At 39.4% G+C, this 144,179-nt stretch overlaps 6 protein-coding genes and 1 pseudogene across 7 annotated transcripts; 3 read left to right on the top strand and 4 right to left on the bottom strand.

Annotated features, from left to right (window-relative positions):
- The first annotated feature begins 53,792 nt into the window (after positions 1-53,792).
- LOC138873928 (uncharacterized) lies at positions 53,793-54,386 on the top strand. The gene has a single exon (XM_070152420.1). The coding sequence runs from the start codon at positions 53,793-53,795 to the stop codon at positions 54,384-54,386; it is 594 nt and encodes a 197-aa protein (XP_070008521.1).
- Positions 54,387-56,633: 2,247 nt separating this feature from the next.
- LOC138873924 (uncharacterized mitochondrial protein AtMg00810-like) lies at positions 56,634-57,278 on the top strand. Its single transcript, XM_070152415.1, has 2 exons — positions 56,634-56,712; positions 56,902-57,278. The coding sequence occupies exons 1-2, from the start codon at positions 56,634-56,636 to the stop codon at positions 57,276-57,278; spliced, it is 456 nt and encodes a 151-aa protein (XP_070008516.1).
- A 3,596-nt stretch (positions 57,279-60,874) lies between these two features.
- LOC104229125 (carbamoyl phosphate synthase arginine-specific large chain, chloroplastic-like) lies at positions 60,875-70,189 on the top strand (annotated as a pseudogene).
- A 998-nt stretch (positions 70,190-71,187) lies between these two features.
- LOC104229124 (probable receptor-like protein kinase At1g11050) lies at positions 71,188-73,838 on the bottom strand. Its single transcript, XM_009781710.2, has one exon. It carries the CDS (start codon positions 73,721-73,723, stop codon positions 71,783-71,785), a length of 1,941 nt encoding a protein of 646 aa, XP_009780012.1. The 5' UTR covers positions 73,724-73,838; the 3' UTR covers positions 71,188-71,782.
- A 4,170-nt stretch (positions 73,839-78,008) lies between these two features.
- Positions 78,009-78,698, bottom strand: LOC138873920 (secreted RxLR effector protein 161-like). Its single transcript, XM_070152409.1, has one exon. It carries the CDS (start codon positions 78,696-78,698, stop codon positions 78,009-78,011), a length of 690 nt encoding a protein of 229 aa, XP_070008510.1.
- A 6,044-nt stretch (positions 78,699-84,742) lies between these two features.
- On the bottom strand, positions 84,743-96,343 carry LOC104229123 (putative transferase At1g60990, chloroplastic). Of its 2 annotated transcripts, XM_009781708.2 has the most exons (12): positions 96,085-96,343; positions 88,813-88,914; positions 88,537-88,570; positions 88,036-88,109; positions 87,880-87,945; positions 87,722-87,786; positions 87,501-87,588; positions 87,327-87,392; positions 86,278-86,443; positions 86,001-86,084; positions 85,799-85,926; positions 84,743-85,487 (listed from the first exon to the last, which is right to left on the bottom strand). In XM_009781708.2, exons 1-12 carry the CDS (start codon positions 96,301-96,303, stop codon positions 85,317-85,319), a joined length of 1,263 nt encoding a protein of 420 aa, XP_009780010.1. In that variant the 5' UTR covers positions 96,304-96,343; the 3' UTR covers positions 84,743-85,316. The 2 variants fall into 2 exon arrangements, with proteins under 2 accessions (XP_009780010.1, XP_009780011.1); XM_009781709.2 differs by lacking the exon at positions 96,085-96,343 and having other exon boundaries at positions 88,782-88,897.
- Positions 96,344-99,126: 2,783 nt separating this feature from the next.
- On the bottom strand, positions 99,127-109,511 carry LOC104229122 (uncharacterized). The gene is made up of 21 exons (XM_009781706.2): positions 109,020-109,511; positions 108,304-108,436; positions 107,160-107,296; positions 107,034-107,079; positions 106,577-106,789; positions 105,924-106,427; positions 105,709-105,843; positions 105,413-105,628; positions 105,242-105,331; positions 104,920-105,167; positions 104,739-104,827; positions 103,619-103,659; positions 101,966-101,996; positions 101,761-101,883; positions 101,455-101,672; positions 101,217-101,312; positions 100,989-101,101; positions 100,706-100,841; positions 100,516-100,620; positions 100,092-100,392; positions 99,127-99,505 (listed from the first exon to the last, which is right to left on the bottom strand). The coding sequence occupies exons 1-20, from the start codon at positions 109,292-109,294 to the stop codon at positions 100,192-100,194; spliced, it is 3,150 nt and encodes a 1,049-aa protein (XP_009780008.1). The 5' UTR covers positions 109,295-109,511; the 3' UTR covers positions 99,127-99,505; positions 100,092-100,191.
- Positions 109,512-144,179: the final 34,668 nt, after the last annotated feature.

Raw genomic sequence — 144,179 nt, 5'->3', positions numbered from 1 at the left:
TGAAACTAAGTTAAAATTACTCAACTAGTAAAAGATAAGAAGTCACGAGCGCAGCTCTGTCCCAAAACCTATTTGATGACCTAAAAATGGGAAAAGAAACTATTTATACTAGACTGAAAATTCTGGTCAAAAATACCCTTGCAGGGCTAGTGCGGACCGCACAAAATCGAGTGCGGCCGCACTAAGATTCTTGGCTCGACTAATCTGCTCTCTGAAGTTGGCCACCGCGGACCACACAAAATGCACCGCGGCCGCGGTGGCTTCTACTGCAATCCGCACAAAATGGACTGTGGACCGCATTGGGCATAATCTTCCAATTGTCACCTCTCTGAACTTTGGCTCTACGGACCGCACGAAATCAAGTGCGGCCGCAATGAAATCAATGTGGTTCGCACAAAATCCTTTGTGGCCACATTGCTTGGCTGACTGAGAAGCATACTCTCTGATCTTCATCTTTGCGGACCGCACAAAATGGTATGCGGCCGCACTGGCCCTGTTTGACTGAGCTTGGTCTTAGTCTTGGTACTTGTGCATGTTTCACTCCTTTTTGAGTTGGTTTTTGACAAATTGTCATCTTGTTGATCAAACCCTGCAATCAAGTACAACTTGTGAGCCTTTGGGACTATTTTGTACACATTTCTAATCAAAACTTAAGCAAGAAAGAGTGTAAAATGCATTATAATCCCTAGTTATCAATTCCCTCAAACTTAAGTTTTTGCTTGTGCTCAAGCAAACAAAATAAGACCCACCCTTTAAGAGTCAATTCAAGAAAATTTAGCCGACCTAAAGTGACCTCATCTAGGATCAATTGGGACTAACAATTGCCCTCAATTCAAATGAATCATTAACAACATTCACTCTTTTAAACACCATGGATTTAGTGCGACAAATGAGCATTAAGAGTTGACTCAACACATCAAAGAAACTCTTTCTATTACTTTGGTCGTTGTGGAACCCAAACTCACACATCCACAACTCTCCCTAAGCAAACCTCACCTTTAAGATAGTGGCACTCAGAACGAGGTTAATGGAACTATACTCATCTCTCTCAAGGAAAAGTAACAAATCCGGCTCTAATTACCATATGCTTGCCCCTTATGTGAGTCACCACTAATGTAAGTTTCATTCAACTCAAAATCATATAGGGGTTTTATGGAGACATAGTGAAGGCTTTTGGTTCAGGGCAGGAAATGTTTGGTCTAAGTAGGTTCCATCTTCCTTTTAACACTTCTTTTGCTTCATTTTTGCACGCATTCACTTGACTTTTTAAGGCATTTCACTTCTTTCTAAGGGGTCAGAGAGACACACTGTCACTCTTTCTTGTTCATTTCAAACCTTTTCTCCTTTCTCAACTTTCCACACCTTTCATTCTTTGCTTTTATTGAATCCCTTTGTTCATTTCTACATTGAACATTCTTTTTGTCTTTTTGATTTTCTCTCTTTTTCATTTCCTTTCCTTTTCCTCATTTTGTACCTTTTTACTAATTTGTTGCAATCCTCGTATCTCCCCCCAAACTTATACTTTTGCCATATGCTAAGGAAAGATCGGGTGCCAAGAGATGGTATCTTAAGAACGGGTAAAGGCTTGTATCGTAATTCTTGAAAGAAAAAGGTCTAAGGCTCAAAATGGTTGACTAAGGATTTTATCATTGGTAGGCTATGAGAGTGTTCAAGATATCATTTGGATAAAGTAGAGCCTACAGTCAAGTATCAAGTTAAATTACACTTAGGATTTCGCCTAGACAAACATTCAGGGCAAGTTCTAGACCAATGACTCGGGACTTGGACTTACAATTTCAAATTCTCACCACACAAGCTATGAGATTGCATAAAAACATAGAGTCGAGGGCCCATAATAACCTTAGATAAGATTTGATCATACAATGGTTCCGAAAAACCACTTGATGATTATTGGCCTATACAAGAGTCTCAAGGTCACAACTTTCACCATCTTATACACAACGATTTATTTTTGACCATAAGATCAAAGGTAAATGTGTTAGGACCAAGTAAAGCTTTGCTTTAGGAACCCTTACCAACTAACTACTAAAAAGCAAAAAGAAAAAACAGACTCAAACCCTTAAGAAGGTTGTCATGCCATCCATCATCGGGAAGAGCCACCCAGTTCACACAAATTCCACCTTTGGAAAGAACCGTGGTATTAAAAAAACCAAAGGCTTATTGCAAAAACTCAAAACAAGAACTACGAATATAAAATAAGAAGCTAAGAAAAAGAAAAAATGCGGAAAGTAAACTGAATATGTACAAAAGGGGATTTAATCGAATATACAATAGGGGAGATGAATATATACAATGGACCGTAACTTTTATATACAGACCCAAGGTAAAAAGTACAAAAAATGTAATGAACTACTGAAATTATATACATACCAAAGATAAAAAAAAGAAGAAAGAAATCATAAAATTTGTCATATATATACAATCATCCAAATCCAAATAGGGCCTACCCTTCAAATGAAAGTTGGCATTGTCCTCAATGCCAACTAAGCAAAATAAGCACAAAAATAGAGGAAAGAGGAAAAAGAAACTCCCTATGGGCCGTCCGTCTGCATGGGATCCTCTGTGGTCCCTGGGTCCCATGTATGCTCGGGAGCCTGTGACTGGCTCTTTGTGGTCTATGGCTCTACTGGGACCTAGGCCTGGACTGGCTCCTGGGCTGCATCCTAAGGCTGGCTGGAGGAAGTCTCCGGTGGGTCTGCCAACTGGATAACTGCATCATCAGACTGGGGATCACCCTCTTACTCTTGGGAGGCCTTTGAGACTCCTGCTCTAGCTGGGGCTGGGCTGCTAGGGCTGGGTCATGCAATAGCAAATCTAAAGGCAGGTGATCCGACTTCAGTCTCTCAACCTCGACCTGCAACTCCCTCATCGACTCTTTGGAAGCCCTAGTCTTCCTCATCTTTTTTGCCTCCCTAGCAAGCTCCTTGAGAGCCTTTCCGTGTGAATCAACAACGTCCGTGAGCAATTTCTGGTTCTCAAGGATCTTCTTCTAGTTGTCCAGAAGATCCTTGAGAGTGTCCTCAATGGACTGTGGGACCTATGGAGGAGGAGGTGCTGACTGAGCTGCCACAGTAGTAGATAATATAGACATCTTAGAAGTAGCTGTCTGCATCCAGTTGTTGATGCTGGTGAGGGCCTGGCTCAAATGGTGGGTAGTCAATGGATATGCAGTGGTGGAGGGTATCTCTGGATCTGTTGAAATGGATGAGCCTAGGGCCATGTCTGCTGAAGTGGAAGGAGGCTGCGGAGTAGTCACTACCCCTACTGGCTCTTCAGACTGGCCAGTTGAAGTCGTGGATTTTCCCTTGAAATGCTTGCCCTTAGGGTTGTCATCACCCTGTAGGCTATACCACGAGAAAGGTGCCTTTGCCTTCACTTTCACATCAAATCTGCGCTTCTCCACATTTTGGTCCTTTAGGTACATGGTCAGGAAGTTGGGGAATGGGTAATACCTGGCACCCTCATTCACTACCCGTGTAATGACCCGGGACATCACATTCCCGACATTGATTGGGTACCCCACCATGATGGATGCTACTAAGATCGTCCAGTGAATTGGGAGTGAGTTGTCATGGGTGGTAGGATCTAGCATACTGCACACAAATGTCTCTCACCCCTTCGCCTTGAAGTTCAATGTCCTCCTCAATATCTTCACCCCCGCAGTCAACCACTCGGGGGTGGTACCTGGGATTGCCAAGTACTCTTCCAACCATGAACGAGCTTCTTTATCCAACTTTATTTTATCCAAGTACATGGACTCATCCACCTCCGTGAGGCCCAAATAGTCATTGATGATCTTGCCATCAAACTTCACTTTTAGATTTCACACTTTGGTGACCGTGGTACCCTTTTTGATGTGGGCCACATTGGTGTAGAATTCTTTCACCAAGTGCTCATTGGCGTCATCCACCTGCCCTATGAAGTAGTCATATCCAGCTCTTTCTCTGAATTGCCTTAGAACATTGGGAGTGTGAGGCAAAAGATCCCGAGTGATAATTTTTCTCTCAGGTATCAACCTCTTTTCTGGCCACCACTCTCTGAATTTGTAGTAGGCAATCTCACTGACGAATCGGTCCTCCCATGCCTCCGGGTTCCTAGTCTGCTCTAACCCACAAACTTGGGGCTCACCCCTTTCTGCTTCTTCCCCTTCTTCCGCTACTACACCCTCTCCGAATAATAAAGCTGTAAGAGAGGTGGAGTACTTATCCCCACTGCCTTCAGCTGAGCGTTTAGACAACTCAGAAGATATATGAACTGAGACTTGGGCAATGGGGGATGCTGGATGTGTATATCTCAATCGGTTCCTCTCCGGCCCGTCAGGAACAAACTCTGGCACAGAATTTGAAGATGCCTCCTAGAAGGGCTCATACTCACTCCTCAACTGGTCAATGGCCCTGTCTGCAGCTTTTATAATCTTCCTTATGTTTTTTATGTTTTGTTGGGCTTGTGGGGTTAATTTTATCATTGCTTGCTTCCCCACCCCAGGAGGACTCTCCTCTTCCTGTTTGTTTACCACATTTTCCCTCTTGATCTCACCATTGTCTGCAAACAACATTCATTCATGCTTTGTTAGTATCAACAGGAACATTGAATTTCAAAGTTGCAAAAAAAGAAAGTTGTAGACAGTTTTATTGCAGAGTGCGGACCGCACAAAATGTAGTGTGGCCGCAAAGAGTTCATTGCGGACCGCACAAAATCCATTGCGGTCCACACAGAAGTGGGGTTCAAACTACCTACTCTCTGAATCTATGCACCGCGGACCGAACAAAATGGCAATGCGGTCCGCATTGAGGCACCGCGGACCGTACAAAATCCAATGCGGCCGCGGTCCTTAAATGATCAGCTTTTAGGACTTTGTCATTGCGGTCCGCACAAAATACCATTGCAAACCGCACAGGGGCACGACAGACCGATCCACAGCGGTCCGCACTGAACGCCCAACAACAATACCAACCTATGGTTCATATTTTGATCAATTTTAGTCCAATTTTACACCTATTGATGAGTCCCTAAGTGTTGGTTCATTGTATTAACTACCTAGTCCTATATTAAACAAAAGTTGACTAACCTAAGCTACAAAATTGAAAGAAATACGGATAGGGAAAGAAGAAGAACTAAGGAAAATAAAAATTCAAAGAAAATAAATAAATTAAACAACTAAGAAGAAGTTAATGTTACCAAAGATGAGATGAAATGATGAGTAATGAACTTGAGTAGTTAATTTCGTGTGGATTAAAGAGAGGAACAATAACTTTTATGTTCTAAGAGTAAAGGGTTCAAAAAGTTCGAATGTAGGGCCTCAGATCCTAGTTATAGAAAAAGGTCCTAGGGCCCAGCTTACCTACCCAAAACGGACCACACAAAATGGCACCGCGGTCCGGGTGCTCAAAACCATAGGGCACTGACCAATTGACTACTGCGGACCACACAAAATGCAATGTGGCCGTAGTGGGCCATCGCGGACCGCACAAAATGCAATGCGGCCACGGTGGTAAACTTCAGAGAACCCCAACTTTTTTCAAATCACCAGTGCGGTCCGCATTGATTTCTTGCCCCCACACAAGGGTCTTTGTGGCCGCACAAAATGAGTGCGGTCCGTATTGACAACTTCAGAGAGTGGTCATTTTCCAAATTTTTCGTGCACTGCATCAACACAATCCTACAACATCTCACAACCAGTCAGTCCAACAATAAATCCTACACTACGATGAAAATCAAAGAAAAACAAAAATAAAAGCACATGAGTTGCCTCCCAAGAAGCGCCTGATTTAATATCGCGGCACGAAGCAGGTTACCATCAAATCATTTGAGGTGAAGAAGTGCCACCACATGGCTATCATCAATTTTTCCCAAGTAGGCTTGACCCTATGCCCATTCACTCTGAAAACTTCCCCATTTTTGTCCTTCAAGTCAAGTGTACCAAACAGGGTCACAAACACCACTTCAAAAGGTCCACTCCATTTTGACTTAAGCTTTCCCGGAAACAAACGTAACCGAGAGTTGAACAAGAGAACCAAATCACCTACTTTGAACTCCTTGCTACGAGCATATTTATCATGAAGGTACTTCATCTTGTCCTTGTATAAGGACGAACTGGAGTAAGCATGGAATCATAATTCATCAAGTTCATTAAGCTGCTCCACACGAAGATTTGCTGCCACAACCCATTCAAGATTTAACTTCCTCAAAGCCCACATGGCCTTGTGCTCTAACTCAACCGGTAGATGGCAAGCTTTCCCGAACACCAACTGATACAGAGACATACCAATCGGAGTCTTATATGCAGTCCTATAAGCCCATAGAGCATCATCCAACTTCTTTGACCAATCGGTCCTATTTGCATTGATCATCTTTGACAATATACTCTTGATTTCCCTGTTTGAGACTTCAACTTGGCCACTTTCTTGAGGATGATAGGGAGTAGAAACTTTGTGGTTGACACCATACTTTGCAAGCAAAGTGTCGAAAACTCTATTACAAAAATGAGACCCCCCATCACTTATAATTGCACGAGGAGTGCCAAACCTTGTAAAAATGCTCTTCTTGAGAAATGCAACAACACTCCGGGCCTCATTGTTGGGTAAAACCACGGCCTCGACCCACTTTGAAACATAGTCAACCGCCACAAAAATGTATGTGTTCCTACACGAGCTAACAAACGGGCCCATAAAATCAATGCCCCATACATCAAAAATATCAACCTCGAGAATGGTATTGAGAGGCATCTCATCTTTCTTCGAAAGTCCACCCGCTCTTTGGCATTCATCACACCTCTTCACAAGTTTACTTGCATCTTTGTACAAAGTTGGCCAATAAAACCCACAACTAAGAACTTTGGAAGTCGTCCTCTCCCCGCCATGATGGCCACCATAGGGAAAGGAATGACAAGCCTCCAAGATACTCAATTGCTCTTCCTCCGGGACACACCTTCGGATCACACCATCCGTGCAAATCTTGAACAAGTACGACTCATCCCAATAGAAATCCAAACTATCCCGTTTGAGCTTCTTCCTTTGGTTAGAAGAGAGCTCACACGGGATTATACCAGTCACAAGGAAATTAGCAACGTCCACAAACCATGGCATACCATTCATCGACACCGAAAGGAGTTGTTCGTCGGAAAATGAATCATTGATCTCTAGGCCATCAAGATGCCTCCCCTCCTCCTCCAAGCGGGACAAGTGGTCCGTCACTTGGTTTTCACTACCCTTTCGGTCCATAATCTCCAAATCAAACTCTTGAAGTAACAAGACCCATCGCATCAGTCTAGCTTTGGAATCCTTCTTCGTCATCAAGTACCGGAGTGCAGCATGATCGATATGGACTATGACCTTGGCACCCATAAGATACAGCCAAAATTTCTCCATTGCGAACACAATAGCCAAAAGTTCTTTCTCGGTCACCGTGTAGTTCACTTAAGCATCATTCATTGTCTTGCTCGCATAGTATACCAGATAAAATATTTTGTTCACTCTTTGACCCAAAACCGCCCCAACAACAACATTGCTCGCATCACACATGAGCTCAAAGGGCAAGCTCCAATTAGGTGTGGTAATGATAGGAGTGGTGGTCAACTTATGCTTGAGAAGATCAAAGGCTTGTATATATATCTCATCGAACATAAACTTGGCATCCTTTTCCAATAACTTGCATAAGGGGTTCACTACATTCAAAAAGTCTTTGATAAATCTCCGGTAGAACCCCGCATGCCCAAGAAAACTTCTAACTCCCTTGACAGAGGTAGGGGAGGGAGCCTTGAAATCACATCAATTTTTGCTTTTTCTACATCTATATCATGCTTTGAAATTTTATGCCCAAGAACTATGCCCTCTTCCACTATGAAGTGGCATTTCTCCCAATTAAGAACAAGATTGGTTTCTTCACAACGGGCCAAAACTCTATCAAGATTTTTCAAGCACTCATCAAATGAATCACCCACAACACTGAAGTCGTCCATGAACACCTCCAAAATATCTTCCACCATATCAGTGAAAATGGCCATCATACACTGCTGAAACGTAGCTGGTGCATTACACAACCCAAAAGGCATCCGAGAAAAAGCAAAGGTGCCATATGGACAAGTGAATGTGGTCTTCTCCTGATCTTTCGGAGCAATAAAAATTTGGTTGTAACCAGAATTACCATCCAAGAAATAGTAGAAGGCACGCCCAACAAACCAATCTAACATCTAATCAAGAAAAGGCAATGGAAAGTGATCCTTGCAGGTCACTTTATTCAACTTGCGGTAGTCCATGCATACCCTCCAGCCGGTAACGGTTCTGGTAGGAATAAACTCATTTTATGAATTTGCAACCACGGTCATGCCACCCTTATTCGGTACACATTGCACCGGTAAAGTCCACGAGCTATCAGAGATGAGGTACACAACCCCGACATCCAACCACTTGATCACCCCCTTTTTCACAACTTCTTGCATTGCCTCATTCAATCTCCTTTGATGTTCCAAGGATGGCTTTGCATCATCTTCCAGAATAATCTTGTGCATACAGAATGCGGGGCTTATCCCCCGAATATTAGCTAAAGTCCATCTAATTGCTTTTTTTTTTTGCTTTTGAAGCACTGCTAATGTGGCATCAACCTGCATGTTAGTAAGACAAAAAGAAAGAATAATTGGAAAAGTAGAACTATGGCCTAAGAACTCATACCTGAGGTGTGGAGACAACGACTTTAACTCCAACACCAAAGGCTCCTCAATTGAAGGTTTTGTTGGTGAGGTCTTTCTATTCTCAAGGTCCAAAGATAGTTTTCTAGGCTCATAAGAGTAAGAGCCCATTCCATGTAAAGCATTCACACACTCCACTCGGCCCTCATCATCATTGACATCAAGATTCAACAATACGGCCTCCAGAGGGTCCTCCACATTGATCATTGCACTTGTATCATCAACTATCACTACCGTGACAAGGTCCATAAAAGAGCACACCTCGGAACTGTTGGATTACTTCATTGACTTGCACGCATGAAAGACCACTTTTTCATCACCCACCCGGAAGGTGAGTTCCCCTGCTTCCACATCAACTAAAGCCTTCCCAGTAGCAAGGAAAGGTCTTCCCAATATGATTGAAACTTCATAATCCACCTCACAATTGAAGATCACAAAATTAGCTGGCAAGATAAATTTGTCCACACGGACAAGCACATCATCAATAATACCCAATGATCTCTTCATCGTTCTGTCCGCTATTTGCAATCTCATGGAAGTCGGCCTCGGTTGCCCAATACCCAAAGTTTTGAAAATTGAGTAGGGCATCAAGTTGATACTTACCCCCAAATCACATAGAGCCTTAGCAAAGTTCGCACTCCAAATGGTGCAAGGAATGGTGAAAGCGTCGGAATCTTCAAGCTTCGGGGCCATTAAATGCACTATTGCGCTAACTTGGTGGGTCATCTTTATAGTTTCACAATCCACAGATCGTTTCTTTGTCACCAAGTCCTTCATGAATTTAGCATAGCCCGACATTTGTTCAAGAGCCTCCACCAAAGGCACATTAATAGATAAGCTCTTCATCATATCAATGAACTTTTAAAACTGATTCTCATTTTTCTACTTCGCAAGCCTTTGAGGATAAGGTGGAAGTGGCCTTGGCAAATGAGCCTTGGCTTTAGGTGCAATCGGCATGTCTATTACGTGTTTCCTAGACTTGTTCACGTCATTTTGAGTTTCCACCTCGGCATCTTGAATATCAATCCTCACTTCTTCATGCACATTCTCATCAATCACATTTTCAATCACCAAAGGAACTTCATCTTCTTGCAACTCTACTTCATCATTCAAAATTTGCTTTTGTTTGGAGGCATTCACATCACCGCCTCGTCCACTCCTTGTAGTTACTGCCATAACATGATTGTTCCTACCCTTCGGGTTTACTACCGTATCACTTGGTAGATCCCCCTTAGGGCGAGTATTCAAGGACTGCGAGATTTGGCCTAATTGCACCTCCAAATTTCTAATTGAAGTATTGTGGGAAGACAACTGAGCATCAGAATCTGCATTCTTCTTTATCATCTATTCGAACATCATTTCAATTCTCCCCATATCAGGTTTAGAAAAACTAGGACCTTGGGATAGAAATGGGGGCGGATTGTTCGGTTGTTGGTACATTGGGGGCCTTTGAAAGCCTTGCCCCCAGTTTTCTTGATTGCCATTGTTCCACCCACCTTGATTGTTGTTACCACCCCAGTTGTTGTTATTCCTATTCCAATTACCCTGATTGTTCTGATTATTGTTCTTATTTCCCCAGTTGGAGTTTTGGTTGTTGTTCCCCCAATTACTATTGCCTTGTTGTTGTTGATTGCCCCAATTGCCTTGAGGTCTCCATTGTTGTTGGTTGGAAGAATTGCCCCTGTGGCCTTGATAATTGTTTACGTATTGCACCTCTTCATTCTGCCCATCACAACTATCATCTTGGAATCCACCACAATCATTGTCAAATTGCTCTGAATTCCCTTGGTTCTGTTGACCTCTTTGTCTTTTTTTGTTGACTAGCATGTTGACACCCTCCATGACATTCACTTGGTGATAATTTTGAACTTGTTGCAACTGTGTCTTTGCTAGTTGGTTCATATAGTTGTCAACTCAGCTATAACTTGCCCATGATCATGTAACTCCTTGTGCAAATGAGTGACCATGGGGTCACCTTGGGGTACATTGGCTCTACTTTGCCTAGCAAAAGAAGTGTCAGTCATCTCGTCAAGAATGTCACAAGCCTTATCATAAGTCAATTTCATGAAGTTGCCCCCAGCAAGTTGGTTCACTATGCATTGGTTTGTTGTGTTAATGCCCCAGTAGAAAGTCTATTGGATCATCGCCTCAGTCATATCATTGTTGGGGCATTCCTTTACCATTGTTCTACAGCGTTCCCAAATCTCATGCAGTAGTTCAGTGGGCTCCTGCTTGAAAGCCAAGATCTTATCTCTCAATGCTGCCATATGCCCCGGTGAGAAAAATTTTACAATGAACTTGTCCGCCAACTCATCCCAAGTAGTGATGGAATGGTTGGGAAGTCGCTCTAGCCAATCCAATGCCTTCATTTTAAGTGAAAATGGGAAGAGTCTCAACCTAAGTGCATCCTCGGACACATTAGTTTGCTTTCTCCCCCAACAAGTATCCACGAACCCCTCAAGATGTTTGTAATCATTTTGATTGGCAGCGCCCATGAAATACCCACGCTACTCTAGCAATGTCAGCATCACATTGGTAATTTGAAAATTGCCCACCCGAATCTGGGGTGGGGCAATTGCACTTGCATAGCCTTGGTTTGGAAGCACTCGAGGAGTCACTCTTGGAGGTGGCAGGGGAGGGTCTGGAATATTATCATTAGCCCGACGGCCTCTCCTTTGTGCTTGCGGCACAATAGGTACCTCATCATCAGCATTGTCATCTACCTCCTCCCCCGGCGGAATATCTCTAAGAGGTGCGTTGTTTAAGTTTGCTACCATTTTGTACCTGAAGTTGTGACACACATAAATTAGTAACACAGAAGGAAATAAGAACAATACACAAAACTATTTAGATAGATAGCCAAAACCATTAGCTCCCCGACAACGATGCCAAAAATTGATCGAGGCCAACCCTGTACTACTATGAAGTAGCAAGAGAGGTCGAAGAAATTTTTACCCGAGAAGGTCGGATCGATTTCCACAGGGAGCTAGATATTAGAGTTGAGTTTCTTTCTAAATGGGAGTTATGTAATTGTTCCTAATTGCACTTCTAAACATTGTTGGTTTTGATTTTACTTCTAATTTTATACTACCACGATGCTAAATTAGGCTAAGTAAAGCTAAGATTAAACTATTGCACATTGTTCAAATAGATAAAAGGCACTAGGGTAGTGACTTTCTCCTAGGTGGTTAATTGACGGACTCTTGAGTCTAAGGCTAGATTGTCACATTTGGGGAGTATGATATAACCATTGCACGATTCTACTCACTCTATACCTCTCGGTAGTTAGAGTGATTTTACCCGAATTGACTTTTTTAAGACTAATTAGGTATGCAAATTTGTACAAGCAATTGAGGTTCAAATCAGGTATTACTATCTCTAGGTTTAACCCTTCAATTGAGGCTATCAATCTCTTGAATATGCCCCAACTCCTTGTTGGACTAATTTCATGGACTTTGGCTCTCTTTCTCAAGAAGAGCCAAAGTCTACTAGGCATAAACTCGTGTTTGCAACCACTAATTCAACATTAAAACCCTAAATTAGTCCAAATATCAAACACCCATAGACAATCAAGCATCAAAACACAAGACCCATCAATTACCCATACTAGGGTTGAGCCATAACCCTAGCTAATGGGTCTAGCTACTCATAATTATAGAAGAAAACAAAGTAATAGATAAAGAAAACCCCATAATAATTTATTACTAGATAAAACTTGAAGATTCAATGTTCAAACTAAGCTAAAATTACTCAAAATGGTAAAAGAGAAGAAGTCAGGAGCGCAGCTCTGTCCCAAAATTTATTTGATGACCTAAAAATGGGAAAAGAAACTATTTATACTAAGCTAAAAATTCTGGACAAAAATACACTTGCGGGGTTAGTGCGGACCGCACAAAATCGAGTGCGGTCGCACTAAGGCTCTTGGCTCGACTAATCTGCTCTCTGAAGTTGGCCACCGCGAACCGCACAAAATGCACAGCGGTCGCAGTGGCTTCTACTGCAGTCCGCACAAAATTGACTGCGGACTGCACTGGGCATAATCCTCCAATTGTCACCTCTCTGAACTTTGGCTCTACGGACCGCACGAAATCAAGTGCGGCCGCAATGAAATCAATGTGGTCCGCACAAAATCCATTGCGTCCGCATTGCTTGGCTGACTAAGAAGCATACTCTCTGATCTTCATCTTTGTGGACCGCACAGAATGGTGTGCAGTCGCACTGACTCTGTTTAACTGAGCTTAGTCTTGGTCTTGGTACTTGTGCATGTTTCACTCCTTTTTGAGTTGGTTTTTGACAAATTGTCATCTTGTTGATCAAACCCTGAAATCAAGTACAACTTGTGAGCCTTTGGAACTACTTTGTACACATTTCTAATCAAAACTAAAGCAAGAAAGAGTGTAAAATGCATCATAATCCCTAGTTATCAGGTCCCGAGGGGCTCGGGCATGTTCTGGATCAATTTTGGACCATTTTTCTTCATGTTGTTGTTGTCAAGGAGCTGCTAGTTCGGGTGTTCCGCACCTGCGATTGATATTGTGTAGGTGCAATGGCCGCAAATGCGAGCCAAGCATCGCAAATATGAGATTTCATTAAGTAGTGAAGGTTCGCAGTTGCGGAGGTATTTGCGTAGAAACGCGATCATAGATGCGGTCATGGCCATCGCAGAAGCGGCTTGTCTCGTAAATGCGAGCCCTTTTCCGCAAAAGCAAAGGTCGCAAATGCATCGACTTATCCATAGATGCAAACGTCCTGGGCAGAGTTATAAAAAAAATTGAGGTTTTGGTTCTTTCTTTATATTTTGAGATGTGGGACTCGGATTAAGGCGATTTTTGGAGCAAATTTCATCACAAGGATTCGGGTAAGTGTTCTCTACTCAGTTTTGATTATATTTCATGAATCCGTCTTCATTTTTAGCAATTGGTTAATGAATTGAAAGTGGAAATTGGGGGTTTTGGCCTAAAGTTTTATAACATAATTTTTTGAGTTTTGAACACCGAATTGGAGCCGAATTTGAGCGAAACTAGTATGGTTGGACTAATAATTGAATGGATTGTCAGATTTTGTGAGTTTTGTCGAGTTTCGAGGTGTGGTCCCGTGTGTAATTTTGGGCAGATTTTAGATTTGATGAAGGATTCGATCTTTATCATTTGTAATTGTTTCCTTGGGCTTTATTTGATGTATTTGAGTTATTGTTGACTAGTTGTGAGCCGTTTGGAGGTCGCTACACACGTGATGGCATCCTTGGAGCATCGCTTAGCTTGCCCAGCATTAGAATTGGCTTGTTTAAGATAAGTAACTCTTCTAAACTTAGTGTTGAGGGTATGAAACCCCAAATTATGTGTTGTGTGATTGGTATTGAGGCGACGCATATGCTAAGTGACGGGTGTGTGGGTGTGCACCGTGTGAATTGTGACTCCATGGTTTCCCTGGCACTGTTTAGTGGCACTAGTTTGTTGATATCTATGTTTTTACCATATGATTAATTAATTGAGCTGTCAATCATGTTAGATATCATGTTTAGGCTTTATGCGGATATTGTTAGGACCCATAGTGGTCATTTCTTGTTGTCACCTCACTAATTTCATTGATATTTCATACTCAGTCATATTCATGTATTCATATAATATCTCAGTCTCAGTTGTTATGTATTGATACATAATATCATTGTTGTCAGGCTAGATTTATGACATTAAGATCCTGAGAGATTGGAGAGATCGATGACTGAGCGAGGCCGATAGCCTGATTGTAAGGATATTTATGGGTCCGGGTTGTATGCCGCAACACATTTTATTGATTTATGCCCGCTTGAGGCCAAAGGACTGATTGTGAGGATATTTATGGGATCGGGATACACGCCGCAACATGTTTTATTGATTTATGTCATGACTGGCTTGTCATAGCGCTTGGGCTAAAGGATCTCCTTCGGAGTCTGCACACCCCCAGTGAGCGCAAGTACCTACTGAGTGCAAGTGCTGAGTGATTGGGATGATTGAGTGACTGTGAGGATTGAGTGGGTGTGGCTGTGAGGACTGAGTGACTGGGAGGACTGAGTGACTGGGAGGACTAAGTGAATTGATACTCTGAGAGTATGCATATGATTTTATTACTAAGTCACATCGCATTTGACATTCACATGACATACATGCATAGAGATGCATTTTCCTCATGTTGTATGGTATCGCGTTATTCATGACTTTTTACTCACATTGATATGCAGTTATAGAGAGGTATTTGATCACAACCTACTCCGCACTGCTAAAAAGTAGGAAGAGAGGGTCGCAATAGCTTTTACCCGATTTGTGGGTCGGGATCGATTTCCACAGGGAGCTAGGAATGGAATCGCATATCTATTTAGATTGGGATTGTGTAATTGTTCCAAATATCAATTCCAATCATTTTTGGGGTTTTCTTTAATAATCTACTATTATCAACTACTAATTATAATTGCAACTAAATTATTCTAAGCGAGAATTGCTACAAGTTGTATCTAATGGATAAAAAGGCACTAGGGTAGTGGCATCCTCCTAGGTGGCCAATTGACGGGTAATTGAACCTAAGACACGATTGTCATGATTGGGGAATATGCTATAACCGTTGCACAATTTTACCCACTGTGAGCACATGATTTTTTCCCTATATGAATTATTCCCATAGATTCAAACAAAATAAATTTTTCCCATTGTTTTCAATCTCAGAGATTTTTGTAGCATTTTTTTTGACTAATTGCTTGCATTTGTCTGTGCACGTTTATTTTATTTAATTCATGAAAATACAAAAAAAATACATTGCATTTGCATTTAGGATTTAATTTTGCATTCTAAAATTAATTAGTAATTTAGTTGTGTTACAAAATAGAAAAATCACAAAAATAACTCACTTTTTGCATTTAACTTCGGATTTTGCATTTTTTCTTAATTTGGTAATTAAATAGTTGTGGTAAGTATTATCTTGAGTAATTAATCCGATTTGGTAGGATAATTTGGTTTAGGAATTGATTTAGGTTTTATTTTTTGAAAAGAAAAGAATTTTTGAAAATAAAATTGAAAAAAGGAAGAAAAGAAGAAAGGAAAAGAGTTGGAAGAAGTCAGATTTTGGGCCAGTTCATTTGAATTCTCCCAGGCCCAAACCAAATCCCCCTTTAAACCCGCCTGACCCAGCCCAGAATCCGTTTCCTACCCGGTCCAATCTCCATCATAATCAAAACAACATCGTTTCGTTCTTTTGATCTGGACCGTTGATCTCTGTTGCTCTAACGGTCCGGAAGTGGGGTTTGAATAATATAATATTGTCTGAATCTTTTTCCCCCGTCTCATTTTCCAAATCTCATCATCCCCAACCGAAACCCTAGAGACACCGCCCTAGTTTCCACCGCTTGTTGCCGCGACGCCACCACCAAATGACCCCAAACTAACATCAGAGAACCCTCATGGCTCCCTCTTCCCTAATATGCAATGGTTTCTCTCGAATCCTCACAGAGCTACTCGAATCTTAAATCAAATTAGAGACCCTAAAACCTCAAACTTCCTCACCCTCAATTCTGTAGCATGCACGGGTCCATGCCTTTGATTTTCACGTTTTGAAGGCTTGATTCGACGCAAAATCGATGTTGTTCACTTGTTGTTTCGTCAAATCAAGGATTCCAGTTTGGTTTCGAGTTTTTGCTTGGTGAGTTTTTCTTTCTTTTTCTGCCCGTTTTATTTGTTTCATCTATTGTTCTTCTTCTTTTCTTCTCCGTTTACCTTGAGTGATCTTGTCTTCTGTGCATAGATTCGAATTCAGTTTTCCCCCTTTTTAGATTAATGTGTGGTTTGTATTTAATTCCGTTCATTTTTTATTCTCTTTTCAATTTCTAAAGTTTGTTCAATAACTCTGTTTGTCCGTCTATTTAATCTTAGGTTTAAGTTTCTGATTTCTTTTTGTTAGTCTTTTTAGTAGTTTAATTCCCTACCTAGTTGTGTTATTGATCAGTAATTTAATTAGGGTTGTCTTTGAAATTATTTCATGTTATCCTGATTTGTAGATTTTCTTTTCTTTAAATTAGATGAGTGTTCTTTTGGGCTTTGGGTTGTCTCCATCCATCAGTAAAGAGTAGCCTGCCAAAAATAGGTTTGGGTTATTGGGTCATTTTGACCCATTTTGGTCTGGTTTTTGAGTGGTAAAAAATAGGGCCCCGGGGGATATTTTGGGTAGTCTAGGTAAAGAATCTCTGAATAACTACCTAAGGAAGCTTCTAGGAAGCTGGGGTTGGGGTTAGTTGTGAATTTCTAGTTTTTAACTATGGATATCTAAGCTATAATGAAAATTCCAAAAGGGATAAAATGCAAAAACTGATTCCTAAGGGTTGCCCTAATAGCTTGTCTATAAAGGCACTATTACTTGACATTCAAGTCAGAGGGGAAAGATTAAAAAGTACAGAAAATTAAAAACGGTTGGGTCTTTAAAAAAATAATGAAATCTATTTGGCATTTCTGATGAAAATTTGGTCCAGTTCTCTTTTAGTTATATTATCTCAAAGTTACAAAGGAATTTTTGGGGGTATTTTTGGGTTGAAAACTAGTGTTCAAGTCTATTTGATTGTTATCTATTGAATTAAGTCTACTGCTGCTGCTCCTTAAATTGCAACTCATTTTTTTCCTCATTGTGTATTATTGTAATCAGTTACCTACTCTTGAGCTCTACGACATGTGAATTCAGATTCAAAGCATGAAATGAAAGAATGGAATTTGGAGTATAGTTTCAATTGGCGTTATAATTCAGTTGTATGACATTATGTTTTGATTTATTTCGTTGCCTATCTGATTTTTGGCTTATGATAACTGAATCTCATCCTCGTACTTGATGTGAAGACTATTGCTATAGTAGAAAGGATCAGCTGAGTTATATGGTGTTAGAATTATGTTTAAGTTCTGCTGGAAATAATGAATGAGTGTTTGCCTTCATGTTATTTAGGTTTGTAATGGGTTAGTGTTCTATTTCAGTGAGTATGCCATTCTTATGTTGGTTGTGCTCAAGGGAACTGAGAAACTATGACTGAGATGTGAAATTAGTATAGTTGTTAAGTTCAGCAAAATTGAATCTGCTTGGTCCATGTGAATCTGTTGAGAATCAGTGTTTTAGTGTTTAGTTTTTGGTAATTCTGCTCTGAGTATGCTAGAGCTACTACACATAAGAATGGGATAAAATCTTCAGTGGTAGTCTGTCCTAGTGTTGTATCCTGCTACTTGGGAAGACATATCATGTTAAAGTGTAATTAGCACTTTGTTGCTAGTGTGGACTCGAACTCGAGTTTGATTCCTTGATTTTGGCCTTGGCGATATTTGTGCTCTTAAGTCTGGGCTTTAAAGTCTTTAATAAAAAAAGGTAGAGTGCCATGGCTGCTAAGGCTCGTCCCTTAAGCCTGGAAGTCTGTTGGTTACTACTGGATTTGTCTCATTGTGGGTCTAACTAAAAATGCATGTCACATAAGTGGGAAGCTTAGTTAGTAATTAAAACTCAGAATCGAATGCTAGTATAATTTCATATTTTCATATGGTTTTGGTTGATTGTTACTTAATTGATTTTGCATAAGTTTCAATTATGAGAATTGGGCCTGAAAGCTGGCCCAGTTATGGCGTTCGAAATTAGAGTTGGTTTGCGTACTATCTGCTCTGGGGCATCCTTGTCGTCGCCAGATTGGGCTCATTTTGGGCCCAAGCTTGAAGGCCTTATAGTTAGGTTGCCTACCTCTTGGCTATTTGAGCCCATAACATTTCCTCGAGTTCAACTCTTTAGCTAATTGTTATATAAGTTTGAAATGGTCAACTAAGATCCCTTTAAGTTTTCTCTTAATTAGTTAGTCTTCTTAAAATGAATTGAGGGGAGCCGTATTAGATAGCATAATTGGCCTATGGCCCTACCAAAATTTAGTTCAAATTCCCTTTTAAATTAGAATTGAGGCGCGCCATGCCAAATAAAATCTCAAAATGTATGGCCCTCATTTAATTGATTTTAATCCTTTAGAAATCGGGTTGTGCCATTTAGTTGAATTTTCCATGGCCCCAGCAAAGTTGAAAATGCGTAGTTGCTTTAGGCGCGTTATTTTAATAATTTACCTTCCTAAACTTGAGTGTGCATTTCATGTGATCCAAATCTGAATCTTAACAACGTTAAATAAAATGTGTCTCGGACTGCGAGTACATTTCATCTGGCGTGGTCCAAAGACGTGTTTTAGATGACGTTGAAATCTTCCTAAAAATGAATCAAAGTGGTTTTAAGCTAAAATGCACATAGGCTCAAAAATGTTTTAAAATCAGATAATTAGGCCAATAATAACAGTTGAGCGACCGTGCTAGAACCACGGAACTCGGGAATGCCTAACACATTCTCCCGGGTTAACAAGATTCCTTACCCGAATTTCTGGCTCGTGGACTGTAATATAGAGTCAATCTTTTCCTCGATTCGGGATTTGAACCGGTGACTTGGGACCCCAAGTGGCGACTCTGAATTTTTAATAAAACAATACTGTTTCGATTGTCACTTTAAATTGGAAAAAACTCCCATTTATACTCCCTTCCGGGGTGTAGGCAAAAAGGAGGTGTGACAGCTCTGGCGACTCTGCTGAGGATTGAACTCAGAATCTCTGGTTCAAGGTTCAGAATTCGAGCTTAGATGAATTGTTATAGTTGGCTTTATTAATTATCTGATTTTGTTACATGTTTGGGCCTAATGTGCTAAGTGTTGCTTTTACCGCTTTGATATTTTGTGAATTGTATATAAACTGCTATGAAACCCTTCTTCTCTCTGAGTCTTCTAAATCATGGAGGAGTGTGCACTTCGTGTGACTTCTCTTCTGTTAGAGTCATATCCCAAATTTTAGAACGAGGTTCGGACAAGTTACAAAGTCGGTGAAGCTTCTGTATTCCTAGTACGCTGCCCCCTCGACTCGAGTTGTCCGCTCGGGTAAGCCAGGTCTAGAACAATAAACCCAGGTTTTAAACCTAGTATAACAAAGCCTCATGTCGGATCCCTAGTAGGAACGCTTATCTGCATCATGTGCATCTGACTTTGGAGACTCAACACAGGGGTTAGGTCTGTCTAGGACAGATGTACCAAAAATGAAAAGACCATCCTGATGTATCTTACTTGCTACTTGTGCATTTATTTGATTTGGATTTGCATGCTGACCGACTTTTGAATAATGGGAGAAAGTTGGAAAAAAGAGAATAGCAATGTGAGGGTTAAGTGAGTTAAATCACCTGTTTTGGAAAAACCAATATCCAAATGGTACTAAAACTCTGCCAATTTTTTTTTAGAAAATGAAAAAAAAGAGAAAGGATTTTTTTTGAAAAATAGTTGGTTTTGTTTTATTTGCCCGAACTACGCTAGTTTGATTCTCACAGGGTATGAGATACGTAGGCAACCCTCATCGGGTCCAACTTCCTTTTTGCAAAATAGTCCAAAAAGAACAAAAATTTTAATTTTATTGCAAATAAGTAAGGTGATGTCATTCTTGTCTAAAATAGTCGAATGTCCCCAAAAGGGCGCCGGAAGGCCGTTTTTGCAAGAATAGCCACCTTTGGTCATTTTTCAAGGTTTTTGCCATTTAGCGAACACAGCCTTGAAATCTTCGTTTTCGGAATGCTGAAAGGCAGTATTGGCAAAGCCGGATATTTTTATGAAAATTTTGAAAAAATGGTCATTTTTCCTGAGTCAAAATGAGTCATAATTTTCTTTTAATTAAAATCACCTTAATAAATGTGCAAGGTGAGCACAATTCAAAATGAACCTTTCTCAGTCCGTGAAGAGATCTCGTTGGAGCTACATATGTGGTGACATGATTTGGGGGATAATAGCAAAAAAGTTGTGACAAAAGCGTTGGGTGGTCTTGTCGGGCTCTTGAAGGTTAAGCCGAGAAAGGACATAATTGAGGCCTTGATACCATTTTGGGACCCAGCACATAATGTATTCTACTTTGCTGATTTCGAGTTAACTCCTACAGTAGAAGAGATAGTAGGCTACACCGATTTCGAGGGGAATCTTAGAAATCAATACCAGTAGCACCAAGAATAGTAACCCCTCACAAATTTTTGGACTGTTAAGCATCAGTCGGGACATCCGAGACGGAAATTTGGCCAAAGGATTCTGTACCTTCTACTTTTTGTACCGACGTTACGGGAATCCCCGTGGCTTTGAGATGCCAGATACTGGTCTTACTCACGCGGTAAACCAAGACAAGTGGAAAGCTCGGAGAGGATTATCTTTTATAATGGCGTTCCTGGGTACTTTGATTTGCCCCAGAAAAGACGGAAACATAGAGTTGGGACTCGTGAGGATAGTCGACTTTATGATGAAAAAGGCAAATGGGACCATAGTGCCGATGATTTTGGAAGAAATTTACCGAGCTCTGAACCTTTGTCGAGAAGGGGGAAATTCTTTGAAGGGTGCAATATGCTGTTACAATTATGGATGGAGGAACAACTTTGCCACCGTCCTGGACACTTGAATTGTGGTATGACTGGCCTCGAGTGCATTGAAAAACATGAAAAGCGGGTAGAGGGTTATGAGTTCTCGGATGGTACGGAAGCATGGCATACACAATTGAGATCTTTGACTACAAATAAGATCGAATGGACATTTGGGTGGCTCTCAGTCAGTGAGGTAATTTATATGTCGGCTGAGGTATGCTTTCTGTTGTTAATGGGTCTTCGGAATATCCATCCTTATGCCCCGCATCGAGTTCTAAGTCAGTTAGGCTGATACCAGACTATCCCATACGATGAGGATTTGAGTCGGCATTTATTGAGTTGGAACCAAAAGTCATTTTTTTAGAAGAAAGAGTGCGTCGGATTTGGCATCAATGCAAATTATTAGAGCCTAGAACTCTCAAGTACGAGATCTATCCAGAGGTGAGGTGGAGCCTAGTTACACTGCTTGGTATGGTAAAAGATCCCAAGTTCATCATGATCCCGAAAGGCCCGCAAAAAAACCCCATGTCCAACAATTTACCGATGAAGCACAGGTGCAATGGGACTGGTTGACCAAAGAAAATGAGTACCGAGCCACCATAAGCATGCTGGAAAGGCAAGTCATGGACCTTCAGTTTGAAAATGGTTTGCAAGCCGCCGCAGATGAGGGGGAAAAGATAAAACTAATTCAGGAAAATGAAGCCATCAAAGCTCAAATCCGAAAGATGAAAATAGCTGCTAGAAACCCGGAAAGAAGTCGAGCGGATGAAAGGCTTATAAGCAGTCTGAAAAAGAAAGCCCTTGAGTGTCAAGATGACCTGGAAAAGTCTGAGGCCAGTCTGGCAAAAGTCCGGGCACAATGGGCAAAGAAGGCGGAAGAGCGGGCACAGTTTGTGCAACAAATGAAAATAAAGTATGAAGGAACAATCACCAGCCTGAAAAGAAAAGTAATTACTCTCGAGAATGAGGCAGCCAAACAGGCCAAGGACTTTAAAGCTAATAGGGAACATTGTTATGATTTGATGGCTCGGATGGAGGAAGAAATGCAACAGTTGCAAATTCAATATCTCCATGATACTCAGGTGTTAGAAGCCCGGAATCAACAGGTCAGGCGTTTGCTTCAGGAAAAGGGTAGAATCTGAGAGTGGGTCAGAGCAATTGCCAACTACATTGTTGTGAAATGCCAAGCATGTGAGGATATGACTCGCACTTTCTTCGCGGCAGTGACGACATTTGTCCGACAGATAATAAGTGATTTGGAGAGGCTTCAAAGGGATCTTGCATATAGGCCCGTGGCGAGACTGAATGATGTCCCGCGGGCCCTAGGAGCATTTAAGGCATTAATGTATTCATGATTTTCATTAGAGTCTGTTAGTCTGTATTTTCTTTTATTGGAGTCTGTTAGTTGGTTTTCGAGTCTGTTGTTTTCACCTTTCTGTCAGAGTCTGTTGGTCTTGTTTTGAGTAAGAGTCTGTTAATTTCCCTTTTCGAGTCTGTTAATTTTATAATTTGGTAGAATGAGTGGTTGTAATCAAAACTGTTTTATTTTATGGAAAGAATTTGAAAATCCCAAAATGTTTTGCTATTTATTTTATGCACTTATCTCCAAAAACTACGCTTGGTCTGATTCATGCGGGGTCATGATACGTAGGCAGTCTCCGTAGGATTCGACCATAATCAAATAAAAAGAAGAAAAAAGAGAGAAGAAAAACAAGAAAAGAAAAGATAGGGAAAAAAAAGAAACAGTGAGAAGGAAACAAATGGCAAAACAAGAGAGAGAAATGAGAGAATAAAAACAAAGAGAAATCAAGCAGAGAGGCAAGAATGAAAAAGAAAAAAGAGAGAGAAAAGAAAAGTGACAAATGGAAATAAGGAAAAGCAGGGATGACGCAAGTAGCCGATCAAATGCATAATAGAAACGGTTAACTGCTTAGGTGCATTCACTCCTCAAGTGTGCGGTTGCTTATCTGTTAAAGCCCTAATCACTAACAAGTTTGTTATTGATGAAATTATAGTTCAGGCAGGTGGTTAGTTTGATTGGCATTTTGGCAACTCACTCCTACAACACCCAGTCTAAAAACAAGCTGAACATGGCCAACCAGGAACTTGAGGCAAGTATTGTCGATCCGTCAAAAGAGGTGGAATAATCGGAGGTTAATCTGAAAGATGAGTTGTATAAGCTAAAGCAGTAGATGGCTGAAATGTACCAAGCATGGGCAAAAGGGCACCCACCGCCAGTTTACCCCTTTTATCCCGCCATTGGCTCAGCCCCAGGAACCTCCCACTGTGAACTCATCTCCGGCCTTTCCCCTCTACCAACAATGCCACGATACCACTTCCCATACATCACAAGCTCCACCACCCAAACAAGTCACGTACCCTCCTCCACTAGTCACTCTTGTTTTTGTGGCACACCCACCCACTGCATTACATCGATCCTCCAGTGAGCCTCTGTTCCAGACTCACGACAACCAGTATTAGCCCCCGGAGCCCACTTTCAAGGTTTCAGAACCCTATTCCTACACTCCTCATTTTGACCTCCCTGCGGAAACCAAAAAACCATCTAAAAATCTCGAACATGAGGAGATGTTCAGGAAAGTTAAAAGCTTGGAATAGTCATTCAGAGACATGCGGGGGTTGGGAGGTCAAGTAAGTGTGGCCTATAAAGACCTATGTCTGTTTCCAGATGTGCAATTGCCGACAGGGTTTAAGATGCCCAAGTTTGATTTGTATGATGGGCACGGTGATCCAGTGGCGCATTTGAAAGGTTTTGTAGCAAAATGAGGGGAGCTGGCAGGAAAGACGAGCTACTAATGGTATATTTCAGTCAGAGTTTGAGTGGTTCAACGCTGGAATGGTATACTCGGCAGGATCACGGAAGATGGTACACATGGGATGATCTAGCCTAGGCATTTGCTTGTCACTTCCAGTATAATCTCGAGATTATTCCGGATCGTCTGTCTTTGATGAAACTTGAGAAAAAGCACAATGAAAGTTTCAAAGAATATGGTTTTCGTTGGAGAGAGCAGGCAGCGAGGGTTGACCCTCCAATGAAAGAAAGTGAAATGGTGGATTATTTTCTACAGGCCTTAGAACCTACTTATTACGGACATCTGGTATCGGCTATAGGCAAGTCCTTCAATGAAGTAGTAAAAATGGGCGGTATAGTAGAAAAAGGGCTCAAGACAAACAAAATCATGAGCTATTCGGTGATCAGGGCAACCACCCAGGCCATTCAAAGTGGAACTGGGGGAGCAATTGGAAAGAAGAAGAAAGAGGATGTCGCAACGATCGAGTCAGGAGTTTGGTTCAGATCTAGGGGCCCATCACATTACTATAACCAGCCTCGACCCCACCACCAAACCTACCCCCATACCCCATATAATTCATCCCAACATTATTACTCACCACCAGACCCCCTTTTTTCTGTACACCATACCCAAACATATAGCCAACCTCCGGCCCATGCACAATGGCATGCGCCAGTCCCACAAAATACATACCTAGCTCCACAAAATGCCTATCCACCCCCAAGAGCCTACCGAAACCCTCTTGGATCAGGTTTTCGGCCCGACCAAGCATTTAAGAATGAGAGGTTACAAAAGAAGAAAACTTTCACTCTATTGGGAGAATCCTATACCAGTTTGTTCCACAAGTTGAGACAATTGGGTATGCTGAGTCCGGTCGAGCCAAAACTGCCAAACCCTCCCCCGAGGAATCTTGATCACTCTATGAGTTGCGAATATTGTTCTGGTGCTCTGGGGCATGACACAGAGAAGTGCTGGCAATTGAAAACAGCTATTCAAGAGCTCATTGATACTAATCGGATTGAGGTCCAAGCTCCAGAGGCACCCAATATCAACCAGAATCTGTTGCCGGCCCATCCTGAGACAAATATGATCGAGATAGTGCATAGGGGAGGGGAGCCCAAGAAGCCTTCACAGATCATCATGATGATTCGGTCCAGTGAAGTCAGGTCGGTTGAAAAGCCAACAAGTGAGAAATTAGTGATCAGGTTGAGCAGGGCAAACAGTAAACCATCTGCAGTAATCAAGAAGGGGACCCCAAATGATGTGGCAGTAAAACAAGAAAGAGAAAAAATGGTTGTGCCAGGAGTGGCAAACAAGCCTGTTGTAATTGTGGAGGGTGCCCGCACAGACTTTGTCATTATCAAGCCGGTAAATCAATTACCGATAGTCAACAGCAAGGCGGTCCCGTGAAATTATGAACGAGTGATAGTGACTTACAAGGGTAAAGAGGTTAAAGAAGAAGTTTGTGAGACCCATGGTTTGACTTGATCGGGGAGATGCTTTGCCCTCGAAGAGTTGAGAAAAGCTAAGATCTCCAAAAATAATCCGGTGCTAGTGAAGAAAGTTGTGACCGAGGAAGAAGCAGAGGAATTCTTGAGAAAGATGAAAGTGCAAGACTATTCCATTGTGGAGCAGCTGAGGAAGACACCGGCTCAGATTTCACTATTGTCATTATTGATCCATTCAGACGAGCACCATCGGGCTTTGATGAAGATCCTGAATGAAGCCCACGTTCCCGACAAAATCTCAGTAAACCATTTGGAAAAGATAGCTAACAAGATATTGAGGTAAACAGTGTCATTTTTTCTGATGATGAGTTGCCCGTGGAGGGTACTGAGCACAATAGAGCCCTCTATCTTACGGTGAAATGTGAAAATTCCGTGGTTACTCGGGTACTGGTTGACAATAGTTCTAGTGCGAACATTTTCCCACTCTCCACCTTAAACAAGTTGAAAGTGGAGGATGAGAGAATTCACAAGAACATTATCTGCGTTCGGGGATTTGATGGTGGAGGCAAAGATTCAGTCGGGGACATAGTGCTTGAGCTTACAATAGGGCCAGTTGAATTTACCATGGAGTTCCGGGTGCGCGATGTGGCTGTTTCTTACAATCTGCTATTAGGTCGACCCTGGATTCATGCTGCAAAAGCGGTCCCGTCTACTCTACATCAAATGGTCAAGTTTGAATGGGATAGACAGGAAATTGTTGTGCACGACGAAGACAATTTGTGTGTTCTCAGTGATGCCATTGTTCCGTTCATAGAGTTTGAAGATGACAAGGGGCCATGGGTTTATTAGGTTTAGACACAGTATCGGTAGAGAAAATTCCAGAAAGGAAGTGCGTTCCAACTCCGTGGGTAGCTGTTGCATCAGTCATGGTAGCTATTGAAATGTTGAAAAATAGTTTTGTACCGCTCAAGGGTTTGGGTGCATCTATGCAAGGTATCGTACAACCGGTGTCTCTCCCTAAAAACTTGGATACATTTGGTTTGGGGTTCAAGCCCACAACTGCAGACGTGAAAAGAGCTAGAAAGTTGAAACAAAGGGCCTGGGTCCTCCCAAAGCCCATCCCACGGCTCTCCAGATCATTTGTCAGGCCTGGCACCAAGAAACGCTAAGTAACAACAGTTCTCAGTTCTGTGGTTGGTCCTGATAAGGAGTTGCTTGAAAGGTTTGAGAAATTATTCGACGAGATGAACATGGTGAAAGCTGGCGAGGGTTCTAGCAAGGCGGATGTGCAATTTGTTGGGCCCAGTGCAAAGATTAACAATTGGAAAGCTACTCCTCTCCCCACCAGGAAGGAGTTTTGGTAGTTTGCTTTGATTTTCTTTCAATTTATCTGGATTATTCTAGGGTTGTAATTCAGATTCTATGTTTTGTCCGTTTGGATGTATAAACTTTGTTATCTTTCAGTTTCAATGAAATGCAATTTCCTTTTTTCATCATTTTTTATAGTTTTATTTTTGCTTTTCTTTTTCTTTCTTGTATAGTTCTTTTTATGCTGGTTTCAATGACATGACATGCATGAGGAATCTTCGGCCCAGTCTTAAAAGCCAATCTAATTCTGAAATAGTAATTCAAGAAATAGAGTGTGATGATGAATCAAAATACGATGAGGCCTTTGAAGAGATTAGTAAAGAACTAAGCCATTTTGAAGAAAAACCCAAGCCTAACCTGAGTGATACAGAAGCAATCAATTTAGGGGACCTAGATAATATCAGAAAAACTAAGATAAGTGTCCATCTTGAACCTCATCTCAGGGAGGAGATAATTAAAGCGTTACTTGAGTACAAAGATGTCGTTGCATTGTCATATGACGACATGCCAGGTTTAAGCACTGACTTGGTGGTTCACAAATTGCCCACTGACCTGGCATTCCCTTCTGTCAAGCAGAAGCTGAGGAAATTTAAAACTAATATGAGTGTGAATATCAAAGAAGAGGTCACCAAGCAGTTCGATGCAAAAGTCATTCGGGTCACTTGGTATCCCACTTGGTTAGACAATGTAGTACTTGTGCCAAAGAAGGATGGCAAGACCAGGGTGTGTGTTGATTACCGTGATATCAACAAGGCGAGCCCCAAAGACAACTTTCCACTGCCAAATATCCACATTCTGATTGATAATTGCGCCAAGCATGAGATTGTGTCTTTTGTGGATTGTTATGCGGGCTATTATCAGATCTTAATGGATGAGGAAGATGCGGAGAAGATGACATTCATCACACCATGGGGAACGTATTGCTACAGGGTCATGCCTTTCAGTTTGAAAAATGTTGGGGCAACTTACATGAAGGCAATGATGACCATACTCCACGACATGATACACAGAGAGATCGAGGTCTTTGTGGATGATGTGATCATAAAGTCTAGAAAGTAGTCTAATCATGTCAGGGATTTGAGAAAGTTTTTCCAAAGGCTTCACAGCTACAATCTTAAGCTCAATCCTGCAAAATGCGCATTCGGTGTGCCATCTGGAAAATTGTTGGGATTAATAGTCAGCCGCCGAGGTATTTAATTGGACCTGTCAAAGATTAAAGCTATCCAAGAATTGCCACCTCCAAGGAACAAGACTGAAGTGATGAGTCTATTAGGGAGGTTGAATTATATCAGCAGGTTTATTGCTCAGCTTACGACAACTTGTGAGCCTATCTTCAAACTGTTGAAGAAAGATGATGCGGCCAAGTGGACAGATGAGTGTTAAGAATCATTTGATAAGATAAAGGGGTACTTGTCAAACCCACCCGTATTGGTGCCACCAGAACTATTAAGACCTTTGATTTTGTATTTGACGGTCCTTGACAATTCATTTGGTTGTGGGTTGGGTCAGCATGACATCACCGACATGAAGGAGCAGGCCATTTATTATCTTAGCAAGAAGTTCACATCTTATGAGGTTAAGTACACTCACCTTGAGAGGACATGTTGCGCCATAACTTGGGTAGCACAGAAGTTGAAGCACTATTTGTCATCTTACACTACTTACCTCATCTCTCATTTGGATCCATTAAAGTATATCTTTCAGAAGCCTATGCCCATAGGGAGGCTCGCAAAGTGGCAGATTTTGCTCACAAAATTTGACATCATCTATGTGACCCGGTCTACGATGAAAACCCAAGCATTGGCCGACCATTTGGCTGAGAACCCAGTGGATGAGGAATATGAGCCTTTAAAGGCTTACTTCCCTGATGAAGAGGTAATGCACCTTGATGAGTTGGAACAAGTTGGAGAGCCAGGTTGGAAACTTTTCTTTGATAGAGCTGCTAACATGAAAGGCGTTGGGATAGGGGCTGTACTTATTTCTGAAACATGGCATCACTACCCTGTTACGACTCAACTTTGTTTCTATTGTACTAACAACATAGCTGAGTACGAGGCATGCATTTTGGGTTTGAGGTTGGTTGCAGACATGGGTGTCCAGGAAGTCTTGGTCTTGGGGGACTCGGACCTTCTGGTACACCAGATCCAAGGGAATGGGAAACACGGGATTTAAAACTCATACCGTACCGGCAATGTTTGCATGATCTTTATCGACGGTTTCGATCAGTAGAGTTCAGGCATATTCCAAGGATCCATAACGAGGTTGTTGATGCTTTGGCTACCTTAGCATCAATATTACATCGTCCAGATAAGGCTTATGTGGACCCTTTGCATATTCAGGTCCATGATCGGCATGCTTACTACAATGCGGTGGAAGAAGAACTTGATAGTGAGCCTTGGTTTCATGATATCAAGGAATATATCAGGATGGGGTGTATCCAGTACAAGTCACAGGTGATCAAAATAGAACAATTCGTTGTTTGGCAAGTGGATTTTTCTTCAGTGGAGGAGTGTTGTACAAAAGAACCCCAGATTTGGGATTATTAAGATGCATAGATGCTAGACAGGCCACGACTATCATGACCGAAGTACATTCTGGAGTCTGTGGACCGCATATGAGTGGGTACGTGTTGGCAAAGAAGATTCTCCGAGCAGGTTATTATTGGCTCACTATGGAGCGAGATTGTATCAGTTTCATGCGCAAGTGTCATCAGTGCCAAGTGCAGGGAGATTTGATTCATTCTCCACCATCTGAATTGCACACAATGTCTGCACCATGACTTTTTGTTGCATGGGGCATGGATGTCATTGGACCAATCGAGCCAGCAACATCTAATGGGCACAGGTTTATTCTGGTGGCCATCGACTATTTCACCAAGTGGGTTGAAGCTAAAACTTTCAAGTCCGTGACCAAGAAAGCAGTTGTCGATTTTGTGCACTCAAATATCATTTAACGGTTCGGGATCCCGAAGATAATCATCATAGAAAATGGTGCTAATCTCAACAGTCGTTTGATGAAAGAGGTGTGCTAATCGCCCCAAGGCGAATGGAGAAGTCGAGGCAGCCAACAAGAACATAAAGAAGATACTTCGGAAAATGGTGGAAGGTTCCAGGCAATGGCATGAGAAGCTGCCTTTTGCATTGTTGGGTTATCACACTACTGTTCGTACTTCAGTAGGGGCAACTCCTTATTTGTTGGTATATGGCACGGAAGCAGTGATACCCACGGAAGTTGAAATCACATCCCTTCGAATTGCTGCTGAGGCCGGAATTGATGATGATGAATGGGTCAAAACCCGCATGGAGCAACTGAGTTTGATTGATGAGAAAAGGTTAGCAGCAGTGTGTCATGGCCAGTTGTATCAACAAAGAATGGCAAGAGCATATAATAAAAAGGTGCGTCCACAGAAGTTTGAAGTGGGTCAGTTAGTATTGAAACGCATTCTTCCTCATCAGGCTGAAGCAAAAGGCAAGTTTGCCCCAAACTGGCAGGGGACGTTTATTGTAACAAGAGTGTTGTCCAATGATGCTTTGTATTTAACAGATATAGAAGGAATATGTGTAGAAATGGCCATCAATTCCGATGTGGTCAAGATATATTATGTATGATTTCTTTGTTTAAATTGTATTTGTTTGTACTTAGCATATTTTGAAGATTTGAATGACGAAGGCATTTTGTTTTGCTATCTAAACACTTTATCCTTTGTTACCCTCTTTGAGCCTTATTTATTTCATTTCATATCCCTCTTTCGGAATCAATAGCAGAGATCAGAAACACAAGCGTGAAAGATAAGTAAAGGAAAAAGGAAAAAAAGAAAAGAATGAAAAAGAGAAAAGAAAAAAAAAGCAAAAAAAAAAACGAAAAGAAAAGGAAAGGAAAAGAGAGAAAGAAAAGAAAGAGATAAGAGAAAATCACAACAACAAAGCAATTTCTATGTCATAAACTACGTTCGACCTGATTCCTTTTAAGGATACGTAGGCAGCCTCACGATTCGGTCCCATCAAAACAAAAATTCAAAAGTCCCCAAGCAAAGAAACTGGGGCAGAAATTGTGGTTGTTGCAAGAAATTTGATTCCGAAAGTTGTAATTTTGAATCCATTCGAATTGTTTTGAGCCTTTTGACACCCTTTCTTTCTAACCCTATCCAAAAGTCTATGTTACGGTCCAAAGAAAGATCTTCTAATCAGTCTTCGAAAGATGCCAAGTCGAGCAAGTAGAGTTGATTCATATCAGGGGCAACACTCTGGTCCAAGCAAGAAAATGAAAAATGAGAGAGTTTTATTGGTGAAAACCCTCATGGGCACCGTAAGGCGACGAGAGCTGAAAGAAATAAAAAATGAGAGAGTATTATTGGTGAAAACCCTCACAGGCACCGTAAGGCAAAAATGAGTTGAGAGATGAACAAATGAGAGAGGCTTGTTGGTGAAAACCCTTCAGAGCACCGCGGGCAGAACAAGGTCAAGGTTTTGGCAAATAAGTCAGGTTATGGAAACTCCGGGGCAACAAAGTATGGCAAATGAAAGTTGATTGGTTCGACAGCTTGGGCCGATTAATCCGAAATGCATGTCATGATCATTGGTGCTAGCTGCTCCACTCATATAAGTCTCTTTTTTCCCCTTCAGATAGTCTTCCAGTTTTGGATTTTTCTTATCCTTAACTCTGAGAGTCATTGCATTTCATTTCTTTTGGGTTTATTTCTCTAAGATGTTCCCAATGTCAGTTCTATTTAAGCAAATAAGAAGGAATTTCAAAGCTTACTACCAACTTCCAAGTTGCACAAGTCACAGGGCGGCTAAGGCATTGCTAGAGATAGTATGGTGTGAAATGGGGAATAAAAGGTCAGTGGAAGTTCCATTGGTGAAACGGTTTGGTAATTCCGTGGGAAATGCAGAGGTTCAAACAGATGGGTCAGAGATGTAACACAACGGTTTGGGTATAGAACACTCGGGTCATCCAAGGTCATGGGGGTTGAAAGTCAGTCGGGAAGTCAAGCGGTTCTTAACCAGTTCAGGAGAAGTCAGTCAAAACAAAGCACGACAGCGGAGAGGTCATTTTCAGCAAGAATGCCACAAACTAACCACCACATTTTTAAACTGACAAGATTTTTCTTTGATTGAAATAGGGGCAGGAAATTTCGATTGCTTTGGAGAAACCTACCGTAAGGAAAGGCAAGCATCAGACAGGTTCGAGTGTAAATTTTCTAGACCCTCCTGGAAAATGGGACCTAGTTTAAAATTCAAAACAATCGTGAGTAGTAAAATCTAGCATAAATGTACCTCAAGGAATATAAGATGGTTTTAAAGTTTGCATGTTGGAGATAGGATTCAATTAGGAGTTGTTAGGACCCTCCAGAATAATGGGACCTAGCTTTAAAATTTCCATTGGATAACAAAGTTTAGGGTAAGTTCTGGTGTAGGGTAATATAATTTAGCCATAAAATTGTCACTCTTAAGATAAAACTTGACTTTTGATTTTCAGGACCCTCCTGGATAATGGGGAGTAGTTTAAGACACTCTTAAATAACAAGATTTAGCAGAAGCCCCACCTCTAAAAGATATAACTTAGATTTAAAATTGTCGTGTAATTAAGAGTTGTCATGACCCTCCTGGATAATGGGGTGAAGTTTTAAGATCGGCTTAGATAACAAGATGTAGCGAAAGTAATACCATTAGGAGATATAATTTGGATTTAAAACTGTCGTGTAACTAGGAGCTGTCAGGACCCTCTTGGATAACGGGATCTAGCTTTCAAATTCTTAGTAATATTTGGTAATATGATTCAGTGTAACACTCACATATGTGCCCAACTACCAAACTGGGCAGAAAATTTTCTTTGTTTTGTCTATTTTTGTTGAAATCAGGCGCCCACCTGGAGAGCACGGGAATACAATTCAAGTTCGGCAGTCAGGTGCCCACCTGGAGAGCACGGGAATACATTTCAAGTTCAGAAACCAGGCGCCCACCTGGAGAGCACGGGAATACAGTTCAAGTTCAGCAGTCAGGTGCCCATCTGGAGAGCACGGGAATACATTTCAAGTTCAGCAACCAGGCGCCCACCTGGAGAGCACGGGAATATAGTTCAAGTTCAGCAATCAGGCGCCCACCTGGAGAGCACGGTAATATAGTTCAAGTTCAGCAATCAGGAGCCCACCTGGAGACCAAAGCAATTCAAGCGTCGGTAATCAAGAGCCCACCTAGAGAACAAAGCAGTTCAAGTGTCGGTAGTCAAGAGCCCACCGGAGAACAAAACAGTAATTCAAGTGTTGGTAATCAGAAGCCCACCTGAAGAACGAAGGGAAAACAACAATGTTCGAAGGAAGACGGTCGAGTTCAACAATCAGGCATCCACCTGAAGAAGAGGGAAAGCATCTCAGATTACAATTCGAGTCGGCAACAAAGGGACTTCACCGGAGAATACAAGTCAACAAGGCAATAGGAGCCACAAGACCAAGTTTGAAGATATAGACAGGATTTTTTTGTAATGCATAGACCATAGTTCAGTCTAGCTTCTTTTTATTTTGACATGGTGTAATAAGGGGTTCAGTAAGCAATAGTAGTAGCAGCAACAACAACAACAGTGAAATCACAGCTTCATGGTAGTCCCAGCTACCAAAACTTCCCGAACTACACTGACTTGATTCCTTTATATCCAAGGATATGTAGGCAACCTCGGAAGCAGGGTGCGGTCAAATCTTTCAAAAATTCTTCCACGGAGTATTCAAACGGGCAAAAATCGCTATATACGCTCACTTTATCTTTGCACGAAAACTCTTCGTGTTTCCGAGCAAAGAGGGCCAGCTGTGAGCACGTGATTTTTGCCCTATATGAATTATTCCCATAAATTCAAACAAAATAAATTTTTCCCGTTGTTTTCAATCTCGGGGATATTTGTAGCATTTTTTTTGGACTAATTGCTTGCATTTATCTATGCACGTTTATTTTATTTAATTCATGAAAATACAAAAAAAAAATACATTGCATTTGCATTTAGGATTTAATTTTGCATTTTTAAATTAATTAGTAATTTAGTTGTGTTACAAAATAGAAAAATCACAAAAATAACTCACTTTTTGCATTTAGCTTCGGATTTTGCATTTTTTCTTAATTTGGTAATTAATTAGTTGTGGTAAGTATTATCTTGAGTAATTAATCCGATTTGGTAGGATAATTTGGTTTAGGAATTGATTTAGGTTTTATTTTTTGAAAAGAAAAGAATTTTTGAAAATAAAATTGAAAAAAAAGAAGAAAAGAAGAAAGGAAAAGAGTTGGAAGAAGTCAGATTTTGGGCCAGTTCATTTGAATTCTCCTAGGCCCAAACCAAATCCCCCTTTAAACCTGCCTGACCCAACCCAGAATTCGTTTCCTACCGGGTCCAATCTCCATCATAATCAAAATGACATCGTTTTGTTCTTTTGATCTGGACCGTTGATCTCTGTTGATCTAACGGTCTGGAAGTGGGGTTTGAATAATATAATATTGTATGAATCTCCCCCCCCCCGTCTCATTTCCCAAATCTCATCGTCCCCAACCGAAACCCTAGAGACGCCGCCCTAGTTTCCACCGTTTGTCGCCGGTGGCGCCACCACCAAATGACCTCAAACTAACATCAGAGAACCCGCATGGCTCCCTCTTCCCTAATATGCAATTGGTTTCTCTAGAATACTCATAGAGCTGCTCGAATCTTAAATCAAATTCGAGACCCTAAAACCTCAAACTTCCTTACCCACAATTCTGTAGCATGCACGGGTGCATGCCTTTGATTTTCACGTTTTGAAGGCTTGATTCGACACAAAATCGATGTTGTTCACTTGTCCTTAACAAAGAACAAGCGATTAGCCTCAGTTTCGTCAAATCAAGGATTCCAGTTTGGTTTCGAGTTTTTGCTTGGTGAGTTTTTCTTTCTTTTTCTGTCCATTTTATTTATTTCATCTCTTGTTCTTCTTCTTTTCTTCTCTGTTTACCTTGAGTGATTTTGTCTTCTGTGAATAGATTCGAATTCAGTTTTTCCCCTTTTTAGATTAATGTGTGGTTGTATTTAATTCCGTTCATTTTTGGTTCTCTTTTCAATTTCTAAAGTTTGTTCAACAACTCTATTTGTCTGTCTATTTAATCTTACGTTTAAGTTTCTGATTTCCTTTTGTTAGTCTCTTTAGTAGTTTAATTCCCTACCTAGTTGTGTTAATTGATTAGTAATTTAATTAGGGTTGTCTTCGAAATCATTTCATGTTATCCTGGTTTGTAGATTTTCTTTTCTTTTAATTAGATGAGTGTTCTTTTGGGCTTTGGGTTGTCTCCATCCATTGGTAAGAGTAGCCTGCCCAAAATAGGTTTGGGTTATTGGGTCGTTTTGACCCATTTTGGTCTGGTTTTTAAGTGTTAAAAAATAGGGTCCCGGGGGATATTTTGGGTAGTCTAGGTAAAGAATCTCTGAATAACTACCTAGGGAAACTTCTAGGAAGCTGGAGTTGGGGTTAGTTGTGACTTTCTGGTTTTTAACTAGGGATATCTAAGCTATAATGAAAATTCCAAAAGGGGCAAAATGCAAAAACTGATTCCTAAGGGTTGCCCTAATAGCTTGCCTATAAAGGCCCCATTACTTGACATTCAAGTCAGAGGGGAAAGATTGAAAGTCCAGAAAATTAAAAACGGCTAGGTCTTTCAAAAAAAAACAATGAAATCTATTTGGCATTTCTAATGAAAAATTGGTCCAGTTCTCTTTTAGTTCTATTATGTGAAAGTTACAAAGGATTTCTTGGGGGTATTTTTAGGTCAAAAACTGGTGTTCAAATCTGTTTGATTACTGCATATTGAATCAAGTCTGTTGTTGCTGTTGCTCCTTAAATTGCAACTCATTTTTTTCCTCATTGTGTATTGCTGTAATCAGGTACCTACTCTTGAGCTCTACGGCATGTGAATTCAGATTCAAAGCATGGAATAAAAGAATGGAATTTGGAGCATAGTTTCAATTAGCGTTATAATTCAGTTGTATGACATTGTATTTTAACTCATTTCGTTGCCTAGCTGATTTCTGGCTTATGATAAATAAATCTCATCCTCGTACTTGATGTGAAGACTGTTGCTATAGTAGAAAGGATCAGTTGAGTTATAAGGTGTTAGAAATATGTTTAAGTTCTGCTGGAAATAATGAATGAGAATTTTCCTTCATGTTATTTAGGTTTGTAATGGGTTAGTGTTCTATTTCAGTGAGTATGTCATTCTTATGTTGGTTGTGCTCAAGGGAACTGAGAAACTATGACTGAGATGTGAAATCAGTATAGCTGTTAAGTTCAGCAAAATTGAATTTTCTTGGTCCATGTGGATATGTTGAGAATCAGTATTTTAGTGTTTAGATTTTAGTAATTCTGGTCTGAGTATGCTAGAGCTGTTACACATAAGAATGAGATAAAATCTTCAGTGGTAGTCTATGGTAGTCTGTCCTAGTGATGTATCCTGCTACTTGGGAAGACCTATCATGTTAAAGTGTAATTAGCACTTTGTTGCTAGTGTGGACTCGAACTCGAGTCTGCTTCCTTGATTTTGGCCTTGGCGATATTTGGGATCTTAAGTCTGGGCTTTAAAGTCTTTGGTAAAAGAAGGTAGAGTGCCACGTCTGCTAAGGCTCGTCCCTTAAGCCTGGAAGTCTGTTGGTTACTGTTGGATTTGTCTCATTGTGGGTCTAACTAAAAATACATGTCACATAAGTGGGAAGCTTAGTTAGTAATTAAAACTCAGAATCGAATGCTAGTATAATTTCATATTTTCATATGGTTTTGATTGATTGTTACTTAATTGATTTTGCATAAGTTTCAATTCTAAGAATTGGACCTGAAAGCTGGCCCAGTTATGGCGTTCGAAATCAGAGTTGGTTTGCGTACTATCTGCTCTGGGGCGTCCTTGTCGTCGCCAGATTGGGCTCATTTTGGGCCCAAGCTTGAAGGCCTTATAGTTAGGTTGCCTGCCTCTTGGCTATTTGAGCCCATAACATTTCGTCGAGTTCAGCTTTTTAGCTAATTGTTATATGAGTTTGAATGGTCAACTAAGATCCCTTTAAGTTTTATCTTAATTAGTTAGTCTTCTTAAAATGAATTGAGGGGAGCCGTATTAGATAGCACAATTGGCCTATGGCCCTACCAAAATTTAGTTCAAATTCCCTTTTAAATTAGAATTGAGATGCACCATGCCAAATAAAATCACAAAATGCATGGCCCTCATTTAATTGATTTTAATCCTTTAGAAATCGGGGCGTGCCATTTAGTTGAATTTTCCATGGCCCTCGCAAAGTTGAAAACGCATTGTTGCTTTAGGCACATTATTTTAATAATTTACCTTCCTAAATTTGGGTATGCATTTCATGTGACCCAAATCCAAATCTTAACAACGTTAAATAAAATGTGTCTCGAACTGCAGGTGCATTTTATGTGGCGTGGTCCAAAGGCGTGTTTTAGATGACGTTGAAATCTTCCTAAAAATGAATCAAAGCGGTTTTAAGCTAAAATGAACATAGGCTCAAAAATATTTTAAAATTAGATAATTAGGCCAATAATAACAGTTGAGCGACCGTGCTAGAACATAGAACTCGGGAGTGCCTAACATCTTCTCCCGGGCTAACAGGATTCCTTACAATTTTTGGTTCGCGGACTGTAATATAGAGTCAATCTTTTCCTCGATTCGTGATTTGAACCGGTGACTTGGGACACCATAAATTATCCCAAGTGACGACTCTGAATTTTTAATAAAACAATCTCGTTTCAATTATCACTTTAAATTTGAAAAAACTGCCATTTATACTCCCTTCCGGGGTGTAGGCAAAAAGGAGGTGTGACACCCACTCTCACACCTCTCGGTAGAGAGATTGATTTTGCCCAATTTACTTTCTCAAGACCAATAGGGTAGGCAAATTTGCTCAAACAACTGGGGTTCAAGTCGGGTATTACTCTCTCGAGGTTTAACCCTTTAATTGGGCTATCAATTCTCTTGAGTCCATCCTAATTCCTTGTTGGATCCATTTCGGAGACTTAGGCTCTCTTTCTCAAGAAGAACCCAAGTCAACTTAGCACAAACTAGTGTTTGCAACCACTAATTCATAGATTAAACCATGAAATTGACTCAAATAACAAACACTCATAGTCAATCTAACCTTAAATCACAACACTCATCAATTACCCACACTAGGGTTGAGCCACAACCCTAGCTAATGGGTCTAGCTACTCATGCTTAAAGAGAAAAATAGAGAAATAGATGAAGATAAAGACATATTAATTAATTACTAAGGTAAATACAAAGATTCAATGATAAAAACTAAGTAAAAATGCCCAAAATGGCTAAGAAAAGTCTTCTCACGAGCGCAGCCAAGGTCTGATAATATCTGATACCCTAAAAATGGAAAAAGGTTCTATTTATACTAAGCTGGAAAAACTGGACAAAAATGCCCCTGCGGGGTCAGTGCAGACCGCACAAAATGGTTTGTGGTCGCACTAGGCTCTTGACTCTAAAAAATCAACTCTCTGAACCCAGGCTCCGCAGATCGCACAGAATGGAATGCGGCCGCGGAAGAGTCTAGCGCGGTCCGCACAAACACGACCGCGGACCACATAGGCTTGAACCTTGGCACTTGACATCTCTCTGAAGTTTGCATCCGCGGACCGCATAAAATGGTAGTGCGGCCGCGGTGTCTTCAGTGCGGACCGCACAATATGTACTGCGGCCGCACTGCTTTGATGCCTTCAAATCCAGCTCTCTGAATCTCCCTAGTGTGGACCGCACAAAGTGTAGTGCGCCCGCACTAGGCCTGTTTTGCTTGAGTTGTCTTGTATTTGGTACTTGTGCAGGTTTCACTCCTTTTGAGTCGATCTTTGACGTTTGTCACTTTATTGATCAAACCTGCAATCAAGCACAACTTATGAGCCTTTTGGGACTATTTTGTAAGAATTTATAACCAAAGCGTAAGCAAGAAGGAGCATGAAACACGTCAAAATCCCTAGTTATCAACTCCCCCAAACTTAAGCTTTTGCTTGCCCTCAAGCAAACAAAATAAGACCCACCCCTTAAGGGAAAATCCAAGAATTTTCAGCTATCCTAAAGTAACCTCAACTAGCATTAATTGGGACAAACAATTACCCTCAATACAAATGAATCATTAACAACATTTAACTTTTGAAAAACCATGGATCAAGTGGGACACAAGAGCATCATGAGTTGAATCATTACATCAAAGAACTCTCTCAATTACTTTGGTCATTATGGAACCCAAACTCACACATCCTCAACTCTCCCTAAGCAAACCTCACCTTTTAGAATATTGGCATACAAACCGAGGTTAATGGGAATTCACTCATCCCTCTCAAGAAAAGGTCACAAGTCCGGCTCTAAGTACCATATACTTGCTCCTTATGTAAGTATCCACTAATGTAAGCTTCATTCAACTCAAGATCATATAGGACTTTTGTGGACTCATTGTGGAGGCTTTTGGTTTAGGATAGGAAATGTTTTGATCTAAGTGGGTTCCATCTTCCCTTAAGCACTTCTTTTGATTAATTTGACACACATTCTCTTGACCCTTTGAGTCATCTCACTTCTTTCTAAGGGGCTAAAGAGACACATTGTCACTCTTTCTTGTGCAATTCAAACCTCTTCTCCTTTTTCAACTTTTCACACCTTTCTTTCTTTTGCTTTTCTTGAATCCCTTTTTATTATTTTTCACATTGAGCATTCTTTGTCTTTTGCTTTTCTTTCTTTTTCATTGTCGTTCCTTTTCTTCATTTTTGTGCCTTTTACCACTTTGTTGCCATTCCTTGTCTCTCCCCCTAAACTTATACTTTTGCCATGTGCTCAAGGAAATATCGGGTGCCAAAAAAGGGTATCTTTTAGAACGGGTATAGGCTTGTATCATGGTTCTTGAAAGAAACAGGTCTAAAGCTCAAAAGGGTTAACTAGGGATCAAATCATTGGTAGGCTATGGAATTGTTCAAACTATCAATTGGATCAAGGAGAGCCTATAATCACTTCTCAAGTCAAATTTCACTTAAGATTTCGCCTCAACAAACATTCAGGGCAAGTTCTAGACCAATGGCTCGGGACTTGGACTCGCAATTCGATTTCTCACCACACAAGCTAAAGGATTCCTAAAGACATAGAGTCGGGGGCCCACAACGACCTTAGATATGATTTGAGCACACAATGGTCCCGAAAAACCACTTGATGATTATCGGCTAACACAAGAGTCTCAAGGTCACGACTCTCACCATCCTAAACACAATATTTTGTCTTTAACCATGGGATCAAAGGCAAATGTGCTAGGCCTAAGTGAAGCTTTGCTTGAGGTACCCTTAATTACAAACTATTAAAAACAAGAAAAAAAAACAAAAAACGAACTCAACCCCTTAAGAAGGTTGTCAAGCCATCCATCATCGGGAAGAGCCACACGGTTCACACAACACTCCACCTTTGGAAAGAATAGTGGCATTAAGAAAATCAAAGACTTATTGAAAATGTCCAAAACAAAACAAAAAAGCTACGAACATAAATAAGAAGCTAAAATTGGAAAAATTTTGCGAAAATAGAACGAATATATACAATAGGGGATTTGAATATACAATGGGGATGAATATATACAATGATGTAACTTTATATACAGACCCAAAGAAAGATGAAAATTGTGATAAAAGTAACTAAATATCAAATTATATACAGACCAAATGTGAAAATCAAGAAAGCATAAAATGAATCAATATATACAGTCATCCAAAAATGTAGGGTGCCTCAAATAAAAGCTGGCATTGTCCCCAATGCCAACTAGTCCAAATAAGCATAAAAATAATAGAAAAAGGATATGAAGACTCCCTAAGCCCTGTCGGTCTGCATAGGATCATGGATGGTCCCTGGGTCCTCTGTGTGCTCGGGAACCTCAGACTGGTTCCCGGTGTCCTACTACTCAGCTGCTGGGACCTGGGCCTGGACCTGGACAAGCTCTGGATCTGGTACACCCTGTGGCTGACTGGAGGAAGGCTCTGCTAGGTCCGCCAATTGGATGATAGCATCATCGGTTCTAGGAATCATCCTCTTCCTCTTTGGAGGTCGCTGTAACTTCTCCGGCTATGGCTCAGCTGCTGGAACTAGGTCCTCAAACAATAGGTCTAAAGGCAGCTGGTCTGCCTTCAACTTGTCAACATCCACCCGCAGCTCCTTCACGGACTTCTTGGAGGCCCGTGTCTTTCGCAGCTTCTTATGCTCCTTAGCAAGCTCCTTGAGAGCCTTGCTATGCAAATCAACTGCCTTTGCCAATGCATCCTGGGTAGTGAGGATTTTCTTCTAGTTCTCAAGAATCTCTTTCAAAGCATCCTCAATGGATTATGGGACCTGTAGACGTGTAATTTTTTACCCTCCCCGAGAATTTTCACATTTTTAGCGTAAATATTTAATTTAGGTCTAATATAGCTATTTCAACTATTTTTGACTTCTTTACTTTATTTTCGTCACAAAAATGAAAAATTACAAAAAAAAAGGATATATAAATTTTAGTTCATGTATTTCTTATAAACTCTAAAAATACAAAAATAGTACTTTATATTTTTATCTCTATATAAAAACAAAAATTACAAAAAATAATTTCATTAATATTTTGTAGTCTTTTTCATCCTTAAAAATACAAAAATAGTACTTTATATTTTTATCTCTATATAAAAACGAAAATTACAAAAAAAAATAGTTTCATTAATGTTTTGTAGTCATTTTAATCTTGAAAAATATCCAAAAATAGTTTTGTTTTAATTATCACTCTCAGTTTAATAGTTATTTTGTTTACGTGGGACTAATTAAATAGGATCGTGTTTTTATTCTCGGTTGCGGGGAAAGAATAACATTTGGATTCAAAAGATCCATTTTTAGGCCTAATTTTCGGAGCTAGCCCAAAACATTTTCAGTCGAGACACACATGAAAACACACGCTAACACATGCTAGCACATGAACACACATACTCTCTACACTTTACAACTCACACTCCACAAACACACAAAAAACATCACACAAAAGGGATGAAAAGCAAATAAAAGTCACAGCCATGTCTCCATTTTCAGCCACACCAAAAAGAGCTATAAAATCCCCTTAAATCAATCACCAAAGAAAAAAAAAAGAGTATATAAAGTTAGCCTCTAGAGCTAAAATGGGGGCAATATACACTCTGTATACACTGGATATACAGTAATTATACAGAGGATATACACAATATACATTCTGCATTCAAGGAATATACAGCGGCAGAAAGAACTAAAAATGACGTAGACCCCCTCATTCTTGAGAATTCTCTGCCACATAAACACTCATAAATATGGAAAACAATCTCACACCATAGGACTGGAGAGCTATATCCATTTTACACTTTGATTAGATTTTACTTCAAGAGGAAGAAAAATCGAAACAAAACCGGAGTTGCAATGAGATGCTCGTGTTTGGAAAAGAGGTTCCGATCCCGTTCGTAGTCCGATCCGCGATTTCGAGTATATTGCTCGTTGTTTCCGTTGTTGTTGTTTCGTTGATGTTACATTCAGTTTCTCATTTCTGTTGCTTACTTGTACCTCCAAACAAAGGCTAAATATAAAGAAAGCTTCTTTTAAGGTCGGTTTTTTCCTTATCCTTTATGTTATTGTTTTAATTATTTGTGAAGATTTGGTTTATACTTTCATGGAATATATCATGTTTACTTTGCTTTTTTCTTGTTATTTGGGTTTAATTGCTCGTGTTTGCAATGTCATCATAGATTGATATTGAATTACTTTTGAGTAATGTTGTTAGAATGATTTTGTTGTTGGGTATTTCTTGTTTGGGATTGATAACAAAGTTGATTGTGATTAAAGCTTTGATGACATAGGCCATGAGGAAATAATCTGATTTGAGGCCTGATTTAAAGATTGCAATATATGGTTTAACATGGTACAATCCGACTCATTTATCAATTAGGATATTGCTTTTATTATTAGAGACAAGGGGTAGAGTACAAATCGTAGTCACTTTGGGATCAGCCTTTAATAAAATGAGACGAGTCTCGCCAAATAAAATGCATAAATTGCGAGGCCCTCAATAGATGGTTATTTTAAATGCTTAGATTTCAGGACATGCCGTTTAGCGAATTTTGCGGCCTTCCCAAAATAATAACGCGTTAGTATCTTTAGGCGCGTATTTAATAATGTTATCTCCCTAAACTCGGGAGCACATTTATATGACCCAAATCCAAATCTTAACGGAGTCGAAATGTGTCAACAACCACGGGTGCATTGATTGCGACGTAGTTCGAGACGCGTTTTCACGATGTTGCAATTCCTTTAAAAAATAATAATAAAGCGGTAAATAATTAAAATTGCACTATAGTTTTGAACATGTATTAAAATCAGATATTTTAGCCATTACAACAATTTAAGCGACCGTGCTAGAACCACGGGATCCGGGGGTGCCTAACACCTTCCCTCGGGTCAACAAAATTCCTTACTTAGAATTTTTGGTTCGCAGACTTCATTTGGAAAGTCGAATATTTTCCTTGAATTGGGATTCAAGATAAACCGGTGACTTGGGACACCAAAAGCCAAACCTATCCCAAGTGGCGACTCTGAAATAAATAATCAAATCCCATTTCGAATATTGTCACTTAAATTGGAAAAACTCCCTTGTGCGTTTATCCCTCGGGATGGGCGCGCCAAAAGGAGGTGTGACAGGACCTGTGCTGGCTGAGGTGCCGACTGAGTTGCAATAGTGGTGGTTAAGGTGGACAACTTGGATGAAGCAATATACATCCGGTTGTTGATACTCTAAAGCATCTAACTCAGTCGATGGGCAGTGATAGAATGGGCTCGGGAAGATGGGATCTTCGGGCCTGCTGATGTGGAAGGGCCAGGAGGAATGGCTGAAGATGTGGAAGGTCCGGGAGGCATCTCAGCAGAAGTGGAGGCAGGCTCAGCGGGGGCCTCTACCGCAACTGGCTCTTCAGACTGGCCAGTTGGGGCAGAAGCAAGGGCTTTGTAGTTCTTATCCTTGGGGTTGTCATTCCCCTTCACACTATACTATGAGAACGGGGTTGTCGCCTTGACCTTGATGTCGTATGGCCGCTTGTCCACCTGCAAGTCCCAAAAGTACATAGTAAGGATGTTGGGGAAAGGATAGTTTCGGTCGCTCTTGGCACCCACTATAGAAATGATCCAGGACATCACATTCCCCACGTTGATGGGGTACCCCGCCATAATGGAAGCAACCAAAACAGCCCGGTGGAGAGGAAGTATTTGGTCATGGGTAGTAGGGTCTAACCGGTTGCACACAAATGTCTCCCAGCCCCTCGCCTCAAAGTTTAGGGTCCTTCGTAGTATTTTGACCCCAACAGTCAACCACTCCGGAATGGTACCTGGGATTGCCAGGTATTGAGCTAACCATGGACGGACCTCCTTGTCCATCTCCAACTTTGCCATATAAAGAGGCTCATCTTCCTCATTGAAACCCAAGTATTTGTTGAGCAACTTCCCGTCAAACAACACCTTGAGGTTCCGAACCTTGGTCACTTTGGAACCCTTTACGATGTGGGTTACATTACAATAGAACTATTTGACCAAGTGTTCATTGGCATCCACGCAGTCATCTAAGAAGTGCTCCCAACTCACGCTCGTTCTGAACTATCTATGCACGTTAGGGTTGTGGGGTAAAAGATCTTTGTCAATGAAACTCCGCTCCGGTATCAATTTTCTCACCGGCCACCACTCCCTAAATTTGTGGTACGCCACCTGGCTCACGAACCTATCCTCCCAAACTTCAGGTTTTCTAGTTCGAGCAATGCCCCCAACCTGAGGCTCACCACCCTCAACTACCTCCTCATCCCCTTGCACTTCCTCCTCACCTCCATCTGCATCGTCCCCAGATAATGAAGCTGTGGGGGAGGTGGAGTATTCACCACTGCCGGCTGTTGAGCCCTCAGACGACATAGTAGAAACATGCCCTGGTGCTTGGGCAGTGGGTGATGAGGGAGGGGTATCTCTATGTCTAGCCCTCTCCGGATATGGGATGTATTCTGGGATTGAGTCCAAAATGATCTCCCGAGAGGGCTCGTACTCATTCCTTGACATGTCAATGGCTCTGTCAGCCGCTTTTATGGCCTTCCTCATGTTCTTTATGTTTTGACGAGCTTGGGGAGTGAGTTTAACCATTTTCTGTTTTCCACCCCGAGAAGATTCACCTATGCCGGGTTGTTTGGAGCCTTTTCCTCTTTGTTTAACCATTGCCAGTGTGGACCGCACAAAATGGACCGCACTGGGCTATTATGATCAAGCTTGGACCAGTATCCCACTGCAGTCCGCACAAAATAGACTGCGGCCGCAGTGGTCCACCATGGACCGCACAAAGTGTAGTGCGGCTGCAGTGGCAAACTTCAGAGAGGTATCATTTTGGCCTTCACCAGTGCGAACCGCACAAAGTGTAGTGCGGCCACACTGGCAACTTCAGAGACTGAACATTTTCTTCACTAAGTCTTGCACTGCATCAACATAATCCCTACAACATCTCACAACCAGTTAGCCCAAAAATCAATCCTATACTACAAAGAAAATCAAATAAAATCAAAGAAACAAGAAGAAAAACACGTGGGTTGCCTCCCAAGAAGCGCCTGATTTAACGTCGCGGCACGATGCAGGTTACCACCACATCACTTGAGATGAAGGACCGCCACCATGTGGCTGTCATCAAAATTTCCAAGATAATGCTTGACCTGGTGCCCATTAACTCTAAAGACTTCACCATTTTTGTTCTTTAGATCAAGAGCACCAAACGGGGTCACAAACATAACTTCAAACGGTCCACTCCATTTGGAATTGAGTTTTCCCGAAAATAGACGTAACCGGAAGTTGAACAAGAGAACCAAATCACCTATGTTGAACTCCTTTCCACGAGCATATTTTTCATGAAGGTACTTCATCTTGTCTTTATACAAGGACAAACTGGAGTAGGCATGGAATCTAAATTCATCAAGTTCATTGAATTGTTCAACACGAAGATTAGCTGCAACATCCCATTCCAGATTCAACTTCCTCAAAGCCCACATGGCCTTGTGCTCTAAATCAACCGGAAGATGGCATGCTTTCCCAAATACCAACCGATACGGAGACATCCCAATCGGAGTTTTGTAAGTCGTCCGATAAGCCCATAGAGCTTCATCCAACTTCTTCAACCAATCGGTCCTATTTACATTGACCGTCTTTGACAAGATACTTTTGATTTCTCTGTTGGAGACTTCCACTTGACCACTAGCTTGAGGATGATAAGGGGTCGAAACCTTATGATTGACACCGTACTTGGAAAGCAATGTGTCGAAAGCTTTATTGCAAAAGTGAGACCTCACATCACTAATAATCTCACGAGGAGTGTCAAACCTTGTGAAAATGCTCTTTTTAAGAAATGCAACAATACTCCGGGCTTCATTGTTAGGCAAAGCCACGGCTTTAACCCATTTTGAGACATAGTCAACCACCACGAGAATGTAAGTATTCCCACAAGAGCTAACAAATGGACCCATGAAATCGATGCCCCAAACATCAAAGATATCCACTTCAAGAATGGTATTGAGAGGCATCTCATCCCTTTTTGAAATTCCACCCGCTCTTTGGCAATCGACACACCTCTTCACAAAATCACCCGCATCTTTGAACAAGGTGGGCCAATAGAATCCACAACTAAGAACTTTTGAGGCGGTCCTCACCCCACCATGATGGCCACCATAGGGTGAAGAATGGCAAGCCTCTAAGATACTCAATTGTTCTTCCTATGGGACACATCTACTAATCACACCATCTGTGCAAATTTTGAACAAGTATGGCTCATCCCAATAGAAATCCAAACTATCCCGCTTGAGCTTCTTCCTTTAGTTAGAAGAGAGCTCACATGGGATTACTTTAGTCACAAGGTAATTGGTAACATCGGCAAACCATGGCATATCATTCATTGACACCGCAAGGAGTTGTTCGTCGGGAAATGAATCATTGATCTCAAGGACATCACAAGGCCTCCCCTCCTCCTCCATACGGCACAAGTGGTCTGCCACTTGGTTCTCACTACCTTTCCGGTCCATAATTTATAGATCAAACTCTTGAAGTAGTAACACCCATTGCCTCAATCTTGCCTTGGAGTCTTTCTTTGTCATCAAGTACCTAAGAGCGGCATGATCGGTGTGCACTATGACCTTGGCCCCCATAAGATATGGTCGAAACTTTTCCATTGCAAGCACTATAGCCAACAGCTCTTTCTCAGTGACTGTATAGTTCCTTTGAGCCTCATTTATGGTCTTACTTGCGTAGTACACCGGATGAAACATCTTGTTAACCCTTTGACCCAAGACAGCCCCAACCGCAACGTCACTAGCGTCACACATGAGCTCGAAAGGCAAGCTCCAATTTGGTGCGGTAATGATAGGGTTAGTGGTCAACTTAAGCTTGAGAAGCTTGAATGCTTGCATACATCCCTCATCGAACTCAAACTTTGCATCATTTTCTAGCAACTTGCACAAGGGGTGTGCCACTTTTGAAAAATCGTTTATAAACCTTCGGTAAAAACTCGTGTGCCCAAAAAAACTCCTCACCCCTTTGACAGAAGAAGGGGGAGGAAGCCTTGAAATCACCTCTATCTTGACTTTGTCAACTTCAATCCCTCGCTTTGAAATTTTGTGACCCAACACTATACCCTCTTCAACCATGAAATGACATTTTTCCCAATTGAGTACGAGGTTTGTGTCTTCACACCGGGCCAACACTCTATCCAAATTACCCAAACACTCTTCAAAGGAATCCCCAACCACACTGAAATCATCCATGAAGACCTCCAATATATCTTCCACTATGTCGGTGAAAATAGACATCATGCGTCTTTGGAATGTCACCGAAGCATTACACAATCTGAACGACATCCGAGAGAAAGCGAATGTGACATACGGACAGGTAAAAATGGTTTTCTCTTGATCCTCAAGGGCAATTAAGATTTGATTATACCCCGAATATCCATCCAAAAAGCTATAAAAAGCACGCCCAACAAGACGATCTAACATTTGGTCAAGGAATGACAATGGGAAATGGTCCTTTCGGGTCACCTTGTTTAGCTTCCAGTAATCCATACATACTTTCCATCCGGTGACTATCCGAGTAGGAATAAGTTCATTGTTGTCATTGATCACCATGGTCATACCACCCTTCTTCGGTACACATTGCACCTGAGAAGTTCACGAGCTATCAGAAATGGGGTACACAACCCCAACATCCAACCATTTAATCACCTCTTTCTTTACCACTTCTTACATAGCCTCATTCAATCTTCTTTGATGCTCCAAGGAAGGCTTTGTATCATCCTCCAAGATAATTTTGTGCATACAGAATGCGGGACTTATTCCCCAAATGTCAGCTAGAGTCCATCTAATTTCCCTTTTCCGCTTTTGAAGCACCGCCAAAGTGGCCTCAACCTACATGTTAGTAAGGCAAGAAGAAAGAATAACTGGTAAAGTAGAGTTTGAGCCCAAAAATTCATACCTGAGGTGTGGAGGAAGTGGTTTCAACCCCAACACCGGTGGCTCCTCAATTGATGGTTTTGTTGGTGGAGTTTTTCGGTTTTCAAGATCCAAAGACAATTTTCTAGGCTCATAAGAATAAGAGCCCATCCCATGTAAGGCATTCATGCACTCCACTCTACTTGCATCCTCATTGACATCAAGATTTAATAGCACGACCTCAAGAGGATCCTCCATGTTGATCATAGCACTGGTATCATCCACAATCATAGCTGTGACAAGGTCTACAAATGAGCACACCTCGGTGCTATTGGGTTGCTTTATAGACTTGCAAACATGGAAAACAACCTTTTTATCTCCCACTCGGAAAGTGATCTCACCCGCTTCAACATCAACCAATGCCTTCCCCATTGAAAGGAAAGGTCTGCCCAAGATAATAGGAACCTCATAGTCCATTTCACAATCCAAAATGACAAAGTCGGCCGACAAAATGACTTTGTCCACCCGGACAAGCACATCATCAATAATGCCCAAAGGTTGCTTCATCGATCGATCCACCATTTGAAGTCTCATTGAGGTTGGCCTAAGTTGCCCGATACCCAAAGTTTTGAAAACCGAGTAGGGCATTAAATTGATACTAGCTCCCAAGTCACATAGAGCCTTGGCAAAATCCGCTCTCCTAATGGTGCAAGGAATGGTGAAAGCACCGAGATCTTCAAGCTTCGGGACTATTGAATGCACTATAGCACTAACTTGGTGAGTCATCTTTATAGTTTCACAATCCATAGAACGCTTTTTTGTAACCAAGTCTTTCATGAATTTTGCATAACCCGACATTTGTTCAAGTGCCTCCACCAAAGGCATATTAATAGATAAGCTCTTGATTATGTCAATGAAATTTTTAAACTGATTATTATTCTTCTGCTTCGCGAGCCTTTGAGGATAAGGTGGAGGTGGCCTTGGCAAAGGAGCCTTGACTTTTGGCACAACCAGCTCCGGTATGTCAATTATGTATTCCCTAGACGGGTTCACATCATTTTGGGTTTCCACCTAGACTTCTTGAATATTAATCCTCACTTCATTGTTCGCATTTTCATCAACCACATCTTCAACTACCAAAGGGACTTCCTCATCTTGCAACTCAACATCATCATCCACGACTTGCTTTTGCTTAGAGGCATTCACATCACCGCACCTCCCACTTCTTGTTGTGACCACCATAATATGATTGTTCCCACCCTTTGGGTTTACTACCATATCACTTGGTAGAGTACCCTTCGGGCGAGTATTCAATGGCTGAGAGATTTGGCCTAATTGCACCTCCAAGTTTCGGATAGAGGTGTTGTGAGAAGCTAACTGTGCATCAAAATCCGCATTCCTCTTCATCATTTGCTCGAACATCATTTCAATTCTACCCATATCATTACCATAAGAACTAGGAATTGAGAAAGGAAAGGGGGTGGATTGTTCGGTTATTGGTACATTGGGGGCCTTTGAAAGCCTTGCCCCCGGTTGCCTTGGTTTCCATTGTTGTTCCACCCACCTTGATTGTTGTTGTTGCCCCAATTGTTGTTATTTCCATTCCAATCGCGTTGGTTGTTGTTTTGATTACCCCAATTGTTGTTTTGGTTGTTGTTGTTCCAATTGCCACCACCTTGTTGTTGATTTCCCCAATTTCCTTAGGGTCGCCATTATTGATTTGAAGAGTTGCCTCTATTGCCTTGATAATTGTTGACATATTGTATCTCTTTACTTTGGTCATCATAACCATCATTTTGACACCCATCATATTCATCAACAAATTGCTCAGAATTTTCTTGATTTTGTTGCCTCATTTGCCTTCTCTTGTTGACAAGCATACTAACACCCTCTATGGCATTCACTTGGCGAGGATTCTGAACTTGTTGCAACTATGCCTTAGCCAACTGGTTCATAGTAGTAGTAAGCTCAGCTATCGCTTGCCCGTGGTCGTGCAATTCCTTGTGCAAATGGATAATCGTAGGGTCACCTTGAGGCACATTTGCTCTACTCTGCCATGCTAAAGAAGTGTCTGCCATTTCATCAAGTACTTCACATGCCTCATCATAAGAAAGCTTCAGAAAATTGCCCCCGACCAATTGGTTAACAATGCATTGATTTGTAGTATTTATGCCTTGGTAGAAGGTTTGTTGTATCATGGCCTCAGTCATATCATTATTTGGGCACTCCTTCACCATCGTTCTATACCGCTCCCAAATCTCATGCAAAGGTTCCATTGGCTCTTGCTTGAAGGCTAATATTTCATCTCGAAGTGCCACCATATGACTAGGAGAGAAGAATTTGGCAATAAACTTATCCGCCAACTCATCCCAAGTTGTGATGGAGTGGTTGGGGAGTCTCTCGAGCCAGTATAATGCCTTCCCCCAAAGTGAGAACGGGAAAAGTCTCAATCTCAGTGCATCCTCAGATATATTCGTCTGCTTGCTCCCTCAACATATATCTACGAACCCCTTGAGATGTTTGTAGGCATTTTGATTCGCAACGCCCGTGAAGTATCCATGTTGCTCAAGTAAGGTCAACATCACATTGGTTATCTAAAAGTTTCCCGCCCGGATTCTGGGTGGGACAATAGTACTTGCATAACCCTGGTTCGGAGGTACTCTGGGGGCCACTCTTGGAGGTGGCACAGGAGGGTCTGGAATATTGTCATTTGGATTTGCATTGGCATTGCGACCTCTACGTTGTCCTTGAGGTGCAAGAGGCACCTCATCTTGCTCAAGATCATCTACCTCCTCCCTCACTATCACATTTCCAAGAGGGTCATTAGCGTTATTTAAATCCATGTTGGTACCTGAGTAGTGACACAAACAAGTAAGTAACAAAGAAGGAAAGAAGAACAATACACAAAACTAACTAAATAGATAGCCAAAACCGTTAGCTCCCTGGCAATGGCAACAAAAAGTGATTACAGTCTACTCCACACTGCTAAAAATTAGGAAGAGAGGGTCGCAATAGCTTTTACCCGATTTGTGGGTCGGGATCAATTTCCACAAAGAGCTAGGAATGGAGTCGAGTATCTATTTAGATTGGGATTGTGTAATTGTTCCAAATATCACTTCCAATCATTTTTGGGTTTTTCTTTAATAATCTACTATTATCAACTACTAATTATAATTGCAACTAGATTATGCTAAGCGAGAATTGCTACAAGTTGTATCTAATGGATAAAAGGGCATTATGGTAGTAGCATCCTCCTAGGTGGCCAATTGACGGGTAATTGAACCTAAGGCACGATTGACATGATTGGGGAATATGCTATAACCGTTGTACAATTTTATCCACTCTCACACCTCTCGGTAGAGAGAGTGATTTTGCCCATTGACTTTCTCAAGACCAATAGGGTAGGCAAATTTGCTCAAACAACTGGGGTTCAAGTCGGGTATTACTCTCTCTAGGTTTAACCCTTTAATTGGGCTATCAATTATCTTGAGTCCATCCCAATTCCTTGTTGGTTCCATTTCGGAGACTTAGGCTCTCTTTCTCAAGAAGAACCCAAGTCAACTTAGCACAAACTAGTGTTTGCAACCACTAATTCATAGATTAAACCATGAAATTGACCCAAATAACAAACACTCATAGTTAATCTAACCTTAAATCACAACACCCATCAATTACCCACACTAGGGTTGAGCCACAACCCTAGCTAATGAGTCTAGCTACTCATGCTTGAAGAGAAAAACAGAGAAATAGATGAAGATAAAGACATATTAATTAATTGCTAAGGTAAATACAAAGATTCAATGATAAAAACTAAGTAAAAATGTCCAAAATGGCTAAGAAAAGTCTTCTCACGAGCACAGCCAAGGTCTGATAATATCTAATACCCTAAAAATGGAAAAAGGTTCTATTTATACTAAGCTGGAAAAACTAGACAAAAATGCCCCTGTGGGGTCAGTGCAGACCGCACAAAATGGTGTGCGGCCGCACTTGGCTCTTGACTCTAAAAAATCAACTCTCTGAACCTAGGCTCTACGGACCGCACAGAATGGAATGCGGCCGCAGAGGAGTCCAGCGCGGTCCGCACAAACACGACCGCGGACCGCATAGGCTTTAATCTTGGCACTTGACATCTCTCTGAAGTTTGATTTCGCGGGCCGCATAAAATGGTAGTGCAGCCGCGGTGTCTTCAGTACGGACCACACAATATGTACTGCGGCCGCACTGCTTTGATTCCTTCAAATCCAGCTCTCTGAATCTCCCTAGTGCGGACCGCACAAAGTGTAGTACGCCCGCACTAGGCCTGTTTGTCCAGAGTTGTTTTTGTCTTTGGTACTTGTGCAGGTTTCACTCCTTTTGAGCCGATCTTTGACGTCTCGTCGCTTTGTTGATCAAACCTGCAATCAAGCACAACCTATGAGCCTTTTGGGACTATTTTGTAAGAATTTATAATCAAAGCTTAAGCAAGAAGGAGCATAAAACACGTCAAAATCCCTAGTTATCAGTATTTCACACATTCTATCCGGAAAGAAAATGAAACATCATATCTACTATTGAAAGGATTTTTAGGAAAAAGATACAGTTTTCAAACTTACTCATATTTTTAATGATTTCGTTAAAGGATTTGGGCTTTCATTGGTATACTTGAAAAGTGGAACTGTTTTCGAAAAACTATGAAAAGGTCGAGCACTTTATCTTCGAGCTATTATTTATTTGCTTTACACTGTTATGAACTGCTATTTGTTATTGGTGTTGGACCCGACCTATGTTCCAACTCATCACTGCTTTCAACCTAAGTTTAGGTTTGTTACTTATTGAGTACATGTGGTCAGTTGTACTCACACTACACTTCCTGCACATTGCGTGCAGATTTTGAATGTCGATGTTGCAGTGTCCGATAGAAGTTGGATTGGAAGATGTACCTGCGTCGCGGTTGTAGCTGCCTCTTGTTCATGGTAGCCTTAGATTATATAACTCTATTTATGTACTTTTCAAACAGAAGATGTATTTATTTCCTATCAGTTTTGAAATCTCTACTCTTAGAAGCTCATGATTTGTACTACCAGTCCTTGAGAAATGTATAAGATTCAGATAATGCCTTTGTTTAATTATTTTATTAAGTTAATTGGAAATGGATAAATATTAATTGGCATACCTAGCGGGTTGGGTTAGGTGCCATCACGACTAGTGGATTTTGGGTCGTGACATTAACAATGGCGGCAAAAATCGATCTTGACCATAATCACCCACTATTTCTTCACCCATCGGACACTATCAGAGCTCCGATCATCTCAATTCAGTTGACTGGTTTAGAAAACTATTCCACCTGGAGTCGTGTGATGGAGATCCAATTGTTAGGAAAAAATAAGCTAGGATTAATCGATGGTACTTTAAAAAGGGGAATTTTGATACGAAACTAGGTCATCAATAGGATAGATACTATGCTATTGTCCTAGGGTGGATTATGAGCTCAATGTCGAAGGAATTGATTACTGAATATTATATGCAAGAGATTCAAGAAAAGTGTGGGAGGATATGAGAGAACGATTTGATAAAGTGAATATATCACGAGTGTATCAACTACAAAAAGCCATAGAAACAATAACTCAGGGAACATACAATGTTTTAGTTTACTTCTCTAAACTCAAAAATTTGTGGGATGAGTTTGACAGCATTGTTCCTCCTCCATGTGACTGTTCTAGATCAAAGAACTTCATCGAATTCATGCAAAAGCAGAAGGTACTGAAGTTTCTAATGGGCTTAAATGACAACTATGAGCAGGCTCGTAGACAAATTCTTAAGACCAGTCCAACATCAATCATCAACAAAGCATATGCAATGCTTATTAAAAGGGAAAGTCAGAGGTCAGTAGCTAATGCCTTTGTTGTTGGTGAAGGGATTGACTTAGTTGCTTTGCTAACTGGTAAAGGAGGAAATTACCAGAACTATCAGAAACCAAAGAGAAACTGGAATATACAATGTGATTTTTGTCACATGAAAGGGCATACAAAAGAGGGATGCTACAAGATAATTGGTTACCCTCAGGACTTCAAGAACAAGAAGAAAGGAAATACAAACACAACATATAATGTTCAGGTTGAGAATCTTGAGAAATACCAGAGGCAATAAAGGAAGGAAACTGGCAAAGAGCACCTCAACTCACAGCAGATCAGTATGATTAGATCATGAAGCTGCTCAACAAAGATCCTCCAAAGGAAGTAATGGCTAACATGGAAGGTACAATTTATGTCTTTATGGCTAACATAGCAAAGGAAAATTAGATAGCCGATATAGGAGCAAACAACCATATGGTAGCTGATTTAGGAATGTTAACAAATGTCAAGGACATTAGCCCTACTAGAGACAAAAGAGTTCACTTGCCTAATGGAGATTGTACAATTGTGTCACATGTTGGTAATTGTAAGATCACATAAACAGGGGAAGCATAAGATGTACTGGATGTTCCTGAGTTTGCATACAACCTACTTTCAGTATCAAAGATAACAAGAGACTTACATTGATTTGTCTCCTTTTACCCTGATTTTTGCCTATTCTCAGACCTCTCAAATGGGAAAGTAAGGGGGATTGGTAGAGAGAAAGATGGACTTTACTTGCTGGTCCCAAAGGCTTGTCTTAAGGCTGGAAATAATACACCACTAACAGTCAAAGGAATAAGTGTACAGACACAAAGGAGGACATATTTCTGTGGCACAAAAGGTTAGGACACGCATCTGGAGGATCTCTGAAGGAACTTCTGCGATATAAATTGAAGGATTGCAAATCTGTAATAGATAGTTGTGATATATGTCTAATGGCTAGACATGTGAGACAACCTTTTTCATTAAGCAGTACTAAAGCCACTAGAATTTTTCAGTTATTACACTTAGATGTATGGGGACCTTGCAGTACACCAACATTTGATGGTAACAAATTCTTCCTCACAATTATAGATGATTACTCTCGTGTGACTTGGATCTTTCTCTTGCAATTTAAAAGTGCTATTATGATTATTTTTAAGTCATTTCTTAAGCTGATCCAAACACAATTGAATGGAATAGTACAGACAATTAGGTCTGACAATGGTGGAGAGTTTGTAAATTCAGCAATGCAAAACCTATGTAAGTCTATGTGAATAGTTCACCAGAAAACCTATGTTTATACATCACAGCAAAATGGTGTAACTGAGAGAAAATACAGACGCCTACTTGAAGTTGCAAGAGCTTTCAAGTTTCAAGGCCATATCCTAATGGAATTCTAGGGACACTGTGTCCTGGTTGCAACATATATTATTAACAAGCTACCATCATAGGCACTTGATGGTAAGTCACCGTATGAGTTGTTCTTTTGCAGGAAGTCTTCCATTTCTCATCTGAAAACACCAGGATGCTTATGTTTTACAAGTGCCCTACCCAGGACTGATAAGTTTGTCAGTAGAGCTTTCAGGGCAGTTTTTATGGGATACTCTGATGTCATTAAGGGATACATCCTTTATGATTTTGGATAGACACAAGTTCTTTGTCAATAGAGATGAGGTGTTTGGGGAATCTGTGTTTCCCTTTCAAGCTATTAATGATGACCTTAGGAAACAAATCAATCCCTGTATTCCCAGTACTACTGATGATCATTTTGGTTTTGAAGGTGCAAATAGAGATATCCATATTCCTGCAACTGAGCAGCTATATATGTCAGATAAAAATGCATATGACATTATTCCTAGTATTGAGCACTTACATGATTCAGACAGCATTGAACATGATTTACATACTGAAGACCAGCCTTATACTACCACTGAAAGCACCTCTCCTATAATCAGTGATTCAGAGGTTATCACATCCTTCCCTACTCCTCATATTGCAGAGACCTATCCTAATTCCCTAAGAAGATCACAGAGGGAATCTAAGGAACCTATCTGGCTGACATATTATGACACCATAAGGAAATTAGTTAACACTGTCTTATATCCCATCCAAAATTATGTCTCCTATGATAATCTTTCTCCTTCTTACCAGGCATACTTGGGTATATTCTTTTCTGTTGTTGATCCCAGAATCTTTCAAGAAGCTTCTAAGGATGCAAGATGGGTTGAGGTTATGCAAATTGAACTTCAAGCTTTGCAAGACAACAAGACTTGGGAACTGGTTCCTTTGCCTCAAGGGAAGACAACAATAGGTTGCAAATGGGTATACAAAGTCAAACTCAAGGCCAACAGAGATGTGGAGAGATTCAAAGCTCGGTTGGTAGCCAAAGGCTACAATCAAAGAGAGGGTCTTGATTATAATGAGACCTTCTCCACTGTAGTGAAGATCACCACTGTGAGAACTGTAATTTCATTGGTAGCAATGCAGAATTAGCTAGCCCACCAGTTGGATGTATATAATGCATTTCTGCAAGATAACTTACATGATGAAGTTTATATGCACTTACCACATGGTTTTACACGTCAAGGGGAGTCTGGGTTGGTATGTCGACTTGCAAAATCTCTCTATGGTCTGAAACAAGCAAGTAAACAATGGAACCTAAATTTGATAGAGGCCTTATTGCAGGCTGAATTCAAACAAAGCAACCTAGATCATTCATTTCATCAAAAGGAATGGAGTAGATATAGTGGTAATACTGATATATGTGGATGACCTATTGGTTACAGGAAACAACATGCAGTTGATTGAAACCACCAAAATGTTCTTACAGCAGGGCTTCAAGATTAAAGACTTAGGTGAATTGAAGTTTTTTCTTGGCATGGAGTTCAGTAGATCCAACAAAGGTATTTTTATCAACCAAAGAAAATATGTACAAAAAATAATATCAGATTTGGGATTAGGTAGATCAAAACCAACATGGGCTCCATTAGAGGCAAATGTCAAGCTGATAGTTCCAAAACTGGATCAATTGGTAGGCATAACAGGAGATCAAATGTTGGAAGATGCAGGTCAATATCAGAAGCTGATTGGAAAGCTATTGTATCTGATTATGTCCAGACCAGACACTGCATTCTCAGTACAAACTCTTAGCCAATTCATGTAACAACCAAAGAAGTCTAATTGGGATGCAACTATAAGAGCGGTAAAGTACATCAAAATGGAACCATGACTAGGGAACTTATTGAGCAGTCAAACTTCAAATGAGATCAATGTGTTTTTTGATGCTGATTGGGCCTCATGTCCTAACACTAGGAAGTCAGTGTCAAGATATCTAATTAAGTATGGAGAATCTTCAGTTTCTTGGAAATCCAAGAAACAAAATACAGTCTCTAAATGCTCCGATCATGTTATTAAGAAATTTGGACCCGACAAAATGGCTTATGTAATGGTACAAGAATGATATGTAGAGGCTTTGACAACAACGTTATCCATGCAGAAATAATGATGGGCGAAAATGCTTCCAAACATGTGTTTATTCCCAGAATTCAACTTTCGCCTCCAAAAAATGAAGGTTACCCTTTCAAATTCATCAGAAAATAATTTCCAGTACGATTATGCTTTTCGATGACAATAAATAAAGCACAAGGACAAACAATACCTAATGTGGGACTGTACTTACCGCAACACGATTCTCACATGGACAACTATATGTTGCACTCTCAAGGGGAATATTTATGTCAACAACAAAGGTTTTAGTCTTGACCGAGCAGCCGAAGCGAAAAAAAGGAACATATACCAAGAACATCATCTATAAAGAGATATTAGGTAAGATTCACCACCAAAACATAGCATATATCATAGAAACATAATGATGATCTTTTGTTATTCTTCAAGCAATATTTTCTTTTTTATGAAACTTCCTCAACTATACACAATTTAATTATACATATTATACATAAATTTTACATATATTACAACTATATAATTATATTTATTTTTACAGATTCCGAACTATTTCGCTGAATGCATCGACAATACCATTATATTTTAGAGGTGCCTGCCTCTTACTAGTATCAACTGAAGCAACATTCTTCATGGCGCACGTCAACATTGTTCAACAAATGACATCAAGAGGGTAACAACAATCTGACTAATGGTTCCAGCAACATCACCACACCCATGCTTCATTGTAACACTCAATTTAGTGTCTACACGCTCAATATAACTATTTCTTTAATGTAATAATTTTTTTGCATCGTCAAGTGTTATTACACTTAATTCATTCTTATTCAATTTAATATGCACTATTTTAGACCGTTTACCATTTAAATATTTGTTGTATCATCAATTACCTTTATACTTAATTCATTCTTATTCTACCTAATTAAAATACGCTCTTTTGTGCATAACACATAATACACGTGCAACGCACATACACTAAATCTAGTATCTATTAAATATTTCAACCTCATTCAATGTGTATCTATTAAATACTTAGGTGACAATCTCTCACAACTATAAAATGCGTGAATCTCAAAACTCGATGACTTGGCAAAAATATCGAATTAGAACGTGACACATGGAAAACTAACTTTAAAAAAGAATAAATTCTTTTCTACGAAAAAAATAAATAAATCCAGAACCCTTCTCGCCTCCCTCCCCCCAGAAAAAATAAAATAAAAAATAATTCTTCTCCTCATCTTCTTCGCTCACACTAACCCCACTTTTTATCTCTATTTTCACCCTAAATCAGCACCACCCATTTCTCCATTGCAACTTTACCAGACAAATCATCTCCACCCTTTGTAGTCATAAAATTTGAGAGAAAGAACAAAAAATGTAGCAAAATTATTCCAAACCCAGCATACATTGTAGTTACAAATGGTATTAGCCAATTTTAAACGTGACAATGGACAATCTTATCAAGAAAAGACCTGCACCAGAGGTAACCTCGCAGCAGAGGTCGCGACGCCGCCACTCTTGGTCCTGCTCACCGATTCCACAATCCACCGCCAAGGTTCACTAAATTTTTTTAGATATGTTATATTATGCACCTATTCACCGGCGAGATCACCAGAGCCTTCGCCGGAAAATTCATCTAGCCATTACACACCGAGTATGCAAAAAAAAAAAGGAAAATAGGGAAGAAGAAGTTTGCTTCTCTTTTGGCTAAAAACTGATCAGAATGAAAAACTCACAAAAAATGGATCATGATGGAGCACAATACCAAATGGAGAAAACGAAAGAAAAGAAAAATTAGAGAACATATGAAGAGAGAGGAGAGAGAGAGAGAGAGAGAGAGTTAATTGTGATACCCGAATGTTTAGTTTGGACATGCTCACGTATAAGGTGATAATGGTTAAAAGAAAGCAGATAACCACCCATATTATCCATTAAAAATGGGTTGGATAATGAACTTTTTAAAAACAGATCAAATATGGATAAGAATCATATTATTCATTTAGAAAATGGATAACCAATAGGTAATCAATGGGTCTAACTTTAATATTTGTAAAACATCAAATTAGGGATTTCTCAAGTTAGGGAGACTAAGAATTCTCCCAAAAGTGATCATATGCAAGAAGTCATGAATAATATGATTACTCATATTATCCGCAGGTTAACCCATTTTTTATCCGTATTAAATATAAGTCGGGTCAGATAATTTATCCGTTTTTTCATTATCCGTTTTCAACCCGAACCATATTCGACCCAACCCGCCAGTTTGTCACTCCTACCCCCGTCTAAGTGGTAAAGTGGATGTGAGAAATATTTTTTGCCGTGTCAGCTTGTTATGTTTAATAGATACACATTAAGGGGTCGTTTGATTTGAATACGGCTTATGCTGGGATAAGTTATACTGATACATAAGTTATGCTGGGATTAGTTATGCTGGAATTGTTTTTATTCATTGTTTGTTATGTTGTATTAAATATGACAATTGCATAATTTGTAAGAAGAATGCATAAGTTATATCGGTGCTAATTACCACACCCTCTATAAGGTATAAGTTATCCCCGTATTAATTTTAATCATGGGATAATGGTTTGCTAACCAAACGAAGTATTAAGGTGATATTAAATTTTTATACCGGCACTATACCTTCTTATACCTTATACCAAACGACCCCTAAGTGAGGTTGAAGTATGTAATAGGTACATGACTCAATTGAAGTAGCTAAATGAAAATATTGAACAAGTTTAAGGAGCCGTATATGAATTCCGCAAAAAAAATAATGATGTTCGGTACTTTAGTTTAGTTACTTTTTGAGTTGCAATTAAAAAAACAACAACAAAAAATCCAGTGTAATTCATAAAGTTGGTATGGAAAGGATAGAGTGTACGTAGATCTTATCTCATCTTGTAAAGGTAGAGGCTTCTTCAATTACAAGTTTGCAACTATATATCTATTTATCATATTCAAAATTCAAATATAATAAATCACTTTATCAAAACATGTAGATACATTTGAATCGCTAATTTGTAAATAGTATTCACCTTAATTTAAAAGAAGTAGACGATACAAAGAACATTTTAAAGAGATAAAAGTTAATCTGCTAACATATACTACAAAACACATTTAAACAGTTAACGGTTTTACTGAATTCCCCATGACACTTAAAAAATTAATTAAAAAATATTTGAACACCTTTGGCGCAATTTTAGGATTGCAAACGTGGGCCCGTTCGTTTTACCTCCGCCTCGTCCTTACCTAATTCCTAATCCACCACTTGTGTAAGAGCTAAAACCCTAGCCTCACCTGAAACCGGCATCTCTCCCGGCTCCACTCTCCTCTAAAAAGCTCACCTCCCCTAAATTCATCAACAAAACCCTAATCAATTTGTTTGAAAAAGTTGAATGAAGATGGGTTATTGTTGTGAAAATGTTGCATATCGGCTAATCTCTTCATCTTCTTCCTCTGTTCTTGCTCCTTCCAAAATATATTCATCAAAAACCCACCTTTTCCCACTGTTTCCCCACTCTGCAAAATCCGCAGTTTACAAAAGCTCCTCTTTTCTGCACCTCCAATCTCTGCCGTCCGTTTTGGGTCTCACCTATTTGCGCAAAAGGGTGAATTTTTCGATTGTCAATGAGCAAAGCCCCAATAATGATTCTGTTGTTCAAAAGCAGAAATTGGGGAAAAGAACAGATATAAAGAAGATTTTGATACTGGGTGCAGGGCCAATAGTAATAGGACAAGCTTGTGAGTTTGATTATTCAGGTACCCAAGCTTGTAAGGCTCTTAGGGAAGAAGGGTATGAGGTTATACTGATTAATTCGAACCCTGCAACGATTATGACCGACCCCGAGATGGCGGACAGGACTTATATTGAGTCAATGACACCTGAACTTGTGGAGCAAGTCTTAGAGAAAGAGAGTTGTTATTTGTGGCTTGAATTATTTCCTTGTATTTTGAGGAAACCCATAGTCCTATAGATTTAGGAAAACCCATAGTCCTATAGGTTTAGGAAAACTCATTGTCCTAATAGATTTGAGAAAGGAAAACCTCTATTCCTTGTCAAATTGGGAAATCATATATGTTTGAGACTTTTTGGGATCTATATATAGGGGTTGTAGTTGGGGATTCTATAGATTGTATTGTGTTTTTCTTCTCATTCATAGTGGAAAACTCTCTCTCATTTTGCCCCGAGGATTAGGCTTGGCCGAACCTCGTTAAATCCTTGTGTTGATTTTTTTTCTCTATTTGCTTTGTGTGAGATTGTGTGCTAGTTAACCCACGATATTCCGCAACAATTGGTATCAGAGCAAGGTTCGGGTTTCTACACATAATTTAGGGTTAAGATGTCTTCATCATCTTCAACAAAGTACGAAGTGGAGAAATTTGACGGAGGTTCTAGTTTCAGTCTATGGAAGATTAGGATGAAATCGTCCTTGGTGTTACAAGGATTATGGAAAGCAATTGATAAGGATTTTCCTGAAGATATGAAAGAGGCAAAGAAGGAAGACCTGAAGGAGAGGGCTTTGAGTGCGATCTTCATGAGCGTTACAGATAGCGTTCTTCGGGAAATTGCAGAAACTTCTGCAGCAATGGCATGGAAGAAGTTGGAAGATCTGTATTCTGAGAAATCGCTAACAAACCGCCTCTATCTGAAAAAGAGGCTACAATCTCCGTATGAACGAAGGTACACCTGTTAAAACTCACCTTGATGAGTTTAATTCAATTATAATGGACCTGAAGAATGTGGATATCAAAATTGAGAGTGAGGATCAGGCCTTGATTGTGTTATGTTCTTTACCACAGTCTTATGATACTTTTCCCGATATACTGCTATATGGGAAAGATAACATTTCACTAGAAGATGTTAGTAATGCACTAAAATCTAAAGAGTTGAAAAAGAGCTTTCCAGACAACAGAACTGAGGGCGAGGGTCTTGTGATTAGAGGAAGAACACAACAAAAGGACTTTAACAGGAAAAAGTCAACCGCAAGATCAAAGTCTAGAGCAAGGAAGCAAAACTATTATGAGTGCGGCGAGCAAGGTCATTACAAGAGAGATTGTCCTAAGCTGAAGGAGAAAAGAGGGAAGCAGAAAATAGGTAATTTGGCAAATATTGTTGATACTGGCAATAATTCTGATGATAGTGATTATATAGGGGAAGTTTGTGCTGTGAGTTCTAGTCATGGGCAAAATTCTTGGGTTCTTGATTCTGGTGCTACTTTCCACATGTGTCCACACAAGAATTGGTTTACAACTTACAAACAAATGAGTGGGACTGTCTATATGGGAAATGATAATCCATTACCAGTAAAGGGGGTTGGTAACATCAAATTGAGAATGTTCGACGGAATTATCAGTAACATTGAGTGTTGGCATGTTCCTCAGATAAAGAGAAATTTGATTTCTCTTTCGACTTTGAATGATCAAGGGTATAAATTTCACTCCGAGAATGGAATACTTAAAGTGTGTAAAGGCTCCATGGTACTCATGAAAGGTAAACTGCATTCTAAATTGTATCATCTTTAGGTCAGCGTAGTTGAAGGGGAAGCTGTTGTAGCTTCTGGGAAAAGTGATCTGAATCAGTCTCAGTTGTGGCACTTGCGACTTGGCCATATGAGTGATAATTGATTGTCTTTGTTGAGTAAGCAGAATTTGCTGAATGGGTACAAAAATCAAGTTTTGAATTTTTGTGAGCATTGTGTGTTTGGTAAACAGACAAGGGTAAAGTTCATCAAGAAGGTCGAGCACAAGACCAGAGACAAGTTAAATTATATACACTCTGCCTTGTGGGGTCCAAACAGAGTTCCCTCCAAGAGTGGTGCCAGGTATTTTATGACTTTGATTGATGATTACTCAAGGATGGTGTGGGTGTATTTTCTGAAAACAAAAGATGAGGCATTTTCGACATTTGTTAAATGAAAGATGATGGTTGAGAGGCAGATGAAAAGAAAAGTTAAGCGTCTTTGAACTGACAATGGGTTGGAATTTTGCAATTCTGAGTTCGATAATTTCTGCAACAGGGAGGGCATAGTGAGACACCGCACTTGTGTCGGAACACCACAATAAAATGGTGTTGCAGGACGTATGAATAGAATGCTTTGTGATAGGGCACAAAGCATGCTTTCACACTCATGTGTTCTCAAAGATTTTTGGGCTGAAGCAATCAATACAGCTTGTTATTTGGTCAATAGATCTCCATCCACAGCTATTGAGTTCAAAACTCCTTTTGAGGTATGGTCCGGTTCGCCTGCTGATTATTCAAATTTAAGGATATTTGGTTGTCCTGCTTATGCTCATGTGAGGGATAGAAAACTTGAGCCGAGGGCAAAGAAGTGCATATTTCTAGGGTATGCAACTGGAGTGAAAGGTTATAGGTTGTGGTGCACAAATCAAAAGACTCCAGGGCTAATTATCAGTAGGGATGTAACATTCAATGAATCTGCCTCACTGGACAGTCAGAGGGAGAAGGCAATAGCAAAAACAGATCGTGGTGTCAGTGACCGCATAGAGCTAGAAATTGAATCTCCACTAGCTCAGCCCAATAGTTCTAAAGTAGAGGAAGTGGAGGAGGTGCAAAATATTGATCAAGACGATAATGTTAATGCACATGCGCAACAACCATATAGCATTGCAACAGGCAGAGAGAAGAGAGTGATCAACCGACCGCAAAGGTTTGCAAACGTAGTTGATGAGAATCTTCTTGGATATACGAATCCAGTGGGATTTGCTTTGGCAGTTGCAGAGACCGTTGATGCGTTTGAGTGTTATAGCTATCTAGAAGCTATTTCGAGTATAGAACCAAATCGACGGATTAGTGCTATGAGTAAAGAGATTGAGTCTCTTAACAAATTTAGGTGTTTCCTAGACTTGGTTGATGCGTGCGAAAATGGATAGAGCCCTTGCAAGGGCTGAGGGGAAGGTAGGGAGACGTTCCTGTTGATGAAGAGAATTCAAGCCAAGGGGAAGATTTGTTATTTGTGGCTTCAATTATTTCCTTGTATTTTTAGAAAACCCATAGTCCCTATAGGTTTAGGAAAATCCATTGTCCTAATAGATTTGGGAAAGGAAAACCTATAGTCCTTGTCAAATTGGGAAGCCTTTCTCATATATGTTTGGGACCTTTTGGGATCTATATATAGGGGCTTGTAGTTGGGGATTCTATAGATTGTATTGTGTTTTTCTTCCCATTCATAGTGGAAAACTCTCTCTTCTTTTGCCCCGAGGATTAGGCTTAGCCGAACCTCGTTAAATCCTTGTGTTGATTTTTCTTCTCTATTTGCTTTGTGTGAGATTGTGTGCTAGTTAACCCACGATATTCCACAACAAGAGGCCTGATGCATTGTTGCCCACAATGGGTGGCCAAACTGCTCTTAATTTAGCTGTAGCGTTGGCAGAGAGTGGGGTGCTCGATAAGTATGGGGTCGAGTTGATTGGGTCGAGGATAGGGATTTGTTTAAGCAGGCAATGAAGAATATTGGGATAAAGACTCCACCTTCAGGCATTGGCAATACTTTGGAGGAGTGTATCGAGATAGCCAGTGAAATCGGGGAGTTTCCATTGATTATAAGGCCAGCTTTCACATTGGGTGGGACTGGTGGTGGAATTGCTTATAACAGGGAGGAATTCGAGACAATATGTAAGTCGGGGTTAGCAGCTAGTTTGACATCACAGGTTTTGGTTGAGAAGTCTTTGTTAGGTTGGAAAGAGTACGAGCTTGAGGTTATGAGGGACTTGGCTGACAATGTGGTTATCATTTGTTCAGTTGAGAATATTGATCCTATGGGAGTTCATACAGGGGACTCCATCACTGTAGCTCCTGCTTAGACTTTGACAGATAAAGAGTACCAACGTCTTAGGGATTATTCAATTGCCATCATCAGGGAAATCGGAGTTGTGTGTGGTGGTTCTAATGTACAGTTTGCTGTAAATCCAGTTGATGGGGAAGTCATGGTAATTGAAATGAATCCTAGAGTTTCAAGGTCTTCAGCTTTAGCCTCAAAAGCTACTGGCTTTCCAATAGCTAAGATGGCTGCTAAGCTATCAGTGGGATACTCTCTGGATCAGATTCCTAACGATATCACAAAGAAGGCTCCAGCTAGCTTTGAGCCATCCATAGATTATGTTACGAAGGCAAGTATCTTTATCTTTAACTTTATTGCTGCTCTTAAATTCAGATTGCCTTGTGTAGTATGTTTCTCTTATGTGTTAATTTTCTCCCTAGAAATTTAATGAGCTGTTACTTATAAAAGAATGCGATAATATTCATTCAGTTGTCTCAATTCAGTTATATAGGAGTAAGAATGGTATCTTGTTTCTACTAAGGTGTCTATTTATGGCCTTCACACATACTCATCTCTATAACATGCTAGTGTAACTTGACAACCAGAAATATTCACCACCCTTTTCTGTTACAATGAATTATTTGGTCCCAGTTATGACCAAAATATGGCTAATATTTCGACCTGGATCGTGTAGAGACAGGGTAGGATAAAGAAACAGGAACATATGGTTCTTACCAATGGAAATGATCCATGGCATCTCTGTCATCAGCTTGATTCCTATAATTTGTTCTTTGAATTATGGTAGTTTTCTTATTGCCGCTGGCAAGTATTTTACAAGAGTGTCTATGCAGCTTTGTTACAATCTTGACACACTATTTCAAAATCTCTTTGTGGGATAGTACTTTAATTGGCAATTTTTATTATTTCATGATCTGGATATGATGTAAATTGCTGTTCCTTTTTCCCCCCCTTCCGAACTCCATTATTTATACATTCTCAGTTAGTTGTCTGAACAATGTAAGTTTTGCAGATACCTAGATTTGCGTTTGAGAAATTCCCTGGATCTGAGGCCATACTGACAACTCAGATGAAGTCTGTCGGTGAGTCCATGGCAGTAGGTCGCACATTCCAAGAATCCTTCCAAAAAGCAGTGCGGTCTCTAGAATGTGGTTATTCTGGATGGGGCTGTACCCAGGTTAAGGAATTGGACTGGGATTGGGACAAATTGAAGTATAGTCTTCGGGTTCCTAATCCTGATCGCATCCATGCGGTATATGCTGCAATGAAGAGGGGGATGAAGGTAGATGACATCTTTGAGCTCAGTTACATAGACAAATGGTTCCTCACTCAGCTAAGGGAGCTTGTAGATGTGGAGCAATTCCTTCTGGCTCGTAGTTTGTCGGACTTAACAAAGGATGACTTCTATGAAGTGAAAAAGAGAGGGTTTAGTGACAGACAGATAGCTTTCGCGACAAAGTCCAGTGAGGAGGAGGTTCGGTCAAGGCGTTTGTCTTTGGGTGTGAAACCAGCATATAAACGAGTTGATACGTGTGCTGCAGAATTTGAGGCTGATACGCCTTATATGTATTCATCTTATGACCTTGAGTGTGAATCAGCTCCTACCGGTAGGAAGAAAGTGTTGATTTTAGGTGGAGGACCAAACCGAATTGGACAGGGTATTGAGTTTGATTATTGTTGCTGTCATACGTCCTTTGCCCTTCAGGTTTGTGTTTCTTTATGATTGATTTAGGGTCTAAAGTTTGCTGCATTGCCTTTTAGGGTTATACTTTTTCAACTGCCAGTGAATAACTTGAATAGAATCTGAGTAGAGGCTTATGCTCCGATAAGGTTTCTTCCATAAAATGATTCAAATTATCTGATTATTCTGCAGTACTTTTGAAATCCAAAAGTTGATAAATTCTGGGAAATGAATGGCACGATCTACAGGCTCCTTTTAATATAGAAGACTCCTACAACATAGCTCCAATAAGAAATATGACATTGGTTGAATGGGTTTTCACCTTTTTAGAATAATGAATTTCTGATCGCACAATGCAGAAAATGGAAAAATCATAGTTTTCGTCTTCGCATGTGGAGTATTTGAAAAATAATATATTGGTCTTTTGTTTTGTCTTGGTTCTCACAGTTGGTGTTTTATGGTTACTACTTTGCTCCTATGTTGCTTTCCAACCTTGAAATTTGTTTTGTTTCTTTTCTTTTTTGGTTTATACAGGACGCAGGCTATGAAACTATTATGATGAATTCCAATCCTGAGACAGTTTCTACAGATTATGACACAAGTGATCGTCTCTACTTCGAGCCTCTGACAGTCGAGGATGTTCTTAATATCATCGACTTGGAAGGACCTGACGGTATCATTGTGCAATTTGGAGGTCAAACCCCATTGAAACTGGCTCTTCCAATGCAGAATTACTTGGATGGGCGAAGGCCTAAGACCAGAAGTGGAGCTGACTTTGTTCGCATTTGGGGTACATCACCTGATTCCATTGATGCGGCTGAAGATAGGGAGAGGTTCAACGCTATCCTGAATGAACTACAAATCATGCAGCCAAAAGGGGGTATAGCAAAGAGCGAAAAGGATGCTGTTGCCATTGCGACAGAAGTAGGATACCCTGTTGTTGCCCGACCCTCTTGTGTCTTAGGTGGCCGGGCAATGGAGATAGTTTACAACAATGACAAATTAGTGACATACCTTGAAAATGCTGTTAAGGTAGATCCGGAGCGACCTGTCCTGATTGACAAGTATTTAACTGATGCCGTAGAGATTGATATTGATGCACTTGCCGATTTGCATGGTAATGTGGTCATCGGTGGAATAATGGAGCACATTGAGCAGGCTGGGGTTCACTCAGGCGACTCAGCTTGCATGCTTCCGACACAAACAATTTCTGATTCATGCTTGGAAACTATTAGGTCATGGACTACGAAATTAGCAAAGAGGCTAAATGTGTGTGGCCTCATGAATTGTCAATATGCCATTAGTCCTTCTGGTGAGGTGTTCTTGCTTGAAGCTAACCCCCGTGCATCACGGACGGTTCCTTTTGTTTCCAAGGCGATTGGGCACCCGTTGGCTAAATATGCTTCTCTAGTTATGTCAGGAAAATCGCTACATGACCTAAACTTCACCAAGGAGGTTATCCCAAGACATGTATCAGTTAAAGAAGCTGTTCTTCCATTTGAGAAATTCCAAGGATGTGATGTGCTTCTTGGTCCTGAGATGCGAAGCACCGGTGAGGTAATGGGTATCCACTACGAGTCATCAATTGCATTTGCCAAAGCACAAATTGCTGCTGGACAGAAAATGCCACTTTTGGGCACTCTATTCCTCAGTTTAAATGAATTAACAAAGCCTCAACTTACGACAATTGCTCGAGCCTTTTTGGGGCTTGGATTTCAAATCATTGCAACTTCTGGAACTGCACGTGTGCTCGAATTAGAAGGCATGCCAGTGGAGCGAGTGCTTAAAATGCATGAAGGGCGGCCACATGCTGCGGATCTCATTGCCAATGGGCAGATTCAGTTGATGGTGATCACTAGTTCAGGGGACACACTTGATCAGATTGATGGCCGGAAGCTGAGAAGGATGGCTCTCGCGTACAAGATACCTGTAATAACAACAGTGGCAGGGGCTTTGGCCACTGCTGGTGCAATTAAAAGCTTGAAATGCAACAAGATTAAAATGACAGCACTTCAAGATTACTTTGATGTCAAGAAGGTAGCAGCTGAGCTCAAAAACCTGCAGTCTGCGTCATCTGTTTCTACTAGTTGACTTGCCATTAGGTGAATCAGTCTTCTTTGGTTGCTTGTAAGTTTTTTCTCTTGTTCTGCTCTATGTTATAGGTGGCCTTGTTGCTTTATGGATTTGGTGCCTCGTTTTTTCCAATTTTTTTCTTCCTGACTAGCTTAACAAGTGTACTGGAACATCAAAATCTACTTATAGATTAACATGTTTTCCTCATTTATATTGTGTATAAATCAACAGAGATAGATTGTCCATCTCTGTAAGAAGGTTTCTCCTCGTTTGCCTTATGCATCTTCTTCTTCACAAATGTCCCTTCTCAACTTGCAAAGTTCGCCGACATTCATCATATGAGTGCAATTGAAATTAAGCTCACACAATTTTTAAGTTTTTCAGTTTACACACACACAAACACACACAGACATACATATATAATAAGTAGTGAAAGGTATAGAAAATTTAAATAAGTTGTTGAAACCTACAAAATCAAACATCTAAAAGTTGAACCTTTTGTAGATCAATAAAACATAGTAGTTTAATCCATAAAAAGATTATTGTAAAGGTTCAATGAATCACTTATCTTTGCACATGCAGGGTATGAATCAGCTGAACACTTGTTAGCTACTCAAATGAACTGTGGACTAAACTAGTTAGCTGGCAAGGCATTCAAAGACATACGAGGGGATGGAGTCGGGAGTTAAACTGGGCAAAAGGAAACAAGGCTGCAGATGAATTATATAGGATGGCATTGGCAGGTTTTACTTATTATATTTGGCAAGCAAGGAACCAAAGAATATTTCAAGGAAAGAAGAGAAATGTTGATACAATTAGTAGACTTGTGGTCCAGGACATTCACTGCCGAGGGAAGAACAGCAAGAAGCTAGCTGGACCCCTGAGAAATTTGAACTTTTATCCCTAAGAATTCTATGTCATGTTGAATCTAATGTAATGGGATATGGAAAGGGTAGATGGGAGTAGTAGTATGGAAGATGGTGTATGGCAATTTTGGGTTGTTCTTCTTGTACATATTTTCTTTCCCTGGTAAATAAAATATAATTAGTTACCCAAAAAAAAAGATCACTGATCTGAAATACACAATTGAGATATTTATTTGGAGATGGAATGCTTATTAGCAGCCTTTCCTGATTCATATCTAAGTTGGTAAGTAGTCCACAGAGTCGATCTACTATGAGCAACACGATATTCAATTTTTTTTATAGTAGCGATATTCAAGTACTTATAATTGAGAACATTGACCAATGAAGCCCAATCCATATACGAGCCATAGAATTTCTCAATTCTAACACAAGGTACTTATTAGATCAAATGTACTTATTCGATCTAACAGAATGATTTTGCCGTACAAATGGTTTTGAGTTATAGATTCTACTTTTCATGGTACTTATAAGTCTTGTTTAGTGGGATTTACTTCTAAAGACAGGAATTCTTTTTCATCTCCCCTGTCAACTTTTCATGGTACTTATAAGTCTTGTTTAGTGGGATTTACTTCTAAAGACAGGAATTCTTTTTCATCTCCCCTGTCAAAGTCGACGTCTTAACCTGACTTCTTGAGCTCAGTCGCTACTAAACTACATTAGTACAACTAGTGTTAGTAGTACAACAGAATGCCATTTAGTACCCAAAAGAGACGAGAAAGACTAACCGCCATCCTGCTCGAATCTTTGCTGCCTGAGTTATATAGCTGACTGCGAGAAGGAAGGTTCAAGCTATGGCGCATTTAACAAATTCTTGTGACCAAACAAGTATAGCATCAACTTTTCTCAAAAAAGAAAATAAAAAAATAAGTATTTCTTGTTCAATGTCGATGAAACAACAATAGCAGAAATAAGTACTTGTAAAATGTTGAATTCTACACCATTATTAGCATTTAAACTATTAACAACAACAACAACACAGTAGAATCCTACTAGTGAGGTTTTGGGAGGGTAGAGTGTACGCAGACCTTACCCTTACCCCGGAGGGACAGAGAGGCTGTTTCCGGGAGACCATCGGCTCAGAGACACTAGATCCAGCATTTAAACTATTAAAACTTGTACAAAAATCTCATTAAATCAGAGAAAACCAGGATATTAGCATAGCGTAATTGGCGATATACACTGTCTCCTTGGCAGAAACAATACAGTAGGGAATATTGTCTCAAGAACTTTGAACATAAACATGTAAATATATGAATGTACAGAGTGCAACACCTACATCACAAAGCACCGTGGCCTTGAATGAAGCAAGCTAGCTATATTACAGAGGAATATCAGCTACTACTGTATTTACAAAGTCTGATATACCTCTAAAGAAAAGGAAACCAATGGAAAATCTGATTTTTGCCTAGAAGATTGTCAGAGCTCTAGGCTGTTGGAATGAATCAAAGAAAGAAGAAACTCTTACATCTGCCAAGATGTAATACTCTATTTTTCAATTACTTTTGGTTTCCATTGAATTGGCAATCTATTTTGTTTAGCCGGAGTACAAGTAGATGCTGTTTCTGGTTTTCATTCTACACTCAAGACTTCTAAATATGTCCCCTTTGACTGGAAATCCGAAGCACAAGTATCTGAGCTAATATTCTTGATCAAAAAGTTTCCCAAGGCACTCAGTTACAAGAATCAACTCAAGCAGAAATGCAATTAGCTTTCTCCCAACCTCATATTTTCACCTTAGCATGTCTCCAGCAGCCAGTCGCAAGCAACTCAAGGCCGGTGATATGCTAAATGTGTTACCATCAGCATTATAAAATGAAGGATGTCCAAGAGGTGCTGGCCTATCTGGAATTTCAGGAACCTCAGTATCTCCTTCCAACATTTTCAGTGCATCCAATATAGTTGGCCTCAACGCCACCATCACGTGAGCGCACAATATTCCAACAAGAAGAAATCTTACCATTATAGACCTTGGATTTGCATTTCCTGAATCCTCATCATTCTTTACTAGGACAGCATCCAAAACTTCATTTATCTTTCCAGCTTTTACCTTCGACCAAGCCCAATCTGTGATCAGAAAAGCACGAGGCGACCCTGAAGTGAAATCAAGGACCTTTCTTCCACACATTATTTCCAAAATAACAACTCCAAAGCTATAAACATCGCTCTTCTCAGTCAATTGCCCGTAGAGAGCATACTCAGGAGCTAAGTAACCGTGCGTTCCTGCTACACGGGTGGTAAGATGAGACTGTCCTTCTCTACTTTGCTTAACCAACCCAAAATCAGCCACTCTTGCTCTCATATCAGCATCTAACAGTATATTCGTTGCTTTAATGTCCCTGTGATAAATTGCTGGCTTTACCCCATAATGCAGATAAGCTAATCCTTTTGCCACATCCAAAATTATGTTTTTTCTCTGAGGCCAAGTCAACGGTTGCTTCATCTTTCCATCTTGATTTACATGAAACAAGTGACCATCAAGATTTCCATTGGGCATGTAGTCATAAACCAGGTATCTTTCACTCTCCCCACTTTCAATCCGATTCTCATCAGTCACACAACACCCTCTAAGCGGCACAAGATTACGATGCTTCAAGTTACTTATGATCTCAACCTCATTGCAAAACTCATCTTTTTCTTGAAAATCAGATTCTATAACCTTTTTGACAGCAACAACAGTCCCATCTGCTAATGTTCCTTTATAAACAACTCCAAATCCACCTCTCCCTATAAAATTCTTTTGGGAAAAATTATCTGTTGCTTTTTCAAGCTCCTGAATTTTGAACCAAACAGCAGTTTTAGGCCTCATTCTTCGCCTAGACACTGTATCTTCCATTTCCACATCATCATTTTTCCTCCACCTTTTGTTCCACCAGTAATACAAACCCAACATAATAGACATGCATAATATTGCAATACCAGCTCCAGCCAACCCAAAGATTAAAGCTAAATGTCTCTTACTTGATGAACTTTCATTCAAATCAATACTAAAAATACATGATATGGCACCACTACTTTCAGGACCAAACTCATTGACAATACCAGCAGCATACAAAACTGTGAAGTAAAAACAATCAGTGGAATGAGATTTATTACCATCAATTGCAATCAACTGTTGCTGAACTCTAAGGCCAGCAGCTACACATCCATCACAGGCAGTAAAATCCTCAAGATCAGACCTACAACCAGAATCTAAAACAGTTGAAGGCCCCAGTTTTTTAGTCCAATCTTGAGTTGTCTGAATTGAAGCACAAATATTTGGTGTGATGACAAACTGAAAAGGGTCAAAGCAGAAAGAGGAAAGATTTGAAGGCAAAGACAAAGAATTGAGCTTTGATTGGAAATCTTGGATGCAAGAAACAGAAGTTTCTAAATTGGGCAGATGGAAAAGGGAAGTTTCTTTAAGGTGTTGAGCCATAGCAACACCAAATAGGGACAAAAGGTTTTGACAACACTGGCCTTTGCTTGATGTAGGAATATCAGAACCATTGGAAATCTGAGGAGTTGAATTCAGAACTTTGCATTTAGAACTGGACCATGGAACTCTTAAAACATAGCCAAAATCTAAGGGACAAGTTGCAGGAAGATTAGTGCTTTTTTGAGCTGAGGACATTGAAACTAACCAAGAAAAGAGAAAGAACAACAAATACACAATCCACAAATCACCCTTCATCTTTTTAGTGCTAACTTTTGATTCAAGAAACCATTTTAAAGAGTTTTTGTAATGATTGATGTGATCTGTGTAGTTTGTCTTCTTGTTGTGTAAGAGGGTGTGTGCCTAGAGTCAAAATGTTAGGTTCTTTTTACTATTCCTGGATTTTGTTAAGGCGGCTGACTTTATAAAACAACTACTTCCTGCCGCAGACGATCAATTTATTTTTTTATTTTAATCTAAAATAAGTGTTTATTTATATAATTAAAAAAAATTTAATTTATTTTTATAAAATTATTTTTATATATATATTCCTAAAAAGTTTTCTTACTACTCACATTAAATATTTAATTAAGGGTAATTTAATCATACTAAAAAAATTTGTATTGAATTTAATATTTTATTAATGGACGTGCCAAAAGTAAATTGGTCATTTATTATAGACCAGAGAGAGTAACGTGCCTTAAGAAGCTACTTAGATGAAAATTTAGGATAATGTAAATTTGATAATAAAGAAATATTTAGGTGATTTCCTTGAAACATCAAAACTTATTACTCCTAAAAGATTTTCTAGTTATTGGCTAGATGTCATCTCTAAAATAAAAGGGAAAAAGATGTTTGCTCCCCTTCTTAGCTGTTGCTGGAAAAAGAATTTTGTTATATTCTCGTTGCTATTATTTTCTTGAAAGTCAAACAAAATATTTGTAACTAATCATTAATCATAGAATCTATTTGTGTTTCAGTAATTAAAGTCATATCGGTAATAGTCTATCATTTTTTTTCTAATTTGATTCTTTCTCTATCTTTTCTTTAAACGAAAAGGAGTACAATTTTGAAATTTGAAATGATTATTTGCTTATGAAAGCATGACATATGAACTAAATAAGTTTAATTTGTCAATGCAGATTATTTTTTCCTGTTAGATTGGAGTATTTAGTTAAACAATTTAATTAAAACCTTATGATTTGAGAGAAGTAGTGAAATTGCAAGGAAACGCAGTGGTTTTTTTTTATTCAATCTACTGATTCATGGTTACTGGTCAGTCTTGACGTCTTGACTTTTATGCTTTTGTCTTTCTTACCTCATCAATAAGAAGGGCCAAAATAAATGGTTACTAGTATTAGCTAAGAGTTTTAGCTCCAATTTACCACTTAAAAAAAAATATTTACATAATTAGTACAGGTAAACTTTTATGATATATATCAAATGCTAACCTAATAAATTTTTTAATTGACCTGCTGAAATCAGTTAAACTATACTAATATTATAAAAAGAACCATTGCAATATCCGTGTATATAGCTAAAGGATAAATATTTTTTGCCCTATCGTGAATAATATGGAATGGACCAGTGGAAAACTCTATGATGAGATAAAATAGGATCATTTCGTCTTAATCTCATTCATCAGATTCTATTCATTGATTAAATCTAAAAATCTTCATACGTTAAGTCGACCGTGAGTTGTTACTGGTGTAATAACATAAAAAATAAACATTATTAAGGAAAAACAGAAGTCTCATTAAATTCTAACTCAATCAAAGGCAACTGGCGTTACTTCCATTCTTGATTCTGTGCTTCTCTGTTTGTAATGGCAGCAAAACCCAATATCGCCACCTACGGGTGTCGATAGTTCGGTTCGGCCGATTATTTTATAAATTTTGTACTATACTAATTTTTCGGTTATTCTATTATGTATTACTAAAATTAGACTTTTCGAAACCGTCTCAATCATGTTGGTTTCTCTTCGATATCAGTACGGTTCGATAAATTTTCGACAAATTTTTTAAATGTCATGTAAAAGTCACAAGTAGAAGTAGAATGCAATAAAATACGTACTTTTATAGGACTTAGCAAAACTCTCTAGATATTTTTACAGTTTAAAGAGTGATAAATTAAGAAACTATGAAAGATGGTTAGAGTATAGATCCATCAAATATTTTACAGCACCCTAAATGAAACTAAGCAAATGCAAAGAAAATATAAATCACACGAGTGGAAAGATATTAACCAAGTTGGGATTCAAGAATAAAGTCTATAGAAGATTAAACATTTCAAAAAGATAAATCTAAATCATACGAAAGGAAACATATTCAATACATTGTAGGTTGATATTCCTAATCGCTACAATACCTTGTGTCTTGCTAGTGAATATGCTGGAAATAATTTAGTTTCAATAAAAGTAGCATAATAGGTTTGGAAATTAGGATTTTGAGTTTAATGACTTGTTGGCTTGTAACTATTTCATGATTCCAAGGCCCAAAAAACAAAATGTAGTACTTTATTATTTTTAAACTTAACATGTAAATATATTTTTCACACTGTAAATTTATTCGGTATGGTTCGGTATTTTTTCGGTTTATTTTCATAAAATAAAAAACTTACCCTAATTATCGGTACGGTTGTAGATTTATATAAAAAGAAACCTAAAAATCGGTTCGATACGGTACGATTCGGTCGGTTTAGTCAGTTTTAAACTATCCATTGACACCCCTCCACCCCAATGTAATTTTCATCTTTTAGCATCAATAATACCTCCTTCTGACAGTCATTTAAACTAGGGAAAAAGGGCCAAATATACCCCTCTACTTTAGTATATTGTTCATATTTACTCTCATTTATAATATTGGACCATATCTACCCTTACCGTTAACTAACCTTTTTAAAAATACGCTCCACCCAACGGAAAGCCCCAAGATTAATAAAATAATCATTTTAAAAAAATTCATTAACGCATAACCCATTAAACCCATCCTTTAAAAATTTTGAACCTAGGATGGTGGTGGTGGAAGTAGGAATGGTAAAAACTTATATTTTTGGTTATTAGTTGTTCATGGTAGCATTAGGATATCATGTTATCACTTTCGATTTTCTTTTTTGTGGTTATAATTTGGTATCCCTTTGTCTAATGTAATGCACACTTGACAGTTGGTTTGTATGCTGGTAACAACTGATATATATTTTAATAATACTTGTGTTTGGTTAATACATAAAGTTAGTGTACTTAAGTTGTTAAGTTGCTTTCCAACTTGTTGGTGTACTTTCTTCTTTCTTGATGAATTCCTTAGACTGTCACTTGATATTAAATTGAATCTCCTCTAGTTATTTTCTAAATTTTGTTCATTATAAGTTCAATTGTTACTAAGAATTATGAGTATCCTGTAAGATAAATAATATGCAACCATAGCAGAGATTAAAACACAAACATAAACATAATCTTGAAATAGGTTCAAGAAGCGCACTGTTAAACTCCATGGATTCAGCAGCGACAACAAACGGCGATTAAGCCTGAGACCAACTTTCACGATCCACTAGCTACGCGCTCTCACAGCCCGGAGAACTTGATTGATGGTATATCTACCGTTACCACGTATTCAGGAAGCAGAATACACTAGGGTTTTCTAATAGCTAGGGAAAGGGGGGTTGGCCTCTATTTATAAAGAATGTCTACACATCACATGCCAATAATTATTGGGCCTCACTTATTCGCACGCACAATATTTAATATTATGCCTTTTATTTATCCACCACTTGGGCCACGTCACTATCCTTTCAGGCTATAACCAATTAATGTAAGTCCAAATTCCAACATTCTCCCACTTGGACGCCAACGTTAATTGAGGATAAGAAAACAATTTTAAATATTTGAGTTTTTAAGAAAATCATTTTTGAAAAAGGATTTTAAACTCTACGGTGGCCGCACTACTCACATAGCCAAGGATAGAATGACCCATATAACAATCCATTCGGTCTCAATAGAAAAGACTAACAATGAATCGTAGCAGGCATCGCACTATTTTAAGGTATGAATTCTATCTACGACCACATATGCTAGAATTTCCATCAACATGGATCAAACATGTGTGCTAAGCATTTTATATTTCTAATCAAGGTGAATAGATTCACACGTCTTAGAAAGAAATAATCCTCCAAGTGATATTATAACCATATCACCTCAGGAGCCTCTAAGTGACACAAAATCATATCACCTCAAGAGGATTCCCTTGTGCCTTACCCGGGATAATCAAGGCAACAAGCCGCAAGACTCAAAGATATCATGAGTTTATGTAATGTCCAATTGGAAATAAAAATAAATAAATTATCATGTTAGTCATAAGCATAACAGATATCAAATAACACAAGCTTGCATAAAAATAGAATTTATCAAAAGCAATATCTCAGTCAGCAATTACAAAGTAACTCCCACTGACTAAAGCACATCAAAAGACTCTAAAATACTCATATTTTTAGCATGTTCATTAAACACTACAGGCCTAAGACCTTTAGTCAAAGGATCAGACAACATAGATTATATGCTAATATGCTCAATACATGTATCACCTTCTTTTACCATGTCTCTGACCTTAAGAAACTTAAGGCTAACATGTTTAGAGCCTCTTGTTCTCTTGTTATTCTTAGAGAAGAACACAACTGCACTGTTGTCACAAAAAATAGTCACCGGCTTAGATATAAAATCTATAATTTGCAATTTAGTAGGAAAATTCTTCATCCAGACAGCATGTGATTCAGTCTCAAAACAAGCAATAAACTCAGCTTCCATTGTAGATGTAGTAGTAATGTTTTGTTTTTCACTTTTCCAAGAAATAGCACCTCCACCAAACATAAAAATATACTCAGAAGTTGATGTCATAGTGTCTTGACAACCTGCAAAATCAGAATCTGAATGTACAAGAAGATCCAGATCATCAACCTTTTTGTATACCAGCATGAAGTCTTTGGTGCGTTGTAGATATCTCATCACTTTCTTTGCAGCCACCCAATATGCCCACCCAGGATTAGAAGAAAATCTTCCCAATATGTTAATAGAAAATGCAATATCAGGCCTTGTACAAACCTGTATGTACATCAGACAACCAACAACACTTGCATATGGCACATCTTTCATGGTTCTCATCTCAACTTCATTTTTCGGACATTGATCTTTACTAAGTTTATCCCCTTTTACAACAGGTGCAACACCAGGTTTACAGTCTTGCATATTGAAAGTTTTAAGAACACTCTCAATGTAGGAACGTTGTGATAAACCCAATAAACCACGTTACCTGTCTCTTTTAATTTCTATCCCAAGAACAAAAGAGTCTTCACCAAGATCTTTCATATCAAAGACCTAGATAAAAATTGTTTGGTCTCATTCATCAAGCCCAAATCATTTGTGGCAAGTAGAATATCATCAACATAGAGAACCATAATAATGAAACTACCATTAGCTATTTTAACATAAACACATTCATCAAGCTTATTTTTCATAAATCCAAATTTTGTAATAATTTCATCAAATTTCAAGTACCACTGCCTGGAGGCTTGTTTAAGCCCATATATGGATTTGTTAAGCTTGCACACTAGATGTTCTTTACCAGCTTCTTTAAACCCTTCAGGTTGAATCATGTAAACCTCTTCAAGAAGACTCCCATTCAGGAAAGTAGTTTTAACATCCATCTGGTGCAACTCTAAATCAAAATGAGCCACAAGAGCCATTACAACTCTAAATGCATTTTCGGATGAAACATGAGAAGTTTCTTTATAATCAATGCCTTCTTTCTGAGTATAGCCCTTAACAACCAACCTTGCTTTGTAACGATCTATGTTTCCCTTGGAGTCTCTTTTAGTTTTAAACACCTATTTGCAACCAATAGGACTAAAACCTACAGGTAATTCAACTAACTCCCACACTCTATTATGTTCCATAGAACGCATTTCATCTTTCATTGCCTCGCGCCATTTATCAACATATGGAGAGGAAATAGCTTGAGCATATGATATAGGATCAGTCAACTCTCCAGTATCACTAAGATTTTCAGTCACATACACGATAAAATCATCAGAGATGGCAGACCTTCTTTCTCTTTGTGACCTGCAGAGTGGTTCATTGCGTATGTTTTGCTGAGGAACTATGGGATCTGCGTCGTTGTTCCCTTGATTCTCCCCTTCATGAATAGGTTGGTTTACCACCTTTTCATGTACAACAGGTACAGGGACAATGACTTCCTTCTCTTTCAATACAATTTCCTTACCACATGAACAATCACAATCACAAACATCATGCTCAAGAAATTTTGCATTAATAGGCTCAACGATTCTAGTGCCACGCCCAAGACAGAAAAAACCTAAAACCTTTAGAGTGATCAGGATAGTCTATAAAGAAATAACTGGTAGTTTTAGGATCAGTTTTCTTTTCTGTGGGTGAATAAATACGAACTTCAACTGGACATCCCCAAATGTAAAAATGGTTCAAGCTAGGTTTTCGGGTTGTCCATAGTTTAAAGGGAGTTTTCAAGATAGATTTTGTAGGAACTCTATTCAGGATTAAGCTAGCTGTTTTTAAGGCTTCACCCCAAAGAGACTCAGGTAGGCTAGTCCTTGACATTATATTTCTCACCATTTCCATGAGAGTACGATTTCGTCTTTCAGCCACACCATTCTGCTCAGGAGTACTTGGCATGGTATATTGTGCTACTGTCCCACATTCTTGTAAAAATAAAGCAAAAGGCCCCATATATTGACCAGACTCATCATATTTTCCATAGTACTCACCACCACGGTCAGATCTCACTATCTTAATGGACTTCCCAAGCTGTTTTTCAACTTCAGTCTTGTAAATTTTAAACTTATCAAGTGCTTCAGATTTTTCTTTTAAAAGATATATATAACAATACATTGAAAAGTTATCAATAAAAGTAATAAAATACTTATGATTGGTCAAAGTAGGTACATAAGGTCCACTAATATCAGTATGAATTATTTCTAAGAGTTCAGAGCTCCCAGTGGAACCTTTTCTCTTAACTTTGGTCATTTTACCCTTAACACAATCCACACAAGTTTCAAAATCTTTTGGATCAAGAACAGGTAAAATATTTTCCTTTATCAATCGTCCAATCTTTCATTAGAAATATGACCAAGACGCCTATGACATAATAGGTAAGACGTTTTACTCATAGCAGACCTTTTGTGGGCAATATTTTCAACATGCATTGCAGAAAAAGTTTCATTCAATATATTCAAGCGATATAGGCCATCACTTAAAAAGCATCAGCAACAACATGTGAATCATACGAAATTTTAATAATACCATTATTTTGTTGAAATGATAACCAGCTTTGTCCAAAAGGGAAACCGAAACTAATTTCCGTCTCATAGACGGTACAAAAACAATATTTTCTAAATGAATAATAGAATTATTCTTAAAAGGTAAAATAGATATCTCTATAAACTCTACTTTTGCTTTGAGTCCATTAACCAAAACAACACTGGCTTCATCCTCTTTTGGCTTCCGTCAGCTTACTAGGTCCTGCACGTCACTGGTTACATGAACAGTTGCACCACTATCCAACCACCAGGAATTTAAAGGAACATGAACAAGACTAGTTTCAAAGCAGACAAAAGCCAAAAGATTACCTGATTTCTTTTTCAGAGGACAACTATCTTTCTTATGACCTACTTGTTTGCAATCCCAGCACTTGATTTCTTTCTTAATTACAGCTTGAGGACCAAGAGAATTATGAGACTGATCTTGGTTAACACTAGGTTTGTTAGTATGACCACTATTACCACCTGGATGATGAGAATGACCATGTTTCTTTTCGTGAAATTTGGGTCCATTTTTTCTTTTATAAGAGGGATGATCAGCTGATCTAGACGAACTAACAAAATTCACTACACCCTTAACTTTTTTCCTTTTGGATCCTCCCTTCCTCTACCACACAAATAGTAATAAGCTCATCAACACTCCACTTATCCTTTTGTGCATTATAGGTTGTCTTAAGCTAGTTAAATTGATCAGGAAGGGACCTTAGGGATTGGTGAACAAGAAAATCATCGGTAATGGTTACACCTAAAGTATTCAGTTTGGTAGCAATGTTAACCAATTTCATAATATGATCACGGACACTACTTACAAAGTCATACTTATGGTTGACAGGGAATCAATGATGCTACCTATCTCAACTTTATCAGATTCTAGGAATTTCTGTCCAATGGCACTCAGGAAATTTTTGCATTTCCATTATCCTTAATTGCACCCTTTATGTGATCAGAAATGGATCACTTCATGATCATAAAGCTCAATTTGTTAGCCTTCATCCATTTCTCATACTTTGGCTTTTCATCAGCAGTGCTAGTAGTTGCAGGTTCAGCAGGTTTTTGTTCAGTCAATGCAAAGTCCAGGTCCATCAGACCTGACACTATTTCAACATCCTGTTTTCACTTCTTGTAGTTGCTACTAGTCAGAGTTTCAATGGAATTCAATTGAGTAGTCATGTTGTTAACAACTGTATAATCAAACAACACAAAAATTAGATAGAATTATGGGCAGGAATATCTTAAATCAAAAGAGTCAAAGACATCCATTACACCCTTCGTTTGGGTAGAAGATGCAACTGTCTCCCCTTTTTTTTTTTAAACAAAAGAAGTCCAAGGCATTCATTGCATCCTTACCTTTAGGCAAGAGATACAAAACCTCTTCCCCATATTATTCAAGAGTACAAGGCACATTGTGTCCTTCCTTTAGGTAAGAGACACAAAACCTCCTCTTATAACAAATTATCTTTATTTATACACATGAGAATTCAAGATATTATGTTCCTCCTTTAGGTGGAAAATATAGTACCTATTCTCATTAATTAATTTGGCATCACTAGTATCAAAAGGTAAACCTCCAACACTAATGTACACTTGTAAAGGATAATTTAGACATGGTACATTGAGAATATTTCAATGACTCAAATAAATAGACCACTTTGGTGGAGATTATCTATTAATCATAACTCTCAATCCATGTATTAAATGATCTCACATGTATATAATATTAAGAACTTTTCAGTGAATCCAAATAAATAGACCACTTTGGTGACACTATGTATTAATCACAATTTTTTTTGGTTATACACATTAATACATGTGATAAGATAACACCCATATAATTAAACCTTTTGAGTATTTATTTATTCTACTCTCTATTTAAAGATCAACAAAATTTTCCAGCAATAATTTTATTATAAAAGTTTACACTGTACTAACAATCAAAGAAGGCCAGTTGTAATAATCAAACACACCCGAGATATTTAATAAATTATAAGAACTTGATGAATATATGAAGGGCACAAATCCGTATGTCAGGTAAATGCTTAGGACAATTTTGGCCAAGCATTTTAACTACGTTCTATCATGGCAATAACTTCACCATAACATAGAAATTTAACCAATGAGTAATTCTTTAGTGTTGTGGGCCATGAATTAAATAATAATAATAAATAAGAATGTAGTAAAGACAAATATAATTCCATACTTAAAAGCACTAAGTTAAAGCAGTGCTTTAATGAAAACCCAATCGATGTCGTCGCCGTCGTGCATAGTTAAATCAAGGCTAAAGTAATATTCTTTGTTACTTTCTGGGCCAATTTTAATTTATTTGAGGAACAAATCAGTCCGATCCATTGCCGTAAACTCGAAACCAGTAAGAATGTTTCCTTTTACAATCGAGTTTCGATATTGATTTCGCAACGCCAAATTCAGGAAAAATAACAACGTTCATCAATATATTCAAGATTAATTAACGACTTTAATCTCTAACTATGGTGGCTCTGATACCAACTGTAAGATAAATAATATTCAACCATAGCAGAGATTAAAACACAAACATAAACATAATCTTGAAATAGGTTCAAGAAGCGTACCGTTAAACTCCATGGATTCAGCAGCGACAACAAACAACGATTAAGCCTGAGACCAACTTCCACGATCCACTAGCTACGCACTCTCACGGCCCGGAGAACTTGACTGATGGGACATCTACTCTTACCACGTATTCAGGAGGCAAAATACGCTAGGGTTTTCTAATAGCTAGGGAAAGGGGGTTGGCCTCTATTTATAAAGAGCGCCTACCCATCACAGGCCAATAGTTATTGGGCCTCACTTATCCACACACACAATATTTAATATTATGCCTTTTATTTATCCACCACTTGGGCCACGTCACTATCATTTCAGGCTATAACCAATTAATGTAAGTCCAAATTCCAACAAATCCCATCCCATACCTTGAAATTTAACTTTGGTTCTTAAGGAATGATTTGGCGATAATTACTTGTTGCCAAATGCTTAAAGCAAAATATAAAAAAATCATGATGCATGAATACTCATCAACAAAGGCTCACTGTTGGAGGAAGACTTTGATAGCTACCTTAGGACTTCAGAAATATTAACCTAATAAGATGCTATAACCATTCAAGTCATGGTGAAAAGAAAATCATGATGAATACTCAGTACAGTTCGACATGATGGAAAAAAATAAAGAGAGAAGCTAGAAGAAAAAAAAAATTGAAAAAGATAGAATATAATAAACATATAATAAGGATATTAAAAGAATCGGGACTCATATATAAATGAATATATGATTTTCAGTATTTTTATGCCTTTCACACCTTGAGTTCAACAAGTAACTACGAAGTAGATGACTAATATGTGAGGAAGAAGTGCAGTAAATGAAAGGGGTTTAACGGGTTATTAATGAGTTTTAAAAAAAAACATGTATTTTTTAATTTGGTGCGTCAGATGGAGTTATAAAAAGTTTAGCTAACGCTAAGGGCATATATATCCTGATAGTATAACGGAGAATAGATGGGAACAACCTACCAAAATAGAGGGGTATATTTGACTCTTTTCCCTTTAAACTATAAAAACCTAAAAAAAATTGTCGGAAGGACAATCCGGGAACAGGGGAAAGATGATGCTTGAATATGAATACATAATGTTTAATTATTGTCCTTGTAAATGATCAAATCTAACATCCCTTGTCCCTAAAATCTTAATCCAACCCGGGACGACTTTGAGAACAACCCCCCACCCACACACACGCCTCAAGCTAGTTTATTTGTCACATTTCGTTTATCAATTCAAATTAAAAAAGAAGAGGTCAATCTGATAGTTTTCAATCATTGAGTCTTAGATTGAATGGGCTAAGCACAATCACGTTGAATCATATGATGCTACATCAGTTAAATTCTGAACCAAATGAAGGATAATGCCCAATTAAACGGTAAAGATAGTCAATTTCCAACATGATGAAACTAATGTTTAGTTCAAGGAGAAAGGATTTGACTCACTTCATAACAAAATTTGACAAGAAAAGATACCCTCTATAACTCAAGGTTGATTAGCCCCCAATAGCTCTCCTACAATATCAATTATGTTCAAGCCACGCAAATCCTAGTAAATAACAAGAATTTGCTTATGATTACAAAAATCACAAGGTAAAGTGGCTCATAACTAAAAGGGTTAAGAGAATTCGCGACAATAATGAGAGAGATAGTATACTTCTATTACATCTGAATTGGTTGTCAAGGTGTTAAAGCCCCCTGACACGAGATATCCTTTATTCTGGAGGCGGACCGAGGGGCCTGCAGTGCACAGTTTTGATGCAGCAAAAGGTTACTGGCTCACGAGATCTGGTAAACCACTATACGAGGCTTTTGATAGAGCCACCAATGGGACAAGCACTCAAATTAGATAGCAGATACCATACTGTCGATGTGCTAACATATATAAGCCTTCTCTGGAGGCCAGGGTAAGTTATAACAGAGCCATCACATATGCTACATTAGCTCTAGGATGGAGGGATTTGACGAGCGAGAAAAGGCACTTCCACCACTGTACCCACAACATCATCACCAATAATTACAGTGTCTCCCTCAGAAGCAGCTTTCCTCTTGATATAGCCAAGTCCTAGGGGCTGAGATGCTCGTATACCTTTGGTGAAACTAGTCACCTTGCCAACCTGCCAAAGTTCATAGCACCATCATTCTGCCAATTCCTTCTAAATGGTCATACTAGGATCGATAAATAAAAGGGACCCGATTTCAGTAATGCATTTGACAAGATGGGGATGCCATGTATTGTTGTTCATCAGAATTATAGTAGTCTTAGACAGTTCTTCTAAGAGGCATTAATTTTGTTAGATGCATTTATATGCATGACAGAAGATAGAACAATGCAACGGGTTAATGTGCTAAAATACAATTTGTTACAATGTAGCGCTATCACAATAGGGACTGAAACAATCAATTGGGAAATCAGAAAAGCTCAAACCTTTTTCCCGTCCACTGAGATGGTGCTGCCAGGTTCCACCGGTGATGGTACGCGTATTCCCCACAGCCTCTGTTTGATGCCATCGTAAGTTACAAGCCTAGAAATGGTTTCTTGGCCCTTATAGCACCCTGAAATTAATTTCTCAACTTTGAGAAACCGTAACCAGAAGGAAGCATAAATATAGAAATAGGAGCTTATGAACCTTTATTAAGAGAAACAGCATTCCACAGATTAGCCTCCAGAACATTAAACTCATCAGTGAGCTCTTTCCCAGGAGCTGGTCTTCCTGCATGAATTAAGAACAAAGCTTTCTACATCAATATTGAGAATTACATCAGACAGGGTGTTGACTGCTCAAAACTTTAGGACATGAACCTAACGCAAACAGGAGTCAGAACATAATGGAATCATGACGTCAGCAAAAGATATTATCTGGAATATTAACAATAGAAAGATGGAATTAAATTGTCCTTAATTACCTTGAAGTATCCTTAAAATTTCCCATGCATTAGAACCCATTGGGATGGCCCCATGACCTAGAAGAGCTTTCCAGACCGACTCAGCAGCAGCTGGAGACATCAGTAGTGAGTAACCGTCTTCAGAGATGATATTTCCCACTCCCACAGTTATTGGCATTCCATTTACCTTCACATGATGAATTTCATAAGAAAAAGTAAAATGAACCTCTTATTCCTTGGAAAACTCAGGCATGACAATATGTTCAAGAAATTGCAATTAATCTACAACATATAGGACATGAGAACAACTAAGCTAAAGGGTAGAGAAGTTAACAAGCAAGTACTTCAGCAGTAAGGAAAGTAATAAATTGTGGATATTGCAGACAAATGGCAGAGAAACTGTAAAATATTCGATATTGAGAAGGTTGATTCTGACAATACAAGAACAGTCATGAATGCAGCACAAGGTTGACTTAAGAGGTTGCAAATGGAAATGACAAATAAATGGGTAGATACTCATGTTTCGTAGTCATGCAAGTGGGAATTTGGTGAATTGATGCATGAACAAAAAATGAGAGGGCTAATGAAGTCTGAACATGTCTTATTCAATGTGTTCAAAACCAATATCTCTCCTTTGAAAAAGAGAAAAGAATATTGGAAATCATGGTTCAAGTTTGGATTATTTGGCACAATCTAATCACTATTTTACATTGAATCTTTTTCTTATGAAACTACTTGTTTGGTTACCTAACAAGATAATCAATTGTCTGAGTTATTACCAATCATAAATAATTCTCTTAATTGAATACTCACTTTGATCCGACTTGTATTTTCATGGAATCTAAGAGTAAATGATGAGTACTTTGCATTTTGAGGAAAGAAGTAGTATCTTGCACAGACTAAGACAGTAAATAGATCAAACAATATGGATTGGAACTTAGAAGGAGTATCAAATAATCACACAGTTCAAATAATTTAAACCAAACAGATCTACGGTTCTTTTTTTTCTTCTTTTGACGTACATATACATAATATCCAGAAATGAATCAGAGAGGGAATTATCAGATTACACTGTAATGCTTATGTGAGCCATATGGTTGTCCAACTATGTCAGCAAGATTCAGAGCTTCCATTATCTGTTTGTAAACCATTACATGCAAAAGTTAGTTTTAGCTTTTAAGAGAAGAAAAAAAGACAACAAATATTATCAATTTGTTTGACGATTAATTAGACACAGTTCCTACTTGGTTACTTCTAGGCCCTATTAGTACGAACAAGGATGTTTGTCCTGTAATATCTTGAATTTCAACTTTGTCTGCAAAGAATATGTACCTATCAATAGAAGTATGGCATGTTGTTAAATCAGCAGTTAAATAATGTGAACATAACTGGTTAGGCTCCAAAAATCTATTCAAGCATAGATAAGCAAGAGTGAGAGCAATCCAGAGCAAACGCATGAACATACTTCTTAAGCATTCCAGTTATTCTTTCCTTGGTCACTGGAGAGACCACCAATGTGATCGCAGTTTTCTGTGAAATGTGAGATGGACTTCAATAATAGTCTAACATATAAAAGCCTAGGCACAAGGAACCAATTCTCTGCAAGGAATTATAAAAGATTACCATAATCCAGGCGTGGGCAATATCGATGGTTCTAGCAGTTGGTGTCACAAAAACAGTGTCACATCCCTACAATTCCCAGACATGAAATATAAAAGCAGGACACCAGTGGAGTTTGCTACTTTCATCGACCTAAAATTGCCTAAACCAAATAAATACCTGCCCTTCATGAAGAATTTCAAAGTTAGCAGTACTTTGGTTGTGAAGAAACTGAACCCTGTCTTCTCCACTAACTGTGTGAAATGAAAAGATAAACAGACATCTCTGAAACAACAACTATGAATGAGTAGACTCCAAACTATTTCCAACTAAGTAGAAAAACACTTTTCCAGTCCGTCCATAATACATAACTAGCATGGGAACAAGTGTTAATAAAATTTTCACATCCAATCTCCACATGATTTGTACGAAATAAGCATAAAACCACATTCCGCAGAATCACTGAACTCAAAGGTGGGAAGGACTAACCTTTTTTTATTAGAAGAGGAATGTGGATAATGGACTTTTTTTTTTTGTTGGTAAAAATGGACTTTTTTAGATATATTAAATAACTCACCTAACTTCTATTCCTCCATGTCAATAGATTATTCACAGATTAAACTGAGGTTTGGTCAAGAAAACCAAATCTTTTTCAGTATGAAAATATGTGGATGGATTTACCTCTTATCCTGCCGTAGTGTGAAAGATCCACAACCTAGAACAAAATGAATGATACCAACAGGTCACATTTTGCAAGACTAACCTCAGGAGTGTACAAGTTCCTCTAAAAGCCAGGTTCAATTCCAGATATCGCAGTAAAATTTACAACATATGATGATTAAAATTGGACTATAACAATCTTTTAATCAACAGATGAAAATCATGACAAGAAAATTCTTAATTAGGAGAAAAATAACTAAAATTACCAAGAAAACCTGAATCAAACTAGATACACACCGCGACGGCATTCTCAACAGCATCTAGTGCCTCCTCGTCATTATCGAATGTTCCTATTGCTCCATCTTCTGATACCTTGGCCCCAGCAACCGTCATAGTATCCTGTAGGAAGCAAAAGAAGAAAAAGTTAGGCAAGTAAGCCAGTAAACAAAATGTATGAGCAAAAACCAAACTGTAAGGAGAGCAAGAATGAAAGCATATAGAAGCATCAGGTCAGTGACATCTCATCCTTTACTTATTAACCAGCAAACATTTAGCAGATGTAACGGCATTTCCTTCTTGTAACCCCATTGTTCAGGAGAAGTTCTCTAACGCCTAACTACCCACTGAAGTGAGAATTCCAACTTCCAAGCAGGGTTGGACGGAGCATTGGCAAGAGAGGCATCCACTTACCACAACGCATGTTTCTCCCCCATCCCTCTTTATCACATGGAGTATTTGTTTTTTTTCTTTTCTATTTCTTTTTTATCTCCTTTGGTGAGGTTCCTCAGGTGTAAGTTTATACTCTTTTTTATTTTTTTAAATAAGAGTGGTGAATGAAGGTGGTAAGTGGGGAAGATCTAAAATCACTTGGAAGGACCTACAATTTCTTGGTATCCATGATGACTTAGTAAAAGATAGGGCACAATACCTATCAATCAATAAAATGTTTCAGTCGTGTTAGCAAGTTTACTTTACGTCCTATGATTTTCTAGCAGTTGTTTAGCCTTCAGAAATTTATAACTCTAGTACTTTATAAAGAACTTCTAGTACTTTTGTTTTGACTTTTATTTTGTATAATATTGGCTTGAAATGAGTTTAAACGGAGTAACATGGTCCAACTTGTTTGGGACTGAGGTTTAGTTGTTGTTGTTGTTGTTTGGTGTCAACGTCAGCTTGTGCACCACAACCAATGCCCCATGTACCTGCTACCTCCAACCACCACAAGTATTTGTATAACTCTGTCCACCAAGATTTTGACAAATGGGAGAAGTCACCCAATTTTCCCTCGGCTGGAATTCAGGCCTCGGTTCCCATGGGTTGTTCGAATGCTAGGATTGTTTGACCCAAAAGATATTGAAACTTTTTTGATTAAATCAATTAAAGAAGATGATGAGGTAAATCTTAGTCAAACGTAATAAACTCCAGATCTATAGGCAAATCAGAAAATAATGCATAAGACGAAATAGGGGCTATCAATCTTATTGATGCTTTTCATTTTTCCTCTCATTAATCGGTGGGGGTAACCATTTTACATATTCCATGGGAGATTGCTTTGTCTTTCTATTTACTAAGAAGATTATAGAGGAGAGGAAAGAGATAGAGAAGAAGCCTCCATTCTAGGAAGGTTCCCTCTCTATATATATTTATGGAATCCTTATAGCGTTTTCGGGTCCACACACTTTCGTGCCACGTCCGCCTTCGTCGTTCCCTGAGTGTTGTTTTTCGACTTTGTCGGGTTTTGTGAGCACGGGATTTGGAGCAAACCATGCTGTCATCCACTGTCTCGCCGCTGGGACAGGATCTCGGATGGGCCGACCGTAGCAGTCAGATTTTGACCAATAGAGTTAGTCCCTCCGTCTGCCGGGGTCGTCCCTTGTCGGGCCTGGCAGACGGATTATGATTGCTACATATCTGAGAGAAATCTAACTACCTACCCTTTGGGTATGGTCCTTAGGTTTCAAGTGACGTAACAGCACCCTTTCGATATGCTTGGACCGTTGCGGCCGTTTCGGAACCGAAACATTGTTTAACTTGAAACGTTGTTCGTGGTTGCCGCCATTATGACACACGTTCCCAGGGGATTGAACCGTTTCATGCCCTATCAAATTCGATTGGCGACTCTTGGGTTTTAAGCTTGGGGGATTTACGTCTCTTATTCGAAAGAACTTTGCGAATCTTCTTTTCTCCTGATACTTCGAATTTTTAATTTTCTCCGGTTAGCCAAGAATTTTCATCTCTCCCTTTCTTTATCCCTTTGTTTTATCAAATTGATACAAATGGCTGGCGATTCTTCTCGTGTTGATCTCCCTGCCACAATTCCGGCGTCGGAAAGCGATGTTCTGGTCATTGGAGGAGCAAAAGTGGTGGAAGATGAGGAGGTCCTATCGGTGGTTGAGATCTTGCCTCACCCTAGGAAAGCATGGAATGATTTCCACAGTCCCGCCGGGGAGGAGCCGGAACCTGCTCCCTCTGTTATAAATGAAGAGGGGATCGCAAAATTGAAGGCTAGGTGGGGAATCCCTCGCTATGTCGAAATACTGCCGGCGGTGGGGAACGATATAGTCCACTTCGACCGCCCAGGGTATTGCGCGTTCTACGCCTACCCGTTTATTGTGGGATACACGCTTCCTCTCCCTCTCTTGGTGGTAGATTTTTGCCGCTTTTACGAGGTATGCCCAGCTCAACTTTCGCCGTACCTGCACAAATTGTTCCTCATGCTGCTCAAGTTTGCGGGGCTTGCCGGTCGTGAGATCACTTTGGAGCACATGCTCAATATCTTCGCCCCTCAACTCATTCGTGGCACGATGATTCACATGCGTCACCGAGGGTCGAAGAGTGGTGGTGAGATTGGACGACATGGCCAACCGTCGCTTCTACGAGAATTACTTCTATGTGCGGACCGAGCACCTTGTGGCGGATCCTACTGGGTTCCCTGAGAAATGGAACTTCGCACGTAAGTCTCTATACTTTTTGTCGGAGTGATGTCCGACCACTTTCCAATGGGTAGTACTAAACTGTTTACGTTTTTACAGCCGCGAAACTACCCCCTGCACCTGTTGATGGTATCCGCGAGTGGGTGAGCGCCATCCTTCCTCATACGGCGGAGATGCGCACATGGTTGTCCTTCTATGAGAGATATGGACGCAAGCCCCTTACTGGTGAGTGAGACCATTTTTGTTAGCTATTCTTGCCTTCTTTCCTTTTTACTCGGTTTCTTACGTGATGTTCATCGATGCCAGGGAGAGTGCGGAGAGCGAGGGCCAGTACTCGACCTTCGTCGAGAGCCGCTTCAGATGATTCTACGGCTGTATACACATGGAGGCCGCCCCTCAAACTGAGATTCCGACCCATGTTGCCTATCCATCGGGTGAATCCTCTCGTGCCGAGGAAGGAGAGGGGTCATCCAAGAGGTGGAGAGTGGAGTCCGAATCGGCCCCTGCGGTCGTGATACATCTGGAGGAGGACCTTCCTTTGACAGTGTCTGAGGCGAGGATTGATACCATTCCGCCCGTAGAGGCAGAGCCAGCCATTGTATCTACCCCGTCAACGGAGATCCTTGCCGCTATGATCGATCAACAACCTGCCCCGATGGGGGGGTCATATTTCTGAGGCTGTTGTTACTGTTTTGGGCTGGCCTTCGTCCTCGGTGCCTGGTCGTGCTTCCTCCTCGGCCGCTGGAAGGGGAAAGGGTGTCGTGTTCGACGACTACGAATCTGAGTCTGATCTTGATCCTGATGATGTTAGGATGTTTGAAGAGGTCTTACCCGCTCGGTGGTTCATGCGGGAGGCTCGTCTCGTATTCTTGAGATCTCATCGGATATTAATCTCCTGGGGGACACGGAGGACCTGGTGCCGCAGTTCGACATTTTGTGTTATGCTGCCGAGAACGAGGCTCTTCGGAACGTTCCTGATATTTTCTTGATGCATGAAGTGGCCGTTATGGGCTTGAGGGTACGTTTCGCCTTTCTTTCATGTTCCTTTATTTTTCTGGACGATATGGTCTTAACCCACCTTTTCGTTTTTCAGACGTACATGGTAGAAATTGAAAAGCGCTCGTAGGGCTGACATTCGGGCCAAGATTTTTCTGAAGATGTTGGAGAAATATCGGCGCTATCGCAATAAGTGCCGTGAGATGCATGAGCGGCTGAAGGAGAACCCCGGTGCTCGATCCCTTGGTGAGGAATTGGAGAAAAGGGACCAGCAATTGATGGAGGCCATTCCCAGAAGTAGCGTGCTCGAGGAGCAACTTCGTGTGAAGGACGAAGAGCTTGAGTTAGGCAAAGGGGTTGCTGCAAAGTGTGAACATCTTCAGGGGGAAACTGAGGTCAATGCAGTCTGAGATGGATCAGAATCTAATCCGGGTCGAGGCGATGAGCGCGGAGTGGATGGGAAAATTGGTCGAGTTGGAGAAAAAGGTTGTCGGGTTGGAGAACATCGAGAGTGCCTGGTCATCAGCTTCGGCAAGGGCGGCGGCCTGGAGAACACTATCCGCATCCTCCAATCCGAGCAGGAATCGGAGAGGGCGACGACCACGCTAAGGGAGGCGAGGCTCGAGGAACGCATCAGAGAGATCGACCGGGAAGCATCGACCTTAGGGAACCAGGTCGCTGCTCTGGAGGCCGAAAAGGAGCAACTGTTGGCTCAAGTCAAATCTTCCTCCGCCGTTGTTCCCCGCCACTTGCACGAGCTTTGGGTTCATGCTGAAGCCCGGCAGGACATATATAAGAGTGTGTGGGAGGGAGGCAATGTTACCGAGGCCGCATATGAAGGAGCGCGGGCGAAGGCACGAGAGGCTCGTGTTAAACTGTGGATATGACTCTGCGACGCCGGAAACTGATGAGGGCGCGGACGATGAGGGAAGACTTCCTGGAGATGGTGCCGAGTGAAAGAATTGTTGTCTTTGTCTGTTTTTTTTTTTTTGTTGTTGTTTATTGTTTTTTCCTGGACTCCGTTGATTTTAGCCGTATGTAATATGCGGCTGTTTGCGTAGTAGCTTTGTGTAAAGAGGGATTTTCCATTGTCATATGCTTTCTGTATTTCTTTTCCCCTTTTGCTCTTCATAATTTTGGTGCAAAGAAGTAGATTTCTGTGTGATGAGTTCCCGACTCTTAGGGAATTTAATGTCACATGGGTTGAGTAGGGCCTTGATAACGGCTTTAACTGATGGGACGGTGCTTTTGGGCTTATGTCGAGGTACTATCCCATCATAATCCGAAAAATATCTAATTCTATTTCTAATAGCGACCTTAGCCGCGGGGACGTTACTTTCGAGTCTACACCGAAGTATTATCCCGTCGTGAGTCCCAGTTTTCTTCGGCGATGGCCTTTGACCTCAAAGGTATTATTTCGAACTCTAGTCGAAATATTAACCCATCGTTGTTCGATCGAAGTCGAACACTTCCTTTTGGTGAAGGCCCTTGGCCTTAAGGGTGTTATTTCGAACTCTCGTCGAAATATTAATCCATCGTTGTTCGATCGAGGTCGAACTTTTCTTTTTGGCGAAGGCCCTTGGCCTTTAAGGGTGTTATTCGAACTTTCGTCGAAATATTAACCCGTCGTTGTTCGATCGAGGTCGAACTCTTCTTTTTGGCGAAGGCCCTTGGCCTTTAAGGGTGTTATTTCGAACTTTCGTCGAAATATTAACCCGTCGTTGTTCGATCAAGGTCGAACTCTTCTTTTTGGCGAAGGCCCTTGGCCTTTAAGGGTGTTATTTCGAACTTTCGTCGAAATATTAACCCGTCGTTGTTCGATCGAGGTCGACCTCTTCTTTTTGGCGAAGGCCCTTAGCCTTTGAGGGTGTTATTTCGAACTTTCGTCGAAATATTAACTCGTCGTTGTTCGATCGAGGTCGAGGTCTTCTTTTTGGCGAAGGCCCTTAGCCTTTGAGGGTATTATTTCGAACTTTCGTCGAAATATTAACCCGTCGTTATTCGATCGAGGTTGAACTCTTCTTTTTGGAGAAGGTTCTTGGCCTTTAAAGGTGTTATTTCGAACTTTCGTCAATATATTAACCCGTCGTTGTTCGATCAAGGTCGAACTCTTCTTTTTGGCGAAGGCCCTTGGCCTCTAAGGGTGTTATTTTGAACTTTCGTTGAAATATTAACCCGTCGTTGTTCGATCGAGGTCGAACTCTTCTTTTTGGCGAAGGCCCTTGGCCTTAAGGGTGTTATTTCAAACTCTCGTCGAAATATTAACCCATCGTTGTTCGATCGAGGTCGAACTCTTCTTTTTGGCGAAAGTCCTTGGCTTTTAAGGGTGTTATTTCGAACTTTCGTCGAAATATTAACCCATTGTTAGTCCCTGTTTTCCGGAGAATTGGGTATGTTCTGGGGGAGTCCCAGTTCGCCTGATTTTATTTGTGTCGGGGAATGTGGTGTTGGAGAGCAGAAAATGTTGCTGCTTTGCTCACACTCGTTTCACGCACCTATTGGAGTTTCCCCTCGTCGGCCTGATCTTTATGTCCCCGGGAAGGCTCTCTCGGGACACCTTCTTGGTGAGGGAGAGGGGGTATCGCTCAGGGGGTATCATTTCCTAGGAGTTGGGTTTGTCTGACAGACGATATTTCAGTAGTTTTGTAGCAATTCCCCATTCTTCAGTTGGGATGTTTCCTTGCTCGCTTGCTCACGCGATGCTTACGCTCTTGTTTGAGCAAACAGCAGAAGGTGGATCTGTGGTGTTGCTCGCTTTGCTTGGAATTTCAATGGTTGACGGGGGTGATGTTTTCTAGACTCGGTGGGCGATCGTGTTCCCGATTTTTTATCTGGAGAAGACTAGGAAATTTTCACTAAAAAATCCCCACAGACGGCGCCAAATTATTTGACCCAAAAGATATTGAAACCTTTTTTATTAAATCAATTAAAGAAGATGAGGTAAATCTTAGTCAAACGTAATAAACTCCAGATCTATAAGCAAATCAGAAAATAATGCATAAGACAAAATAGGGGTGATCAATCTTATTGATGCTTTTCATTTTTCCTGTCATTAATCGGTAGGGGTAACCATTTTACATATTCCATAGGAGATTGCTTTGTCTTCTATTTGCTAAGAAGATTACAGAGGAGAGGAAAGAGAAAGAGAAGAAGCCCCCCATTCTAGGAAGGTTCCTCCCTATATATAGTTATGGAATCCTTATTGCGTTCTCTGGTCAACACACTTTCATGCCACGTCCGCCTTCGTCGTTCCTAAGTGTTGTTTTTCGACTTGTCGGGTTTTGTGAGCACAGGGTTTGGAGCAAACCATGTCGTCATCCACTGTCTCGCTGCTGGGACGGGATTTCGGATGGGCCGACTGTAGCGGTCAGATTTTGACCAATACAAGGACAACTTGTTGTTAGGTTCACTAATTTACTTAGTGTTTCAAGTTTTAGCATTAATATCCAAATATTTCAAGTAATTTTACCCAGCAAAATAGTCTATTAAACAAGCCAATTATATAAAACACACAAAAAGGAATTGAAAAAAATGAAATATGCTTCGATTAAAGCCCACAATCAACAAATAATTGACTTAAAAACATCAACAAATATTTTGGAATTCAACAATGTGTAAATTTTGGTATTATTATACTTACGAGGAGGTCGTGGTCAATGGGAGGCGGAGAAAGGTCGAAAGGCAGCGCAGCTGCAGGAGAAAAAGAAAACCGCCGCTTAATCTTCGCCGGCGGCGCATCGTAACTGAACGGCCGGTAAGCTAATGGAGTGGGAAAGAGATGAAGAATGAGTGAGGAAGAAAAGGAGTGACAAGGAAAGAGCACGTTGGCACCGTAGCAATACGCCATCGCTCGAATCATTCGGAATTTGATTACGGTCGGTATTTCTCTTATTTTTATACAGTCATACCATATCAGATTTTCAGTTTATTTATAAGTATAGCTAAAATTATGTTTATAAAATTATTTCAAGATAGTAAATTCATCCGCGCGATTATAAAGAAAATGAAAATATGTCTAATATAATAATTTATTCAAAAAAAATCAATCTTTGCTGATTCATTAAGTGTACTTTTTATACAAGTGGAGAACAATTTCTTTACATAAACAATTAAAGAAAATACAATACTTTTATACGAAGTGGAGAACAATTTCTGCAAGATGCAATCTAAACTTGCTATGCAAACAACATTTCTCAAGACAAAGGATAGCATCGTACCATTAAAATCTACAAATAATAAAGTTGTTTTTCTTGCAAGGTCATTGAAGTTACATCTATTTGAACATCTACTTTTCCTAAAAGAATAAAGCACATTACACCGTAGACATCATGCACCCCCCCCCCCTCTGCAATTGAAAATACAATGAATATACACAGAAGCTCAAGCCCTTACAATGCAAGAATAAACAATAAAATAGAAGCTATTTTAGATGCATTTTGCCTCACTCGAACTACAAAAAATATATAAGCTTTATCAAAAAATAAGAGGTGTAGATGTTTGTAGTTCACAAGAAATAGGGCAACTTTATGTTCGGGCACCTCAGACCCCATTCCCCTCTAAAAATGAAGCTTCAACAGAAATTTTGTTAAGGTAGTAATACTTGGTTCTTGGCTTGGTCTTCAACATCAAGCATAACTTGTAGCAAGTAACTGGAGTTGTTTTCACCATTTTGTCGACCTTGATCCTTAATCGGGTGATCATGCACTAGTATTAGTTAACTACCAAATTAATCTCCATTCTAAACACTTGCCTCCTTTCACATGCTCCTAAAGAGAAAATATATGTCAAGTCCTGTAAAACTTTTGCAGAAAAAAACAGGAAATCATTTTACTAGTATAGTGGAGGGTAATAATATACAATGACAATAGATCAATAAGATACACATTAGTAGGGCTTAGACTACAGATTCATTTGGATATTAAAGGTCTAACAGCTACTGGTTTCTTATGCATCTCACAAGCAATTGAATATAAGGAAATGACATCAGCTAGTTTCTCATCAGAATTTCCTTCTTGAACACGTATTTAAACATAATTATTTAGCAAATAAAAAACCACCAGGATACGCAACAAAAATAAGACAGTTCTTGCGATTTGGCTACTTAAAAGAGCTTGTTGAATAATTCTTACTATCCATTGTGGCGGTAAACATCATTGTCTGAAACTTCTGTTGAACATATTCTAGATTTCAACATCCTCCGCAAAACCCACATAAATCATCTGAATAGCTTCACCCTGAAAAATTAGAAGACCGCCTATTTAGCAGTTCAATGATGGGACCAAGCGTCCAACAACAATGTTTGCTTCCCTATCAAACGTTAACGCATTAAATATAGTTCTCTATCCACATGGCGATCAAGTTCGACATTGGGAGCCAGGATCAGTTTGAAAGATCTTCTTCTCTATCTATATAGTTTAAAATAACCAAAAAAATAAAAATAAATATTGTAACGAATTTCACATTCTCAACAAATAAAAGGATTAAAAAACAAACAATAATCAATAATTCTCCGACAAACTTAATACATGATAATATAATATATTTAGCTATTACTAAAATAAATCCAACAAAGAAAAATTAGAGTAAACAAACCCATTATTGTTGTTGATCAAGTGAACGATCTTATCCATAATTGAAATGCCAAAAGCTAGTCTTTGCAATTCCAAACTTACGTGAGAGGGGGAATGGAAGCAATAGATGTCTTTGAGAGTCAATCATATTCTTCTCAATAAAAACTGCTAAGCTTTAATTTGTGAATCGGCAAGTAAAGGGGTTTAATGGGTTAAGATAGTTATACGTTACATTTTGAGGTAGTAACTGATAAAAGTTTAATGGAAAGTAAATGCTCGAAATTTATGGGCAATGAAATACACAAATAAAAGAAAAAAATACAATTTTACTTCTTTCAATATGGCCTCGGTGGAAAGAAAAAGAAAGGGAAAAATGTCAAAAAAAGGAGATAAAAGAAAAATAGATTTGCTGGCTTTGGAGGCATGCACATCATCTCTTATATTGCCTCCTTTATATTAATATATAGATGATTATAACGCATAGTGATGGAATATTGACCACTTCACATATACATAGACCATATTGTATATTAGCAATATTCATATTTTTGAAGAAATAATTACATTTAATATTATTTGTAGCAGTTACTTCTTTTATGGTTCCAACATTTCACTAATTTGCCTTTACTAAGTTTTGATGTATTGTATAACAAATTCGCATCCTAATATATATTTTTGGCTCTTATGAGTATTATTTTTCGTCCTTTGGCTCTTATTCGTCATGATTCTTGTCTAGCAAAAGCTATATTCGCTTATTTCATTGGATCACAGATTTCTCCCTACCATGATGAACTACTTAAACTTTTCCCCAGTAAAAACAAAGACACAACAATGATAAGAACTACTACGCTAATCACTTAAAACGTGAAAAGCCAGTTTTGTTGATATTTCCTTCGAGCTTGATATTGTAAGAAATCGGGGTGGGTGAGGGGGGTGGGGTGGGGGATTTGGGTTAAGAGGAGAAATCATCTTAACTAAAAGATTTCGTGATTATTTACTATTTGCAACTTCAGACAAGAAGATAAAATAAGGAAAATTTAATCAGCCTAATAAGCTTAACTAGCAGATCCAGTCCTGAAATATCTTCAAATTTTACCTCTAATGGGAACACATTCACTATGACAAAATTTCATTCAAACAATAGAAGTCATAATTATACAGTAAACCCCACGTTCAAACAACAAAAGAATTGTGGATATACACACTGAACTTTTTTGAGGAAAATGAACAAAAAATACTATGTAATGAAAACCTCACACAACATAACTTCCAACACCTTTCTTTTCCTAATTTTTTCTTTGACATCTTATAACCTATAAATAAAACCATTTATATGTGACTGAACTACCCCAACCCCCCCCCCCCCACTTCTCCTCCATGCCATCACCCCGAAAGTAGAAAGACAAAACACTCTTCAATAGAATATGTCAAAATGGAAGACGTTGCATCTCCATGGAAAATTTTGACACCGGACCACAAATAAGCACAAACCTGCAAAAAACACAATTATGAAAATTCTGAGCAAAATACTTTTGACAGACAAAGAAAATAGAAGTAATTGTCCATTTATGACTTGTTCGGAGTATGGAACACTACACTTAAATGCCTACTAAAGTTCAGTGTAAGGAATTATGAGGTTAAGGATGCATAATCAAGCTTGTTTAAATTGCTATTACCTCTCAACTTGGCTATCAAGAGCCAACTTCGATTGGGTATTCAGAGGCGGAGACTAAATTAAGTGTGGAATTGTTTTGGGTGAAGTTTTAGGTTAAAAGAGACAAATGTGAGTAAGCATTGTTTATACACGCATACAAAAAATGAAGCATTTTTCTTTATTGAAGTGAAGAAATCACACAAAAATAAAGCATAAACATTATTTCTAAAAATGAAACAAATCACCAGTAAGGTAGATGATAAAGGTAAAGATGAACAAGGAACTACGAGAATATCAGGTTTCTTAAAGCATAAAGATAATTGAATTGCCCGTTGAGATGGCATTGCTTGACATGTAATGTAGCATCTTTAGTTGCAAGGAAGAATGATAGCAATGGTCTGGATAAGACTATATAGTATATACCTGGAAGTGATCAGCCTAATTAGCTGCTCTTCCACCATGGATGAGTATCCAAAGAATAAGCTGATAAAGAAAACTGCTTTCCCGTAAGGCTCTTTACATGTCAGCTCTGAGGTGCAATAGTTGCAAGGGCACTAGCATGTGCAGGTGAAAGATTACTCAAAAGAGGCTGCATTTGTTGACCATAAACTGAAATTAGGTGAGAAAATGCTCTTCCAACATTAGCCTTGACTTCAGGGGTTTCCACAGGTGACATGGCAACCTGGGCAAAAACATTTACCAACTCTGGAACCAAAGATAGGATCTGCATATTCACAAGAGAACAAAACAGAAGGAAAGAAGTGTCAAAAATTAAATTCCAGAGGATGGAGACATAAGAAAACAAGAATGATAATTTATGTGAAAGATAAGATGACACACAAAATACCTGAGAGTTAGATGACAAAACAAGATGGCATATGCAACTGTAGACTGCCATGGATTCCTCGTGATCTTCTTTTAGAGGAAGAACTTTCAAGAAAACAGGTAGCACCTAAAGAAAGTACAACATCAACACACGCACATACAAATAGAGGGAAACTTTCAAAACCAAAAACAATAAAGGTCAAACTGCATACCTGATTCAGTGGGATTGTCTCTGGATGGACCATTATCATCCTTGCCACCGCACCAGCAGCATTGTCTCTCACCGCATTATCTGGCTCAGATTCGCCAAATAATGGGTAAAGGCCCCGTAAGGCATCCCCATAATATCTAGAATAAAGTGAATAAATCAGATATATAATGTACCAACGAAGAAGGCAGATGGTAAATAAATCAGTGGATACAACCCCACAAACTCAGAACACTTCTTAGGAACAAAAGGAGATAGATAAACAAAGTGTGCATATGAAAGCATACTTCAAAGCAGCATCACCACCATTTTTGCACAACTCGCCAACACAAAATGCTGCATTCCTTCGGTTTGTAGCATCTGCTGATGCTAATTCTTTAAGAACCAGGGACATCACAGCCTGAAACATGATTAGTATTCTCCAATTCAGTTGCAGAACTATTGAAAGTGTGTGCATGTCTGTATTGGAGAGTTAGAACAAAAGAACCAATTAACTAGTTTTTGCAAAATTTTACATCAATATAGCCACCAATTGGAGCACCCATGTGTTGAGCAACTTCTGCAAGGGTTGCAACGACCATGGTCCGATCTTGTGGTGGGCGTGATGCTTTCTGCAATTGCATGGGTTATGTATGACATTAAACACTGCGACTAAAGCTAATCTCTAAGGCAAAGGATAGAAAAAACATGAGATGAGAGTTTGAAGGCCTATGACCAAAAAAAAAATTGTATAGGGGAGCATCCAAAACTTACTGCAAATTTCATCAAAGAGTTGAACAGCGTTGAAAAGATGGGGGCAAAATGGGAACCCATGGCCTTTGCAAATGCAGGGAGGAGATCAGAAACAGCATCCATTAGCACTTCGTCATGTTCAGTGTCGTCGTCATCAGCCTCACTATCTGATTCTACGAGCTGACAAGCAGACTGTTCACGTAATAGAACGGTAGTGGCCTCAACAAGCTGAGTGATATCTATAAAGACGGGGGAAAGCAAGTTCATTAATCCTGAATTTCTTTTTAATGCCTGGAGAATTAAAGGAACCAGAATGTGCACACTTACAGGGCTCAACAGCCATGTAACCAAAATCCTTCATGATGTCAGCAACAGCCATACAAGCTTGTGCAACAACTTCTTTATCGTCATCTTCCGTCATTGTCTTTATATAAATTTTCATCACAGTATCTGCAAAACAAAACATTTATAAATACCAAGATGATAGATTTATACCACAGATTATGACTGACACACAGAATATAAATCTTACCAAGAACTTCCTTTGTCTTTGTCATTCCCTCCTGCCAAAGAGGGGGGGAAAAGATGAAGCAGTCATTAACATCAGAAATATTATAATATGTTACTAATTTCACCCAAAGTTTAAAGGACATGATAATTAAATCTTAAAATGTGTGACCTCATGTTAGGACAGCACAATCTTAACCCTATTACTTCAATGGTTTGACCTAGGGATGTCAAATTGGCGGGTTGGACCAATTTTGGGCGGGTCAAAATGGGTTGAGTCAATATTTGGGCGGTAACCCGCCAACAATTACTTGGGCTAAGATGGGTTGGGCCAAGATGGGCTAAAATTCAGGTCATAGCCCAACCTGCCCAACTCTTTTCAAGCTTTACTTAATATGTGTTCTTATGAATTGTACAATTACTAAACAAGACTTTCGTTCTTTTTTTGTTATGGTCATATAAAGCATATCAAACAGAAAAAATTATTTTTAAGATATTTTGGCAAAGTTACTCAGGGATCAATTTGGGCTAAAAATTGGCCCAACTTTAAATGGGCTGGGTCAAGATGAGCTAAGTTCAATAAATGGGCGGGTCAATAACCAACCCAACCTTGGGTGGGTTGGGCGGGTCATTTGGGTTTGGGCCAAATTTGACAGCCCTAGTTTGACCTATATATTAGTTTTTGGTTGTTTACTTTTAAAGAGAACTTGATGTGCATTATAACACAAACTTTAACAATATCAAATAATCAATATGTTACCAATTTCATTGAAAGCTTAAATAGATATCATAATCAAATCCAAAGATGTGTTACTTCAGCCTAGGCAGCACAACTACTTCAATGCTCAACCTATATATGAGTTTTCAGATGTTTATTTTAATCAGGACTTGATGCAAATTCCACTAAAAACTTTTAACAGCATCACTCCAGATTTAATGGCATCGCCACATAAAGTAGCCACGTAATGCCTCAACTTACACATTTTCTTATAACAGTTATTGAAGTTTCGCCTTCTGAAAGAGACTTTGTATGTCTTATGTGGAAATAAACGTTTACGCAATGGTCCCCATCAAAAGGAATGTCACTTTGTTATTTTTTCTTCACGTTCAGGTCAAGAAATGGCAACGTCTCCTACATATTATCTTACATAAATGTAGCTTAAAAGCATTGGACAAGACTACAGTCGAAGGATATGGTTACACTACTATAAGTTAATGTAAATATTCAGCTATCTGTCTACAAATGAGGATATTGAATCATACCTAAATGTTTTATTTTTGGTGTAAAGGCCTTAAAGAGAAAGTTATAAAATAATTGGAGCATTCCACCAATACACACTAAACACATATAGATCCCTAAGAACTTTGTTGAGCCTCATGGGTTTTTCTATTAAAATTTTATGTTCTGGGTAACCCTTCAGTTCCAATCCAGGACGAGCGCCTGCTCAAGCTCAAACTAACTCAAAGAGGTTCACATTGAAGAAACTCAGAAACGTGTCTCAAGCTTACGGCACAAAACCTCTGGCACTATGTAAGAATAACTGATAAGTCGCCCAAATCTTCAGCCAACTTTGACAACAGACAAACAAGAAATCCATAAATTAAAAGAATGCCAATAGAAGAAAAGATAAATGATAAACTAAGTACAGTGATAAAGGAAAGATAGATCATTACTCACATTATGACCTTGGAGGGCTGCTTGTGTAGCTATCAGAATATCTGCAAGCAAACAGATTCAGAAAAGAGCACTTACGGACTAGCTTGTAGTAGTACTTTTGAAACAAAACTAGAAATTACCACATAATACATAAACCAGTATCAGACATCAAGATTTATGAGGATTTATTTATTCCACTTAACCTTCACTTGTATTGTATTCATAAACCACAGGAATTCTTTCTCAGATAAACCTCAAGAAGTGAACTCCTTTAAACTACAAATTTTCAAAGAATGACAACAGAGCAAGATGCTTTTCCCCGCCTCATAATATATGGATATGAGAAAATCAGTTCAGCAAGGAGGAAACTATGGGGTTTAAACCTTTTTTTGTCATTGTATTTAAACTGAGGCACCAGCCATGAACAAGACTAAATAGAGTGCTTTCAGATATTTTTTGTTGAACAAATGTGTCTTAATGGCGTAAACACTAAAAAGAGTTAATATCATAAGCCTAGGTTGCTAAGTGCCGAGATAATCTCCACTTCACCTTAGCTTCAAGCAAAATAACTCATAATCTCATTTCACTAAAATCACACGGACAAAGACGTAATACATTAGTTGGCATAATTCTATGTTGTCTTTAAGATGTGACGTGTAACACATTGACTGGAGCAATATGTACACTGTTAGACTAATATTTCACTTCGTACACTGACACTCTAAACTGGTCAAAGAAGTAGAGAGATGTAGAGCCTATTTAAATAGGGATAGAGCTCATAAGGGCAGAGCTAAAATAGGAAAGTGAAAAAAGAAGTATAAGAGGGGGACACTGGAAAGAAACTCAACGCTAGGGTGTCAGACAATCCTCAATAACATAGGCCTTTTTCATGTCCCTATTTTACTTTGAAATTGTAGCACAAGAGGATATTCCGCTGTGTTTTAGATATCTCTAGATCCTGCTAACTTAATTGCATATAGATATCAAGACTCAAAAGAATCTTAAAATCAAGATTTTAATAACACATGAAATAGCTACAGATAGAGTGACATGTTATCCAATACAAACATATATGCCCCAGGTCAAGCAATGCAACAGAATGCCAACATTAAGCTGGCTCAAGCAGCCCATTACTACTCACATTTGAGAGAAATAATGGCTTGCATACGTACGTCCTCATGGAAGTAGCTAGAATGCCTCACTAAAATCTTCAATGACTCTTCCAAGTAACTTGAGTTACATTAAGGAATCCAAAGAACCATTAGCATCAATGTCAAACGAGATAAGATTTTGTAAATTTATGCATAATGAGAAAAGGATACGGTGCATAGGAACCCTTAGTATGTAAAGCAAATAAGCCAAGGGCTTGAGTTGCAGCTGCCTTTTCATCGAGTACACCAGTCCTTATACTAATATTACGAACTCTAGGTTCATCATGCGCTTCATCATCAGATGACACACCGCCAAATCCATGAATATTTTCATCTTCATCGGAATCATCAATATCAACAGCAGAACCATCATCTAGGTTGCAGGAGGTGAATGCCAAAGGAACAACATGTGGAAGGTACTGTTTCAAAAGAGGAAGTTATAGAAGAAAACACGGCATGTTTAAAGGTATAAAGATCCAAGACATCGTGATACCTGAGCAAATCCATCATCTAAAATTTCTGCTGCATTGCTAAAGAAACCATGAGTGTATTCACGAAGCTCACTATACTCCAAACCGAAACCCTGATAGTATCAAAATCTATCAAGAATTGTTTGTAATTTGACAAGAAACCCAAATTATGAAGAGCTTATAAAGTTTCTTACTGAAATTGCAGCTTCAATGAAAGGCGGCAAAACTGGTTCCATCTTTATCCTGCCAACAGACATTGCAACTATCCCAACCAATTCAGTAGCCCTAGCTCGTGAACGGAGGTCTTCATCATTGGTAAGCACCATGAAAACTTTCATCAACTCTAGAACTCTTTCAGCATAGGGAACAAATGCTTGTTCAGCAGCTGATGCAACTGATCCAATAGCAGACTGCAATAAAAGAAGAAAAGAGGTCAGAAGGTGATGCAACTTCAAAATGCTGTTCTTGAAGTATCTAAAAGGGCACTTACCATGCAAGTCTCCTGCAAATTACGAGGGCTACTCTGGAGGGCACCAAGTAATTTTCCCATCAATGGATCCAGGAAAGGAAGAATTTCTTCGCCCATGTTCTCACAAAATGCAGCCAATGCATAGTAAGATTTTTCCTGCACAGGAACAGAACCATTTTGAAGAAATAGAAACAGCACCAGTGGAAGGACTTATCTATGTCTTAGCATTTCCGCACCTTAACTTCATCAGATACATCCTCCAAGGCATTTAAAATGCATGGGAGGACACTTTCATAGTGAGAAACTATCTCAGGCTGCAGATGCTCAGCAAATTGGCCCAAGGCAAACGAAGCAGCTCCTCTCACCATTTGTTCAGGATCTCTCAGAGCCCCCAAGACAATGTGGAGAACTGGTTCCAGTTTATTCTTCATGAGCTCCAAACAACCCTCAGATACAACACCTAGAGCAGTAACAGAAGCTTCCCGAAACTTCCCATTGGGACTTTGACTGCTTAAAGAAGCAAACTCAAGAACAGGTGGGAATACATGTTTAGACAAATTCAGAGCCATGGTATCAATTACTTCTGCAGCAGCTCGATCTGGAGCAAGGTCATCATCTTCATCCCTGTCTGTAGATTCAGCAAGCAATGGACACATAACTTGCAAAATTGGTGTGACTAGTTTGTACTTTTTAAGAGAACTTGACTTGTACTTCGCTAGCCACGAGATTATCTGAATAGCCTGAAAAATTGAACAACAATTCAAAGAAAAACACTTGAGAACATCACACATCCAAGTAATAGATGACGAACAGGCAAAAACATCATGACAACATCACAACATTCAAGTACCAACAGACTAACTAAACTGTAACCACACCATGCCCCTACCTGATGGCGAGTGTTTGAGTCCAAATTAGGACTTGAGCAAACTTCGAGAGAAAACTGCACTATTGCTTTAACTGAATCCCCAAGAAGAGGTGCCGGAGATTCTATTAGCTCATCAAATATTTCAAAAGCAAGCACAGCAACATCTTCGTCCCCTGAAGCAAGACACTGCCTTGACACATTCAAAATGCTGGGAATAAACTCTCGAAACTTGACCTGCATGAAGGAAAGAGGAGCAGCCACATTTTCAGGCAGATGGCAGTTAATATATTTAAAACTTAACAGGCATTGTCAATTTTTCTCAAGACTCGAAATTTTTTCATTTGATCCCAAAAATTTCACCCACTGTCCATCTCTACACCAAGTTGACTCTAACAATATTTGAAGAAAAACTTCACAATGACTGGAAACATGAAACTGCACTAGTCATAAGATAGCATAATGAACAAAACACACTCACCACTTCTGCCTCATCATGAGTAAACTCTAGAAAAGATCCAACTGCCCTGTTTACATGATTTAATTAAGAATTATAAAATGTAATTTCTTGATCGAGGAAGTTCTAAGATTTTCAAACAAAATTTACTTGAGAGCTGCAACTCTGACACGGTTACTTGTTTCGTCTTGAAGGCACTTGAGTAGCAATGATTGCAAATCAGCAAAATATGGTTGAAAAGAATTCCCAATAGTTTCAGTCAAGGAACTGAAAAGAATCAAAGCCACCTTGCATAATCAAAACAATGAAACCACCCATTAGTCCACTAAACTGGGTAATCCTACATGTGATTGCAGAACATGGAACAGAGGGAGACAATATGACCGTCTGAGGATGCACTCATGCACCTGTTATTCCAATCCAGGGGAGGTAAAGATTGATGAAAGCAACATTTTCTTTACATCGATTAACAATTAACTGATTCTCAGGTTTTGAGTTGAGGTCATCAATCACTCCAAAAGGAACTGACAAAGGTTTACAGGAATTCTACCTTAGTGTTACTTGATTTCAGAAAAAAAGTTAATGGCATGCTGAAACTCCCAAACACTTTGAATTTTCAGAATGAAGTTGCATCAGAATTCAGTTTGAGGGGAAAATTAAGTACTTTTACCGGAGGGTAGGGGTGTTTACACTTACAATTGAAATCTACAAATGGTTAATGGAAATTGTAACGTAAGGATATCATCATACTTCTATAACTGATTGGAATGATATAACCCAGCAATTGCCAGGAATTTTATTGGCATAAAGCAATTAAGATTTTGGGATCTTTACAATTCACTGTTTACTTTTTCCTAGACGGCATGCATAGATTATACACTTATTTTACACGGTTATACACATATTTTATATATATTATAATCTGCTGGTTATTTTTAGTTTAAACGGTCGGATAGGCGGCTATTTAGGTTAATTCTTCTAAGATTTTTGGGTATAAGTTGCTTCACTTGTTAGTTTTTCCATCCGAAGGTCGAAAAGAAAGTGCAGTAAGTGCCTTGGACTACATAAGTGGTTGCAATTAATCGCAACGCTGCCTGACTGCTGGCCGCAAATCACCACCGGATGCTATATAAGCTACCAGCAAACAAATTTTCATAGCCTCAAATCTCATGTAGCATGTATGAAGCTTTTCATTTATGAAAACCCTGAAGCTGCATTGGTAATTGCAAAAGAAAGGGCCTATATGAAGTGTTCATCTAACTAAAGCATGTGATGGCAATCAGGTAAAGCATACCTCTCTATGATCTTCTTGTGCACTTTGACTGCACTGGAACAAAAATGGCAGCAAATCTGACCACTCTCCAGCTGGAACCGCATACTTTGCAACGATACTAATCACATTTGCACTAGCTCGCCTCACCGGAGGACTGCAAAATGACCATCACAACAGATCAGTATGAGGCAGGCAAAATGTCATCTTTCTGAGCTTCCATGAATATTATCCAAATAGAAGCCGAATAACAGCATCCAGGTAAAGGAATTCAATGTATCTCCTAAGAAAAACTAGAATAAAGAGAAAAACAAAGGTCGTGCTCTAAATTCTTTTCACACACACATATCATTGAGTAAATTACTGCAACAACACACTGACTACAGAAAGTACAACTCTAATTCAATCAGCTTGCTTGACAAATAAGTGATTCTACCATCCATTACTACGAGAATAATCAGATAACAAAAACCGACTTCATCAGTAAGAAATTGAACAAAAAGCTCAACAAAGAATCACTTGATTCTGCAAATCTTATATACAGTTAACAGTACATGTGTTATAATCTATAATGGAGAATTGTACTAAAATTCCAATCCAGCAGACTTCATAAAGTAAAAAAACAAAATGTGGATACAAAAATACATGTAAACCTATATAGCAGCGGCCTAGCAAATTAGCTGCGGCAAATAAAGTTGCAATTTTGATACTTAAAAAGTGAGAGAAATGAATCAAAGGACCTGTGTTCCATGGTGATGCTCTCAATTAGGGACTGTTTCACAAGCTGGCGAAGTTGAGGGGATAACTTAGCCCAATGGCCAGTGATTTTCTTACGGAGGAGAACCGCCGCAAGCTGACGAACGTTAGGCGTTTTGGCGGTGCGGAGATGGTGAATCAGTGATGGAACCACTTGAGGATCTTTAGCTAAACGTTTTATTTGGTCCTCGGCTTGTCTCCTGGCGTCATTGTCAGGCATCAGAAATTGAATCAGTAATAGCTCAAGTGACTGCGCCATAATTGAACTCACTCTCTCTTCGATCCCTTGGCGTGTGTGGTGTGTGTGAGAGAGAGAGTTTGTTCGAGCTTTGGGAGCTGAAAGGGGAAGGTGGCTGTGGAGGAGAGAAACCCTGCGGCGGGAGTTGAGGGTTTTAGTTTATATATTGGAGAGAGAAGGAGATAGGAATATTGTTACTCTTTTGTGTGGGGCTGAGTGCTGATGCGGCTTTGCTTGTCTACACTGCCGGGAACGCCGTCGGCATGCGTCAATTTGCAAATGTGTGTTTTGTGCGAATAAAAATGTTTTATTCGGAATATATTCTTAAGAAGTATTCTTCTACTAAATTAATTTTATGAGAAAAATAGAAAATACTGTTTTAAAGTGTTTTTGCTGGTGAATGAAAATAATTTTAGAAAATATTTAGTAAAGAGATTAATAGTAGAGTTTGTTTGACCAAAAAGATATTGAAACCTTTTTCTATTAAATCAATAGAAACAATGAAGGGGTAAATCATAATTAAACATAATAAACTCCAGATTTATAAACTGATCGAAAAATAATGCATAAGATGATATAGAGATAATCAATCTTATTGATATTTTTCATTTTGTCTCCCATTAATCAATGGAGGAGACCATTTTTCATATTCTTTTGGAGATTGCTTTGTTCTTCCTTCTACTATGAAGGTTACAGAGGAGAGGAAAGAGAGAGAAGTCGCCCCCCTTTTCAGAAGGTTTTCCCCATATATGTAGTTATGGAATCTTTTTTATGTGCTTGGTTTGATACTCTTTCATACTACGTCCGCCTTTGTCGTCCCCTAAACGTTGTTTTTTGACTTGGCGGGTATTGTGAGTATGGGATTTGGAATAAACCATGTCGTCTTTAGCTGTCTCGCCGCTTGGACGGGATGTCGGTTGGATCGACCGTAGCGGTCAGATTTTGACCAATACAGTTAGTCCCTCTGTCTGCTAGGGTCGTCCCTTGTCGGGCCTGGCAGACATACTATGATTGTTACATATCTGAGAGAAATCTGATTACCTACCCCTTGGGTTTGATCCTTAGGTTTAAGTTAGGTAACGACACCCTTTCGATATCCTTGGACCGTTGCGGCTGTTTCGGAACCGAAACGTCGTTTGGATTGAAATGTTGTTCCTGGTTGCCGCCATTATGACACACGTTCACGGGGAATTGAAACGTTTCGTGCCCTATCGGATTCGATTGGCGACTCTTGGGTTTCGTGCTTGAGGGATTTATGTCTCTTATAAATAGAAGGAATACATCATTCGATTGGCACACTTCTTTACACTTTATTTGAAAGAACTTTGCGAATATTCTTTCCTCTTAATACTTTGAATTTTTTATTTTCTCCGGTTAGCCGAAAACTTTCATCTTTCCTTTTCTCTATCCATTTTCTTTACCAAATTGACACAATGGCTGGTGATTCTTCTCGCGCTGACCTCTCTGTCACAATTCCAGCGCCAGAGAGTGATGTTCTGGCCACCGGAGGAGTAGAAGTGGTAGAGGATGAGAAGGTCCCATCGGTAGCCGAGATCTTGCCTCGCCTTGGGAAAGCGTGGACCGACTTCTACAGTCCCGCCGGGGAGGAGTCGGAACCTTTTCACTCTATTATAAATGAGGAGGGGATCGCAGAATTGAAGGCTAGGTGGGGAATTCCTCACTACGTCGAAATATTGCCGGCGGTAGGGGACGACATAGTCCATTTTGACCGCCCAAGGTACTGCGTGTTCTACGCCTACCCCTTTCTTGTTGGATACACGCTTCATCCCCCTCTCCTGGTGGTAGATTTCTGCCACTTTTACGAGGTATGCCTCGCTCAACTTTCGTCGTACCTATATAAACTGTTCCTTATGTTGCTCAAGTTTGCGGAGCTCGCCGGTCGTGAGATCACTTTGGGGCACATGCTCAATATCTTCGCCCCTCAGCTCATTTACGGCACGATAATTCACATGTGTCATCGAGGGTCGAAGAGTCTGGTGGTGAAGATGGACGACAGGGCTAACCGTCGCTTCTACGAGAATTACTTCTATGTGCGGACCGAGCACCTTGTGGCGGATCCTATAGGGTTCCCTGAAAAGTGGAACTTTGCGCGTAAGTTTTTATACTTTTAGTCGGAAAGATGTTCGACCGCTTTCCGTTGTAGTACTAAACCTTGTTATATTTCTTCAGCTGCGAAACTACCCCATCCACCTGTTGAAGGTATTCGCGAGTGGGTGAATGCCATCCTTCCTTATACGGCGGGGGTCCGCACATGGTCGACCTTTTATGAAAAATATGGACGCAAACCCCTTACAGGTGAGATGTCGTTTATGTTCGCTATTTTTTCCTTTTCTCTTTTTACTTGGTTTCTTATGTGATATTCGCCAATGTCAGGGAGAGTGCAGAGAACGAGGGCTCCTCCATTAGCTTTTCGCCAGCGTGCATCGTAATAAGTGTCGTGAGATGCACGAGCGGCTGAAGGAGAATCCAGGTGCTCGATCCTTTGGCGAGGAATTGGAGAAGAGGGGTCAGTAATTGATGGAGGCCATTCGCAGAAGTAGCGTGCTCGAGGAGCAACTTCGTACGAAGGACGAAGAGCTTGAGTTTGGCTAAGGGGTTGCCGCAAAGTGTGAATATCTTCAGGGAAAGCTGAGGTCAATACAGTTTGAGATGGATCAGAACCTTATCCGGGTTGAGGCGATGAGCACGGAGTGGATGGGAAAATTGGTTGAGTTGGAGAGAAAGGTTGTCGGGTTGGAGAACATCGAGAGTGCCTGGTCTTCGGCAGGGGCGGCGTCCCTGGACAACACTATCCGCGTCCTCCAATCCGAGCAGGAATCGGAGAGGGCGACGGCCACGCTAATGGAGGCGAGGCTTGAGGAACGCATTGGTGAGATCGACCGGGAAGCATCGACCTAGGGAGATTGGGTCACCGCTCTGGAGGCCGAAAAAGAGCAACTGTTGTGAGCACGTGATTTTTTTCCTATAGGAAATACTCCTATAAATTTCAGGAAAATATATTTTTTCTAATTATTTGCCATTTTGTAGGATTTTTGTAGGATTTTATTAATTGTTTGCATTTTTGTGCACGTTTAATTCTTATTAAAATCATGAAAAATACTAAAATACCATGCATTGCATTTAGATTTTGTTTTAATACTTTTTAGGATTAATTAGTTAATTAATTATTGCATTAAAAATGAAAATCACAAAAATATCTCATTTTACATTTTTACCTTTTAATTTTTAGATTATTGATTTTTCTCTTTTGATTTACGATCAAGTAATTTTTATAATTATTATAATTAGATAATTAGTTAGTTTTACAATTTAGATTATTTTAGGATTTTAATTTAGGATTTTTAATTAAAGGAAAAGAAAAGAAAAAGGAAATAAGAAGAGAATTGGAAGGAAAGGGGTTTTAATTTAAATTTGGGTTGTTTTAAATATCTCAAATTGGCCCAAACTTTCCCCCCAAATCGATCCAAACCCAGGCCCAAAAAATCCTACCCGGTCAGACCCCCTTTACCCCAAAACGACGTAGTTGCATGGCAAAACTACGTCGTTTCAATTAGTTTACCCCATTAAACGACCCAAATTTCCCCCGGGTTCATTAATTCAACCCAATTAAGCTTAAACCTAGGTCTTGTCTCTCTCAAAAATTGCCGCCCAACTCCACCGTCCCTCCGCCGCCCGAAAATCGTCTCACGGCGGTGGACCACCTCCAAAAGCCTCCAAATTTCAACCACCCAACCCCCATCGTCCCCTCATTCATATTCCGCTATTAATTTCCCCAAAAGGCCACTCATTTTCTCCAAATTTGAAATCTAAGAAATAAAAATTGAACTTTTTACTTTTGTTCGATTTTTCTTGACTTAGTCCTCAATTCATGATAAAGCCCTCGTGAATTCCCCAGTTTTTCAACAAAGGGAGTTCGTTTGATGTCAACAACAACAACAACATCCCAGTATAATCCCGCAAGTGGGGTCTAGAGTTCGTTTGATGTCAAGAATGCCCTATTTCACAGATTGGCCGGATTCTGAGCGAATAATCACTGGTTATCCAAAATAGTTTGAAACCTCTGCATCGTCTCTTTCTTGGCACATTGTGAGGATTGCTGCATGAAGCATTGGATATGGACGAAAGTCCGGCTAGTATTCATGTTACAGTTCCCACTATTGGCCGAGTTTCTTGTTCGTCGGAGTTCAAATGGATTCATTACTTCCTTTCTCTGAGTTGTCGAAGCTTTTGGCGATCTAATCGGTATGACTCTCCTCCTATTTCATAACCCCTCATGCAATGACAAAATTATTTCTAAAAAAATCTATTTTCTGGTCATAATTAATTAATCAGTAATAATAATTCACTAATTAGTTTAATCACTGTTGTTAACGTTATTTTGGGTACATTTTAGAAAATATATTTTTCCGTTTTAAAACCAAGTCTGTTTTGTTTAAACTTTCTTTGAGTTTGATTCTATTTGCTATTTGGATTCGGAATCAGGGCAGTTAGTGCCAAAGCCCAATTAGGATGTTGGGCTTATTAGTTAAATGGCTCACATGTACAGTTTCATTAAAGGGTAAAAGGGTAAATACAAAGGTGTTGTGGGTTTGAATTGGATAGGATTTGAGAGAGAAGCTTATAGGAAGCTTGTAAAAAAAAGGCTGACAAGGATCATCCTGGGGCAGGGGGTGTTAAGTCAATAAAATCAGAAATTTAAGGAGTGCTTTTAAAAATTACAAAATTTGATTTGGTTGCCCTAAAAATTCTCAATAAAAATATCCTCTTGCCAATGATTAGGGCACAGAAAAAGAGTAGAAAAAAGGAACAAACGGCTGAAAATAAATTTTCCTGAAAGGGTTCTGAAGAAACTTTGAGTTTTCTCTGGCTTTGGGCTTCTTCTCGGTTGGGTTTCAGAGATTGGAACAGGTTTTCGGTTTGATTCACTCTGGTTTTTGCTGAGCTCAGCTAGAAACTGCAGGCTGCTTTGTTTCTTTAGGCTATTTTCCCTTTGCTAGGTATTTTTTCTGAACTTTTTGTATGTTTTGATTGAGTTTCCTTGAATGAAATATTTATTTCCTTAAACCTCTGATCATAAATGAAGCTGGTTTGTTTATTCTTGCAATGTTCTTGGGATTTCCAGCCTTATTAAAGCTTTAAACATGTGTTAGTTTGGGGTTCTGTTCATTTGCTTTGTTCATTTGTGTGATGGTTGGAGTAAGAAGACAATGGAAATGGTCTATTGATATTCAGTAGTTGATTGAAACATGCCATTTGAATATCATGTTGTCTTCTTCTTTTCTTTATTTCAGAAACATTGTTGTGCTTACTTGTGAGTAGCATTGTCTTTTGGTTTTAAAGTTGTAGTAACACGAGCTTTTACTATAAGTGGTCTATATATGAAACATGTAGATTTGTTTTAAATTTGAAAAGTGGAAAGTTATTTGCTATTGATAACTTGGCTGAAGTTTGCAGATCTGACCACTAATTGGTTAGATTGGTAAGCTATAAAGCTAAGGAAGGTATTTAAGGTTGCTGGAAAAAATGTTTGGAGCTGAAGATTTAATTAGACCATGTATTGGTTTAATTTGTTATTGTAAATAATTTTGTATACATTAGAAAGCATTAACTATTAAGAGTCGTGATTGAAATGGTCAGAACTGTAAATGTCAGCTTCTAGGTAGTCTTCTTTTGAAGTTTGAGAATGCCAACGATTTCCTTTTTTGTATATTGGTTGTGTTGGTTAATTATCACAAGTCTGACTATTTGTATAAGGAATTTTTGAATCAACTTATTGTATTGGGCTTAGCTGAAGTTAATCATCGACCCAGTAAAGAGTTCTAGCAGAATATTTGAGGGTCTGATACTTTCAGAAACGGTATTATATACCTGGCCCATATTCTTGTAGTTAAAATTGATTTCTTTACCAACACAATTCGCACATTTTGGGTTCAAAATTGATTGTATTTAGTTCTTGAGCTTTAGTTTATCAATCTGATTATGACCAAATGGAGTGTACAAACTACCAGACCTTTTGTTCTCAAAAGCTGTTGGGCTCAAAGTTTGGCCCAACAGAAGAGGCTAACAAATTTGAAGTCACAAAGACTTCTTGGAATTTTAGACATTTTTTTAGTTTTGGGCCAATTTCAGAGGCCTCTAATGTAGCATGATCTCCCAAAAGGCTTAAATGCTGCTTATGAAATTGAAAATGTTTGCCCAATGCTCTTTTCTTTAAAATTGATCATTTCCAATGCTTTGCGCCTAGTTCCCAAATGAATTTTAGGTCGTTAAAATTCAAAGAAGTGCTTATTAGTCCTTATACACTTAGCCACAAAAATCTCATACTATGAGAACCTGTACATGATTTCAAATTAATTTTAGGGAGTAAATGTGAGCATCCGTAGTTTGTTGAGTGCTCTTTTTTCAAAAACAAATTGAGGTGTGCCATTTATAATCGAACCCCATAATTCATGGCCCTCACATTAATACCAACTAGTGTAGAAAACGCTGTGAATATTCCGTAGTTTGCTTTAGACACGCAATTAAATTATTACAACTACGGGTACGGTTCCCGAGGTGTGATTGTGATACCTAATTTCAAATTAGATTTAAGTAGGAGCATCTTTAGTTTGCCTTAGTGAAATACAAATTTTTTCTTTAAAAAACTTTGAGGTGTACCATACGCAAACAAAATCCATAACATATGGCCCTCACATTAATATTAACTTAGTATAAAAAAAACCTTTTTAAACATTCGTAGTTTGCTTTAGGCGCGTTTATAATAAAATCATTATAGCTACGGGTACGGTTCCCGTGACGTAGTTGTGATACCTAGTTTTCAAATCCGGGGGTACATTTATGTGACCCGGCCAAAACTTCTAATAACGTTAATAAATTAAACGTGTTGTAGATCGTGGGTACTGTTCCCGTGACATGATTCACAATGTGTATCAAACAAACAAGTGTACGACAATCGTAACTTGTTCCAGAATAATTCCATAAATTAATTAAAAGCGGTTATAAAGTTAAAAATACACAATAGGTTTAAAATGTGTAGTAAATCAGATAATAGGCCAATTGATAATAGTTAAAGCGACCGTGCTAGAACCACGGAACCCGGGAATGTCTAATACCTTCTCCCGGGTTAACAGAATTCCTTACTTAGAATTTCTGGTTCGCAGACTTTTTAAAAGTAAAGTCGAAATTTTCTCGATTTGGGATTTTCAAATAAACCGGTGACTTGTGACACCATAATAACTATCCCAAGTGGCGACTCTGAAAAATTAAATTAAATAATTTCATTTCGATTAGTGTCTCTTTAATTGAAAAAACTCCCTTATACTCCCCCTCGGGTGATAAAAAGGAGGTGTGACAGCTCTGGCGACTCCGCTGGGGATCAAAAACCCAGAACTTCTGGTTCAGGGTTCAAGAATTCGGGCTTAGAATAACTGTTATACTTGGTTTTGTTTACTATCTGATATCTACATGTGTTGGACCTAATGTGCTAAATGCGCTTTTTACCGTTTTGATATTTTGTGAACTGTATATAAACTGTTATGAAACCCTTCTCTTCTCATCTCCAGGGATGTGCACGTTGGCGTGACTCTTTTTCTGTTAGTGTCATACCGTAAACTAGAACGAGGTTCGAACAAGTTGCAAAGTCGGATGATCTTTTGGTTACCGATACGCTGCCCCTTCCCTCCCCCGGCTCGAGTTGTCCGCTCGGGTAAGCCAGGTCTAGAACAATACACCTAGGTTTTAAACCAAGAATAACTCAGCCTCATGCCGGATCCCTAGTAGGAATGCTTGTTTGCATCATGTGCATTTAACTTTGAGGACTCAACATAGGGGTTAGGTCCGTCTAGGACAGGTGTACCCAAATTAAAAAAACCATCCTGATGCATCTTACGTGCTACTTATACAATTATTTGCCTCGATTTGCATGTTGACTGGTTTCTAGAATAGGGAAAAAAATAATTGAAAGTTGAGGTATGAGAGAGATAATTGCCCGTTCTTGAAAAATCTGGTGTCCAGAATATACTGAAACTCTGTCGAAATTTTGAAAAAGAAAGAAAAAAAAGTAAAAACGAAAAAAAAATCTGTTTCAAAATTCCATTTTTTTTTCTGTTATGTCAAAACTGACCAAATTATGCGGGTTTGATTCCCACCGGACGTAGGATACGTAGGCAATCCTCATCGGGTGCAGCCCCGCTTTTGCAAAAAATAACCCAAAATTTTGAAAAGAAAAATTATGTTGTCTTTGTTGTCATAAATAAAGTGGGTGATGCCGTTTTTTTCTAAATAGTCGAACGTCCCGAACGGGCGCTAGAAGGCTATTTTTGAAAAAAATAGCCACCGATGGTTTCTTTGCCAATTTTGGCCACCTAGCAAGTACAGTCCTAAAATCTTTCTCTTTCGAAATGCTGAAGGGCCGTATTTGCAAAAGTGCCATGTTTCTTTTAACCTTAGAATTCTGTAGAAAATGATCCCTTTTATTAGTTCTAATAAATTCCACTATGTTTTAAATCAATCACTTTAATATAAATGTGCAAAATGAGTACGAGTTAAAATTCACCAATGACGGGTATGACCAAGATTCTATTGGAACTACATATGTGGTGGGAGGACCAGGGTAAGCAAGGACGAGACAAGGTCAACCATTACTTGGGGGGCTCACCGGTTTACTAAAGGTCAGGCCTAGGGGAGACATAATAAAAGCACTGGTTACATTTTGGGACCCGGCTCACAACGTTCTACATTTTTCGGACTTCGAACTCACACCTACTTTGGAGGAGATAGAAGGCTATACTGGGAGTACCGAGGGTCTAATACATAAATACCTGGTCGCTCCAAGGGTTGTCACCCCTCACAAGTTTTTGTATTTATTAAAAATAAGCAGGCAGGTCCAGTATGCAGACTTGACAAGTGGTTTTCCTCTCTACTCTTCATATACAAGCGGTATGGGCATGTAGGAGGATTTGACAATCCGGAAAGTGGAATCTATAGCAAAGATAACCGGTCAAAGTGGGAAGAACATAGATGCTTCGCTTTAATGGTATCATTCTTAGGTCTTCTAGTGTTTCCTAGGAAAGATGGGAATATCGATGTGCGGGTAGCTGGAGTCGTCAAAGTCTTGATTACCAATGCCAAGAGCACCCTCGCCCCTATGATAGTATTTGAGATATTACGAGCTCTCACGGCTTGTAAAATAGGGTCATATTTCTTCGAAGGATGCAACTTACTATTACAAATGTGGATGATTGAGCATCTCTGTCATCGGCCTCAATATATGAATTACGAATCTACAGGGAAAAGATGCATTGAGGAGTTTGACACAAGGGTTTTAGGGTTCAAAATGCCAGAGGGGTTAGAGATTGGATATCCCGCTTTCGTTCCCTAACTGCAGGATAGATAGAGTGAGCATTGGGTTGGCTTCCGGCTGAAGAAATTGTGTACATGCCCGGTAAGATGTCAGGTAGTTCCCCAAGATGTGGATCTTAGTGTTCGTGCAGTTGAGATCCGCTTTGATGGTCAATTTCATGAAGAAGTGGTTCGTCACATTTAGAACGAGGGTAAGTATTTGACAGCAAACAATCGAGTACGTGACATGGCTAGCGGTGAGGTCTCGCCTACTTATCTTGCTTGGTATAAAAAGGAGTTCACTGCAAGGTTCGAACCTGAAAGGCCAACCAAAAGGCCTCACATTCAGGAATTTGTTGAAGCGTCGCAAGAATAATGGGCCTGGTTAACCAAAGAAAATGAATATAGGGCCACCATAGGCAAGTTGCAGGGGCAAATAAAGGATCTTAAATTTGATAATGGTCTACAAACTGTTGCAGATGAGGGTGAAAAGAAGAAGTTGGCCCAAGAAAATGAAGTCCGTCGGGCCCAGATCCAAAGAATGAAGATAGCTGCTGAGAATTCGAAAAGAAGCCGAACGGATGAAAGACTCATTAACGGTCTTAGAAAGAAAATATGTGAGTACGAGAATGATTTAGAAAAATCCAAAGACAGTTTGGCAAGAGCTCGGGCACAGTTGGCAAAGAACGCAGAGGGACGGGCAGAGTTTGTTTGGCAACTAAAAGGGAAATATGATAGAGAAGTCACGAGTTTGAAGAAAAATCTAACTACCCTCGAGAATGAAATGGCTAAACAAGCAAAGAACTTTAAGGCAGAGAGGGAACATTGTTATGCACTGATGTCTCGGCTAGAAGAGGACATGCAACAGTTGCAGGGGCAAAACCACCATGACACCCAAGTTCTGGAAGTTAGGTCTCAACAAATCGGACGCTTGCTCCAAGAGAAAGGCATAATTAGGGAAAGTGTTAGAGCAATTGCTGACTATATTGTCATGAAATGCCATGAATGTGAGGACATGACTAGATCCACTTTCTTTGCCGCAGTGATGACCTTTGTTCGCCAAATAATGAATGACCTAGACCGCCTCCAAGGAGATCTTGCACATAGGCCCGTGGCGAGACCGACTGATGTCCCACGGGCCCCTGGAGTAGTTTTGGAAGCAGTCATGTATTCTTGATTTCCTTTTTGAGTCTGTATTTTAGTTTCCATTTCTAGAGTCTGTTTCAAGTCTGTTTTTAGTTTTTCAAGTCTTAGAAAGGTATGATGGAGTCTTTGTAATAGAAAAAATAGAAGTTTTTATTTTAATTAAAATTTGAAAAAACCCAAAAAATTTTCTTTCTTTTATTTCCGCATTTATTCCTTGAACTATGTGATGATCTGATTCACGCGGCGTCGTGATACATAGGCACTCCTCATCAGATCCGGTCATGGTTTTAAATAACTCAAATAAAAGAGAAAATGATGAAAAGAGAAAATCAAAAGAAAAAAAAAGAAGAAAAGAGAGAAAACAATGAGAAAGAGCGAAGAAAAGAGAGCAAAAAATAAGAGCGCCAAAAAAGAAAAGAAAGAGGCAAAGGTTTGAAAGAGCTAGTTAAAGCCGGGATGAGACACGCAACCGTTGCAAAACATGTAGAAATACATTTAACTGCATAGGTGCATCACACCCCCCAATGTGCGATTCCCTATGTGTTAATTACCTCAAACTAACCGGTTTGTAGTGTCTGATGTTGAGATTAGGTTATGTTAAGGTGGTTGATTTGTGGTAACCTGGCGTCGCACCCTTACTTTACAAGATCCAAGGGAAGTGTCGAAATGTCGTCAGAAAGTCATCTATCAACAATTCTCATCCCAGAGGATAGCTCGATATCGGTTATCCCAACATCAGAGTCAGCAAGTGCTGAAGAGAATAGGGCACTGCGCTTCCGCATATTGGAAATGTGGGACGCTTGGTCCAACGGTAGGGAGCTGCCTAGTGCAATACCTCGTTTCCCCGAGCTACTTCCTAGAGCAAGCGGAACTTCCAACATCCCAATAAATTACCTGAACACCCCACTTGGATATCCCACCATCTCAGCCCATTTTGTCGGAACGCCTTCTGATGTTCGCCCTCAGGCATTGAATTTGGGAGTGGCTTCTAACATATTCACCGCACCACCAACCTCAGCTACGGCACAACCAACTTTGCCCAGGCCAAGTTTTGACCCATCATCCTTTACTTTCCAAGTACCACCTTTTCCATCAGACCCGGCTCATTTCACCACCAATTCTTACCCTCAACAACCTCGGTATGACTTTACCGCGGGACAGGAGAGAGCTACGAAGAATCCCGAGCAATATGAACTCAGAAAATGAGAAGCATAAAACAAAGCCTCAAGAATATACAAGGTTTAAGTGGCCAAACGAGTGCATGTTCATCTGCCCATTAGTTTTAAGACTCCCAAGTTCGAAAAGTATGATTGACACAGGGACCTCATATCCCACCTCAAGAGGTATTGCAATCAATTAAGAGGGGCAGGCGGAAGAGAAGAACTCCTAATGGCTTATTTCGGAGAGAGTCTAGTCGTCATTGCATCCAAGTGGTATATGGATCAAGACATATCTCGCTAGAATATATGGGATAATTTGGCTCGAGATTTTGTTAGGCAATTCCAGTACAACATAGACATAGCTCCAGATAGAAATTCTCTATCTAATCTCAAAAAGAAGTCTTCGGAGAGCTTCCGAGAATATGCTGTCAAGTGGCGCGAATAAGCTGCCAGGATGAAGCCCCCGATGGATGAGACTGAGATGGCCAGTGTATTCCTGCAAGCCCAAGAGGATGATTACTTCCACAATATGATGTCTGCTATGGGAAAGCCGTTTGCTGAGGCTATCAAAATTGGGGAAATGGTCGTGAATGGTCTGAAAATTGGTCGCCAATTGAGCCAATCCGCTATAAGAGTTACGTCCCAGGCAATCCAAAGCGAGTCAGGGGGTGGAGCAAACTGGAAGAAGAAAGAATAAGTGGCGATGATGGCTTCAAGTCTGAGAAACCCCCATCAACCCCGAGGTTACTTCCCTTCAAACACCCCACAACATTATTATCCTCACCAGGATGCGGCTTATGTCATGGCTCCTCAGCTTTATGCGGTGATGAATGCCCAACCATACGCTTGACCACAACAACAGTTTAACCAAAATCGAGCTCCACCTCTTAGAAATAACCCTCCTCACCAAGCTCCATATAATCCTTGCCCCCATAAAATAATTTTCCATACAATGCATGTGCCCGTGAGCCACCCAAAAGAACCAACTTCACGCCCATCGGTGAATCATACTCTAGCTTTTCCCTAAGTTGGTCTAAATGGGTTTGTTGCAACCCGTACCCCCCGAACAGGCAAAAACCAGAGTCGGCCTCCTACCGATCCGATAGCCAATGTGCTTATTATAAGCACGTGATTTTTGCCCAAAATGAGAATTACTCCCAAAAAATCCAAAAAGTAAAATGATTTTTCTTTGGTGTGCAATTTTGTGATATTTTGAATAAGTATTTGTATTTGTCTGTGCGTGTTTATTTGCTAAATTAATAAAAAATACAAAAATATATCGCATTTTACATATAGGATTTAATTCTACAATTGTTAGTAATAAAATTTGTTTTACAAAAATTAAAAAATTACAAAAATAGGCATCGTTTGCATTTTTAGCATTTAATGTTCAAATATACAATTTTATGCTTAATTAATACTTAATTGTGCGTTAATTGTTATTGGGAGTTAATTTGCGCTTTTATAACTTAATTTAGTTCTTAATAATAGTTTAAGTATTTTTATAATTTAGTTTTAGAAAAATAAAAGAAGAAAAGAGAGCGAAAATATAAAGAAAGTCGGAATTAGGCCTCTTCTTCAACTTCAAGCCATAGGCCCAAAAAATGGCCCAATCTTCCCTACGACCCAGTCCATTTCGAACTGGGTCGACCCAGTCCATAACCCAACACCCCTATCTTACAAAACAAAAACAAAACAAAAAAAAATAAAAGAAGAAAACCCTAAAGAGCTAAGCCATCCCCCCCCCTTTTCCTATCTTCTTCTTCTCCAAAGTTTCTCAAGCTCCCATGGCTTCCCCCCCCCCTCAAGCTCATCCATGGCTTTTCATTGTCACCCCGCACACACTTACATACCTCGTCTCGTCTCCAAGCAACCATAGATGCTGCCCAAAGCTCCTTCATCTTCGTCAAACAAACAACGCCCCTCCTCGTCCGCCATTGAAGAGCAACGTTGTTGCTGCGTTTTGCTCGACGAACAGCTCAAACCTTACGTCCAAACACGCCCATTGCAGCTGCTTCCTCGTCATGACTGCCTCGTCCAGCTCGAGATTGTTTCAGTTGCGTTGATGCAACCATCGTCGTCATGCCCGCTACTACTGTGTCGTGCTACTACTTTTGCTTCCTCTATCGAGCTGTTGCCGCCGTTTCTGCCACTGCTGGGTCGTCGCCGCTGCTGCCTCGTCGCAACAGTGACGTTGCCGCTGCTACTCCTTCCTCCGCCGCTGCTTCTGCTTCTCGACGTCGTGCTGCTGCTCGTCGCGGCAGTAGCCGCGGCTGCTTCTACTTCTTCTTCGTCTTCGTCGTCCTTCGTTCGAGCTTTGGTCAAGGCTCGGACAGATTTGCTTACAATCAAAGTGCGTCGTTGATTCATCTCCGGTTAGTTGTTTTTGAGTTTTATTTTTGTCCAAATTTTGTTTGATATTTTCCGGATCCAAATCGTTAAATGATTTAATCCTTGTTTTGTTCGTTGTTCGTCGTTGAAATAATTTTCTAGTGTGTTCATGTTGTTTGTTAAATTAATTTTCAGATTTCAAAATAGAAGTTTAATTAGTTGTTTTCATATTCATTTCATGTTTGTATTATTGTTTAAGTGAATATTTGTTAGTTTGTTGTTTGTTAGATTCAAATTGAAATTTAATTAACTATTTCTTCAATTTGTTTCATGTGTTTATGTATTGTTAGAAATTGTTAGTATTGTTAAGTTCAAGTTTAAGTTCATAATTGTTTCTTCGTCGATCTTGTTATTTGTTTAAAGAATTTAGTTGTGTTAAAGGAATATATTGATTTAATCGTTTAATCCGTCATGTTTGTTGTGTTAAAATAGATTCATTCATGTTCATGTTTGGATGATCTTGAATCCGAATTTTGTATAGTTTGATTTCTTGTTTACCATTTATGATTATTTCTTGAATTGTTCTCATAATCTTGTTTAAAGTTTAATATAAGAATTGTTTGTTGTAATGTTGTTAGAGTTGATTTTAAGTTTCAATATTATTGAATTTAGGAATCTAAATATACTTGTTTGATTGTTGTTGTTGTTTAAATCCGAAAAATAGGTTTGTTGTTGCCAAAAATATTGTTCAATCAAATTTTAGTTGTTCTTGGTTGTTCAATTTGTGTTCATGTGATTTGTTGTTGAAATGTTGTTAAAATCATGTTCATGTGATATTGTTGTTATGATGTTCATCCGTGTTCATATTGTTGTTTGAACATTGTTAGAAATTGATCATATTGTCTATATTTTGGTTAAGTTTGATTAATTGATGTGTTATAGTTGATGGGTAGTTTGGTAAATTTGTAATACGTTCAGGGGTAAGTTTGGTAATTTCAGTAAGGTCGGAAGGGGTAGTTTAGGAATTGTACATTTTGTAATTGTTTATTTGAAGCATGGGGGACAAAATGAAATGGGGTGGGTTGTGATATGATTATTTAATATAAAGGGGGGACAAGATTTAATTTAAAGGGGAATCTTGCATTATTTTAAATGAAGCATGGGGGACAAAATGAAATGGGGTGGTGTGATATGTTTATTTAATGTAATGGGGATGAGTGGAAAGATAATGGGTTGGGTAGAGAAAAAGTATGGATTTTAATTAATTGAAAGGTTTATGGGATGAGTTATAAAAGAGAAGTCTTGAAATCAGATAGAGGGGACACAGACAGAGAAAAAAAGAGAGATTTGAAAAAAAAAAGAGCTGAACATTTGTTCCGAAAAAATATTGAAACTCTCAAGAAAAGAAAAACATACAAAGAAAAAATAAAAAATAAAAAGTTGAAAATTAGAAGAGAAAGTAGTACACACCTGATAAATATTCTGGTATACAGGTGTAGAAATTAAGGGTTGAAGATTAACTAGCCTTTCAAAAAATCTGAAAATTTCCCTTGGTTTCTGTCCGTTATTTTCGGCATTCCTGGATTTTATTTTGAATTTTTCAAATCTGTCACTGGGATTTTCGTTGACTGGTTATTGCTGGTTATTGTTGTTGTTGCTGTGTTACGTATTACGTTGCTGACTTTCTTCTTCTTATATTGACAATATCAGGTACACAACTGTAATTTTGGCATTTTGTAAGCTGAAATGAAGAATGGAGTGTTAAATTTTTAATTTAGTTTAATTTAATTTTTGTATTGTATTTAGGTTATTCATGTATTATTATTCTGTAAATCACTGTCATTTGGCATAACTAGGCATATTATAGCGACATTAAAAAACGCCTTAACCAGATTATTAGGAAATATATTTAAGCCTGATTATTAATTAAAACTGTTTAATAATAAAAATAGAAGAAATAACGTAAAAAATGGCGTTATTGAATCAGTTTGGCAAAAATTGACTAAGTTCCTTATTCATAAGGTTTTTCGTCAATGGTAAGTTAATCGGAATCATGTAGTTAATTTCAGTTAAAACATGAATTAGTTTGCGAATCAAGTATTAGGACATGATATGAATTAAAACAAAGTTAATTAAGGTTAAATTGTTTAAATTTTTTAGAAATATGGTTTAGTAATCAAGTTTATTTTTTCTTTCAATTTTCAGTATTTGTAAATAATTAGTTTCAATAAGCTTAAGTCTTACTAACAATTTGAATTTTAATCCAACTATGGGATAATTAGTTTTTTTTTTTTTATTTTTTTATTTTATTTTATTCCATGTTGTACTTATGATTATAATTTTTATTACTTTCTGTTAATATTTGTTTTTCTCTTCTATTTAATATGTTATTTTCAAGAATGTAGATATTGATTTTATATTTGTAGACAAACTTAGTAATAATAAAAAGGTAGTCATTAAAGGATATTCTTAAAATGAGGAAGGATTTCGCTAAAAATAAATAGATGTAAATAATACAAAAATTTACAGGATTCTCCAATCTCATTTATTTATTTAATTATTTTAAAAAAATTACTTAGAATTTGGGATGGATTGTTTAGTGAATTTCACTTCCTTCCCCAAAGATAATGACGCGCTAGACTCTTTAGGCGCGATTTGATTAATTTTACCTTCTTAAACTCGGATGCGCATTTCATGCGACCCAAATCTAAATCCTAAAACATTGAATAAAAATGTGTTCCGGATTGCGGGTGCATTTCATGTGACGTAATCCAAAGACATGTTTTAAACGATGTTCACAATTTTATTTTATTTTTTTTAAAAAAATATATTAATAATAAAGTGGTAAAAAGTTAAGATTGGCATATCGGTTCATAATTGTATTAAAATCAGATAAATAAGTTAAATATGACAATTGAGCGACCGTGCTAGAACCACGGAACTCGGGAATGCCTAACACCTTCCCCCGGGTTAACAGAATTCCTTATCCGGATTTCTGGTACGCAGACTGTAACATGGAGTCATTCTTTTCCTCGATTCGGGATTAAAATTGGTGACTTGGGACACCCTAAATCTCCCAAGTGGCGACTTTGAAATAAATAAACCAATCCCGTTTCGATTGTCCTTTAATTGGAAAAACTCCCTTGCACCCTCGCGGGTGCGGTAAAAGGAGGTGTGACAGCTCTGGCGACTCCGCTGGGGACGAGGACCCAGAATCTCTGGTTCGGGGTTCAGAATTCGAGCTTGGAATAATTGTTGTATTTGGCTTCGTTTGATTTTGTTACATGATCTGTGCTTAATGTGCTAATTAACTACTTTTACCGCTTTGATCTTATGTGAATTGTATATAAGCTGTGCCGAAACCCATCTCCTCTCTGAGTCTTCTAAATCATGAAGAAGGGTGCACTTCGTGTGACTTCTTTTCTGTATAGTGTCTAAATTCCCAATTTAGAATGAGGTTGGATAAGTTGCAAAGCCGGTGAAACTTCTGTATTCCCGGTACGCTGCCTCCCCTCGGCTCGAGCTGTCCGCTCGGGTAAGCCAGTTCTAGAACAAACACCCAAGTTCTGAACCTAGAATAACTCAGCTTCATGCCGGATCCCTAATAGGAACGCTTATTTGCATCATGTGCATTTTGACTTAGGGGACTCAACACAGGGGTTGAGTCCGTCTAGGGCTAGCAACCTGAAATAAAGACCATCCTGATGCATCTTATTTGTTTTATGTGCATTTATTTGCTCGGTCTTGCATGTTGACCGGCTTCTGAGTCTCGGGAGTGTAAAATAATAATAATAATAATAATAATAATTTAAAATAAAATAAAATAAAAATAGCAAGTGGAGAGTTAGATGATTAATTTAGAAAAATCAGTGTCCAAGTACTGTCGAAATGCTTTTAAAAAAAACATATATATTTTTACTTTTAGAATTGTTTGTTTGCCTAGAAAGCAGAAAGTGTGTAGGAATAAGTCTTTTATTTTAATTTGCAAAAAAAAAAAATATTTCCTTTTAATCTCAAAATCCCAATTATTTGTTTAAAAGATATTCAAAATAAAATTCAAAAATATTTTTTTTCTGTAGTATTTCTTTCATAAATTCAGAATATTAGTTCAAAAATATTTCCTTTCTCCTTAAAAGTTTTTTCAAAAAAAAAAAATTAAAATCCAAAAAATATTTTCTTTAGAATATAGATAGTTTTTAAGTCAAATAAAAGTTTTTCCTTCTTTAATCACTATAATAAATGTGCAGGATGAGCACAAGTCAAAATGAACCATTCTCAGTGTGTAGCGATGTCCCTTTGCAACTCCACATGTGGTGGAATGATATGGGAAAGGATAGTATAAAGATAGTGGAAAGAGTTTTGGGAGGTTGTCGATCTGTTGAATATCAAGCCAAGGACAGATATCATCGAGGCTCTAATACCATTCTGGGACCCAACACGCAACGTGTTTCGTTTTGCCGACTTTGAACTTTCACCTACACTAGAGGAAGTCGCCGGATATGCGGGGTTGAATGGGAAACTAAGAGGGCAGTATTTACTTTCACCAAGACCAGTATCTCCGCACGCGTTCTTGGATTTGCTAAGCATTAGTCGGAAGGTGCAGAATGATGATTTGTCGAAGGGATGTTGTACTCTCCAATTCTTGTATCAACGGTACGGAATTCCTCAGGGTTTGGAAGAACCAAACCTCGGATTAATTCACACTGGGAACAGAATCAAGTGGGAAGCAAGACGTACTTTGGCATTTGTCACAGCATTTCTGGGAGTTGTGGTATGTCCCCGCAAAGATAAAAAAATAGAGATAGGCCTTGTAGGGATGACCGATGTTGCAATCAAAAGAACCGACAGTACTGTGGTTCCTTTGATTTTGTCCGAAATCTACCGAGCTTTAACTATATGCCGAGAAGGAGGCAAGTTCTTTCAGGGATGCAATCTGTTACTCCAGCTGTGGATGCAAGAACACCTCCATCACCGAGTGGGATACATGAACCACGGGTTGACTGAGAGAAACTGCATTAGCGGCTTTGAGAAACGAATGACAGGCGTCATATTTCCCGAAGGCGTCGAAGCATGGCTTGCACAATTGAGGTCAACAACAGCCGACCAAGTTGAATGGGCATTTGGGTGGTTGAATGATACTGAGGTAATATACATGGCGGCCGAGGAATGTCATGTTCTTTTGATGGGACTTCGTAGCATCCAACCATATGCTCCTCATCGGGTATTGCGCCAACTAGGAAGATTTCAGGTAATTCCCACTGATGAGGATCTAAGCAAGCACGCCATTGAGTTGAGTCCAGGAGTCGTGTTCCCCGAAGGAAAAATTAGAAAGCTGTGGCACGAATGTAGATTCCTTGAACCCAAGACTATGGTTCGAGAGCTGGCTAAGGGTGAGGTAGACCCAAAATACGATGTTTGGTTCGGGAAAAGGTTCCAGATTCGTCAGAGGCCTGCCAAAAGAGCTCACGTCCAACAATTTACGGATGATTCGCAGGAACAGTGGGGCTGGTTAGTGAGAGAGGAAGGCTACCGGGTTGAAATCGGGAAGCTGAAGCGACAAATTGAAAGGCTTATGTTTGAAAACAATGTTCAAGTAGCCTCAGAGCAGGGTGAGAAGAACAAATTAGCCAAAGAAAACCAGGCACTGAAAGCCCGAATTCGCCAAGTCGGTAAGAGTGATAGCGACCGACAGAAACGTCGTTCTGATGAAAGGTTGATAGCGGAATTGAGAAATCAAGTCAGCCAAAGCCGAGAAGACTTGGAGAGATCCCAGGCTTGTATAACAAGAATGCGGGTCAGGTGGGCCACAGTTACAACATCACGGAGAGAGCACCTATGGCAAGTAAAAAGGGACTACGAAATGAGTGTTGCGACATTGAGAGAGATAAACTCCATTCTCAATAATCGGGTCCTCAAACAAGCCTGGGATGCTAGAACAGATAGAGAACGCTACTATGAGTCGATAGACCGGATGGAAGAACAAATGGAGAGGTTCCAAGAGCAGCTCATTGACAATACTCGAATATTGGGACTAAAGAATCAACGGATAGAACAGCTGTGCATAGAGAGGGATAGAATCAGGGGTAGGATCAATGATATAGGGCGCTATATCACCACGAAGTGCCTAACATGTGAAGAGATGCCTCGTGATATCCTTTTTGCCTCAGTCATGGGTTATGTCCATCAGATCATGGAGGAACTAAAAAGCTTGCAAAGAAGCCTGGCCCCCAAGCCCGCGGAAAGGCCGAATGATGCCTCGCGGGCACCAAAATTCAAAGCTTTAATGTATCCCTAGTTCAATCTTGCACTTGTTTGTTGTTCGAGTCTGTTGTCTACCCATATGTTTTTTTTCAAACATTCTCAAAATATATATATATATATATATATATATATATGAAGTCTGTATTTTTTTTTGTGATGGCTTGTAATAGCATTATTTTGAGTAATAAAAAAAAATTGTCTTATAGCACGAACTACGCTTGGTCTGATTCGTGCGGGGTCACGATACGTAGGCAATCTCTATAGGATTCGACCGTAATTATAAAATATATATATATATATATATATATATATATATATATATATATATATATATATTTGTCAGAGCAAAAATAAGCCGGGATGATGCATGCGGTCAGAGCAAAAGCATGTTAGAAATGATTAACTGCCTAGGAGCATTGCATCCCCATAACATGCAATTACAATATCTGTTAAGACTCTAACACTGACAAGTTTGTTGTTTTTCCAATCAATATCAGTTAGTTGTTAGAGCGTACTGGCACCGTACCATTATCAAACAAGATCAAAAGGTCCTATACCAGAAAGCATGACTGGGTCAGACAACAGCGTTGAGTCAGAAAAAACGGCCAATCAGATGCTGAAGGAAGCCCTGGAGAAAATGGAAAAAATGAGGCTAGAAATGAATGAAATGCAGATAGCCTTAGCTAGAGCCCAGAAGGGGCAAGAACTACCCGTTACTCCTACCCTCCAACCAGTACACACGCCGGAATACCCCTCTCCCGGTCCTTCAACAAGTTTCCCAAGCCATCACTATTATCAGGGAAGAGAGGCTTATGATTCCCAAGCTCCACCACCCACTCAAAACCCTCCTCCACCAAATGTTCCCGTCTTTGTGGCACCTCCCCCAGCTCCACTACATAGATCATCCAGTGAGCCGCTATTCCAAGCTCACGACACCCAATATTACCCTCCCGAACCCACTTTCAAAGCGCCTGAGCCATATACCTCCTCTCCCCATTTTGAAATCCCGGGAGAAGTTGATAAACCGGTTAAGAATGCAGAACAAGAGGAGGTGATTCGTAAAGTCAAAAGCCTGGAGCAATCCTTCAGGAACATGCATGGTTTAGGAAACCAAGTTAGTGTCGCATACAAAGATTTGTGCCCTTTTCCTGATGTACAGTTGCCTGCGGGGTTTAAAATGCCGAAGTTTGACTTATATGAGGGGCACGGTGACCCAGTAGCCCATCTGCGTGGTTTCTGTAGCAAGATGAGAGGGGCTGGGGGAAAAGATGAGTTGTTGATAGCATATTTCGGGCAAAGCCTGAGCGGGTCAGCGCTAGAATGGTACACGAGGCAAGACCCCGACCGATGGTATACATGGGATGATTTGGCCCAGGCATTCATCGGCCATTTTCAATATAACCTCGAAATAGTCCCTGATCGTCTGTCATTGTTGAAACTAGAAAAGAAGCCTGGGGAGAGTTTTAGAGAGTTTGGTTTCCGCTGGAGGGAACAAGCTGCAAGGGTTGATCCTCCTATGCGGGAGAGTGAGATGGTAGATTACTTCTTGCAAACATTGGAACCTACCTATTTTGGTCATCTAGTGACATCTGTCGGGAAGTCGTTTAATGAAGTGGTAAAGATGGGAGCCATGATTGAAGAAGGATTGAAATCTAACAAGATCTTGAGCTACTCGGCGTTGAAAGCAACCACCCAGGCCATCCAAAGCGGTACTGGTGGTGTGCTGGGGAAGAAGAAGAAAGAAGAAGTTGCGGCAGTTGAAGCTAATGTTTGGTCCAAGCACAATAACCGTCCACTCTACTACAGCCAACCCAGACCCCATCACCCAAACTATCAATATACCCCATATGGTCCACCGCAACACTATTATCCACCACCAGAACCACAATTTTCTATTCACCACGCCCAGACCTACACTCAACCCCCAGTGCACTCGCAATGGCGTACACCAAGTCCCCAAAATACACAGCCACACCCACAAAACACCTATCCACCTCCCAGGGCTAACAGACCAGGAACCAGCTTCCGCCCAAACCAAGCTTTTAGAAATGAGAAGGCCCCAAACAAAAAAACATTTACTCCGCTGGGAGAATCTTACACTTCTCTTTTCCACAGATTGAAACAGTTGGGGATGCTGACCCCAGTTGAATCCAAAGCACCAAATCCTCTTCCCAGAAACCTGGACCACTCTGTTAGCTGCGAGTATTGCTCAGGGATGCCGGGGCACGATACTGAAAAATGTTGGAAGTTGAAAAACGCAATCCAAGAGCTCATTGATAATCGTCGTATTGAGGTACAGGCTCCAGAGGCCCCGAACATCAATCAAAATCCGTTACCAGCGCATTATGAGGCCAACATGATCGAACTGATACATAAGGGGGCAGAGCCTAAGAAACCTTCGCAGGTGGTTATGGTGATTCGTTCTACGGAAACCAAAGAAAAGACAGTGAGTGCAAGGCCAGTGGTTCAGTTAAAAGCAGTAGAAGACAAGCCAGTGCTAGTAATGGGAAAGGGATCGTTTGTGGCCGAGAAAAAGCAGGAGCCAGTCAAGATAGTGGTACCAAGGTCAGTATCCATGCCCGTGGTGGTCGTGAAGGGAGTCTATATAGAGCCGGTTGTCATAAAACCGGTAGTCCAGTTACCCATGGTTGATAGCAAAGCCGTACCCTGGAAATATGACAAAGTAGTGGTGACATACAAAGGAAAGGAAATTGAGGAAGAAAGTTGTGAAGCACAGGGACTGACCCGGTCAGGACGTTGTTTCGCCCCTGAAGAGTTGAGAAAAGCTAAGGGCGCAAAAGACAATCCAGTGCCAGTTAAAAAAGCTGTAACGGAAGAGGAAGCAGAAGAGTTTCTGAAAAAGATGAAAGGACAAGATTATTCCATTGTTGAGCAACTGAGAAAAACACCGGCCCAAATCTCGTTGTTGTCATTATTAATTCACTCTGATGAGCATTGCCGAGCTTTAATGAAGATATTGAATGAGGCTCATGTGCCTGACAAAATCTCAGTAAACCATTTAGAGACAATTGCCAACAAGATCTTTGAAGTGAACAGGATAGCATTTTCTGATGATGAATTGCCTATGGAAGGCACAGAACACAACAAGGCTCTCTATTTGACGGTCAAATGTGAAGGTTCAATGGTTACTCGGGCACTAATCGATAACGGGTCGAGCGCTAATATTTGCACGTTATCCACATTGAACAAGTTAAAGATTGATGAGGATAGAATCCGCAAAAATAGCATTTGTGTTCGAGGGTTCGATGGAGGGGGAACAAACACAGTAGGGGATATTGTACTCGAATTGACTATTGGCCCAGTCGAGTTCACGATGGAATTTCAGGTGTTGGATGCTGCAGTATCCTATAATCTTTTGTTGGGTCGACCGTGGATTCATGCGGCAAAAGCCGTGCCCTCCACACTGCACCAAATGATCAAATTCGAGTGGGACAGAAAAGAAATTGTGTTACATGGGGAAGATCCCACATGCGCCGTGAATGATGCCATTATACCCTTTATAGAGACCAAAGATGATAAGGGGCCATGGGTGTATCAGATCCTCGACACGGTTCCGGTGAGCAGGTTGCCTGAGGGTAAAAGCATGCCATGTCCCAGGGTGTCAGCTACGACTGTCATGGTAGTATCAGAAATGTTGAATAACGGGTTCGTGCCCGGGAAGGGTTTGGGGGTTGAACTGCAGGGCATTACTCAACCTGTGTCTTTGCCCAAAAATCTGGACACCTTCGGGTTAGGGTTCAAACCAACAGCAGCAGATGTCAGAAAGGCCCGTAAATTGAAGAAGAAAGCTTGGGTGCTCCCTAAACCAATTCCTCGATTGTCCAGGTCCTTCGTCAGACCGAGTATTAAGAAACAATCATTGGCAAAGATGTCAGGTTCGTTAATTGAGGCGGATGGGAATTTGGATAAGGTGTTTGAGAAAGTATTTGCTGAAGTAAACATGGTTGAGGCCGGGGAAGGGTCAAGCAGAGCAGACATACAGTACATCGGACCACATGCTAACATCAACAATTGGGAAGCTACTCCTCTTCCAGTTCGGAGGGAGTCGTGGTAGTGGGTTTTGTTTTCCTTTTGTCACCTGGATTATTCCAGGGTTTGTAATCCAGTTGTTATGTTCCGTCCGTTTGGATGAGTTAAAACCTTGTTGTCTTTACGTTTAATGAAATGCAATTTTCTTCGTCCCTAATTCTCTTTCCATTTTCTTTTCTTTTCTTTGTACAGTTCTTTTTATGCTGATATCAATGACATGACATGCATGAGGAATCTTCGGCCCAGTTTTAAAAGCCAATCTAGTTCAGAAGTAATAATACAAGAGATCGAGTGTGATGATGGGATGGATTGTAATAATGATGAAGCTTATGAGGAAATTAGTAAAGAATTAAGTCACTTTGAAGAAAAACCCAAACCTAACCTAAATGACACAGAAGCAGTTAATCTAGGGGACCAAGACAATGTACGGGAAACTAAAATAAGTGTTCATTTGGAGCCACAACTCAAGGAGGAGATAATTAAAGTATTGCATGAGTACAAAGACGTTTTTGCATGGTCATATGATGATATGCCGGGTCTAAGCACCGATTTGGTGGTTCATAAATTGCCCACTGATCCAGCACTCCTCCCTGTCAAGCAGAAGTTGAGAAAGTTCAAAACAGACATAAGTGTGAAGATCAAAGAAGAGATCACCAAGCAGTTTGAGGCAAGGGTCATTCAGGTTACACGGTACCCCACTTGGTTAGCCAATGTCGTGCCTGTGCCAAAGAAAGATGGCAAGACCAGGGTGTGCGTCGATTATCGAGACCTTAACAAAGCAAGCCCAAAAGATAATTTCCCACTGCCCAACATCCATATACTGATCGACAATTGTGCCAAACATGATATTGGCTCTTTTGTGGATTGTTATGCGGGTTATCATCAGATTCTAATGGATAAGGAAGATGCAGAAAAGACGGCATTCATCACGCCGTGGGGAACGTATTGTTATCGGGTCATGCCGTTTGGTTTGAAAAATGCTGGGGCAACTTATATGAGGGCCATGACAACTATCTTCCATGATATGATACATAAAGAAATTGAGGTATACGTGGATGATGTGATCGTTAAGTCTAGACAGCAATCTGACCATGTCAGAGATTTGAGAAAATTCTTTCAAAGGCTTCTCAGGTACAATCTTAAGCTCAATCCTGCGAAATGTGCTTTCGGGGTGCCATCTGGGAAGTTGTTGGGATTTATAGTTAGCCGGAGAGGTATTGAATTAGACCCGTCAAAGATCAAAGCTATTTAGGAATTGCCACCTCCAAGAAACAAAACCGAGGTGATGAGTTTGTTGGGAAGACTGAACTATATCAGCAGGTTCATTGCTCAGCTCACGGCAACATGTGAACCAATTTTCAAATTGTTAAAGAAAGATGCCGCGGTCAAATGGACTGATGAATGCCAGGAGGCTTTTGATAAGACAAAGGGGTATTTGTCAAACTCACTTGTGTTGGTCCCACTAGAACTAGAGAGGCCTTTGATTCTGTATCTGACAGTTATGGACAGTTCATTCGGCTGTGTACTGGGGCAACATGATGTTACGGGCAGAAAGGAGCAGGCTATCTACTATCTCAGTAAGAAGTTCACATCTTACGAGGTCAAGTATACTCATCTGGAAAGGACATGTTGTGCCCTAACTTGGGTGGCACAGAAATTGAAACATTACTTGTCATCTTACACCACTTACCTTATATCTCGCTTGGACCCGTTGAAGTATATTTTCCAGAAACCCATGCCCACAGGAAGGCTTGCAAAGTGGCAGATCTTACTTACAGAGTTCGACATTGTCTATGTGACACGGACTGCCATGAAAGCACAGGCATTAGCCGATCACTTGGCTGAGAACCCCGTTGATGAAGATTATGAGCCTTTGAAAACTTATTTCCCTGATGAAGAGATAATGCACATTGAAGAATTAGAACAAGCTGAGAAGTCGGGATGGAAACTTTTCTTTGATGGGGCTGCAAATATGAAGGGTGTGGGAATAGGAGCAGTACTTATTTCGGAAACAGGTCAGCATTACCCCGTTACAGATCGACTTCGTTTCTACTATACAAACAACATGGCAGAATATGAGGCGTGTATATTGGGATTGAGATTAGCTGTGGATATGGGTGTACGGGAAGTCTTGGTCATGGGTGACTCGGACTTACTGGTACACCAGATTCAAGGGGAATGGGAAACACGGGACTTGAAGCTTATACCGTATCGACAATGTCTGCATGAGCTTTGCCAGCGTTTTCAGGCCATAGAATTCAGACACATTCCAAGGATTCATAATGAGGTTGCTGACGCTTTGGCTACTTTGGCGTCAATGTTGCACCATCCAGATAAGGCCTATGTTGATCCATTGCAGATTCAAGTCCGTGATCAGCATGCTTACTGCAATGTGATAGAAGAGGAAATCGATGGAGAGCCATGGTTCCATGATATCAAAGAGTACATCAAAGCGGGAGTGTATCCAACGCAGGCCACCGGTGATCAGAAAAGAACAATTCGACGGTTGGCAAGTGGGTTTTTCCTTAGTGGAGGAGTACTGTACAAAAGAACGCCAGAGCTCGGTTTGTTGAGATGTATAGATGCACGGCAGGCCACAACTATCATGACTGAGGTGCATTCCGGAGTTTGCGGACCGCATATGAGTGGGTATGTTCTAGCAAAGAAGATTCTCCGAGCAGGTTATTATTGGCTCACGATGGAGCGAGATTGTATCAGTTTTGTGCGTAAGTGTCATCAATGCCAAATACATGGAGATTTGATTCATGCTCCACCATCAGAATTACATACGATGTCCGCGCCATGGCCTTTTGTTGCATGGGGCATGGATGTTATTGGGCCAATTGATCCAGCAGCATCAAATGGGCACAGATTTATCTTGGTAGCTATAGATTATTTTACCAAATGGGTGGAAGCGAAGACATTCAAGTCTGTGACCAAGAAGGCTGTAGTTGACTTCGTGCATGCAAATATCATATGTCGGTTTGGGATCCCAAAGGTAATCATCACAGATAATGGGGCTAATCTTAATAGTCATTTGATGAAGGAGACATGTGAGCAGTTTAAGATTGCTCACAGGCACTCTACTCCGTACCGTCCCAAGGCAAATGGTGCGGTTGAAGCGGCCAATAAGAACATAAAGAAAATACTCCGGAAGATGGTTGAAGGATCTAGACAATGGCACGAGAAATTGCCTTTTGCATTGTTAGGATATCGCACCACCATGCGTACCTCGGTAGGGGCGACTCCTTACTCATTGGTATATGGTACCGAGGCAGTAATACCCGCAGAAGTGGAAATCCCATCTCTGCGAATCATTGCAGAGGCTGAGATCGATGATGATGAATGGGTGAAAAGCCGTCTTGAGCAGTTGAGTTTGATCGATGAGAAAAGATTGGCATCAGTGTGTCATGGCCAACTGTACCAACGAAGAATGGCAAGAGCATACAACAAAAAGGTACGTCCAAGGAAATTTGAAGTCGGGCAATTAGTACTGAGGCGGATCTTGCCTCATTGGGCTGAGGCAAAAGGAAAATTTGCCCCAAACTGGCAGGGACCATTTGTGGTAACCAGAGTGTTGTCTAATGGAGCATTGTATTTGACAGATGTGGAAGGAAAATGTGTAGAAATGACCATCAATTCCGATGCGGTCAAGAGATATTATGTATGATTTCTTTATTTTCTGAATGTATCTGTTCATATTTGGCATATCTTAAAGATTGAAATGATGAAGGCATTTTGTTCTGCTATCCAAACACTCATATCCCTTGTTATCCCCTTCGAGCCTTACTTATTTTTCATACACCTCTTTCGGAATCAGCAGCATTATCAGAGAACACAAGTGCCAAACAAAAAAACAAAAAAAAAAAAAAAAGAAAGAAAAGTGAAGAAAAAAAAGGAAAGAAGAGAAACATAACAACGTAGTCTCGCCAAGTGAACTACGTTTGACTTGATCCCGAAAGGGTACGTAGGCAGCCTTAATCCGAGGTTCAGTCATACCAAATAGAAATCCAAAAATCCCCAAGCAAGAAACTGGGGCAGAAGTGGTGATTGTTATGAAAGTTGGATTCCGAAAGTTGTAATTTGAACCCATTTGAATTGTTTTGAGCCTTTTATACTTTTCTTTCTAACTCAATCCAAAAGCCTACATTACGGTCCAAAGAAAGACCTTATGATCAGTTTTGAGAAATGCCAAGATGAACAGGTAGGAATAACCCACGACAGGGGCAACACTCTGGTTCGAGCAAGAAGAACAAAAATAAATGAGAGAGTCTTATGGGTGAAAACCCTCACGGGCACCGTAAGGCGACGGGAGCTGAGAGAAAAATAAATGAGAGAGTCGTGTTGGTGAAAACCTTTACGGGCACCTCAAGGCGAAGGTGAGATAAGAAATGGAAAACTGAGAAAGGTCTGTTGATAGAAACCGTTTCGCGGTACCGCAGGGAAACAAGGTTAAGGTCTGGATAAATCAAACAAGTGATGGAAGTTCTGGGCAATGAGGTACGACAATTGAGAGTTGTTTGGTTGGATAGATTGGGCTGATTAATCCAAAATGCATGTCTTGACCATTGGTACTAGTTGTCTCGTTCAGATAAGTTTCTTTTCCTTCTCTTTTCAAACAGTCATCTGGTTTTGGATTCTTCTTATCCTTAACTCAAAAATCATGGCATTTCATTTTCTTTTGAGGGTTTTATCTAGCTGAGATGTTTCAGTGCCAGTTTTGTTCAATGCAAGCAGAAAGGACTTCAAAGTTCACTACCAGCTTCTAGAATTGTAAAGCACAACGTGGTCAGAGCATGTCAAAAACAACTTGATGTCAAGTGGAATACAGGGAATTAACAGAAGTTTCATCGGTGAAATGATTGGGAAATGTCGTGGGAAAGGCGAAGGCTCAAACAAAAAGGGGAAGAAAAGTTAGTTGTTGAAGAGGAATTCTCCAGGAGGGAAAAACAAGCACTAATCAGGATAAATGCAAGTTGTCAGGAGTCCACCTGGAGAACAGAGACGTATTTTTCAAGTTTGACATCAGGAGTCCGCCTGAAGAACGGAGACATACAGCTTAAATTTTAAAAGTCAGGAGTCCGCCTGGAGAACAGAGACATACTTTTCAAGCATTGAAGTTGGGAGCCCGTCCATAATAACAGAGGCATACATTCCAGTCTTTACATTTCAAGAGTTGAAGTTGGGAGCCCGCCCAGATAACAGAGGCATACATTTCAGTTTTTAATTTTCAAATGTTGAAGTTGGGAGCCCGCCCATATAACAGAGGCATATATTTCAGTTTTTAATTTTCAAGTGTTGAAGTTGGGAGCCCGCCCCTATAACAGAGGCATACATTTCAGTTTTTAATTTTCAAGTGTTGAAGTTGGGAGCCTGCCCAGATAACAGAGGCATACATTTCAGTCTTTTCATTTCAAGCATTGAAGTTGGGAGCCCGCCCAGATAACAGAGGCATACATTCAGTCTTTACATTTCAAGAGTTGAAGTTGGGAGCCCGCCCAGATAACAGAGGAATACATTTCAGTCTTTTCATTTCAAGCATTGAAGTTGGGAGCCCGCCCATAGAACAGAGGCATACATTTCAGTCTTTTCATTTCAAGCATTGAAGTTGGGAGCCCGCCCAGATAACAGAGGCATACATTTCAGTCTTTATATTTCAAGCATTGAAGTTGGGAGCCCGCCCAGATAACAGAGGCATACATTTCAGTTTTTAATTTTCAAGTGTTGAAGTTGGGAGCCCGCCCATATAACAGAGGCATACATTTCAGTTTTTAATTTTCAAGTGTTGAAGTTGGGAGCCCGCCCCATATAACAGAGGAATACATTCAGTCTTTAATTTCAAGTATTGAAGTTGGGAGCCCGCCCATAGAACAGAGGCATACATTTCAAGATCAAGTCAGAGGACAATAAAACAGAAGGTTACAACAAGAATCCCCAACAGGAAACAATAAAATCCCAGCATCGAGAAACAGAAGGTCACAAAAGGCCCCAGCACAAATTCAGGCGCATAACTCAAAAGGAAGAAAAGACGCGTTTTGAAAGAAGCAGCTGGTGAACATTGAATCATGCCCAGCATAACAAGTCTGATGAAGAGAGCCGTACCCACCAGAGGAACCGCCAAAAAGCTTAATGAAGAAAGCCATGTCCCCAGCGGACCGAACAAAATGATGAAAACTGGTATTCAAAAAAAGCCAAGGGCCAGAAGTCTTGGTAAAAAGGCACTAGAGGAAACACAAACCGACAAAAAGCAAGGCAACCGGAGCAAGGGGGAAAACAGATAAGATTCTGTAATTTCTAGCTTAGTCTAGCTTCTTATTTTTTTAAGCATGGTGTAATAAGGAGGTCAGCAAACAGTAAAAGTAGCATGCAACAGCAGTAACATTGCAGTCCCATGGTAGTCCCAGCTACCAAGACTTCCCGAACTACATTGACCTGATTCCTGTTTAGCCCAGGATATGTAGGAAACCTTTGAAGCAAAGGTTCGGTCAAATCTTTTTCAAAAAATGCTTCACACGGAGTACTCGGATGGGCAAAAATCGCTCGCTTTATCTTTGCACGAAAACCCTTCGTGTCTTCGGGCAAAGAGGGGCAGCTGTAAGCACGTGATTTTTGCCCAAAATGAGAATTACTCCCAAAAAATCCAAAAAATAAAATGATTTTTCTTTGGTGTGCAATTTTGTGATATTTTGAATAAGTATTTGTATTTGTCTGTGCGTGTTTATTTGCTAAATTAATAAAAAATACAAAAATATGTCGCATTTTGCATATAGGATTTAATTCTACAATTGTTAGTAATTAAATTTGTTTTACAAAAATTAAAAATTACAAAAATAGGCATCGTTTGCATTTTTAGCATTTAATGTCCAAATATACAATTTTATGCTTAATTAATACTTAATTGTGCGTTAATTGTTATTGGGAGTTAATTTGCGCTTTTATAACTTAATTTAGTTCTTAATAATAGTTTAAGTATTTTTATAATTTAGTTTTAGAAAAAATAAAAGAAGAAAAGAGAGCGAAAATATAAAGAAAGTCGGAATTAGGCCTCTTCTTCAATTTCAAGACATAGGCCCAAAAAATGGCCCAATCTTCCCTACGACCCAGTCCACTTCGAACTGGGTCGACCCAGTCCATAACCCAACACCCCTATCTTACAAAACAAAAACAAAACAAAACAAAATAAAAGAAGAAAACCCTAAAGAGCTAAGCCATCCGCCCCCCCTTTTCCTATCTTCTTCTTCTCCAAAGTTTCTCAAGCTCCCATGGCTTCCCCCCCCTCAAGCTCATCCATGGCTTTTCATTGTCACCCCGCACACACTTACATACCTCGTCTCGTCTCCAAGCAACCATAGATGCTGCCCAAAGCTCCTTCATCTTCGTCAAACAAACAACGCCCCTCCTCGTCCGCCATTGAAGAGCAACGTTGTTGCTGCGTTTTGCTCGACGAACAGCTCAAACCTTACGTCCAAACACGCCCATTGCAGCTGCTTCCTCGTCATGACTGCCTCGTCCAGCTCGAGATTGTTTCAGCTGCGTTGATGCGACCATCGTCGTCATGCCCGCTACTACTGTGTCGTGCTACTGCTTTTGCTTCCTCTGTCGAGCTGTTGCCGGCGTTTCTGCCACTGCTGGGTCGTCGCCGCTGCTGCCTCGTCGCAACAGTGACGTTGCCGCTGCTACTCCTTCCTCCGCCGCTGCTTCTGCTTCTCGACGTCGTGCTGCTGCTCGTCGCGGCAGTAGCCGCGGCTGCTTCTACTTCTTCTTCGTCTTCGTCGTCCTTCGTTCGAGCTTTGGTCAAGGCTCGGACAGATTTGCTTACAATCAAAGTGCGTCGTTGATTCATCTCCGGTTAGTTGTTTTTGAGTTTTATTTTTGTCCATATTTTGTTTGATATTTTCCGAATCCAAATCGTTAAATGATTTAATCCTTGTTTTGTTCGTTGTTCGTCGTTGAAATAATTTTCTAGTGTGTTCATGCCGTTTGTTAAATTAATTTTCAGATTTCAAAATAGAAGTTTAATTAGTTGTTTTCATATTCATTTCATGTTTGTATTATTGTTTAAGTGAATATTTGTTAGTTTGTTGTTTGTTAGATTCAAATTGAAATTTAATTAACTATTTCTTCAATTTGTTTCATGTGTTTATGTATTGTTAGAAATTGTTAGTATTGTTAAGTTCAAGTTTAAGTTCATAATTGTTTCTTCGTCGATCTTGTTATTTGTTTAAAGAATTTAGTTGTGTTAAAGGAATATATTGATTTAATCGTTTAATCCGTCATGTTTGTTGTGTTAAAATAGATTCATTCATGTTCATGTTTGGATGATCTTGAATCCGAATTTTGTATAGTTTGATTTCTTGTTTACCATTTATGATTATTTCTTGAATTGTTCTCATAATCTTGTTTAAAGTTTAATATAAGAATTGTTTGTTGTAATGTTGTTAGAGTTGATTTTAAGTTTCAATATTATTGAATTTAGGAATCTAAATATACTTGTTTGATTGTTGTTGTTGTTTAAATCCGAAAAATAGGTTTGTTGTTGCCAAAAATATTGTTCAATCAAATTTTAGTTGTTCTTGGTTGTTCAATTTGTGTTCATGTGATTTGTTGTTGAAATGTTGTTAAAATCATGTTCATGTGATATTGTTGTTATGATGTTCATCCGTGTTCATATTGTTGTTTGAACATTGTTAGAAATTGATCATATTGTCTATATTTTGGTTAAGTTTGATTAATTGATGTGTTATAGCTGATGGGTAGTTTGGTAAATTTGTAATACATTCAGGGGTAGTTTGGTAATTTCAGTAAGGTCGGAAGGGGTAGTTTAGGAATTGTACATTTTGTAATTGTTTATTTGAAGCATGGGGGACAAAATGAAATGGGGTGGGTTGTGATATGATTATTTAATATAAAGGGGGGACAAGATTTAATTTAAAGGGGAATCTTGCATTATTTTAAATGAAGCATGGGGGACAAAATGAAATGGGGTGGTGTGATATGTTTATTTAATGTAATGGGGATGAGTGGAAAGATAATGGGTTGGGTAGAGAAAAAGTATGGTTTTTAATTAATTAAAAGGTTTATGGGATGAGTTATAAAAGAGAAGTCTTGAAATCAGATAGAGGGGACACAGACAGAGAAAAAAAGAGAGATTTGAAAAAAAAAGAGCTGAACATTTATTCCGAAAAAATATTGAAACTCTCAAGAAAAGAAAAACATACAAAGAAAAAATAAAAATAAAAAGTTGAAAATTAGAAGATAAAGTAGTACACACCTGATAAATATTCTGGTATACAGGTGTAGAAATTAAGGGTTGAAGATTAACTAGCCTTTCAAAAAATCTGGAAATTTCCCTTGGTTTCTGTCCGTTATTTTCGGCATTCCTGGATTTTATTTTGAATTTTTCAAATCTGTCACTGGGCTTTTCGTTGACTGGTTATTGCTGGTTATTGTTGCTGTTGTTGTGTTACGTATTACGTTGCTGACTTTCTTCTTCTTATATTGACAATATCAGGTACACAACTGTAATTTTGGCATTTTGTAAGCTGAAATGAAGAATGGAGTGTTAAATTTTTAATTTCGTTTAATTTTTTTTTGTATTGTATTTAGGTTATTCATGTATTATTATTCTGTAAATCACTGTCATTTGGCATAACTAGGCATATTATAGCGACATTAAAAAACGCCTTAACCAGATTATTAGGAAATATATTTAAGCCTGATTATTAATTAAAACTGTTTAATAATAAAAATAGAAGAAATAACGTAAAAAATGGCGTTATTGAATCAGTTTGGCAAAAATTGACTAAGTTCCTTATTCATAAGGTTTTTCATCAATGGTAAGTTAATCGGAATCATGTAGTTAATTTCAGTTAAAACATGAATTAGTTTGCGAATCAAGTATTAGGACATGATGTGAATTAAAACAAAGTTAGTTAAGGTTAAATTGTTTAAATTTTTTAGAAATATGGTTTAGTAATCAAGTTTATTTTTTCTTTCAATTTTCAGTATTTGTAAATAATTAGTTTCAATAAGCTTAAGTCTTACTAACAATTTGAATTTTAATCCAACTATGGGATAATTAGTTTTTATTTTTTATTTTTTTATTTTATTTTATTCCATGTTGTACTTATGATTATAATTTTTATTACTTTCTGTTAATATTTGTTTTTCTCTTCTATTTAATATGTTATTTTCAAGAATGTAGATATTGATTTTATATTTGTAGACAAACTTAGTAATAATAAAAAGGTAGTCATTAAAGGATATTCTTAAAATAAGGAAGGATTTCGCTAAAAATAAATAGATGTAAATAATACAAAAATTTACAGGATTCTCCAATCTCATTTATTTATTTAATTATTTTAAAAAAAATTACTTAGAATTTGGGATGGATTGTTTAGTGAATTTCACTTCCTTCCCCAAAGATAATGACGCGCTAGACTCTTTAGGCGCGATTTGATTAATTTTACCTTCTTAAACTCGGATGCGCATTTCATGCGACCCAAATCTAAATCCTAAAACATTGAATAAAAATGTGTTCCGGATTGCGGGTGCATTTCATGTGACGTAATCCAAAGACATGTTTTAAACGATGTTCA

The sequence above is a fragment of the Nicotiana sylvestris genome, chromosome 1 (assembly GCF_000393655.2).
Source record: "Nicotiana sylvestris chromosome 1, ASM39365v2, whole genome shotgun sequence".
Taxonomy (NCBI): Eukaryota; Viridiplantae; Streptophyta; class Magnoliopsida; order Solanales; family Solanaceae; genus Nicotiana; species Nicotiana sylvestris.
This window is presented reverse-complemented; position numbering and strand designations above follow the sequence as displayed.

What these genes read in the sequence shown, in the direction of transcription:
- LOC138873928 (XM_070152420.1), top strand. Translation starts at nt 53,793, where the DNA reads ATGAGAGAACGATTTGATAAAGTGAATATATCACGAGTGTATCAACTA.
- LOC138873924 (XM_070152415.1), top strand. Translation starts at nt 56,634, where the DNA reads ATGCATTTCTGCAAGATAACTTACATGATGAAGTTTATATGCACTTAC. An exon ending in ACACGTCAAGGGGAGTCTGG is followed by an intron (nt 56,713 to 56,901) that starts GTTGGTATGTCG and finishes TATTGGTTACAG; the next exon opens with GAAACAACATGCAGTTGATT.
- LOC104229124 (XM_009781710.2), bottom strand. Translation starts at nt 73,723, where the DNA reads ATGAAGGGTGATTTGTGGATTGTGTATTTGTTGTTCTTTCTCTTTTCT.
- LOC138873920 (XM_070152409.1), bottom strand. Translation starts at nt 78,698, where the DNA reads ATGCAAGACTGTAAACCTGGTGTTGCACCTGTTGTAAAAGGGGATAAA.
- LOC104229123 (XM_009781708.2), bottom strand. Translation starts at nt 96,303, where the DNA reads ATGATTCGAGCGATGGCGTATTGCTACGGTGCCAACGTGCTCTTTCCT. An exon ending in AAATTCTTCATGAAGGGCAG is followed by an intron (nt 87,946 to 88,035) that starts GTATTTATTTGG and finishes TGGGAATTGTAG; the next exon opens with GGATGTGACACTGTTTTTGT. An exon ending in GCTCACATAAGCATTACAGT is followed by an intron (nt 86,444 to 87,326) that starts GTAATCTGATAA and finishes CATCATGTGAAG; the next exon opens with GTAAATGGAATGCCAATAAC.
- LOC104229122 (XM_009781706.2), bottom strand. Translation starts at nt 109,294, where the DNA reads ATGGCGCAGTCACTTGAGCTATTACTGATTCAATTTCTGATGCCTGAC. An exon ending in AGACAATCCCACTGAATCAG is followed by an intron (nt 100,621 to 100,705) that starts GTATGCAGTTTG and finishes TACTTTCTTTAG; the next exon opens with GTGCTACCTGTTTTCTTGAA. An exon ending in TTTTGTCATCTAACTCTCAG is followed by an intron (nt 100,393 to 100,515) that starts GTATTTTGTGTG and finishes GTGAATATGCAG; the next exon opens with ATCCTATCTTTGGTTCCAGA.